The 144,179-nt window shown below is 42.6% G+C and overlaps 2 protein-coding genes across 2 annotated transcripts; one reads left to right on the top strand and one right to left on the bottom strand.

Moving 5' to 3' along the window:
• Nucleotides 1-56,394: 56,394 nt before the first annotated feature.
• Ttr (transthyretin) lies at nt 56,395-64,459 on the top strand. Its single transcript, XM_027400540.2, has 4 exons — nt 56,395-56,463; nt 57,436-57,566; nt 60,264-60,399; nt 64,352-64,459. Exons 1-4 carry the CDS (start codon nt 56,395-56,397, stop codon nt 64,457-64,459), a joined length of 444 nt encoding a protein of 147 aa, XP_027256341.1.
• A 10,182-nt stretch (nt 64,460-74,641) lies between these two features.
• B4galt6 (beta-1,4-galactosyltransferase 6) lies at nt 74,642-134,801 on the bottom strand. Its single transcript, NM_001246698.1, is given in 9 exon segments — nt 74,642-74,789; nt 75,079-75,180; nt 75,362-75,484; nt 79,053-79,240; nt 86,977-87,093; nt 91,983-92,107; nt 106,993-107,106; nt 116,112-116,228; nt 134,687-134,801. Coding segments are annotated over 9 exon segments (1,149 nt in total).
• Between the last annotated feature and the right edge of the window lie 9,378 nt (nt 134,802-144,179).

The following is a 144,179-nucleotide window of genomic DNA, read 5'->3' as shown; positions in this document are numbered from 1 at the left end:
AACCATCTATATGCTTCTCCTACTAGCTGTCCATCTCCCTACAGCAAAGCATGTACATAAACATGCATAAAGAGGATAATAAAGATAGGGGAAAGAGACAGACATAGAGACAGTGACAGAGACAGAGACAGAAGACAGAGATATAGAGATGAGAGAGAGAAAGAGAGGGGGAGGGGAAGGAGACAGAAAGAGTTCTTATGTCAGGACTATTGTTACTGCTCCATTATAGTCAAAGTCAGGGCTAGGTGTCAGGTTCTGCTTGATACCGTAACTTCCCCTATACCCAAAGTTCCTATACACAGCTAGTTTACCAGTATGCACACCCTGCCCTATCATAAGTGTCAGGTACATAGCCACACACTCAGACACTCTCATCACACATACTCCAAAAACCCCATGCACATACTCAATGAACTTTCACCTTGCTATCAGGTCCTCGAAGGCAGCTCCCATACAACATAAACCCCACATACACCTCTAGGTGTCAGGAAAATATCCCAGATATAGGCCAAAACCCTATTTTACACACACACACACACACACACACACACACACACACACACACAGACATAACACAAACACACACATCCATGCTCACACACATGCACACACTTGCAGACATGCACAAACATGCACACACAGACACATACACACTCTCATGCGCGCACACACACACACACACACACACACGCACACGCACACGCACACGCGCGCACACACACACACACACACACACACACACCTCAATTTGAATTCCTCCTTCACATTTTTAGTGCTGGTTATAAGTATGTAATATATACCAACTTGAATGAATAGTTTTAAAATTAGATAGATGTCATGGAGGAAACAATTCAAGATGCTGGACAATACAATTCCATGGTGTGAGGTTAATTTAAAGATATTAATCATAGAAAGCATCTCAAGCAGTCGGAATTGAGGAATCTGGCTACTCCCATTGACAACTCCAAGCTTAATATGACATCCTACAGATTTCTGATGTATATTATGGTGTCTTTCTGAGAAACCATCACAGCACAAGTGTTTGTGCATTTGCCTCCATATGAAACAAGAATTCGTTCTATTATTGCAAACAACTATTGAATTTATGACCATAATCATAGAAAAATGATTATGCTTGAGAAAAATTACAAAAACATTGAGACTGGAGAACTGGGTAAGCAGTTAAGAGTTGTGGTTATCCCACTGTCAGGGGCCTCCCAACAGGTCAAGCCACATAACTGTCACCCACATTCAGAGGACCTAGTTAGGTCCCATACAGGTTCCTCAGCTACTGTCCAGAGTCCATGGGCTCCTATTCACTGGGGTCTTCCCTCTCTTCAGCTGAACTCACGGAGCTCAACCTGGTGCTTGGCTGTGGGTCACTACATCTGATTTCATCAGTTACTGAAATTAGACATTATTATATCCTGGACTTTGTTGACTCCCCAAAGGAGGCTTTACCCCTGTTAGGAATGGATGGTCTGGTGGTGAAAAGGGGGGCAGGTCAGAAGTAAGAGGGGAGGGGAGTTGGGGTTGATAAATTAAATAAAAATAGAAAAAAATAGTAGATTTTAAAATAACACAGTACTTGTTGTTCTTGTAGTGGTCTGGAATTCATTTACTACCACCAAGGACAGCCTCATGTAATTCCAGCTCCAGGAAAACTGACACCCTCTTCTAGTCTCTGTGAGCACATTAGCACATACAGACACACACACACACACACACACACACACACACACACACACACACACACACACACCACACACTTACATATCATATATACATTATATGCACATAAGGAATATATATATATACATATATACGCATTATATATGTATATTTACATAATTTAATATTTATGTATAAAATCAATTTAAGAAAAGGATTTCTTAGGCCGGGCATTGGTGGTGCACGCCTTTAATCCCAGCACTAGGGTGTCAGAGGCAGACAGCTCTCTGTGAGTTTGAGGCCAGCCTGGTCTCCAGAGCGAGTAACAAGATAGGCTCCAAAGTTACACAGAGAAACCCTGTCTCGAGAAAAAAAAAGAAAAGAAAAGAAAAGGATTTCTTTGTTTTAAGAATCTAGCAATAATCTAGCACCAAAAGTAAAAACCCACAAGCAGATATTGGGGTTCATGCTGAAGTTCAGAGAAGCAAAGCAGCCAAGTCATCCCAGTGTTCTCACGTCTGACAATGCTCAGACTGAAGGTGCAATCTACTGAACCTCAGATTGCATCCATAGACTTCACTGCTCCTCACCAAATCTCAGAGTACTCCTGAGACAGCACTGAGATCCTTACATTCTCTCTATTGCTGGGATTAAAGGCATGAACGTTATTTCTCTTTAGACTGATTCACTCTCATGTAGCCCAGGATGGTCTTGAATTCACAGAGATGTATCTGCCTCTATTTCCTGTGTCCTGGGATTAAAGGAGTGTGTCACCACTGCCCAGCTTCTATGGCTAACTAGTGTGTCTGGCTTTGCATTGTGATCATCAGTGGCTTTATTTGATCATAAACAATTATCACCACAATAGTCAAACCATTAGCATCTCAATGCCCCATAGAGTCAATCAATATGAAAGAAAATAATACAATATGTATTAGGGCAAAAATTCATTTCTCAATTCTATAAATTATGATTCATATTTGAAGAAATTACCAGTAAAATATATTATCACCATTTAAATTTGTAATAGAAAGGCTTCAAAGAATACAGGTAGGATACAGGAATTCAAGTTTCTTTTTTTTGCTTTTCTTTTTTATTTTTATTTTATTTTATTAGTTCAAATTAGGAACAAGCTTGCTTCAGATGTCAATCCCTTCTCCCTCTCCCTCTCCCTCCCCTCCCCCCAACATCCCACCTGCCCGTAGCCATCCCCCCTCCACTCCCCAGGCAGGATAATGCCCTAAAAAGTGGCTACCCAAAGTCTACCACATGATCCTGGGCCAGGCCTAGGACCTTCCCCATATGTCCAGGTCAAGAGAGCATCCCTTCACATGGGATGGGCTCTCAAACTCCCTTCTTTTTTTTAAGACCTTACATATTTAATACAGTGTGTTACCCCTGTACAAATGAAAAAAATTAAGTTCAACATTTCTAGACCAATATGGCTGTTAATTTTTGTACAATGCCAACTCAACACGGTAAACTGGGATACTTTTTTCCAAAGTTGACAGCACAGCTAAAGTTTCCAAAAATTCAAATTATATATATATATATATATATATATATATATATATATATATATATTTCTTGTTTGCAGCAGAAGGAAGGATTCTGTCTTCTTATCCATTCTGCTAATCTGTCTTTTTATAGAGGAGTTAAGACCATCAATGTTGATGGATATTAATGACCATTGATTATTGTTCATTCTTGTTTATTTTTGATTTGGTGATGGTGGCAAGATTATGTGTGGGATACTATCCCTTTTTTCTTTTGACTGTTGGTAAATTGGGATTATCTATTGACTGGTGGATGGAGGCCGAGCTGCCTCTGGGTGTTCGGTGTTTTTCTGCTTGTAGTTAACTTCCCTGGGTTGCAGTTTACCTTCCAGTACTTTCTGTAGGGCTGGATTGGTGGATATGTACTGTTTGAATCTGGTTCTGTCATGGAATATCTTGTTTTCTCCATCTATAATGATTGAAAGCTTTGATGGGTATAGTAGTCTGGGCTGGCATCCATGGTCTCTTACTGTAAGTGGAATATCTATCCAGGACCATCTGGCTTTCAGAATTTTCAAGGAAAAGTCAGGTGTGATTCTGATAGGTTTGCCTTTATAGGTTATTTGACCTTTTTCCTTTGCTCCTCTTAATATTTTCTCTTTGTTGTGTATGCTTGGTGTTTTGATTATTATGTGGCAAGGTGAACTTTTTTTGGTTCAGTCTATTTGCTGTTCTGTAGGCTTCTTGTATTTTCATTGGCATGTCTTTCTTTAGGTTGGGAAAGTTTTCTTCTATAATTTTGTTGAATATGTTTTCTGCACCTGAGTTGGATTTCTTCATCTTCTTCTATACCTATTATTCTTAGGTTTAGTCTTTTCATGGTATCCCATATTTCCTGGATATTTTGTGTTACAGATTTGTTGTACTCAAGATTTTCTTTGGTTGATGAGTCTATTTCTCCTAGTGTATCTTCAATTCCTGAGATTCTCTCTTCCATCTCTTGTATTCTGTTGGTTATGCTTACATCTGTAGTTCCTGATCATTTACCCAGCTTTTCTATTTCCAGCATTCCCTCAGATTGTGCTTTCTTTATTGTCTCTACTTCAGTTTTTAGGTCTTGAACTGTTTCCTTGAGAGATTTGTTGATATCTTGTATTTTTTGGTTTGTTTTGTCTTCAATTTCTTTAAGGGATTTTCTCATGTCCTCTTTGAGGTCCTCTATCATTTTCCTGAAGATGTTTTTAAGGTCATTCTCTTCTGATTCATCTGCATTGTGATATTGAGATCTTACTGGTGTATGGTTCCTAGACTCTGGTGGTGTCATATTGGGTTTTCTGTTGTTGAATGTGCTTTTACCTTGTCCTCTTCTCATCCTTTCTTCTGGTGAGTGTGGCAAGTGTTTCTTGTTCTCCTGGTGGGTGTGGAACCATGGTTCCCTACTGGTAGATGCAAACAGATCCAATACTCTGATGTCAGTCCTCTTCTCGTTGATGGAGGTGTCACTGTTACCCGGGTGTCAGCAGTGTTGGGGCGTGCCAGTTCCCGCCAGGCCAGCAGTTAGAGGCAGAGCTGTCACTGGGCCTTGAGGTGTCGGATCCCTCTGCCGAACTCGTGCGGCACACAGGTCGCTTGTGTCAAGTGACTCTGAGCATCGAGGATGAGCAGGAGCTGGAAACAGCCCCTGGCCTACCTGGGCTGGTGGATAGAGGCCGAGCTGCCTCTGGGTGTTTGGTGTTCGGAACTCGCCACCGCCGAACTGTGTCTGGCATGTTGGTCCCTTGCATCAGATCGGAATTCAAATTTCTTTGGTGCCAACTCTAATATGTCTTTATATGTAATGAGTAATGTAAATAATTATTCATTTAGTATGTTAAGTTAAAATTTATTAACTTCCTCACACTCAGAGAGCATTGTTATTAATGAGGTTGGAAAAGGAAAATACAAAATTATACAGCAATATGACAGTATTTAAATCAACTCCTTCAGACAGTATAGGTGCCAAGGAAATAATAGGATATCCTGTAAGGATAAATCTTTCCACAAAACCGCCCAAGCTCCTCAGCCACATGGGTGCCCAAAATAACACACAGAGTCTTACATCAATTACAATGCTGCTGACCAATGACTAGGATTTCTTATCTGCTATCCCTGTCTTAAGGATCAACTATAATTATTAATCTATATATTTTATAAAGACTTATCTGATCAAGGACGCCGGTGGCATGTGTCCTCTCTCGTTGGATTCACATGGTGGATCACTGCCTGCTATGTCACTTCCTACCTGGATCACAAGACTTCTCTTTACTATATTTCCCAGACTTCTTGACTCCTAGTCCCGCCTAACTTGCACCCCTATTGGCCCAACAGTGCTTTATTTATCAAACAATAAGCCAAACGTATATTCAGAAGGACTTGCCCCATCAATATCCTAAGAATTCAGGTCATTTATCCAGCTGACCTGAACAACGGAGAGCTCTTAGTCCCCATACTGATAGCTGGGAAAATAACATGGGACCGATCCAGACCCCATGAATGTGGGTGTCAGTGAAGAGACCTTGGAAATCTATGGGGACTTTCATGGTAGATCAGAACTTATCCCTAGCATAGGAATGGACTTTGGAGCCCATTCCACATAGAGGGATAATCCCTGAGCCTAGACACATGGAGGTGGGCCTAGGTCCTATCCCATAGGATATGATAGACTCTGAAGTCCCCTTACGGAAGGCCTCACCTTCCCTGGGGAGCAGAAAGGATAGGTAGGGTTTTAGTTGGGGGTGTGGCAGTGGAGGAGAGGAGGGAGAAGGAAGTGGGATTGACATGTAAAACGATCTTGTTTCTAAGTCAGATTTTTAAAAATGGAGAAAAGAAAAGAAAGGGTGTTATCTTAAGAAACATCCTAAGTTTACACAAATATATTTTAAATATTTGAAAAACATTAAAATCCTCACAAGATAATCCTATGTGTTAAATATGTCTAGGCATCTACTTGTTGGTTTGTAGCAAATCTAATGACCAGCAAAGGGGCATTTTGCCAATATTTCTGGTCTACTTAAACAATGAATTTTACATTTCACCCTCATGCTCTAATAGCCATAATAGTTCCTAAAACTCATACTTGTATATTTGAAACAACACATATGGTCCAGGGCTATTTTTCGTAAACTCATTAGACTACAATGACATTATCAATGAAATATTTCTTCAAATACACTGGTTAGAAACCATTAATCTCTTGGCTCTTTCTCAACATATTGAATTATATCTAAGACTGATTTAAAAAAAAAAGGAAAAACTCACTTTCTGTCCGAATGTCAAGATAGTTTTCATGATCTTTCAGTAGCTGCCTTGAAACTGCTAAGATAACCAGGCAGCTATAAAAAAGGGCCCCTGTTCCAATTCTGCTGTTGTGTCAGAGTATTCAGGTCTTGGGAGCCAGCAGTGATTATCTTCCTGTTAAATGTATACCTGACAGAAAGGTTCTAGTTGGAGTCAAGGTCCAATGGTATTAGAATCCTCCAGTCACTGGTACTCTGCCAGATTTTTAGCATCTTACTATGGGTAATTGAAGGTTTGAACATGTTTTTATTAGAAGAGTTGCAAAGAAAATCTTCCATAGCAAACACTGGGAGAATACCACCAAGAATCAAGTGTCATTTAAAAGTTACACATCACACAGAATGATCAAATATTTATTCAAAAGAGCCCAAGTTGTAGTCATAAAAGTAAGACATCAATCTTCATCAATCCTTAATTCCTAATGCTGTTAAGTGGATATTGTACACTACAGTCATCCACTCTCAAAATACTCACAATGCAATTATTTTTATTTCCTTCAGACATTTCTCAATTTATCTTCATAATTCCTATTTTAATTCAATAAGTTCTTATTTTATGAATGCAATCTGTAAGCCCTCGCTGAATCTTTTGTAATAACTCTACCATGTTTGTGAGAGATTCACCTGCCCCCTCATCATTTAAAATGATGGGAAATTGTATCAAATGAACTGTACTCAGTTAATATCACACTGTGATTTTTAGCACCTTCTACAGACAAACTGATTATGAAATAAAAGTAAATCCTTTGCAAATGATAAGTAATTATTTCTTGACCATGTTACCAAATGAATATTCTTAATGTGTTTAAGCCTTCTGGAGTTTTCCTTTCTATAAAAGGTTGAGTTGTGTGCCATGTGATTACTATAATTGGTGTTAATAATTCATACAAGCTGACAATAGGCATCATTGATGGGGGATATCCTTCTGTATGCTGCAAATATGTGTTGCTTTTATTAGTTGACAAAATAGCTGTTTTGAACAGTGGCCAGGCAGAATAGTGCCAGGCAATAAATTCAAACAAAGATGTTTAGAGAAAGAAGGCAGAGTCAGGAAAACACCATGTAGTCACCTGGGAAGCAAGACGTCAGGTAACAAGAAATGAGCCTCATGGCAAAATAAAGACTAATAGAAATGGTTAATTTAATTATGAGAACTAGTCAGTAATATGTCTGATTCATTGGCCAAACAATAATAATTAATATTAATCCTCAGAAATGATTATTTACTAAGTGACTGTGGGCACCACTGGGCAGAAGAGAAAACCGTCCAGGGAGACAGGATGGGACAGAAAATATCCAGGTACATATCATTACTTTAATTATTATGGAGGTGGAAGCTATTTGTAACATAAATGTTTAGAAGGAGGATGGGCAAGACTTGTAGCATCTCTAATGTGTAACCCACTATCCCATCACAGTACAGAATTAAATCTATTCCTTTAAATCTAGAGTACTGGTTGTCAACCTTCCCAATATGCTAATCCTTTAATAGAGTTCCTCATGTTTCAGTGACCACTGAACCATAAAATTATTCCATAGCTGTAATTTTGCTACTATTAATCATAATATAAATATCTGATATGCAGGGGATCTGAAATTTGACTCCCAAAGTGCCTTGAGAAACAGATTGAGAACCATTTTTCTGAATGATATAGATGGATTTGTAGTTAGCTATTCCAAGAACATACATGATGTATGGATTTCAAAGTTAAATACATAATAACTCAGTCAACCCAAAAGGGAAAGAAAGAAGTAACCAGAAGTTTAAAAACAAGGCCAAGCCTTCATCCAGTAACTGATAGAAGCAGAAACAGACACCCACATCTAAACACTGTGCTGAACTCTGGAATCCAATTGCAGAGAGGGAGGAGGGATGAGCAAAGGGGTTAGGAAAATGCTGGAGAAACACACAGAAACTGTGTCCAGTCCATCTGCCAAGCTTAGTCTCCACCAGGTACAGTTCAAAGGTTTTCCCATACCTAGTAAACACACCCCCAATCCATTCTGTAGGTTTTTCAGGAAATTTCAGGTCCAACTCAAAACAACCGCTACTGAAAACCTGTGCCACCTGCACCACCTGCTGGTCAAACGTGGTTACCACATCTGGAGTAGAAGCTGACTGATAAATATGGCCGAATATTTATCATTTGCCTCAATTGGTAATATTTTCGCTTCTTATGTAAATTCAATGTTCGAGGAAGATGTTGATCTGCCAATAATTGGCCTATATGCCTTACTAGCTGTTAGCGTGCTAATGCATGCATTATAACTAGCCAGAGTCCTCAGGAACAGGGATAAATTTAATTCCACCACCTGCTAACAGGACATGCAAGCTTTACATAATGAGGTTTTGGAGACCAGATTGACCCATGATATGTTTATGCAGCATGTAGAACAGAAGCTAAATGATAGGCTTTGCTCTGTGTATTATGCGATAAAGGCAGAGCAGACAGAGGACCGTGATGAACTAAAGAAAATATGTAGCCAACTGGAAACTCAGATAAGCTCTCTGTCCTGTAATCTGGATGCCAAGATGCAGGATACATTGGATAATGCCATTAAATCAATGGCTGAAAAATACAGGGGGGGTAGATAATAGAGTTGAATCTAGGTTTGAATGTTTGTAAGATGTTTTACAGAACAGAGCTGACAAATTAGATTGGTCCATCAAGTCAATTGCTGAGGCAAATCACAACGTTGAGTCTAAACTTCAATTCCTGGACAGCAGTTTCCATGCCACCCCAGATGCTAGCTAGAGACGAACATATTAAACACCTAGAAAACCGTATAGAAGAGCAGTCACAGTAATTCATGGATTCGCTATCATTCCTAGAATATTTTATGATTAAGGAGATTGAAACTTTTCATGAGGATATCATTATGAGGCTCAAGGATCATTGGAATGACAAGGAGATACCTACTCCACACAGTTATCTTAATCATTCTAAAGTCATAGCTGATGTATGGCAACCTATACAGCTAAAGGATCTTAAGCATATTAAAGAATCAGTTGTCCCATATGGTCTTCATAGCCCATATGTAAAACAGCTATTACATTCTTAGACAACCTATAACAGGGTGATGCCCACAGATTGGGTAGGACTGGGGTCAGCTGTACTTGAGAATTCTTGTCAAATCGAATGGAAGGCATTAATAAGGGAAGAAGAAAGTTTCTTGAGTGACAAGCCATTAAAGATGATTTTGATGCTCCCTTGGACAAGATTCTGGGTCAGAGTATTTATAATGACCCACAGGTTCAGGCTGAATATGATGATCATATGCTGTCCCTATGCAGAAAAGCAACACTAAACGCCTGGGATAAGGTTCGTGAGACAGAGAAACGACAGGAAGCTTATACCAGAATAAAACAGGGACCAACAAACTATTCAAGGACTTCTTAGACTGGTTGACCAGAGCAGTAGACTTACAAGTAGCAGATCCAGCAGTAAGACATTCAATTGTGTATACAATAGCTTATGACAATTCAAACCCAATATGCAAAAGAATACTTTAGCCTTTAAAGATCAGATCAGCTCTGTTAGAAGAATGGGTTTTGTGGCCAGGCGTTGGTGGCACATGCCTTTAATCCCAGCACTAGGGAGGCAGAGGCAGGCAGATCTCTGTGAGTTCGAGGCCAGCCTGGTCTCCAGAGCGAGGGCCAGGATAAGCTCCAAAGCTACACAGAGAAACCCTGTCTCGAAAAAAAAAGAAGAAGAAGAAGAAGAAGAAGAAGAAGAAGAAGAAGAAGAAGAAGAAGAAGAAGAAGAAGAAGAAGAAGGGGTTTTGCACATAGCCCACATTGACTATAATGTGCAAGATGCTGGAGTCTGGGCAGGAGAAGATATCCCAAGAGGTTTCAAAAGGCAGCAGGTGATTAAGAGCTCCATAAATGATGACATAAGTGCTTGGGAAGGAGAAACACCTTACAGGGATCGATATACGTACCATATGCCAAAGTTCATCACTATTATGAAGCAGAGCCTCATGTAGGAAGAGCCCACTCCAGGAGACCACAAAGATGTCAGGAACCTAGATGTTTCAGCTGTGGTAGAATGGGACATGTAAGGGGAAATTGTAGACAAAGAAATTCTAACAACCCCTCACTCGAGGCCACTGCCTTCTGGATTGTGTAGGAGATGTGGTAAGGGCAGACACTGGACTAATGAGTGCAGATCGACCAGGGACATGCAAGGGAACCCGTTAAGTCCAGGAAACTCCAAAGAGGGACTCAAGAAGGCCCCCACATCAAAAAAGGTTCAGTCGTTTCCAGTAGTAATGGAAGACAATCTCTCACAGGACAAATAGATAGTTCTTCGTCTATTGTGAAATATGACACTGCTGTAGATGGTAGTTTGACGATCAATGAAGAATCAGATAAGACTGGACAAGATGAAAAGTGCATATTTTGGCAGACCTCCATCAAAGATAAAAAAAAAACGTATTTAAAGGTAAAAATTAATAATAAAAGTATTAACGGTGATCTGACGCAAGTGGCCTGCGTGCCGGACCCAGTTTGGTGGCAGCGGGTTCCAAACACTGAACACCCAGAGGCAGCTCGGTCTCCATCCGCCAGCCCAGTAGGCCAGGAACTGTTTCCAGTTCCGGTTCGTCATCGCTGCTCAGAGCCATCTGATGCAAGCAACCTGCATGCCAGACCCAGGTTTTAAATGGAGAGTGCTGGATGTCTCTAAAATTTTGTTCAAATGACTGCAGAACCTGGAAAAGCTGTTGCTGCTATTGATGCATAACATACTGCCATTATTATATATATATATATATATATATATATATATATATATATATTGAATTTTTGGAAATTTTACCTGTGCTGTCAACTTTGGAATAAAGTATTCCAGTTTACCGTGTTGAGTTGGCAATTAACAGCCATATTGGTCTAGAAATGTTGAACTTAATTTTTTCCATTTGTACAGGGGTAATGCACTGCATTAAATATGTAAGGTCTTAAAAAAAAAAAGAAGGGATTTTGAGAGCCCATCCCTTGTGAAGGGATGCTCTCTTGACCTGGACACATGGGGAAGGGCCTAGGCCTGGCCCAAGATGATGTGGTAGACTTTGGGGAGCCCCTTTTGAGGGCCTTACCCTGCTTGGGGAGTGGAGGGGGGATGGCTAGGGGCAGGTGGGATGTTGGGGGAGAGGGGGGAAAGGAAGAAGGGATTGACATCTGAAGCAAGCTTGTTCCTAATTTGAACTAATAAAATAAAATAAAAATAAAAATAAAAATAAAAAGTATTAACGGCATTGTAGACACTGGAATGGATGTCACTATTATTATCCAAAAGTCCTGGCCTCAGGAATGGTCACTCAGGGAAGCAAATGTACAATTTTGGGGGATTGTAATTCTATCTAGAGTTCAACAGAGTTTTTGCTCAGTGGTCTGCATTGGACTGGAAGGACAGAAAGGGAGACTAAAACTTTATGTGGCAAATATAGCTATAAACCTCTGGGGTTGTGATCTCTTACAGCAATGGAAATCTCAAATTAACACACCTCCAGTGTCAGATACAGATTATGTACAATCGCTGGATAGTAGAAAAGACATGGTAAGATGCTATGGGAAACGGTTACCAACCATCCAGGCTGTACAGAAACTAAATACAAATGATAGACCTTCAGAGGGGCCAAAAGCCCTGCCATTAAAATGGCTTACAGATGAACGTGTCTGGGTAGGACTATGCCCTTTGACCTCTGAGAAGGTAGAGGCCCTAGAAAAATTAGTACAGGAACATCTAGAGGCTAGACACATAGAGGAGTCTACCAGTCCTTGGAATTCTCCTGTATTTGTTATCAAAAAGGAGTCAGGTAACTTGAGAATGCTGACAGACCTGAGAACCATAAATAAGGTAATTCAGCCTATGGGCTCTCTACAGCCTGGAATGCCATTGCCTTCCTTAATACATAAGGATGGCCAATCATAGTAATTGACCTGAAAGACTGTTTTTTCACTATACCATTACAAGAAAGTGAGGCCACAGAAGGTACAAATTAGAAGGGATTGTTATAAAACTCTTGATAGTCTTCAGAAGCTTCTAGAAGAAATTTCTCAATTACAGATGATTATTGGGGTAGAAGGTCATGACTTAAAGCATTTAAAATGTCCCTTAAAGGTAATAAGTATTGTAAGACAAACTCCCATTTCTGGAGTTCTTACCTTCTACACTGATGCCAACAAATCAGGCAAGGCTGGTTATAAAGTAGGTGAGGTAAGTAAAGTAGTTCAAAGTCCATATACATCTGTACAGAAGGCAGAATTATATGCAATTTTCATGGTGCTTATGGATTTTACAGAACCTCTTAACATAGTTACTGATTCCCAATATGCAGAGATAGGCGTCTTATAAATAGAGACTGCAGAATTCGTTGCTGATAATACAGAATTAACTTCGTTGTTTTTACAATTACAAGAAGCAGTCAGAAACAGAAGCAATCCTCTATACATTACACATATCAGAACCCATACAGGCCTCCCAGGCCCACTAGCACAAGGCAATGATAAGATTGATTGTTTATTAATTGGTAGTGTGCTAGAAGCCTCAGATTTTCATTAAAAAAAAATCATGTAAATAGTAAAGGTTTTAAAAATGACGTCTCCATCACTTGGCAACAAGCCACAGAGATAGTGAGAAACTGTCCTACTTGTTCCTTTTATAACCAAACTCCACTGCCAGCAGTCTGTAATCCTAAAGGCATTCAGAGGAATGAGATATGGCAGATGGATGTCTTTCACTTTACAGAGTTTGGAAATTTGAAATATGTGCATCATACTATTAACACATTCTCAGGTTTCCAATGGGCTACTGCTCTCAACTCTGAAAAAGCTGATTCTGTTATTACACACCTGCTAGAGGTGATGGCAGTCATGGGTATACCTGCACAAATAAAAACTGACAAGGCTCTGGCATATGTCTCCACAAAAATGGAACAGTTTTTCAAATATTATAACATAAAGCATGTCACCGGTATACCACACAATCCTACAGGACAAGCAGTCATTGAAAGATCAAATAGGACACTTAAGGAGATGCTCCATAGACAAGCTGGTAAGTGAAAACCCCCCAAATATAGTTTGCATAATGCTTTATTGACACTAAACTTTCTTAATGCCAATGACAAAGGACAAACAGCTGCGGAAAGACACTGGACTACAGAAAAAAACTGCTGAACTGAATCAACTAGTATACTTCAAAGATGTACTAACCTCGGTATGGAAGCCTGGACATGTGTTATGTTGAGGTAGGGGTTTTGCATTTGTTTCCACAGGAGAAGAAAAACTTTGGGTACTATCAAATTTTATCATGATTCAAGTTGAAAAAGACAAACCTCTCGATAAGGACCAGTGACAGGTATTTACTGAGGTATATCTCATAAACTAAATAGAAACTGCCCAAAGGAAAGGGAAGTATTTTGCTTCTATCTTCACAGGAAAACTCATCTCCAGAAGTCCAAGAACACTACATGGGAAGATGCTGAAGAAGAGAAGGTAGCTATACCCATCTAACAAAAGGAACATGCAGTAAACTTTACAGCTGTCTCTCAAATAACTATTTCTCCTTATTTCCTAGTCCCTATTCAAGTAAATCAATGCTGGATTTAGAATTGGATTTGGCTTTCCTCCCCTAAAATCCAAGCACATTTTTCTAACTAAACTTTAGAGTTACTGTACTATATCAAGAAGCCAGTTGATGTAATACAGAACAAGAGAGGAATTTGGGGACTGTCTTTGTCTTTCTTGGCTCTTTCCTTCAAGGTGTACACCATCTCACAATCATTATTTTTCCACAATTGCCTTTTCCAGCATGCATACATATACAATCAAACATTTCTCAGCTAATACTTATGTTTGAGTCCCACACAGCCAATGAAGACCCACCTGACAACAATCCCTGGATGCTCCAAAAAAGGAATTGGGCCATACCTCCTCGAATGCACCGGATCCAACTTACTCCATTTCAACTGACACTCCGACCAGAGCTTCGAGTACTGACTTCAATCAAGTTGAGGATTTCAACCTAGATCTTCAGTCAAGCAAATCCCATCTAACATGGACTGGATAATCCATTAAAGACTTTCACTATACTAACATTTTCTTCCCACAGGACCCCACAAGGCTACCATCATCCCATTTCAGCAAGAAGTAACTTGGAGGATGCTATGCCCCATCCACCATTATTGTCTATTAAGGTAGTATAAGCCTAATTAGGAATAACTTTCCTATTGTTTAGGGTTGGGATTGGAAGGAGGTGTTCAGGTTTGGACACCTCTTTCAGATGACTTTAGGGTTTAGCTAAAATAGACATAGTTAGGATGTGCAATAGCAGATTATTGCATCTTATTGTATTTCACCTTTATGATTGTTAATTTTGGATACTTTACACTGTTAAGTTTTAATGCTCTTTTAGACTAAAAGGGGAATTGTAGGGGACAGTAAGCCACACCTGTTAGAGGCTGGCTACAGGTGTGCCTGACCACGCCTGACAATGCGTGGTCAAGGTGAGGTCAGAATGACTCGGGATAGGTTCTTAAGGAACAGGAGCACATGGGAAGGCTGCTTCTCCCTGGCCTCGCTGCTCAACTGCCCTGGGAACGCTCTGGCTTGTGTTTGGCTGGTATTTATCTAAATAAAGATATCTTAAACCTATATGCTCATGTTTCAGGGTGTGGTGCCACACACCTTTTAATCCCAGCACTCCAGAAGCAGAGGCAGGCAGATTTCCACAGAGAAAGCCTGTCTCAGAAAAAAAGAAACAAAAGGAAGTAAAGGAAATAAATAAATAGCCATATAAAGATGGAAAATACACAAAGAGTCCGGATACTATATTCTATATTGTTGTCCTTAAATTGTTTGCCAAGGAAAGAGCTACAGCTACTATGATACATTTGATTATAAATGCTGCTAAATTAATCCAACTTATACATTTTAAAAATGCTTTGACTTCAAATTTTAAGTCTAAGGTCAGGCTACTTGGGAAAAGATTTCTTGCTTGTGTATTCACAGAAAAATGGAAAGCTATGGATTCCTTCAAGACTAATATAGTTTGATCAAGCAAGACCACCTCAGGCAGTGGCCCAACTGATCCTACATCCAAAACAGCTGAGATGATGCAGTAACAGAGAACTACAGCCAGATTTCTGTTTTATCATGATCCCCATGACATTGCCCCCAACCAGCAGGAAGCAGTTTGGAATGAACAAAAACCAAATTCTCAAATATTGTTTATAAATGTTTGTTTTCATTTAAATGGGATTGGTTATAAATGGTAATGATCACAGTCAATCTCTTTCTAAAAGGAAAAAGGGGGAATAGGATATAGGAATAAATACTTTGCATTAATATGAATTTTCATTTATTGATACAACTTTAAGGCCAATTTTGTGATATGTGTATGTCTCCTCTTGATTAGGTAGTGTGTTTATACAGATCTTTTAAAATGATATACATAATTAAATACAGATTATATTGTCACCTATAATAGTCAAAAATTATAATTAGGTTAATTAGGTTCTCTAGATATACATAGATGTATTTGAGATGGATAGATATTCTTCAAACCTTTCAAAGATCTACAGAATATATGACATTTAAATGACTTAGGGTTTTTCTTGACAATGAGACACAACTGCTCCTGGCACACCAATTACTTCAGAAAGGAGGATAGGCATTGAAGAAACTCGTTATGGAGTTTGCCTTTAACATGGCAAGATTAGCCATTTGGGCAAGAAACTGCTCTTGCCTGGACTGTTTGTTGCTATATAAACTGGAAGTGCAGAACCCACAAGAAAGTGACTGCTGAACTTACAAGACAAGATGAACAGTCCTGAAGGGTTCCTGCTGAAATGGAGAAGTGTGCCAGACATACTATGGCCTATAGGCTGAAGATCGATGCCCCAACGTTACAGAGGAACTTTGGGTGACTGTCCAGGCAGCGAGATGTCTCTGTCAGTTCTAGAGTTTATATATTATCCTTCTGTGGTCTTTGATGGAGTTGAAGACAGATAGTTACAGTTATAGTTTTGTTCAGTTATTATAAAAGGTAAGTTACCCTTTTTATTTAGACAGAAGAGAGGAGATGGGGAGGTCCTTCTGTGTATATGATTGTCTTATTTGTTGATAAATAAAGTACTGTTGGCCAATAGGAAAACAAGATAGGTGGGACTAGGAGTCAACGAGGATTCTGGGAAAGGTAGGAGAAAGCACAGAGTCACCATGTGAGCCCAGGAAGACAGGACACTTGTCTCTGGCATACAATAAATCTTATAAAATATAAAGATTTATGATAATTAAGATTGAGCTAGCAGATGAGAAATCCTGTCATTGTCCAAGCAGCATTTGTACCTAATATAAGTCTCTGTGTGTTACTCGGGACCTTAACGTGGCAGCAGGCAGAACTTGACCTGGCTGAAAGTGCCCACGTGGCAGCTTGGTGGAAAGACTTATTGTTACACTTGGGTGCCTTTGTATTTGGGACATAGATGTTCAGAATTGAGACTTCCTCCTGATGGATTTTTCCTGTGATGAATATGAAATGACCTTCTTCATCTCTTTTGATTGTTTTAGTTTGAAGTCTAATTTGTTAGATAGTAGCTTGTTTCTTGGATCCATTTGATTGGAAAATCTTATCCCAACCCTTTACTTTGAGGTAATGTCTGTCTTTGAAGTTGAGGTGTTTCTTGTATGTAGCAGAAGGATGGATTCTGGATCCTGTCTTCATATCCATGCTATTAGCCTGTATCTTTTTATAGGTGAGTTAAGACCATTAATTTCCCATTGAGGGAAATTAAGGACCATTGAGTGTTAATTCTTGTTGTTTTTGATTTGTTGGTGGTGGTGACATTGTGTGTCAATTTACCCTGCTTTTTTTTGGCTTTTGGCTTTTGGTAAAGTGGGATTTTCTATTGCCTATGTTTTTGTGAGTGTAGTTGACTTCCTTAGGTTGGAGTTTTCCTTCTAGTACTTTCTGTAGGACTGGATTAGTATGGCTATGTATTATTTAAATCTGGTTTTATTGTGGAATATCTTGTTTTCTCCATCTATAGTGATTGAAGGCTTTTCTGGGTATAGTAGTTTGGGCTGGCATCCGTGGTCTGTTAGTGTTTGTAGAATATATCTATGCAGGACCTTCTGGCTTTCAGAGTTTCCATGGAGAAGTCCAGTGTAATTCTAATAGGTTTGCCTTTATATGTTACTTGGCCTTTTCCCTTTGCTGCTCTTAATATTCTTTCTTTATTGGTATATTTGGTGTTTTAATTGTTATGTGATGGGGACTTTTTGTGGTCCACTCAATTTGGTGTTCTGTAGGCTTCTTGTAACTTTCATTGCCATGTCTTTGGTTGGGAAAGTTTTCTTCTATGATTTTGTTGAATATGTTTTCTGTACCTTTGAGTTGGGTTTCTTCACCTTCTTCTATACCTCTTATTCTCAGGTTTGGTTGCCCCAACTGCACAGAATGTGCTTGATCACACATAGATGGGAAGAAGGCAGGCAGGAAGTACACTAGAATGTATGCCTACCCCATTGGACAAAGGCAGGAAGTATGTAGCCTTGAGGGTTTTACCTTTATAAGCCCCTGACTAACGTAATTCATGCCTATTCTCTGGGAATCCTTGCTTCAAATTTGGCTCAAAATGTGTGGTAGAGGTCTTATTCTCATCCAGTGGGATTAACAAAGGGTCTTCTGTAGAGCCTCTTGACCTTTTAACTATACCATGTTTATTGCTTCATTAGTTGCTCTGTGGGAAAATAACTTATCTTTTCTAACTTTCTTTTTATTTGTTCTTTCTGTCTTTCACATCATGCCTCCCAGTCCCACCCATCTGCACCCCCCCCAACAGAACAAAACAAAATAAAATGTAAGAGAAAAGGAAGAGAGGGGAGAAAGGGAAAATCTCTTGGATACTACAGTGTGACACAGTGAGTCCCACAAAAAAAAAAAACCTTTATCCATACATCTTTACTTGCATTCATTGCCAAGAATCATTGGTCTGGTTCAAGACCCCTGGTCTCAGCAACACCATCATCTCTGGGCCTTCACTGGGACTCTTCCTGGGCATCCTGTTGCTGCCCTGTGTTATGGAGATGCTGCAGCCCTGTGTCCACAAGATCGACCTCACTCCCATTCCCCACCCTCATGCTGCAGCAAATCACAGATGGGTGGATATTGGGGTGGGCCAACACATCACCCTGGTTCTGTGCCTGGGTAGTTGCAGGATTGGTCATCCCTCCAGCTCTCCCCTGTCTTCACCATCAGGGTGCGCTCTCCTGCATTGCACTGATGAGTAAAGGGCAGGGCCACTTCTCCTTCTTTCACATCCTCTGGGTCAAATCTCCCACACCTTCACCAACAGGGTCAATTCTACTGTGCTGCCCAGGCAAGGCCCAGTGTCCACTTTCCCAAGTGTTATAGCTGGTAATTGGGACGGTCAGCTTGCTAATCTGTCACAGGCAGTAAGGGGGTGCATCTGTTCCCCACCCACAATGCCCCATGACGCATGAGTAGTTGGAACAGCTCTTCCAATCTCACATCCTTGGGACTGCTGGCTCACCCACACCTCTGCCGACAGGGTTGGCTCTCTTTTGCTGCCCAGGCAAGGTGTAGGGCTTGTTCTGAGTGTTGCACCTGGTTGGCAGGGGCAGCTCTCCCACTCTTATGACTTCAGGGCCAGCTCTCCTACCTCCCTGAGGTGTTGATGGGGGTGGGCATATCCCCCCCCACTTATGTCACCGTCTGGCAGATGGGTGGAGCTAGGTCTCCCACACTCACATTCTTGCGGTTGGCTCACCTGTGCCCCTGTCAACAGGGTCAGCTCCACTGTGCTGTATAGACGGAAATTTCTGTCCTGCCCCGTCCTGAAGCTGTTCAGTCCCAAATAAATACACAGAGGCTTCTATTAATTGTAAACTGTTTGTTCAGGCTTATTACTAATGAACTCTTACAATTTAAATTCATCCATAATTCTTATCTATTTTAGCTACGTGGCTTGGTACCTTTCCTCAGTAAGGCATTCTCATCTTGCTTCTTCTGCTTCTGGCTGGCAACTCTGTCTCTGCCTTTCTCTTCCCAGAATTCTCCTAGTGTGGTAGCCCCGCAATACTTCCTGCCTGGCTACTGGCCAATCAACATTTTATTAAACCAATATGAGTGACAAATCTTTACAGTGAACAAGAGCATTGTCCCACATCAGTGCTGCCCAGACAAAGTGCAGAGTCCTCTTTCCCAAGTGTTGGATCTGGCAAAGAGTTCGGTTCTCTCCCCAGCTGGAGGCAACAGGAGCAAGAGAGGAAGGCATCCTCCCCTCATCCCCACTACCACACAGCAAAAGAGGGAGGCAGTACCAGCTATGCCCCTCTCACACCTCCAGGGCTGGTTCGTCTATGCCCCTGTCTATAGGACCAACTCTGCTATGCTGCCCAGATGAGGCACAGGGCCTGTTCTCCTGAGTACCTTATCTGGTAAGGCATTGGGTAAGGCCCACCACCTGATGCAGGTATTGATGAGTGACAGGAGGAGAGCATTTCTCTATCATCCATGCTACCACATGGCAGATGAGAGGGGTGCAATCTGCTCTCCCATTCTTGTGCCCTCAAGGCCAGCATGCAGCAGAATAGTCACTTATTTTTGGTTTTCTTTTGTTCCATACCAGGTGGTTCTTCTGACATGAGACAGAGATTTTGACTTTCTTTTAACAATCATGTGTAGGTTTACAGAAGGAGAGAGCCAAACACCAACTCCAAAGCCAGCTTTAATTTTTAATTGAATTGGGACCACAAAAAGACTATTTGCTTTTCATGTCTGATAGCAGCAGAAATAAGCATTCAGGGAGATTTATGAAATTCTACCCTGTTGGAGGTGAGCTATACCATTAAGCCAATTTACTCTTTTTCTTGGAACATTTTCTCTTGATGATCTGTCCTTCTTCAGCTGTCTCACTTGTCCAATGGTCTCTGGATTCCTTAGTTGAATGGATTGGATGGGATATAGGTAGATGAGTATATCTTCTTGTGAACTATTTTAGCAACTATTAGCTGTAGACACCTTACATTGTTATAGATACTTGTATATTGATAAGTAAAATTAATTTTATTTTCCTGTCTTCAATAATTTCCATATTATTTCAAACTTGAAATTATATTTATCATACTGCGTAGGTTCCTCTTTCTGTTTACAATGTTTTTGCACACAAATGTAGTTTATTTTATCATTTTGTATGCATATATTTTTATATTTGTTTAAAATATTTTGTATATTGATACAATTTAGGATATTTTTATCATTTTGCACCATACAGTTTTACCGCTGATCATAATATTTACATATGTTTAAATTTCAAGGTCATTGTCCTCAAGCAGCACATCTGTTTAAAGATTGTTTTAAAATTATATATGGGAAGATTCAATCAGTAAGCAATATGTTTTTGATAATTACAGATTATAGTCACCCATGCTTCTCGTACCTATATGTTCAGAGATGTACTCATAGATATTTGATCTTCAAATACTTCAAAGACCTACAGAATATGGCATTTAAATGTTTTAATAATTTAGAATTCCATTGACTTGAGACACAATTGCTCCTGGCAGCACCAAGCTATTCCCAAGAGTATGTTGGGCACCAGAGACACTCCATTTGGAGTTTGTTTTCTTCTTGGCAAAACTGGACTTTAGGGAAAAGAACTTCCCATGCCTTTACCACTGACATTGGACACACTGTCCTAACTGGACAAGCAGGATATAAGCAAAAAGAGACTACTGAATCTTGCCATGTCAGGGTAGGACAGTCTTTCAAATTTTCCTGCTTCTGAGATGGTTTGTCAGATACTCTAGGCCTTAGCCAAAGTTGGTTGCCTAGATATTACTGTGAGACTTTGAGTGACTGTCCAGGTAGCTAACTGTTTCTGTCATTTCTTGCACCTTTAGGAAGCTTGTACTTCCTGCTTACCCTAATAATGTTATTTTCCTTCTCAGATCTTTGATTAGGTTGAAAACTAGATAGTCACAGCTAATATCCTCTCTTATCTTAGCTAGAGCATATTAGGTACAAGACATAGGTTTTCCCAAATAGGACAGCTGGTGGAGTAATCTGTTATATGCCATTACCCTTGGCCTGGACATGTAGTATGTGTTTCTTGCTTGATATTCATCTTGCTGGTTATAGGTCTAAATTTGTGTGTGTGTTTTTACCTTTCTTTGTCCTGGACTATACTTGATATTTGTTATCATTGTATATAATTTTTGTGTCAGGTTTAGAACCCTCTTATTTAGACAAAAAGGGGAAAAATAGTGGCATCTTGTTCTGAAAATAGACTTGAAGTAATGGCCTTAGGGTGTGGCTTCGGTGTGCCAACATGACCCTTTATAAGGAAGAGGAGGGGCTCAGGTGAGTCTCTTGGGTTGTAGTATCAACATCCTGGATTGCAGACCCTGTGCCTCCAGGGGCAGAAGACTATGGCAGTTATTTGCCATCATTGTGTGAGTGCTCCCCAAATAACTATCTGTCATTCTCTATTTTGGTGTTTGTGGACTTACTTTAACCTGCCTTCATTCTACCGTGTTGGAGGTGAGCTATACCACTAAGCCAATTTACTCTTTTTCTTGGGACATTTTCTCTTGATGATCTGTCCTTCAGCTGTCTCACTTGTCCATGGTCTCTGGATTCCTTAGTTGAATGCTCTTATTTTCCTGTAAAGACAAAAACAAAACCCTGCCCGGCCCTTAACTTGAGGAGTTCCTTTTTTGGAGGTTATATCTTTGTTAAGTCAAAGTGTTTGTTGGCAACAGAAGAAGTATTATCTTTTAACTGAAAAAAATTGTTTTAAAATTTTGAAATCAGATATATCTTGGTATATGTAGATAAATATATTTTTCCTTTCTCTTTGTATATATAAATTCAAGGTTAAAATGTATTTATTTTTTGATCACAAAGGACATTCATTTTGAATTTTAGCCAATCTTTCTAGTAACCCTGTAGAGGGTTTTTTTATAATAATCTGTAAACATGGTATATGATTTTTCTAGTATGGCAACATATCAATTAGGAGCTGTATCTGAATTTCATCTCTAAGTGGTGGGATTAAAGGCATGTACCACCACGACCTAGTTTACCGTAACTCTAGAATGATGGGGAATGTCCTTCTGTGTATATGTTTGTCTTATTGGTTGATAATAAAGCACTGTTGGCCAATAGGGTAGCAAGATAGGCAGAACTAGTAATCGAGGAGAATTCTGGGAAATGTAGTAAAGAGAAGACTGATGATCCGTGCAGGAAGTGACAAAGCAGGCAGACTCAGAATATAAGCAGGAAATTGCTCTCTTGCTCTTCCTCCTCCTCTCTGTGGAGCTGCCATGTGAGCTCAGGAAGAGGACACCAGAAGAAGGTGTCCTCCATAAGATAAGTTTTATGATTATGGTTGATAATTTAGTCAATTGGCCATCAGCATTGTAAACTAATATAAGACTCTGTGTTATTTTGAGTGGCCACATGGCAGCAGGGCTTGGGCGGCTGGAGGAAAGACTTATTGTCACACTAGAATTTAGAGAACAACTAACTTATAGAGATCCATCTGTCTCTACTGTGATTAAAGACCTGGGCTATCACTGCCCTGCTCAAACATTTTATCTCAGCTCCAACTCTTAGATATTTAGAAAACAAGCTTGAACTGCAGTAACCCTTTGAATTTATTTAAAACATTCTAAATCTCTTAACTGGGTTTTTAATACCAAACAACAAAAATATCCTTTTTATTTAAGAAGAAAAGCCAAAAGCTGATGTCCAAAAATGGTGTTGGTCACATAGCAGTCTACAGTCTAACATTCTAACATGGAATTAAAACGTGTGGTTTAGGAAAATCCATGGTTTAAGAAAACCCATTTTTCCAATTATGCATTTGGTAAATTATCATTCAAAAATATTATTAGCTTTTGTTTTTATTTCTTCATGCCTGATCCAATGAAAGACATTTGTTAGTCTTGAAAGTTTGTTGGGAGGTTTTAACAGGGGAGCGCAGCTACTTGTATACCCTTGACTGAAGACCAGTCCTCCTCTATTCAGGGGAAGGTCGTCCTCTTTGACTGAGGGTGCAGCTTTGGAAGGGATGCACATGGATTGGTGAGGGAGGAAGAGGACACCCGCCTAATCAGCCGAATCAACCCTGGCAATCCATGAGGTGACAGATGAGGTGACAATGAGGCAGCTAGATCACCCTCAAAGCCCATTTGTTAGTCTTTAAAAGTTAATTTGAACTGAATGACCAAGCTGTCTGATGAATTATTGCTTCTCCTTATTCAGGAGGTCTCTCCTATTCGAATCTAATCTTTGTCCGTCTTGATGGTATACATAGTTTTTCTTCTCCTACAGAGACAAAAGCAAAACCTCTACTCCAATGTAATACATATCCCAGTTTCTATTCTGAGATCAACACATTTAAAATATACAGGCTGATTTAACTCCGCAGTTTTTTTCTTCTATCCACTGTTTCTTCACAGCCATTTTTCCTTTTTCATCAGATTTAAAATTTGTTAAGTTAATAAAGCACTGTGTAATCTATTTCTGGGGGATCTTTATTACCCTTTATGTTTATTAAGCATGTTTTAAAGTGTCATTAGATCTTTCTATAACTGCTTGTCCTATAGGATTGTGTAGTATACCTGTAATACACTTTATGCTTTGTGTTGTAATATGCAAAAAGCTGCTTCATTTTACTAGAGACATGTGCTAGAGCATTATCAGTCTTAATTTGCACAGGTATCCCCATAATGGCCATAACTTCTAATAAATGTTAATTACAGAATCAGCCTTTTCAGAACTTAAAGCAGTTGCCCATTGAAATCCTGAAAATGTATCTATGGTATGGTGCACATACTTTAATTTTCCAAACTCTGGAAAATGAAACACATCCATTTGCCAAATTTCATTTCTTTGAGTAGCATTTGGGTTACTTTCTGCAGGTATTGGAGTTTGGATATATATATATATATATATATATATATATATATATATATATATATCCTATAATTTCCTTGGCTTGTTGCCAAGTGCTAGAAAAATCTTTCTTTGAATCTTTGCTATTAACATGGTGTTCATATGAAACTGAGGCTTTTAGCACATTTCCTACCCATATCAATTTCATCATTACCTTCTGGTAGAGAGCCTGATGGGCCTACATGAGATCTGATATGTGTTATATACAATGAATGATTGCTATTTCTGATCACTTGTTGCAATTGAATAAATAACAAAGCTAACTTTGAATCATCTGGAATAAATTCAGTGGTTTCAATATGTAAAACAACTCTTCCTGCATATTGAGAGTCAGTTACTTCTCTAAGAGGTTATGGAAAATCTAATAATACCAGGAGAATAGTACATAATTCTTATCTTTTAACTGATTCATAAGGGTTTTGAGCCACTGATTTTTCCTGACTTATACCCTGCCTTCCCTGATTTGTTTGCATCAGTATAAAATGTAAGGGATCCAGAAATTGGTGATCATTTCACTACACGAAGGAGAATCCAATTAGTTCTTTTTATAAACTGAAGTCTCTTGCTGTGGGGATATTTGTTGCCAATCTCTCCCAAGAAGTTTCTGTAAGCTCTTTGCCAATGTACATTTCCTGCCTATAATGAAGCTATAAGCATTAGTAAAAAGAACCACAATTTCTGCTGGCTCAATTCTTGTTAATTGATGAAATCTCATTTTTCCTTCCAGAGTCGGTTCATAAAACTTTTCTACATAGGTCTTTAGTTCTTTGATCTGTTTGTGTGCTAAAAATATCCATTCTAAGATATTATCTTCTCTCTACATAAGAATTCTTGTAGGAGAATGAGTAAAGCTTAAAATGACTAAAATACAGTCAAGTCCAATTTTCTTGGACTATTTGTCTGAACCATTTTGTAGGGTTTGAAATAAGTTGCTTAGCGTTTGAGTAGTCAATCCAATTGTGGGCTGTAGCCAGTTAATATATCCCAGAAAATTTTGAAAATCATTAAGAGTTTGTAATTGATCTGTCCTTATTTGTATTTTCTGTAGTTGAATTTTCTGTATTATACTATGGATAATTAATAGAATCTCCTCTTTGTATTTTTTCAGAAGCAATTTTCAATTTCCCACAAGGCAAAGTTTTCTTTACTCCATCAAACATTTTTATAAGGTGTCTTCCACTGTATCAGCCAGTAAGATATCATCCATATAATGGTAAATTACAGATTGATGGAACTGTCAATGAATTACTTCTAATATGTATTGCCCCAAAATTGACACAAGGTAGGGCTGTTTAGCATTCCTTGTGAAAGAATTCTCCCTTGATTTGTTTTAATAGGTTGAGAAAAATTATGGATTGGCACTGTGGAGGCAAATTTTTCTTCATCCTATTCATGTAAAGGTATAGTAAAAAAAGACTATAATAGACCATCCATTAGATAATAAAAAAGGCAGGGGAATTCCACACTGTAAAGAGCCCATTGGCTGAATCACCCTATATATAGCTCTCAGATCTGTTACCATTCTCCATTTTCCAGATTTATTTTTAATGACAAATACAGGAAAATTCCAAGGACTGGTTGATTATTCAATATGTTGAGCATTTAGCAGCTCTCATACCTAGTGGCTGAAATTATTGTTACATCTGCACCCATAGCAATCTTTACATTTCAATGCTATTTATGTATACTTTTAGCTTTGGTGTCTGATTATTTATAGCAATTTGCAAAAATATTTGTTTTCTGTTCTCTTGTGAACATTTCTTTGATTGAATGAATCTGTTATATCCTTGATCACATCCAGAGCAGTGTTGTTTTTAACAACAGGCATTAAGTCTTAACTGCACACACCTTTCATCCCAGCATTCAGGAGGCAGTTGCAGGTGGATCTCTGTGAGTTGGAGGCCAGCCTGGTCTGAAAAAAGAATTACAGGACAGCCATGGCTATTACACAGAGAAACCTTGTCTCAAAAAAAAAAACTATAAATAAATAGATTTTCAGGAAAGATTATATTTGGGGTTGTAAGATGACCGCCCACTCTGGGCCTGGGAGTGTTCTTTGTTCCTAGGCCCATTCCTTTGACAAGTCAATATTGTAGGCTTTTACAGCATTTTCTTTGGAAGTCAGATTCAGGTGGACTCCTGCAGTCCCCTAGAGACACTAGTTACATGGGGGACAGGGGTGAAAGTGTGAGTGCTGAAAGGAGGCCATGAGCATTTCTCTGGAGAACATCTGACTCTTCCACCAGGCCTTCAGAACACAGCTATGATTACACTATGAAATCTCTCTCTCCTTATGTCCAGCCACATGCTAGTCAAATGTAGCCTTCCATGCCTGGAAGCCCCTCACATCTTCAATCATGCAGTCCCACTTGGCAAAATAAGTTATCATAGTTCTGAAACAAATCCATAGGAGGGTGAGCATGAACTTGCACTGTTTCCCAGATTACAAAACCCCCTCGTACCCCATATGTTCACCTGTTCCAAGTCAAGATCTGCATGAGCATGATGACATACATGCAACTGTGACCCCAGATAATCTGTAGTCACCGCCAGACACTGGCACCACAAGACTGGAAAAGTAACAAGGCAGGAGAATAGGGCAGATTTATGTTTGAAGAGTCTTGTGTCATGGCCTCAAAATTATCAGAGAAAAAGAAAAGTAATAAGAGAGAAAGATTGGGAAATCCTGACCACTCGCTAAAGTCCATGGCATCCTGCCCTGCCAGAGGGATTCTCAAGTGTCAAGCAATCTGTGCTTCATTGTATTATTAAACACCCACCCCTAGAGAGCTAAAATGCTATTTGGATATGTAATGTGTGAAGTTCTATGTACAACTACATGTAACAGATAGAGCACAAACACTGAAAAGCTGGTAGCTCACACTCCGTGGCATAAACATTCCAATTCTATGCACAGCATGGCCAGTAAGCTACTACACTCTTTGCTGGGGCCCACTTTCTCCCAGAGAAGTAGCTGCTGTCCTGATGAACTGTCCCTGACTCTGCTGTGACTTCTGTCTCTGAACTTTTCTTTGCTCTGAGACAACATGGTACCCACTGAACCCTAATATCAGCTGAGGTTAGTAGCAATGGGACCCATGTCTCAAGGAACAAAGGAAAAGCAATTCGATGTGGCCAAAGGATTTCAAGTGTGTTTGCTTCTTATGTCTCATCCTTTATTGTGTAATATTTGAATGGAAGATGTCCTCATGTGTTTCAACACTTTATCTCTTGCTCACAGATTTGAGGGCTTGTGAAACATTTGGGAAGTTGAGCCTTGTAGACCAAAATCAGTTACTGGGAGCTGGATCTTAGGGTGCATAACTTACCCAGTTTCCTATCTCATCTCCACTTCCTGACCCTCTGATATATGAACAAACAGCTCCAGCCACCTTAGCTAAGAGTTGCCCTCGCTCCCATACCCTCCCTGACATCATGGGCTGTACCTTTAAACCATGAGCCTTCCTAAGCTTCTTCTGCTCAAATATTTACTCTCAGCAAAAAGAAAAGAAACTGATACATACCATAAAAATGCAAGTGTCTTTACTTTTGCAATCCCCCCCTGGAATTGGACCTTTCTGAGTTTCGTCATACCCCACCCTTCCAACGGCCACTTCTTTCATTGTCTGAGTTTACATAGGATTAAACAGACAACACTAAGTTGATGGTCCTTAGGGTAGTTCAATGAGAGAGGTTGGAAAATGCACAAAACACAAAAATTATAAATGCTTCCGAATATATCTTGCTAGATAAGCTCCACCGGGAGTTGGCCTAGTATTAAGCTATGAGGATGTTTTCTTTATATAGAAATAACTCCCATGAAAGACCATGGCAGTGGTGGAACTCAGTGGAAGAGCTGTGTTCAATCACCAGCATAGGAGAAAAATAAAAAAGATTTATCAAAGCAGTTATCTGTGCATGCTTCAGCAGCAACAGCAAATATAGATGCTAGGCACACCATGGCCACAGGATGGCACAGTCATGCAGGAAAAAGGCAAAGTCACACACAAATTAAGCAATTTGCTAGGTTCATGATCAATGCAAACTGGCAGAGATGGGTGTTTTCCTTCAGTATGGCCCTCCCAGACAATTTAAGGTGCTTCTACATTGCTAACAATGGGCCACAGACATAGACCAAAGCCTCTTGTCACACCAGACTGGCAATCTGGTTTCAAGCTTTCTTCCTCAGTGGAAGGACAGACCTGAGTACAGAAAGTTGTCCTTGACCTCCACACAGACAGAGCCATGTATGCTCCTGTACACACACACACACACACACACACACACACACACACACACACACACACACACACTGTAAAGGAAAAATATTTTAAAAACAAATTGCATGAGAAATGAAGCCCCAACTATGGAAGTCAAATAAGGCCTGCACCATTCTTGGTGCTGAAATAGGAAATGCTTCCTGAAGGTCAATCATGGCCATTCAGTTATCTTTTTTGGGGGGAAGAGGGGGCTTTTCGAGACAGGGTGTCTCTGTGGCTTTGGAGACTCTCCTGGAACTAGCTCTTGCAGACCAGCCTGGTCTGGTCTCGAACTCACAGAGATCCATCCGCCAGCCTCTGCCTCCAAGTGCTGGGATTAAAGGTATGTGTCACCACTGCTCCGCCAGTTATCAAACGTTGCCATTGAAGAAAATGACACTGATTGACAGACAAGTGACACACAGCCTAGTTTGGCAGGGGCGGGGGGCGGGGGGGGGGTATTATTGAGGACAGATGTTGACTCCTTCAGCAAAACTGCATTCAACCAAGCAAACATTGGCTGAAGTCCTACTCTGTAGAGAGAACTCATTCATGATTTAAAGAGTAAAGTCCAGCTCTTGCTCACAGTGGAGTGGAAAGTAGGGCTCATAAAGAACTTACTCTGAAAATGGAAGCTAGCTGTGATAAAGAAGCCATCAAAGACGATAAGATGGAAGCTGCAGGGGGGTTGGGGTGGTCATTAAGCACTGGAGTGACTTCTAGTGGTATAAGGCCCCGGGAGGGGGAGGAAGAAGAGGAGGGAAGAAGGGAGGGGAGGGGAGGGCAGGGGAGGGAGTTAAAGCTTATCAGAAAGATTTATTTCTCTCTCATTGCCTGCCCCCTCAGAAGTAGCAGGACAGAGAAGATGTAGGGGGTCTTTTTAGAGAGGTGAGGTTTTAGTGACAATCGGAAGGCTGCATAAGCAAGGGGAGGGACCAGCCAGGTCCGAGCTCACCTCGGTGTTGGTGGGGAGACAGTGGACAGAGCTGTGAGTGAAGAAGCAGACACAGAGCACCCTGGGGAAGACTGGCCAGATGCTATGAGACTACACTTGCGATCCAAAGCCCAGGTCTCAGGGCAGGCAGCCCTTAGAAGGACCCTTCCTGGGTGGGCTGGAATCTACAGGCCCCAAAGACAGTCAGGGGATTGAAGGCAATGCTAACCACTGGGAGTGTTAAACATTAACATCTTTTTCTCCTCTGAATTTTATTGATTTTTCCACGTATTCCCGGTACCCCTTTTCCTTGCTCTAAAGTAAATATTAAATGTTATGTCAACAAAGTCATAAAACCAACAGAGGCAAAATACAGTTCTTATAAACACATATTTCCATAACTCAGATTGGAAGATACCTATGACTAAAGAATTTCTCTTTATTTGTGAACATATTTGTATGTAAAGCAAAACAAAATAGTCTTGCACTTAAGGAACCTCTCACAGACAAAACAGACTGCTGCAGAAGTCCTTGTGTTTGTGCTTGTGACAATGTAGTGTTGCCTGGGTCTGTTTTGTGGAACTGTGTGCACTTTGAGCCAAGAACTTCATCTCTACTCTCTACCTACACACAACACTTAACACACGACATTTGTTCTTATATGTCCTTAAACTATACAGAATAGGACCAAAATTAGCTGAGAGCTTACATATGTCAGTAGATATATTCCCCAGCAACCTTGAGAAAATTTTCATGTGCACAGCAAATGTGAAAGAATTTTGGGTGAGTATTTATATTCTCAAAAATTCCACAATTGACATTTTAGTTTGGGAGGGGCAGTTCGCAGTCTTGCTGTGTTGTCTAAGACTAGCCTCAGACTCCTGAGCTCAAGTGAGCTCCAAGCCTCAGCCTTTCAAGTACATAGTATCCGCCCATGCCACCATGCCTAGCGTGACAGTGTAAGACCGTTGCTTTGTTGAAGGCCTATGCAACTATCCAAGATCCTCTCCTTCCTTCTGCCCCTGCCTTCCACCTTCCCTTCCTTTTTTTGGCAGGAGGGTAGGTGGAGTGACAAACTCTCATTATGTTGCCAAAGCTGCCCTTCAATTTTCAGAATCTCCGCCTCCCTAGTTGCTGGGATTATAGGCTGTGCCACCATCCCCAGCCTCCCAAGGCTTTTTAAATTATCAGATATTTTCCCCCGAGAAAGAAATAATTACAGGAACAAGAAAAAAAGACCAAAACAAGAACATTTTAGGACCACAAAAAACCATCTATTGCTTGTTCTGTCTTTGAATTTGTTAGGATAAAGGGGGCTCTTGAAATAATAATTTGAGGGGCTAGATAGCTCAGCACATAAGAGCACCTGGGTACAGTTCCCAGCACCCACAGACCCAGGTTCAGCTCCCAGAACCCACATGGTAATATACAACAGTCAATAGCTTCCATCAGGGGATCTAATGCCATCTTCTGGCCTCCTTGGGCACCAGCACAAACAAACACACACAGAGAGACACAGACACAGACACAGACACACACACACACACTAGATAATAAAAATCTCAAAAAAAAAAAATCCAAGAGCCAAAGGCAGAAGAGGCTTTTCCCCAAAACACTCTTAATTATTTTTCATCTCTCTAAACAACTGTGCAAGGGAGAAATTTCCATTCACTACAACCAGCTAATCTTTACCGTCACCTAGCAACCAGGTTACAGTGGAGAAGGTCAAAGCTGGGCTGGGCAGCATTCCTTCTTAGCGGGATGGTGGGGTATTAATAAGTCAGAACCAACAGTTCTGAGGTTTACAGGGACTACAGAGGTCAGGCAACAGCTCTGTTGGCTTGAGGGGTTTCTTATTTTCTTTTGATGCAAAACAAGTTTGCTTTGTTCATTTGGTTTATGGAACTCCTATGATCATTGAAGGGACACTGTGTAAACTGTATGAGGCCCCACTTGCCCAGTCCTTGAATCGAATTCAGCTTCTACACCTGCTTGTTCCTCAAATGATACAGAAAGCTACACCAGCCCTAGATAAAGAAATGTCTGTGAAATACTTTGTAGTCTACCAGAAGAATATTGTCAAGGTTCCAAAGAGTTGAAGAAAGCTGAGAAGATACCCCAGTCAGAACGTACCATCAGCACACACTGTTGTAGGAGGAAGGACCCTACTCTTCAAGTTCTTATTTCTGAGAAGGCAGTTCTTGAAGTCTCACTGGAATTCAGCTTGCTTCTGGTTCAAGCTAATTCCTTCTTGAACTCTTCATGAAGGAGTCACAGCTTGACATTTCACTTACCTTTTACATGCTTGACACGTGCAATCAATTCACTTTGGCTTTCTAGCCTCTGGGTACAGGGTTTAAATCACCTTTTAGATGCATATCTGCTAAACCTGTGTTCTCCTGTGTTCTCCGGGTAGGAGTGAATATTTAAAGAAATAGTGGTGCCATGAGGGTCTATGGGCTCCCATATTTCTTGACTTCCACTAATGTGGTAGGATGTGGGGGGTACAGCAGTAGGGAAATGAGCTTGCCAACTAGAGGGATAGCAGGACCAGAAGAAACACCAAGTGGTGCTGTCCCTTCACACCCACCCAGGGACAGAAGAGGCACTTCCTGTATCAATTCTGACGCGTACAATAGTTTAACAAGGAAACGTGTCATCTTCAGGTGATGCTGGGGCTGAGATTTAACCACTTCTCTTGCTGGCACTCAGTAACAACTGATATCTGGTAAGTGCAGCTAATGATGATAATCACAGTGCACAGGATCCCTGCCCCTGGCAGATATCATTGTAATACTCACTGCCTGGGAACAGTGAGGCCCAGGAAAGGATTTTCTGTTGACCTCAGACCCAGGATTTGAGCTCATGAGGTTCACTTACAAGGTCCACAGCTGTTCTGCTCTCTTGAGCTTCCTCCAGTTTTGCCCCAAGCTCCTGGGTTCACCTGTAGAGTCTCTTAAAGTACCCCCCAGTCATACTGACATAGTGCACTGGTGCCTATGTCCAGCATATCCATGCACCTTATTTTCCTTCTCCACTCTGGGGAACACTGGGAGCCTCCCCACTCCTGGAATCATTCTCCCTTAGATGAATCGATTTCAAATCCCCTTTCCCCCATGGCATGGCCCCACTCCCACCACTGGACAGCAATGTTCTGGTAGATCTAAAAACCCTTTCCACCATATCTGTGGATCACTGGTTCCCCAGTAGAATTCAGAAAGCTACAAGTGCCCCCAGAGTATGGTGTGGAGATTCTGATAGGCCACGGCAGCCATCAGAGGTGGCATCAAGAAACAAGGTGGAGAGGGCATGACCACCTCCCCTAAACAGGAAATTCTCAGGAGTCTTGGGAGTCAGCATCAGGTCCCAGCTCACTGATCCAGAGTTAGAAACCTCTCTAGCCAGGGAGTGGAGGACACAAAGGACAGGTGGAGTAGGAGAGGCCTGCCCTACCAGGAGTTGGGATGGATGTCTTTCCCTGCATTCACAGCCTTTTCAGGACAATGACAGGGACAAGCACAATAGACAGTGAGCCAGAAATGACTACTTAGAGCATGAGATGACATCTTTGCTAGTTTTCTGGGTAAATTTAATAGTCTCTCGTTTCATCTCTGCTATTGGTTGAATGAAGACAAGTAAATGCCTATTTTACCTACATGGTAGCATCAGTATGGATTGTTTGGGTTTCATTCAGTGTAAACATAAATTCCCAGAAAAACATAAGGCCATGCCTGTGTTAGTCTCTACAGTGCTGAGTGATTGATTAGGATTCTTGACTGTGGACAATTAGAAATGCTGCATGTTAGAACCACAGTATCTTGCCCTATTTTTAGTACCTTAAGATTCATTCATTGCCTAACCCTGTGTCTGACACAGCATCCTAGTGACTATCAGGTAAAAGTTTAAAAATTCATTCTTTTGTAGAGATGTATTTTATTTTCAGAAGTGTGTGTGTGTGTGTGTGTGTGTGTGTGTGTGTGTGTGTGTGCGCGCGCGCGCACACATGTGTGTTGTGGGTGGGTATGTGAAAATGAGTGTAGATAATCACAAAGGCCAGAAGGCACCATTGGATCTCCTAGGGCTGGAGTTACAGGTCATTGTGAGCCATCTGATGTGGATTCTCAAAGAGCAGTGAGCTCTCTTAACCACTGATCCCCTAAATGTATTCTCTCTTCTAAAATGTGTTCTCAGGGGGCTGGAGAGATGGCTCAGTGGAAAGAGCACTAACTGATCTTCTAGAGTAGGGTTTGTTTCCCAGAACCCTGCAACAGCTCCCAACTGTCCATAACTCCAGTTCCAGGGGATCCAATGCACTCTTCCGGGCTCTTCAGGTGCAAGACATGCATGTGGTACACATACATATATGAAAGCAAAACACCTATGCACATAAAATAAATCTTTAAGAAACATTTAAAATGTATTCTTAGCAAACCACTTGCTGCCATCAACCCAGAAGCTAAGACTATTACAGAACGGACAGCCCCTGAGACCTATAGTAGAATTTTCCTTTTAGTTGTAACCCATATACCTGTGTTCTCCAGCAATATGTTTAGCAAGTGAGTGGGTGACTTTCTTTGTTCTGCAAGTAATAAAATCTCATGTGATAACTTCCATAATGGAATATACCTATTGAGGCAATATACCTGGTTTTATGTCACAGACACTCATATTTATCTCAAAACAATCTTACTCCCTTTAAGGTGAGAAATGTTTCCTCAGCCTTGTGAAAGTAGAGTTCTACTCTGGGAAAATGTGGTAAGAGATTAGAGCTGACCCAGCAGAAGGAGATGCTGAGGAAATAGAAATCTGGAAGGGAAGCCTGAGGAAGTTCGCTGTCCTGGGTCCTCCTGAAGCACCAGCCAGGGCCTGAGCAGAGCTTGCTGGGATATAGGAGAATCATATATCATCAACCATGGGAGGAAAACAAAGTGTTAGTGACTTTTCCCATTACTGTGACAAAATACCTGACAGAGCAACTTAAGGAAGAAAGGATTTATTTTGGCTCGCAGTTCAGAGGCTACAGTGCACCACAGTGGAAAAGGAATGGCTTTGGAGTCATTTCAAGTATAGCCATGGGAGTGTGAGGATGGAGTGCCCACACCTCGTTGGACAAGGAAGCAGAGAAGTGAGTCTGGAAATGGGGCTGAACTAACCCTTCAAGACAATGGTCGACAGCAGCTTCCTATGTCTTGACATCACAAACGTTTCACAACATCCCGCAAACCAGTACCACTACTTGTGTCCATGTGCATGAGACATTTCAGACAGAAACAGACGTCGATGGAGAAGCTTGTGTTTGTGGACAGGAAATGTCAGGCACTTCATGTTCACAGCCAGGCGTTGGCCCACATTCTGGACCAGCAATCAGAAAGAAGAGCTGTGCAGTGGAAAGAAGGGAGCAAGGACAGACCAGGACACCCAGAGGCACCCCTCGTCTATCCACCATCACATGGACCTGCAAAGCGCTCCAGGGGAAAGTAACTGTCACCTCCCTTCAGTGCCTCTAATTTCTTGCAACGCTAACATGAAGTGAATTCTGGAAAGCATAGTTTCTAGTGTGGCCGCACCTGGAGTGTGGAGCATCACTGCACTGTATTCATACACTTCAGTCCAGCTGCAGAACAGCCATGAAACAAAGCAAAAAAAATATTGGCTGGATTCAGAGAAAGCCATCAAAAGGTGGAATTGAGAATGGACTCGGTACATTTTCTATCTAAAGATTCATTGCATAGCCAAAACGTTCACCACATGGTAGCTGTGACACGGCATGTGACAGATTCTCCACTGAGCAGATATGACCCCCAATGTCTACATGTTCTATGATTGATATCAACATTTCCCCAAAAAATTCTCCAGCAAAATTCTTGTACCTTACCAGAGAGTTCTTTACAAGGTCCCAGCAGCTCCAATTATTTCACAAATGGAGACAGGAAACAGGAAATAATGGGAAATTGGAGGAAAAAAAAAACTTCTTTTTTGTCTCCCATTTAGGATTTTCAACAATAGTTGTGGTACAATGATGATGTTTGTTGTCTCCACCAAGATGGACAGCATCTGGAGACCACATATGCTACCGGGTAAAATTTTATTGTTGATGGACTTAAGATTTCCCAAACCAGCCCTGAGTGTCCGGAGCATGAAAGCGCTGAGGCCCATGCTCTCACAGACGCCAGTGACTTCGACTGTTTTCCTTTCTCACTGATGAAGGTTGAAAATGTCAGACACCTGATGCCCCCAGACTTACAGTTGGGGAACCAGCATAAGACCAAACCAGGCCCGCTGAACGTGGGTATCAATTGCGGGACTTGGACAGTCTATGGGGCCTCTGACAGTGGAACCAGTATTTATGCCTAGTGAACGAATGGGCTTTGGGAGCCCATTCCCTATGGAGGGATACTTTCTCAGCCTAGATACACGGGGAAGGATATAGGTCCTGCCGCAAATAATGTGACAGACTTTGATGATCCCCCATGGGAGGTTTCCCAGGTGTCTTCGTTAGGGTTTCTATTGCTGAAACAAAACACCATGACCAAAAAGCAAGTTGAGGAGAAAAGGGTGTATTTTGTTTACACTTTCAGTGTTGCTATTCATCACTGAAGGAAGTTAGGACAGGAACTCAAACAGGGCAGGATCCCAGAGGCAGGAGCTGATGCAAAGAGCTTGCAAGGGAGCTGCTTACTGGTTTGCTCTCCATGACTTGCTCAGCCTGCTTTCTTATAGAACCCAGGACCAGCAGCCCAGGGATGACGTCACCCACCATGGGCTGGGCCCTCCCCCATTGGTGACTAAATGAGAAAACTCCTTATAGCTGGATCTCAAGGCCGAATGTCCTCAGCTGAGGCTCCTTCCTCTGATGACTCTACCTTGTGTCAAGTTGACACACAAAACCAGCCTGAACACTCAGCCCCAAAGTTCTGCAGTTCATACAATACAAGATGTTCCTTTGTAAATGAGGATGGTCATCTCAAAGGTGTGGAAAATCAGGTACATCTGAAAAGAGAGTTGGAAAAGCTGAGAATATTCTGAAAGTGTGGTTGGTCATCCAAAAAAAAATTTTCTTCTGTACAAAAGCCTACATATTTACAGTAGGCTTGTTCATAATTTGTCATGATGGATGCCAAAAGTTGCAAGAAAGGAAGATATCCTTCATTAGGTAAATGAATAAAAAGTTATGATACATCTGTGTGATGGAACATTATAAAGTGATAAAAGAAATGGGATATTGAGCCATAGGAAGACATATGGGAATCATAAGGTAAACTGTTAAATGTAAGGAGTCATTCGGAAGAGGCCAGATAATGTGTGATTCCATCATTATAATAATCGGGAAAAGACAAAATATGAGGCCAGAAAAAATGTTAATGGTTACCAAGGATTAGGGGAGATAGACAGACATGTGCATACACACATACAAGCACACACACACACACACACACACACACACACACACACACACACACACACACACAGGGAGGGGGGAAGAGAGAGAGGGAAACGGAAAGAGACAGAAAATGAGAAAGAGTAGAGCATGGCTGACTTGGAGAACAGTGGAACCGCTCTGTACCAGACTGTAATGTTGACTCTGGAGCGATGGGCTTCAACCTTGTCTTCCCTGGCTTCAGAGTCACCATGGAAACACCTCTGCTATGTCTGTTTCCAGAACAGCTTAAGTGAGGAGGGAAATACACAGTGCATATGGGTGACAGCATCACTTGGCCTAGGCTCCAGAACTGAATATAAGGAGAAAATGAACTAAGCACCAGCATTTCTCTCTCTGTGTTCTGACTGGTAAAATGTGACCAGCTACCCCATGCTCCTGCCTCTAAGCCTCCTCCACTGTAATGGACTGCACCACAAACTATGAGCCAAAATAACTCCTTCCTTCCTTCCTTCCTTCCTTCCTTCCTTCCTTCCTTCCATAAATTGCCTTTCTCACAGCTCACAAAAAGAAATTAATGCAACATATCAAAATATATCTGTCAAAAACCTATACCATACAGTGAATTCTCAGATAACTTATGGATTGCAGTCAAATATGAATCCCTGTTGCATTGTCACTTGTATCAGATGTGCTACACAAACACCAGGTGTTGATAATATGGGATGCTATGGACACCTGGGCCAGAGGAATAAATGCTGTAGGAGATTAAGGAGGGGAACCTAGCTGAAGAGAGCCAACACAGTGCACCAGTTTGTGAAAAGTGATTAAGAAAGGGACAGTGAACGCTGGTTCTTTATTAAGCCACAACTTTCCGTACTTTGTTTCTTCTATCTGTACTTATAGTCCAGTCTTTTCTGGGGTTTTGTGTATGTATTATGTTTGTTTGTTTATTTGAGGCAGGATCTCACTATGTAGCCCTGGCTGGACCAAAACTCACTAGTAGATCAGGCTAACCTCAAACTCACTGCCTCCTGAGTGCTGGGATTAAAAATGTATGCTACCATGCCCAATCCAGCTAACAATAATGGGGGCATGATTTTGATTGTTATTACATTTTAAAATTTGTTTATCTTGGGAGCAGTGTACCTACCGCAGCACACGTGTGGAGGTCAGAGGAGAGCTTGCAGAAGTTGGTTTTTTCCTTCTATATGTAGGTGGGTCCTGGGGACCAAACTCGGGTCACCAAGCTTAGCAGCAAGTATTTTAACCTGCCCACCAGCCCTCTATTAGTGTTTTTACTGGCTAGTATTATGTCAACTTGACACAAGCTAGAGTCATTGGAGAAGAGGGAGCCTCAACTAGAGAGTGTTTCCTTAAAGCCAGGCTACAGGCAAGCCTCGGTACATTTTCTTGTTTGATGATTGATGTGTGAGAGCCCATCTCACTGTGGGTGGGGCCACTCCTGGGTAGGTGGCTCTGGATGCTGTAAGAAAGCAGGCTGAGAAAGCCACGAGGAGCAATCCAGTAATCAGCACTGCTCCATGGCCTCCACATCAGCTCCTCCCCCTGCCCAGTTTGAGTTCCTGCCTTGGTTTCCCTCAATGGATATATATATATATATATATATATATGTTAAATCCTTTCTTCCCCAAGTTGCTTTTGGTAATAGCATTTTATCACTGCAATAGCAATCCTAACTAAGTTAGTGTTTTCGAATAAAAGATTCTAAGATTTCTCTATATATGGTGTCCCCATGAGTTTAGTTAAAGACTTCTATAGACAGCAAGGAAAGAGCAATGACCTTGGAGAAAAGGTAAACCAAGAGAATGTGTTTGAGGTTCCTCGGCAGAGAACTGTGAGAGATTGATTACTCAAGTCCTGGCTTTATTTACAAGCTGTAAAACTGGTGTCAGGGGTTTTATGTGCAATACCTAATACTTGGCAAAGGCCTTGAGCCTGCCAGCTATCAGTCTGTGCAAGATAATGCAAATCTCTGAACCTCAGTTTTCAATCAGTAAAATGGGGAGGTTGGCCTTATGTTTCCAGGCCCAAAAATCCAAATTTCTACAGTTCTTCAAGATAATCACAATCCTGGTTGACAGAGGCAACAAAATGAGGTCTCAGACAAAGCTGCTCAGGTACAAGGAGAAAAGAGACCACTCAGAGCTGGTTTCTGTTAAACCCATGCTTCTCCCTGACATATTGCCTCTGCCCCTTAATCATCCTCACTGATGCAGGAGAGAAGCAGGGAATTTTGAGAAATGGGATTTTCTTCCACAAACCTGCAAGGTGATAATGGCAGGATTTCAATAACTTTCTCTCTCTCCACCCTTCCTTCCTCCCTCCCTTCCTTCCTCAAAACAGGGTCTCAATATAATATTCCATTCTGGCCTCTGTCTATACAACTGAAAAGAACCCTGAATTCCTGATCCTCCTGCTTCTACATCCAAAGTTCTGGGGTTACAAGCAAGAATAAATATGCCTGCTTTTGTGCAATTCTATGGATTGAACACAGGACTTCCTGCAAGCTAAGCAAGTACTCTACCAACTGAAGTATATCCCCAGCCCTTAGCCCATGATATTAATAGGAGACTCCAGCTAGTCTTTCAGTTGGAACAGGGGGTGGTATGGAAATACTAGAATCAGTGAGTGAGAGAAAACCCAGAGATAGAGATACAAGTATGCACAGTGACAGTGGCTCCCGGTGAGATGGTCCCCCGTGAAGGATGTGCTCTGATCTGAGAGGGGTGGTTTCTGAGAGCCTCTCACTAGGCTTTCTTGATGACACAGCAGCCCTAGAGCTCAGAAGAAGTCATGATGGAAAGACCATGTTCTGTTTCTTTTCCTCTGTTGCTGTCCTAAAACACCATCAAAAAGCAACTTGGGCCGGGCAGTGGTGATGCACTTTAATCCCAGCATTTGGCAGACAGAGGCAGAAAGGATCTCAGTGAGTTCAAGATTATCCTGGTCTACAACACAGCCTCCAAAGCCACAGAGAAACCCTGCCTTGGAAAAGAAAGAAAGAAAGAAAGAAAGAAAGAAAGAAAGAAAGAAAGAAAGAAAGAAAGAAAGGAAGGAAGGAAGGAAGGAAGGAAGGAAGGAAGGAAGAAAGGAAGGAAGGAAGGAAGGAAATAAGGAGAGAGAGAGAGAGAGAGAGAGAGAGAGAGAGAGAGAGAGAGAGAGAGAGAGAGAGAGAGAAGGCAAGCAACTTGGGCAGGACAAGGTTTATTTTAGCTTATGAGTTCTAGTCTATTCTCAAGGGAAGTCGAGGCAGGAGATCAAGGTGGGAACCCAAAAGCAGGAACTAAAGCAGAGACCATGGAGGAGTGAGGCTTACAGGCTTGCTCTCTGTAGCTGGTTCAGCTTTCTACACAGTCCAAGATCACCTGCCCACCTTGGGCCAGGCCCTCCCACACCAACAAGAAAATGCTCACACAGACTTGCCTACAGGCCAGGCTGATAGAGGCAATTCCCTAGTTGAGGATCCCTCTTCCCAAGTGACTTTAGTTTTTGTCAATCAACAAAGTTTAAGAAGTGAAAACCAGTTTGTAGGAACATTAACAGACATATGTCCTTCTCATGAGATACAGCTTGGATGCCTCCATGGTTTGTACCTTAATCTCTGAGTCTGCTCACAGGGTAACATAGTCCTGGACAAAACCAGGAAGTACCTTCCAGAAGGAGCCAGAGCAGGCTTTCAGGAAAGCTATGTGCACCCAGGGAGCTAAAGGTGAGCAGTGAATCTAAAGATATTAGCGTGGATAGTATGAAGGGCTCAGGAGTGTGTGTTGGCCTATCTTCCTAGCAAGCAGGGACATGTCATGTCTAACTTGATATGTTTGCTTGTAGAAGAGCTACCTTCCCACTCTCTGCCCATGGGTAGTGGGCAAGTCAAAAACAAAGAAGTGAAGTTTCAGGATTGACCCCTAAGAATTGTGAGAAGGAAAGAGAAAGGAAGTGGTGTACGTGTGGTGCAACCCAGCTTTTGAAAGAAAAAGAACCAGAAAATTCCCCATGTGAGCACTCCTTTCTTCCTTTCTGGGTCTTTGACTACATCCCCTTGAAGCCCCCACTAAAAACTCCTTCATAAGATCTTCAGCAATGTCTCAATCCTACATTGACATCTCTGTTTCCCAAGAGCACTGGACAACTTCAGTCTGAGTCACCAGCCATGCATTTTATGACATGCCTCAGGTTACAAGTGTGTGAGCTCAGGTCCTGGCACACATTCAATAGGTTTCAGTTGCTTAAGGTTGCAATAAAACTCCCCTTTGAAGTTAGGATCTGGTGCTGTGTTTCGCCCTCAAGACAAGCTTTGACTCATTGCTTGAACTCTCTAACCACAACACATTCTTCAAGATGGAGGCATCAGAGGGAAATCTTACAAAATAATCTCCCATCAGGACCAAGATAGCATCTGGCTCTTGCTGAAAATCAATGGAGTAGATACATAGGTGTGGCAAAGGGCCTTTTGGTGCTTGGCCCAAGCATTTAAACAGTTAAGGGCATTCATTCACTGGCTGCTCTTCCAGAGGACCTGGGTTCAATTCCCAACACCCATAGGGAGGCTTACAGCTGTCTATAACTCTAGTCCTGGGGATAAAGGGATCTGAAGATGAAACTAACCTAGAAATGGGTCACATATTTTCAAACACACAGGTGTTCATACACGAATATACATACTTGCACACAAGCACGAGTGATTTATAACATACAAATTCATTTCAAGTCACTGCTGACTTTAATTTCTTGCCATAAATTTATTTCTATTTATTATTTGTTGTGTTGTGAGGGCGAGCAAATCCGTAGCACATGTGTGGAGGTCAGAGGACAGCTTTCGAGAATCCATTCTATGCTTCCACAATGAGTTCCAGAGATAAAATTGAGGTCATCGGACATGTGCAGCAAGCACCCTTACACACACACACCACATGCACACATGTGGGGGGGGGGTGTCAGAGGGTAACAGCAGGTGTCTTCCTCATTCTTTTCCTGGCTAGTTTTGTGTCAATTTGATGCAAGCTAGAATCATTTGGGAAGAGGGACTCTCAATTGAGAAAATGCTTCATCAGATTGGCCTGCCCACAAGTCTGTAGTGCAATTTCTTAATTACTAAATGATTTGGTCAGACCCAGCCCACTGTAGAGGGTGCCACCCCTGGGCAGGTGGTCCTGGGGTGTTTAAGAAAACAGACTGAGCAATCCTGAGGGGCAAGCCAGGAAGCCACACTTCTCCATGGCCTCTGCTTCAGTTCCTACCTTGCTTGAGTCCCTGTCCTGATTTCCTTCAATGATGGCTGTGATGTGAAAGTGTAAGTGACATAAATCCCCTCCTCACCCAGTTGCCTTTGGCCCTGATGTTTTATTATTGCAATAGAAACCCTAACTAAGACAGCTCTGTATCTTACTTTTTTGAGACAGAGCCTTTTGCTGAACCTAGGGCTCACTGGTCCTACTCGGCCAGCTGGCCAGCAAGCCCTAGGGATCCTCCTGTCTCTGCTCCCCAGCTTTTTAGTGGGTGCTAGAGATCTGACTTAGCCTTTCACACTTGTGTGTGGTGAGCATTTTGCTAAGTGAACCACTTCCCCGGGCCACATAAAACTGTTGATACTGAAAAATTATTTCATCCTATCAAAAAAGGTTAGAACCATTGACCCATAATCCAAATGCTGGTCTCCTCTCTGTTCATTTAATCACACGGCTTGCTGATCCCACACCAGAGTCCAGCTCACTATTTACAGACATTTACCTAGTCTGCCCAAATGTTTCTGAATTCATAAAAGCTTAGGGCTTGGGTCAAAGTTTAAATGCTGCTGATGCAACTGCCACCCTTGGCCAATTCATCAGAAACGCCACTCATGCCCACTGGAAACATGATTTAATGAGTTCTTTTTTGGCTGATAGCAAACAGAAAGACCCAGCTCCAACGTCCTTCATGGGTGCAAATTATTCAGAATTCTCTTTTTACATGGTTGGTAATTAGGGAAAAGTCACCATATGGCACAGCATTAATAGACACCCCAAAACTCCTTTCTCCCCTGACCTAATTTGTTACCTTAGTTCCACAAATTATCTGCTGTATAGACATAGCTCACCAAAGTAAATGAGTATATCATTTGAGAGCCATAATCATTTATTAGATTTCTATATGCTTCAGAAACTAAGCAGTAGCTACTAGCCAAGTTTAAAAAAATGTGCAAACTCTAATGAACTTACATAATCTATTTTGATAAGATCTGCATTCAGAGCCAGGCAGTGGTGGCACATGCCTTTAATCCAAGCACTCGGGAGGCAGAGGCAGACGCATCTCTATGAGTTCGAGACCAACCTGGTCTACAGAGGTAGTTCCAGAACAGCCTCCAAAGCCACAGAGAAACCCTGTCTCGAAAAACCAAAAGAAAAAAATCTGCATTCAGGGCAGAAACAAAATAGGCCTCACATCAAGTCCTGATAACTGCTATCCAAAGAGCAGTTTGGCACTAGGCCGTCAGGGAGCTCCAACTTTCTTTGTAAAAGATCCACCAAGAAACAATCAAAGGAAAAAAAGTGTTTAAGTGGGAAGGAAGGTGGCTGTGCCAGGCTCCCAGTTTGCCTCTCCAGGACTGAACTAACATTTATAAGCCATGGTGGACCATCATCTGGGCTGTGCTTCTCCGTTACTGCATTCAGGAAGGTATTCTTCTCATATCATCAGATGTTCTCATCCTCTGTTGTTTAACAGAGGACTCTAAGTCTTTTTAGGTTGTGTAAGACACCCAAGGTAAAGAACTACTACAAGACAAACTTGGAGTTAAACCAAGATTTTCCAAAGGTCGAAAGTCTGTGTGTTTTCCTCTAGTCAACATTGCCTTTTCAGGCAAGGCATTGTTCTGTTGCCTAGCAGCCCTTCCTTCAGTCAGGGTAGGATGGGACAGATTCCGCTATGGCCCTCAGGTAAGAAAGTTGGGGAGATGTTTAAGAAGGCTTAAAGTGGCACCACCAAATAGACTGCCATAACACAAGACTCCTAACCCAGTGGATTGCTCAACCACCTCTACAAAACAAATCAAATCTATCCATATATGTTCCACTACTCATAGGATGACCTTATTAAAATGTGTCACGGTGAGCCGGCAAGATAGCTCAGCTGCCAAGCCCAACCACCCAAGTTAGAGCCCCAGGGTGTACATGGTGTGGGAGAGAACCAACTCTTGCATGCTGTCCTCTAATCTCCATATACATGACATGGCACATGTGAACACACACAAATAATATAAATAAATAAATTAAACCTTTAATATGCCACAGAAACTGGGCATGGTGGCATATGTCTACAATCACAGGACTCTGGAGGCAGAGGATCAGGAGTTCAAAGTCATCCTTGAGTACATTGTGATTTTTGAGGCCAGTCTGGGCTACATGAGATCCTGTCTCAGGAAAAAAGAAGTTGTGCCATTGGGCTGAGGAGATAGCTTAATGGCTAAAGCACTCACTGCTCAAATGTCTGAACAGATTTCAGATCCTTAGAACCCACATAAGAGTCAGGCAGGCACAGTAGCAGCCTGTATAATGCCAGGACTTGGGGGGTGGGGGCAGAGACATGGGATCCCAAGGGCAAGCTTGTTAGCAAAAGTGTCCAAGATTTGGCAAGCTTCCAGGTTCAGCAAGAGACTCTGCTTCAATAAAGTGGGCAATAAAGTCACTTGACATCAAATTTGGTTATCCACACACAGATAAACGCAAGTACACACACACACACACACACACACACACACACACACACACACATGCCTATACACACGCAAATGCACATACGCATGTGCACATGAGAAATATCAAAAAACTAGGCCACAAGTCTATATATGGAGCTCCAGCTACAGGTGCAAGAGCTAATAGGTGCTTCTCCAAGTACAGATGCACTCTGCTTCTCCTGCTCCTGAGTCTCCGGATGGAAATGAAGTCAGCTAAGGACTCCAAGGGGTGGCATGACTCAAGAAAAGCAGCTTACCTATCCCGGGAGCTGGCCTCAGCCCTTAGCCCTCTGTGTATGAAGGTCAAGAGACGGCAAAGCTGTGGCCTGACTGAGCCTGTGCGAATAGGAAAGCCAGAAATAGTACTCATCATGATGACTTCAGAGCAGCTCTTTGAACTAAATTAAGTGGGGAGGAAGCCAAGTGTGGCTATTTGTGAATCAAATAAGGAGATAAATTAATTTTGTCTTTATGCAAACATTTGTCTGGACTGAAGAATTAGAGTGCTGGCATGAACGTGCATTAAAAGAACAGAAGCTAAATTGTGTTCTGAAGGAACTGTATTGATGACACAGCAGTTAGTGGCGTGGCTGCCTTCTCAGAGGAATCAGCCCTGGTTACGACAGTTATCTTGTAGCTCAGACTCTTCCATCAGAGAGCACAGCAAGCAGCTGCTCTACTGGATTCAACAGTGACAAGACACTACGGCAGGGAGCCTCTTCTTGGGTAACTCTCTCTCATGGTAATATCAGGGTTGACTCTTACGTTTGTTCACCACCTTCCCTAAGCTGCTAGTATCTGCAGGCAATTCTTGAGTGCAGGTCAAGCAGCATCAGATTCAAACAAACCCACATGGTCGTGAATCATGTGCTTTGTCTGGCTCAACTCAGAAGCCTGGCACCTGACTCACTTAGGCAAGGAGGTTCTATATTTGCTTCTTCAATACCTAACCAGATAGATTTGTTTTTGAGAGGTAGGGGAGGCTAGAGAGATGGCTCAGCAGGTAAAGACTCTTGTGGCCAAACCTAAAGACTTGAGTTTGAATCCTCAGAGCCCACACAGTGGAAGGAGAGAACTGACTCCTAAAGCTTGTCTTCTAACATCCCACTAGTACTCTATCACACACACATGTGCACACACACACACACACACACACACACACACACACACACACACACTAAATAAATAAATAAATAAATAAATAAATAAATAAACAGTAAGTTTTAAAAAGAGAAACTTTTTAAATAGCAAGTTTTAAAAAGTGGATCCTTGCACTCAATGGGAGATAAGTGCAGGTGAGCAGGCAGGGATGTGAGGGGGCGACCACGAGGGGAATGAGGAGCACTGGGACTTAGAAGCAGTGTGGCTTTGGCCAGACTACACTGGAATATGGCAGCTACGTTGTCAGGCTGCCTTGAAGAGCAGACATGTCCAGTGCTAGGCCTGGAGGCATCACCTCTCATCCATGGTATTGCTCAGTGAGCTTGTGCAGTGCATATCCTGGGGCTGAACCCTGTGCCAGGGAATGTGGAGATGCAAAGGTGAGGAGGTGTGAGAGCAGCTCTCACCAATGGCACAACTGCTTAGGAGAGACCACACACACTCACAGGCATCTGACCACTGTCTGGGAAAACCTGCCTTCAGATGTCTCTTGACTTTATCAGTGAATGTTGGGTTACTGAAGGTCCTCTTACTGTGAGCATGCGCAGGTGACCTCCGAATGCTGGCATCCAGGCCACATGCTCCAGACACTAAATGTGAATCTGAAGTCTGTTTTCTGCCAGGCCTTGTCTCCAGCTGCTGTCTAGACACAAGTGTATAACATCAGCATTTCCAAAACTAGATTCATCTTTAATGTATTTCTAACTATAAGCTAATGGCTTTACTACCTGACCACCCCTCCCCCAACCTAAATAAAACATCATCTTTCTTTTTCCCTCTCACTTTTTGGGTCCTGATGTCACTAGACATTTTTTTAATTTATTTGCATTGTTAATTATGTATACGTCTGAGTGAGGGTATTTGCACATGAATGTATGTGCTCACAGAGACCAGAAGAAGGTCTCGGACTCCCTGGAGCTAGAGTTACAGGTATGTGTGAGCCCCCTGGGGTGGGTGTTGAGGATCAGACTTGGGTCCTCTTGGAGACTCTTCCATGCTCCTAACGCAACTGTTGAGACATCTCTCCAAGTCCTACTTCACTTGTCTCTACCTTTACCCCTGTCTCTTCCTGGCAGAGATCACTGCTTCTCAACACTCCACCAATGTTTTGTTTTGTTTTCCTGGCAATTACAGTGTGTATGAAAAATGAATAAGAAAGGTACGTCCTGGGGTAGCTAATCAGTGTCTGCCAGAGTTCAATTGGGTTTTATTTGCATTGCATTTCATACTGCATGCGTGTGTGCATCAGCTGCAGTGTGTATGTGAAGGTCAAAGGGCAACTATGGGAGTCTATTCTCTCTTTCCATCACGTGGGTATCAAGGATCAAACTCAGGTTATCAAGCTTGGTAGCAAGTGCCCACTGAGCTGCCTCTCCAGTCCTTCTGTTGGTGTTTGAAGAACCATAGCAACAAACAAGGATGGAGCACAATCAGGTCATGATCCTGTCTGAATGCCAAGCAAAGGACATTGGGCTGTATTTGGCTGGCCACAGGGGAGCCAGAAAAAGCCTTTGTAAAGAGATGTGATGTAATCAGAGGCATGCATTAAGAAGATTAATTTGGCAATAGCTTATAGGAAAAGATTATATGGAAAATAGATTAACAGTCAGGAGATCAGTTGTGGCATACTTCTAAAAGGCTATATATGATTAGTAATGAAGACTTGAACTCAACTGACAGCTATGGAAACAGAAGGCAAGGAACGGGAGGAATGTTTTGGAGATTAAAATCACTTTAGTTTTGAGACAAAGTCTCTCTATATACACAATCTGGGCTTACCTTGAACTCCTGATCTTCCGGCATCTGCTTCCCAAGTATGCACCACCATTCTTTACTTTTCACTACTTTTTAAAGTCTGGTGATAAAATAAACAGAATAAAGAGTTCCAACCTAACTCCTAAGGGTCTAAGTCCTTACTACCCAGGGCAATGATGATTCCATTTGAAGAGTGATGGAACAAGAGAAGAAGCTTGTGGAATGGGGAATTGCCAAGGTCCAACTTAGACAAGTGGAGTTTGGGGATATCATGATGGCGATAGCATGGGGAAAGTCATAGGGCAAAGCAGGACCAGGAGGAGCACAGGGACTCATAAGAGGTGGCAACAGTTCTCAGAGTAAATAAATGGTCAAAGTGAGAAACTGACAGAATACTTCGGAGTTGGTCATGAGATAAATAACAGTAGTAACAAGGGGGGTTATGGGAAGTAAGCTGTTATGAGTATGAGACAGGAGAGTGAGCGATGGACTCATTGGCAAAAGCTGTAGAAAGATTGAGTGGAACAAATCACTTTGGAGTGGTGTTAGGTAAGTCATGGGCACAGAGGAAGGGAAGATGGAGGGAGGAGGGTAAAGCTTCAATAAACAGCAAATAATCCATCTCAGATGAATGTCATCTACCAATATGAAAACAAGGTTTATTAGCTACTTTTCCCATAGCTGTGACAAAATGCTCAACAGAAGCTTATTATGAAAGAAAAGGTTTAAACTTCTCTGGAAACATACCCAGACACACCTAGGGATGTGTTTCTGTGGTGAATTGAATCACCATAGATTCTAAATCCAGTTATAATGACAATGGCCATTAGCCATTACAGGGAGAAACTGGTAGAACTAATGGACTATCTTCTAAATGGAGAACAAAGCTAAAGGGAAATGCCAAGGAAGACGCCACAAAAGAAATGAAGGTTGATATATAAGCCTTAAGAACAGATTGTAGGAGCAGTGGGCAGTATAGATACAGTACACACACACACACACACACACACACACACACACACACACACATTTGTAGACTGCAAAATGAGTAAGCCAATTATTTTAGGCCTGGACTGAGATGATTTTGTCATTTCTCCCTTGGGCAAGCTTTGCACATTGCCTCCTTTCATGGATACTCTATAATCAGATAGTAGAACAAACAGCCAGGATAGGGAAAGACAGAGAGTAAAGACTGCCAACTGAGAGAGTGTGTCACTAAAACACCTGAAAGTGGGGCACAGGCTGGAAGGTCAGCACCAGGAATGCTGAAAGTTCTGACAGAGAACCAGTACCACTGGAGCTTGCTCCCGAGAACAGCACTACAGCAGAGATCATGTTCCGATTGACAGGGAGTAGTATAGGGAGGGCTCCGCATAATGGCTGAGAAGGACGTTCATACACAGTGGCATTGGAATTGTCTGGAACTCATTGGAAAGAACAGGGAGAGGGATGATATAAGTACTAAGAAGCACAACTGAGTGGAATGGCCCTAAACTGAGACAAGGAGCAGTTGTAACTGCAGAGATGAAGGGACACACCTGGCAGGCAGATTGATCCCATTGGGTCACTCTGTGTAAGAATCCAGATAACTGGAAACATCAGACTTGCTTCTTTGTGTCTAACTGACAAACCAGAACAACTTAAAAACTACATTTTTCACACCCTTTTGTCCAAAGCTATCACTTTAAGGGCACTCAGGGCCTGAGACCACCACGTGGACATCTAACTAACGTGAAACTTGCACCTCATTCACTTCTGCTTTCATTTCTGGGGTTGGAGAGGTGGCTCAGCAACTAAAAGCACTGGTTGTTTCTTCCGGAGGACCTGTGTTTCATCCCCAGCACACACCACCACCTGTAGCTCCATTTCCAGGGGATTTGACACCCTCCTCTGACCTCTGTAGGCAAAAGGCATGCACGATGTGCATAACACACAGGTAGGCAAAATATCCATGAACATAAAATTTAATTTAAAAATTGATCGAAACCACTCTGGTCTACAAGAGCTAGTTCCAGGACAGCCTCCAAAAAACAAACAAAAAAATGAATATCTAGTTGCTACTCTCTCAATAAACAGCTTACTCAAGGGCAGTTTGACTCACCGTTTCATAGCTTTCTATCAGAAACACTCTAGTCCTCATAGTTTCTGAGCTGAGCAATTATACTGGCCCATCCATTTGCTTCCTCACTGCCTTGTCCCCCAGGCATTGGCCTTTGCCTAACATTGTCGGCTGGCATCTTCCTTTCCTGTTATAGTCAAAGGCTCACCTCCAGCTCCGGTCACTACTGTTGACCTTGGAAGAGCGATGATCACTGAAGGCTGATTGTCTCACCACCACCACCACCACCACCACCACCCCCACAGTGCAGCCATTTACCATTGCCTAGCAGTGTCACCTGGGTTAATTTACTAAGCCGCTTAGGTCGAGCAATGTCCAAGGTCTACTGCACAGGCTCAGAAGCAGTTTCATCAGAATCCTGAGAGATGAACTCACAGGCTCATGAGTCCTAAAGCACACATAAGAATTTCAAGACAGTAACGTTCCCTAGGAATTCCCCAACCACAAGAATCAGAATGTCCTGTGGACTCACTTCCTGCCATATGGATAGGAAATCTTTCTACCGCTTTTTCCTATTCCAGAGAAGGTCCTGACCGTGCAACCACTATCAGTTGGGTCCTAGGATGGCTGTGTTCCTTGGGATGAGCAGGATCCTCACATGCCCCAGTGTGCAGGATTGTTCTTATGTATGTAGAAACTCAACCAGAAACCGCTTGTGTCTGGAGTCCATCAGGTCCAGGCTCTAGAATGACTCTGACGTTCCCTTTTCTGCTTGCTCTATTACCACTCCACTGCCTCCCACCTCCTCTAAATCTCTCTGTCACCCTTTAAAACAGATAGTGTTGGCACTGGTGAAACACGGTCAGTTATGTGCTTGCCATGCAAGCCCAAGGACCTGAGTTGCATCCCCGGGACCTAGGTAAAAAGTTTGCCATAGTGGGAAGCATTTGTAATTCCAGCACTGGGATGGGAGAGGCGCCAGAAGATCCCTGGGGCTCAGGAGCCAGCCAATTCAGACTAATTAGTGAGTTCTGGGTCCCAGTGAGAAACTGTCTTAAAAAAGCAAAGTGGAGCTGGGAGTTGGTGGCACACATCTTTAATCCCAGCACTTGGGAGGCAGAGGCAGGTGGATCTCTGTGAGTTCGAGGCCAGCCTGGTCTACAGAGTGAGTTCCAAGACAACCTCCAAAGCAATACAGAGAAACCCTGTCTCAAAAAAAAAAAAAAAAAAAAAAAAAGCAAAGTGAATGGAACCCGAGGAACAACACTGGAGGTTGACCTCTGGCCTCCACATGAGCAAAAGCACACGTACAAAACAACAAGGGAGGTTAAAAACAAACCTGATGATTTTGTCAGAGTCTATGCTTGGTTCCTAGTCCTAGATTTTCAGTTTTCCTCCTTTCCATGCCTACAGGACTTAGGCCATTAACTTCCCCCTCCCTTTCATAGCTGGAGACTCACACACTTCTCCTCTTAGGTGAGAAAAGAATTACAAGCACAATTTCTTTTTAACCACTTAGATACTGTTATCTTTGGTAGTAAAAGTAAAATCCTATCCCTTCATGAACCTGAAGCCACTTCTATCTGTGAATTCTTGCCCATTCATCAACGGCTTCCAGATCAATGAACATGTTATCTTTCCTTAATAGTTCAATTATGAGTAACCTGAAGTTTTCACACTGCCTTATGCCCAGAAGTATTTCTTTCCAATTAATTGAACTTAGCATGTCTCTTTATCACTCATACCTCCCAGGTCAGAAGATAACAGCAGTGGCCAAAACCAAAACCTGAATCCTGAATGATGGATTATGGCCACAGACCAGTTCACGACTTCGTGCACACAGACAAGAGATCAATCAAATCTTTAGTTCTAGCTGGTACTGTTGACCCAAGTGCAATGCAGTCTCCTTGGAAACTGGACTAAGCCGTGAGCTAGCCAATGACATGTTTAGACTGGAAAGCTATCTGACCCTTACCACTTCTCCACTGGGCTGTACCCACACCTCCTGCTAACACGTCACAGATGATAGCCAGAAGGCTCTAAATGCCAAGCAATCTCAACTCTGTTGGGACTCACCACCTGAAAACCACAAGGAATGGCAAAGAGAAATGAAAGGAAACCCATCTCCTTGACAAAAGGGCCTTGACCCTCCCCTTCTGTCAATATAGACTAGGAAGAGGATCTTTAGAGCATTCTAAAATTCAGAACTCTCACCACATCTAATGTCTATGCATGCATAAAGTAATTAAATATGTGTGAACACAGCAACCAATACAGTATATGGCAGCATGCATGATATAAGATGCGGACCATTCTTACACAAGGGTGTTCTCAATTGTTGCTCCAGCTAAGCTGGCCACTACAGTTCAATGATGAGACTGAAACCACAATGAACCAAAACTAAAATGTGATATTATGACCATGTCCTGGGTAATGTTAGTCTTCAGTTGGATGGTTAGAAGACAGAAGAATGAAGAGGAGAAAAGAAAGGCCTTTTCAATATGTACTCACCTCCCAGGAGGAAAAGCACACTAGACAAGGTAGGTACAAACAAGTATGTTCAATACGAAAAATGTTCAACAACAAAGTAAGCAAACTTAGCTGGGTTCTCCCACCTAGAAAACATTCTCACAAAGCATGCAAAGACTCTTGCTCCAAATCCCTGATTATCAGAAGGGCATCTGACTTTTAATCAAATCAGCATTATGGTTTTAAAATGAGACTTTATGATTTGCTTAGCATTAATCAAACCTCCAGGACTTATACCCACCTCAGGGTGAGCTAACAAAATTGAATTCTTTGACCTGCAAAGACCCAGAGCCCCAAGCACTGTTATTTCTTTCCTTCTAACACCCTCACCATGATGTGCAGCCCAAGCACTTGGCCCTCCAACTCGCTTCTTGCTAATCAGCTTACAGCAATAGTATTAGCAGGCATTCCAGGGCCTACGGACTACTGGCTAGGTGTTGGCTGTGGACCTTCAGAAAACAAATGAAGAAATTGTCCAGGAGATGAAAGATGTGTCAAATAAGGCCATGCACTTTAAGGGCGAAGTCAGAAGAATCTCAAACTAAGGGCCAGCCAGAGTTGTTCATTAACTATCACATATTTGGTAGGGGGGAGAGGGATATTGTCACTAAATTAGTCTGTCACCTTAGTTAAGCATGTGGGCTCTAGCACCAGAGGCAGGATGTGAAGAAAAACAGGTAAGGGCTAAGGAAAGACACCTCCTTGCAACTTAAACCCTGCACCAATGGTCCTTGTGTTCTCCAGCTGTGGACTTTGGTTGCTATTAGTTTACCACAGAACAGGCAGAGTCTACAGCAGAGGCTCCGGAAAGGTGCTGAACTTTGACATGAATTCATCCCTCTTGATGGATCCCTGCAAGATCCTCCATGAAGAGCTTTGAGAAATTCAACTAAACACAAAAAAAGGTGTTACCTTGTCACAGCACAAACTCACTCTCTGGCAAAAAGCACTGGATGGGCTTCTGTGAGGGAACAACTTCCCTTTGTCCCACACGCATGCCTTGGACAAAGAATGTATTCTTTCTTTGTCCGTTTTCCCTTCTGTCCTTCTCCATCACATAAAATACAGCCTGACCTTTGACTCGGAGCCCAGACAGTTTATCTGCTGCTCTCCCAGCCTCTGTTCAAACATGCTCTCACAATCTCCCTCTGAGTTAGGGCGTCAGTGGCTTTTCCTGTCACACTGAGATCCTCCCTGTGCTTCACAGCTGCCCCCCTTTCTCTCCACATCCTTCTCTCTTTCAAATTAAACTTAAAAAAAAAAGATGTTTTCTAGGACAATATTGGCTCAAAGAGTAAAGAAATGAAAGCCTCTGGGGGTTTCTAATTCACTGGTTAATAGAATCAATTATCAAATGTCAACAAGATGGGGTGGTGGGTCAGAACTACCATATGCAATGGTCAGAGATAAATTGGGGATCCTATACTTAGATTAAAATTTATAAATGACAGAGTGAGGGGGTATTTCTGTGAGTTCAAGACCAGCCTGGTCTACATAGTGAGCTTCAGGCCAGCCAAAGGTACACAGTGAGATCCTATCCCTAAAAATCAAATCAAGCCAAACAAAATTGATAAATGAGTGTGTCTCATTATGGTGAATACTCTATGGCTGTATTAGATGCAGGGTAGGGGTTGCCAACGTGAATACAATGTTATTCGGGTGCAACACTGTCTGCAGAGCACTCTTGTCAAGGGAGACTGAAGCCTTATCACCATGTCCCCAGGGTTGACATGATCTTATCTGGAGTGTGTGTCCGGTTCAGCACATCACAGTAGAAGAGAATGACCAGTGGGAGGAAGCCAGAGGACAAAGTCCTGGGTCGAGAGCATCCAGGTCCTATGTCTGAAGAGGAATCTCTCAAAGAAGCAGCCATGTTTGTTTGTCATAAAAAATATGCTGTCAGAAGACCAGCAATCACAACAAATTCTATAAAGTGTCTGGGCATTATCACAGATCAGGAATACAGAATGTGCATTCAAAACAGAACAAAAAACTGAAGCATGACAGAGCCAGTAGCAATGTCATCTGGCCTCAGAGTTGGAAGGAACTCAGGAAACTGAGATGTCCCAGTATGGGACCCCCATGGATTATTTACATGGATGTAAGCCAACTATTGCCATCCTCCAGTTTCTGAAGATGAGCCAAAAGTCCAACTTTTAATGCAACATGGCTCAATTTGTAATTTTTGCAAATATTTCAAAAATGTAGAGAAACAGTGGTACCTGTGGGCAGGTGGCAACCCAGCTTTGTCAGTTTACAAGATCCCAGGGAGGCAACTCTTGGTTTCAATAGCCTGTGGAGTTAACAAGCATGGTGGGAGATTTTCCTGGGTAGTAGTGAAAGAACCTTCAAATGTTTGGGATTCCTATATAGAGAAGGGTTTTCTATTACATACTGAGCAATGGAAAATAGTGAGGCCACTCCCAGTGACAATGCATGAGATTCTAGAGAAAGGATTTTCTCCTCAGGCACAGATAGTGAATGGAATCATGCCACACTTGCATTTTTCAGTTTATAAAATGTGTTTATATTACCTCATATTTAAAGTTCATAGAACAGCCCCTTAAAAGGAGAAGCATGGATGATTCTGATTTACAAATGTGTGTGCTGATCTCTGAGCTAGGAAATCACTGCCAGAAGCAAGCCAGCCATCGAGTAGAAGATCTAGGGCTGGGTGGGTCAGAACTCTGTCAGACTCTTAAGTTGTGGGTCTGTAAGAGATTTTTGTCTCGATGTATCTGCTCACTGTTGCTTTCCTATAGTTGCCAGAGGCTTCTGCATGATTTTATACTCTGGGATACCTTCCTGTTCCTTCCCCATTTCCCTGGTAGCTGGGATCCTTCATAATTACTTGATGACCTTCTCCTAACATGGTTCTATCAGCCATGTGAATGTCTCTCTAACTCTTGGTGTTCCAAGCTACAATTACCTTTGACATATGTCCAAAACACACATCCTCTGTGTCTCTCTTACATATCGTCCCTATAAGGATAAAATCCTGCCTTAAATTACTCTCTCTCTCTCTCACACACACACACAGACTCTCTCTCACACACACACTCTTTCACACTCTCTTTTTCTCTCACCATACACACACTCTCTCTCTCTTTGTCTCTCTGTCTCTCTCTGTCTCTGTCTCTGTCTGTCTCTGTCTGTCTGTCTGCCTGTCTCTCTCTCTCTCTCTCTCTCTCTCTCTCACACACACACACACACACACACACACACACACACACACACACAGAGTGTCTCAACAGAGAATCATCTAATCTCTGAATTTCTGGACCTGTCAGTGAGGATGATGATGTCACCAGGCACAGCATCTCCTCACAGCATCTCTACTTTCTTCCAGAAATTACAGTTCTGACAAAAACCAGCCAGTGTCTTGTTTCCTGCATTCCCAGTGAGGAGACTCGGTAAAGATTTTTGTATTTTAATCTCACAAACAGCAATCTGAAACACACCATTATTCTTGGGGTTAGGATGAACCTCATCTAGGAATGGAGAAACGGTGTCACACATGCACACAGATACAAAAAAGCAAAGCTTCCATATGACTTAGTTTGACTACCAGAGAATTTTTTTAACTGCTATGGGGTCTTCCTTGTTGGCTCATAGCCCAATGCAGTGATATTTGCTAATGCACTATATCTAAACCTGGGCAGTCAGATGTCAACCAGTATGAAATAAAATCAATGCAACATGTCTATCATATAAAATCAAAGATTAAAATGTATGGAAACTGGAAAAGATGCATAGAAATCAGTAAGGAAAAAAATCCCAAAAATTCAACTGCACTCATCCAGCATAGCAGGCTGTTTTCCTTTGATTTAGATCACTTTGTTGTGTGGATCTGGCTGGTCAAATGACCAGTTAGGATTATTTCATAGGGCGAATGTTCCATTGCTCTAATCTCACTAGACAAGGTTCATATTTGTGTAGGTTACTTATTCTCCCTTTGTTGACTAAGTCAATAATCAGAATCAGCAGGTTTGGAGTCAGATTGGCAGGGATCAGCAGCCTGGCTTAGGAAGAGGGAGTATAAAAGCCCCTCCACCTGGGAGCAGCCTTCACAGAGGTCCACTGGCTCCTAGCAGGATGGCGTCCCCTCATCTGTTCCTCCTTTGCCTCGCTGGACTGGCATTTATGTCCGAGGCTGGCCCTTCGGTAAGTGATCCCATGGAAGACTTTCCAGACATGGTGGGTGCATCTTAGATAAAGGAGAGGTGGCTTCCTCCAGCTTTGGCAACTAGTTGGTGTTATTAGGACACGGGTGCTCAGTGACTGTTTCCCAATCAACTCCAAAGAGAAGATCTGGGGTTTAGACCCTTGGCTCTTTCTCCTGTTGTGTTGGTGCAGTGAGTCTGTAATGCTCGGTATCTTGATGTCCTTAGATAATAAAAATATGAAATGAACATGGAAATAAAGACAGAAAAATCCTGTGTATGTAGCTTAGTGGTTCAGTGTATGTCTAGCAAGTGAAAAGCCCAGGGTTCAAGCTCCATCATCAGTGGGGCTGTTAATACTGAATTCTCATAAAATCTATTTAACATATTGGTTAGAAATTATATTTACTATACCTATTGTGTAAGGTTATATTTTGGTTTCTCAGCTAATTAAAATGTATTATTGATCATTATTTGGGGGGGAGAGCAACACTCTATTCTAATATCTGATGAAGTCTCTAGAAGACTGAATTAATACAATTAAGTGGGTCAGGAAATATGCGGTTGTTATGTTACAACTAGAGAGAATTACTATAGCAACAGCTGATTAAAATGATCTCAAGGAAAAGACCATTTTGGCCTTTTGTACCATGCACCTTCTCAGTGGCTCCATTCAGATGGAGAGGTGAACAAAGCAAGCAATGGCTCCCAGAGGGCCCATTTTCCCTTTGAAAATTCATTAACCATGTCCCTGGTGCAAGCAGTGTGTCTGGAGGCAGAAACTGTTCTTGCTTAGGAAACAGCGCTGCCTGTGTTATACTGAGTAAAGGAGCTCATTAATTGTCAACACTTACGTTATCATAATGGGATCAGCATGTACTTTTGGTTTTGTTCCAGATTCCAACACCAGAAAGAACAAGCCTTTCACTCCGATCAATTTCACTGACATCTCTCTTGTCTTCCCTATACCCAGGGCACTGGGGAATCCAGGTGTCCTTTGATGGTCAAAGTCCTGGATGCTGTCCGAGGCAGCCCTGCTGTGGATGTGGCTGTGCAAGTGTTCAAAAAGACTGCTCAGGGAACCTGGGAGCCATTCGCCTCCGGGTAAGCATGAAGAGCACCCTGCCACAGGATTGGGTCTATCTTTCCATTCACCCTTCTGCTCGCTGGAGACTGACACACACAGCATACCAGCTCTAGGGCTGAGAGAGATGTCTCAGTGGCTAAGAGCACTTATTGCTCTTGTAGAGGACACAGGTTTGGCTCCCAGCACCAAAGTGGCTGCTCAGAACCATCTGTAACTCCAGTTTCTGGGGAACCAGCACTCTCTTCTAACCACCATGCCTGTGTTGCCCAAATGCACACACAGGCAAAATATCATACACATAAAATAGAAGGAAATGTTAGAGGGTTAAGGTGCAGGCAGAGAGAGACCTTTTCTTAAGACAGTGCCTTCCCGCTCTGCTTAGCTGTGCCTGACCAGTCTAGGACTGAAGGGACTATAAAGGAGAGTCAGTACTCCCCTGCTTCAGGACTTTACCTTTTTCATCACAGTCCTCTTGAAGAAGGTGATGAACATTATAATCTCTAGGGACAGGGAGATGGCTCAGTCAGTGAAATCTCTGCTCTGAAGACTGGGGGCTTGAGTGTGAATCCACAGACTCTGTGTAAGAGCCCAACATGGTAGTGCATGCTCGTAACACCATCCTGGTGGTGAGGGCTTAGAAACAGGACGACCCTGGAGTTCACTGGTCAACCAGCCTCGATGAATGTGTAGGTTCGTGTTTGGTGACCCTGTCTCAAAAAAAAAAAAAAAAAGACAGGTATAGAATAATTGAGGAAGACATCCAGCTTTGAGTTGAGATGGTGCAAATGTGCACACACATACACACTGCAAAAATAATATACACAATCACACAATACACATGCATGTATGCAGAGAGAGATTGTGTGTGTGTGTGTGAGAGAGAGAGAGAGAGAGAGAGAGAGAGTGAGAGAGAGAGAGAGAAAATTATAGACTCCATGGGCACAATGAGTCATATGACAACATATGACAACATATATAAAACCACATGGGTAATTTCAGGAGTTTTGAGATTCCCTGGCACCCATGGGTATTGCTCAAGAGTTGAGTCCTTGTCTTAGGATCTTAGGAAGGATGCACACCTGTGCTGATTTATTACTGAAAGGAAAGAAACTGGTGAAGCACCCTCCTGGATCTTACCGATGTTAACCAGAAGCAGGGGCTTTTAAATGTGCAATCAGAACAGAGTAGCTCTCTGCAAGTCTAGCAGCCACCGTGCTTAATAAGAAACACATCAACAGAGATCTGCAAGGCAAAACCCAGGGGATGATCAATATTACAATCACCCACGAGCATGTCAAAATGACTTCCCACCTGTGCTGGCCACATAACAATTTGTGTGTGTGTGCGGTTTTTTTTGTTTGTTTGTTTGTTTTGTTGTTGTTTTAACCACCACAAGAATCTCCAAGAAATTAACAATGAGCCTGAACAAATGAACCAAAAGAAAAAGCAGCTAAGATACCCTTAGCACCTAGAAGAATGTCTAAGCTCTTACATCTCCTGAGTAAAGACTGTATATTAAGCTTTAATTGAACAACAAGAACCACTAATGTTCATCAGCAACCATTGGGAAGACCATTTTCTTTGGTTTGGTTCTAACTGAGTTTCTACTTGTTAATTTCATAATGATTACGTAAGTGTCCAGCACAGCATGACACTTAGGGGAAACTAAGTTGCAATACAATCGATGCCCAAGTAGTCAGACTTTCCTGTGACTCTTCTTTCTTGTACACACACCAAAAGGGAGATGGAGAGATGGAGACAGGCATGGTCAGAGTCACTAAAGACAATTGCTAGTTTATCTGTCTTGGTTGTAATTAAATGAGGCACAATTTCTAACATTTCCATTAGGAACTGGTGCCTATGTGGACACAAAAGTCACTTGGTATTCTTGTTGGCAAAGAGTTGCCAAGAAGATTAACTTTATAAAAGGAGAAAGTCGGTTAACCTCTTCTTTGTTTATTAGGGTTTCTACTCTGACAAACGACACTACCTCCAGAGGTTACCCTTGTGCCATGGGACACAAGCCTGTCACTCTGCTGTCACAGAGTTAGAGCAACTTTCAGGGACTGTCACGAACTTTCATCAAGTCATTAACCCTGAATGCTTTTGTGTGTGTGTGTGTGTGTGTGTGTGTGTGTGTGTGTTGATTTCAGGGGTATACAAATGTCAGGACAGAACTTTATCACTGAGCAACACCCCTGGGCTTTAAGGCTTTTCTTTCTTTTAAAAATTCCAATTAATTAATTTTGAGACAGTGTCCTATCTGGTCCAGAACTCATTATGTAAATCAAATTGCCCTCAAACCTGTAGCAATCCTCCTGCCTCTATCCCCAGAACACTAGGGTAATAGGTGGCCCCATATGCCTGGATTAAGACTTTGAAGGTAAATGCCTGGATTAAGACTTTGAAGGTAAACATTTTACTGTATTTTATCCTCATAAGATAAGACTCTACGATGAGTTGCACATAAGGTTTCCATGAATTCCTTGCCATTTTATCACAAACATAAGAATTTCCTCCCTCTTGATTCAGTTGCTGGAAAAAATACACAAATATATATATATGTATATATATATATATATATGTATGTATATATATGCACACCTACACACATATGCATACATGCATATATATCACAACCACATATACACACATGTCTGTGTGTGGTAGCCCCTCTTTTCCCCTAACTCCACCTGGACTTTTGTGCCTTCCAGGAAGACAGCTGAATCTGGAGAACTGCACGGGCTCACCACAGATGAGAAGTTCGTAGAAGGGGTGTACAGGGTGGAACTGGACACCAAATCCTACTGGAAGGCCCTCGGCATTTCCCCGTTCCATGAATACGCAGAGGTGAGTGGACACACTGAGTTGTTGGGGTTTGTTCTCAGTCTCAGGAAATGTACTTTGTTCTTGGGCACAAGAAGAAAGCAGGGCCTGTTTCCCATCCTACAGCCAAAATGAAGCAAACCTTCTGTGTTTGTCAAAAACTCTTTCAGCAACACAGACCTGCTTGCACTACTTACAGTCAGCTAGTTACATTTATATGAATATTTATTTCTCTGTTGAAGGAATATTAATGTTTACCTTTGAGGCAGCCTTGGGATGCCATTAAGGACATTTCATAGCCAAAAAGAGGGTTCCCTGTGTTATTTCTCTAAATTCTGGCATTTTCTTTATTTCAGAATGCATCTAGTGCTCCAGAGGTTTGGGTAAACAATTCCTGATAATGCACAGAATGACAACACATTCAAAATTGTAACAGCTAAATAGCTAAATCTCCCAGTACACAGCACATGGCAAAAGGGCTTTCTGTATCAAAACTGTTACATCCTTAGACCAGTCTTTGGAGGGCTAGCCTTGTCTTACACCCACTTTTACCAATGAAGAAGCCGAGGGAAGTTAAGTACCTCATCAAGGTCACATGGCTAGCACATGTAAGCAAGTGAAGGCACAGGGACATCCACTGGAGGCCAGGTGGGAGTTGGGCTCTGTGTTGGCTGATGTACCTTCTATGCCTCAGTCAACTTCTCTAAGAAACTGAGCTAAATCAAAACACAAAGCCAACAAGCAAAGCCATATTAGTGACCTTCACTTCGCCCTGGCTTCAGTCTCCCTAGCTCTTCAGTCACTTCACACAGGCGGCTGTCATGGAAATAGAATCCAGGCCTTTTGGTCAGAACTGAGATAATGAATTCCATCAAAAATAGCTCTGCATGTGACCTGGTTTGCTGTCTGTTGCTATGATAAATCCCACGACTGAAAGCAAGTTGGGGAGGGAAGGGTTTGTTTCATCTTACAGTTTACAGTTCATCATGGAGCAAAGCAGGGAAGAACCTGGAAGTAGGGACTGAAGCAGAGACCAGAAAGGAAACCTGTTTCCTGCCTTGCTTAACTACCTTTCTGATACAGCCCAGGTCTATGTGTCCACTGCCCACAATAGGCTGGGCCCTCCTGCGTCAGTCATTAATCAAAATAAATGTCCACAGACTAGCCTGCAGGCCAATCTGATGGAGGCAATTCTTCAATAGAGAGACCCTATTCCCAGGTTACTCTAGTTGGTATCAGGTTGACAAAATGTAACCAGTGAAGTATGACAGGGAACCACTCTCTGTGGCCTGGCCATGGATGAGTCCTTAAGTTTTTTTCAGCAGACTCTGTTACCAGACAAACCAGAGGAGCCTATTGGACTCTTGGGTTCACAGTTGCTCAGAGTCTTCCATCTACTAAGACAAAATCTAACTACTACTCACTGGGCACCAACACACTAGTAGGATGGAGCACGTGCAGGATTAGCCAGACACCAGACAGGCCACTGCCCCTGCTCACTAGATTAGTTGCCCTTACACCCTTGTCTGCTCCAGGTCTCAGCCCACTGGGTCTAGTAGCCCACTAGTGTACAAGCTACACTACTTGTAGGGTTCACACATAACATGTTACTCCTGTTTGAATACTTGATGCCCTTTCAGAATTCAATACATTTTTATTTTGTTTTGGCCTTTTCTGAGAAAAGGTCTCTTGTAGGCCAGAGACCTCAAATGAGATACACAGTTGAGGATGACCTTGAACTCCTAGTCTTTCCATCTCTACCTCCCAACTGCTAGGATAGCAGGCATGAACTAGCACAGCTGTATCACTCTGTGCTGGAGCTCTAAACCCAAAGCTCAATGATGCCCAAGCAAGTACTCTACCAACCAAATCACACTCCCAGTCCATCACTCAACAAACATTTCAAAACTGAAAACCTACCTTGAGCAAAATGCTAGAGATACAGAGGTAACACCAAGCATCCACGCTCATATCACTTGTTGATGTGAACCCCTCAGTGGATCAGGAGACGGTTTGGCACACTGGAGCTGAAGATGGTGACAAGTGGGGTGTGAGTCCTTCCTCCTCCAGTGCTGGCAGGTGAACAGTGCTTGTTGCTGAGGTCCTCTTGGCTGTCTCCTCCTCTGATGAACTTCCCCTAAAGAGCTGCAGTCTTTCAGTGCTGGCCACTGCCTCCAGCCAGAGTCCCAGAGGATCTGATCACACACACCAAGGAAAATTAGGAAATGTGCTTTGAAACTGATAGGTTTCTTGGCTTTGTGAATTTTTTATACATGGTCCTGTGCATATGTGGGTTGGGGAGCACAAATGCATGTGTGTGTGTGTGCATGTTGAGGCTACAGGACAACCTTAGATGTCATTCTCAGGAACCCTGTCTATACCCTGCCACACACATAAACTTTGGGACAGGGTCTCTCATTAACCTAAATATCACCAATTAGGCTAGACTGACTGGCCAATGAGCCCCGGGGCTATCTCTACCTTCCTAGCTCGAGGATTACAGATACAATCTACCACACCCCAATTTTTTTACATGGATTCTGGGGATCAAATTCTTCATGCTTACAAGGCAATAACTTTACTGACTGAGCTTTCTTTATTAGTGGATTCTATTTTGTTTTGTTTTCTGAAATAGGTATTCTCTGTGCATCCCTTGCTATCCTGAAACTCTCTCTGTAGACCAGGCTAGCCTTGAACTCACTGAGATCCGCCTGCCTCCCAAGTGCTGGGATTAAAGGTGTGCACAACTACCCTCTGGAGTTTGATAGATTTTTTTTTCAAAAATTGCATAATATCCCTTTTTCACTTTTGAGGAAGAAACAAATGAGACTAGATAACAATGTGACAGAAGAAAAGAAACTTCACAGAGTGGGTTAATGGCACATACCTGAACTCTAATGTTGGGAGGCTAAGACACAATGATCAGTAGTTACTGGCCAGCTGAGGTCAGGGGCTAGGCTTGTAACTCAGTGCCAGAGAACTTGCCTGGGATTCACAAAATTTGATCCATAGCACTATAAATAATAATAAATAAATAAAACAGAGAGTTTGAAATGAGTCTCCCTTCCATCTATCTGGATGCTATTTTGGGGTTAGTTTGTTTAACTCTTTCATCCAACCTTTCTTTGACCTGCACTCGGAAATAAAAAGTGTTTATTCTAAGTGTGTTCAAAGCTCCATCCAAAACTTACACAAAATGAGTAAAATTACACATACCTTCTCTGTCCACCATTCCTTCTAGATGTGTCTCACTCCCTGGCACCTGGGTTGTTGCTGCCCCTGTGTCTCAGTAGTGGCTCAAGATGTGGCTACTTAATCAGAAAATCCACATTTTGTCCAGAGACCTTCCTTTGTTCAAATTCCTGCTGATGTCACCAGCCACACACCGCTTGTGTTGTGGAGAGAAGCCTGTGATGCCTTCCCCCACCCCCTCATCCTTGCTACTTACCGGAAAGCATACACTTTCTCATATTAGAAAGTGCAAAGGGCAGTGGAAGAGAAATCCCTGGAGCCCTCCTTCCTGGCGGGGCTGTCACTATAGGAGCACAGGCAGACACCAGCATGCAGGTCTGTAGGAGAAGGCTTCCTGCCAGCATTCTAGGTTGGGAAGTCTGTGGTGGGATGACAACCACTGTTCCCTTCTAGTCTTTTTTCTGTTGCTATTTCCCTTCTCCCTACTTTCCTCTGAACCCAAGAACGTGAACAATAGCCCTCTGACTCTGTGTCTCAGCTTGGTCTGGCCAGGACTGGTCATAAACATGCACAGAGAGGCCTCCTGCAATTCTCCAGGAGCTGCACAAGGCTCCCAAGACTTTACGAGGCAGCATATTTGATTTTCTTCTAATTATTCATCCCCCTCAAAAATAAGGTAGTAAAATTAACATTATCAATTCAGCATTTAACTTCCAGGAAATGCATTGACTATGGCTCCTGCCTCTGGGCTCTGTTTGAAGCAACTTTCTCTCCTTTATCCCAGGTGGTTTTCACAGCCAATGACTCTGGCCATCGCCACTACACCATTGCGGCCCTCCTCAGCCCATACTCCTACAGCACCACTGCTGTCGTCAGCAATCCCAAGGTGTGAGGTACCTGGCCCAGGAGGATCTTGCCAATGCAGTAGCAGCCCATTTGCACTGAAACAGTGTTCTTGTTCTATAAACTGTGTTAGCAACTTGGAAAGATGCAGTGAAACAGTCCTATTAAACCACTTGTCATTTCATTCGAGCTTTGTTTCTTTTTTTATTCCCTCATTTTTCTCCCACTGTCCCTAAACCCTAAATCTTATAACATCACTAAAGAATTCTAGAAAAAATTGTAACCAGAACTTTTTTTAAGGAAGGAAAGATCTTTATGGCTCATGGTTTAAAAGGATCCTGTCCATCAGGGGAGCTCATTGTTGCTCATGGAGACAGATCAGGAAGCAGAGTGGGTCAACCTTCCACAGCTTTACAAGCAAAGCGCATGCCAAGGAAGGTCTGCAGACATTAATAGCACACAGTCTGAAGGTCTGCAGACACACAGTATGTTTCCTGAGCACTCTCAAAGCCCTGGGTTCTATCCCAACACTGAAAAGCAAGCCAAAATGCTGAAAATAAACTGTTTTCCCATGCACTTTAGTGAACAGACAGACAGACTCTAAAGGACTAGTTCTTCGGGCATTTTTGTTAAGTGCTCTACTCATTTGGGTTCTGTCACAGTTCCTCTGCACAAGAATGGGCCTATCAGGAGTCAGGCATGATGGAGGTGGGGTTCAGGGTCCTACCCCTTGCTGGTGAACTATTTACTACTGACAGATTCAGGGAGAGGGGAGTCTTCTGTCATGCATTCACCAGTGACCCCACAGGCTCCAATAGACATTAAGCTAAGGTGAATAAACAAAACCAAACCAAAATTCATGAATCTGGGGAAAAGGTTGGTGGCAAAATGGGGAGGGTTTGATAGGGGTGGGGAGACAAGGGAGGGCAGGGAAGAGAGCATCAGAACACATTGTATACATGTATGAAACTGGAGAAAACAAAATTAATCACTAAAACATTTTTAGAGAATAAGTCCCAAAGGGACACACTTGTAGTAACTCAGCCCCTCTAATCCACTTTAGACCACATCTACCTGACAATCAGGTAAGAAACAAACAGAACCCAGCTCTCAGGAGACAGGAGGAGGCAGGAGAATGTCTGAAACCAGTCTGGTCAACAAAGAGTGTTCTAGACCATCCAGGACAACATAGAGAGACCCTGTCTAACAACAATGTAGTCTATCCCAAGCCCATGTTTAACATACACACCAAGGGATGAGCACAGTAACATAGGCAAAAAACAAACAAACAAACAAACAAAAAACACAACCAGATTTGTCATCAAAGAAAACAAGTTCAATTTTAACCACAGAGTTTAATGTCATTAGACCAGTTTTTAAACTCTAAAGTTGATGGTATGTGCACATGCATAAACAAGGGGTGAAGGCGTCTCTCAAAAAAAAAAAAAAAAGGTCATAAATATTCAAGTTCTACCTACAACGTATGACAGCACCTGTCAAACAAGAAGACCAAGGGTATTGTGGCCTCAAGCTGTATTGTATCCACCAAGAGCTTGTACAGAGGCATAATTATGTCTCCCCAAACCTTCATCTCACAGGAAATTTCTTCCTTTACTTCACAGTTCAGAAAACATATGCATCCCTAAACTCCATTAGTTTTCCTTCCTGCCTTTCAAAATGGAAATAAGCTTAGAATCAATTCCATTTCCCCAGCTCTCCATTCTCTCTGGTTGGACCTGCCCCAGTTAATCTTAAGCCAAAGCAGATGGTAATTTGTCTTTGGCAAACCCAAGGAAATACTCAAGGTCCATTCGGGAACTTCTGTGTGCAAGGAGATGTGTTGTTTACAGGCTTCCTTAAATAAATCCTAGGTATGAGCTTCCTGCCTCAGGTTCTGTAGTCAACCACTTGCTGTTGCAACACTTATTCACTACCGAGAAGTTAGAGATGATAGACATGGGTACGAGGTATAATGGGAGAGAAGGGCAAAACTGAGACTACAAGGTGAACCCAGAAGAGCTGTGTGCATGAGAATTTGTGCTGGGCTGTAAGGACAACACGGTTCACTTTCTCAGGAAAGTGCATTTGGAAATCACATTAGATATGTTTCCCAATCTCTGGAAAATAACGCCTACCACATCGGGTGTAATAAATGTTTGAGCACCATGAAGTAGCATCCCTTTCAAATATGTGGAATGAATTAATGAACAAAACAACAAACAAATGTATGAAAGAATTGGTTCCAGGTGGGCGAATTGGAGCTTTCTACCTCCTGTGACTGACCAGTTGGGTTTTCTCTCCAACATACACCTGGGAGAGATGGAACCATGGAAACATGAGAAATCTTCTACCTCTTCTGGGTAACCTGTTTTATGTACCAGGGCCAGTTTCTATATTCCTAGAGTGACTTCAAGTACTTAAAATATGTTTAGAAACTGTCTATGGAAAATGTCCCTTCTGACTAGAGCCAGGACAAAAGAGTAGGAGTTTCTTCTTTCAAAAGGACAACAACAGATCATGGAAAGGTTTTGAGTCAGGTGCTTCAAAAACAGAGTCTTTCTGCTGCCCCAAGCCTAACTAAATAGAGAAGAACCATGAGAAGGGAACCCAGAGAGTGAGGCCGGAGTCCCACTGAGGTCATTGGAACTTGCCCAGGGAGTAGGGAAAACTCAGATGTAATTGCTATAGAAAAATGGAAAGGAAGGAAAGGTGGAGAGACAGCTACACTAGTAAAGTCCTTGCCATGCAATCATAAGGACCTAAGATTGGATGCCAAGAATCCACATAAAAAGCTGGATGCGGTAATGTATGCCTATAATCCTGATGTTGGGGAGGTGGAGATTGGAGAATGCCAGAAACTCTTTAGCTAGCTAGTCTTGTCAAATCAGTGAACTCTAGCTTCATGGAGAGACCCTGTCTCAAAAAATAAGGGGCTAGTGAGAGAGGAAGACACTTATCATGTACCTCTGAAACATATGAAGACATACACATGCATATACAATACACACACATACTCAGGGGGGGGCACTGGGAAAGTAGAAGAAAGGCAGGAAGATGAGAAGACAGGCCATCTGGAAAGCCAGTCATCATTGTCATAAAATATTTTAAATCTTAGAGTAGCAAAATAGAAAACCGTGTTCTGATCTCCTGGGGACTATGAACCTCATGGAGATAGGCCAATTGCTAAATCCTTTGAAGCTACAAGGAGCCACTAAGCAAGTAAATAGCAAAACCCAGCAATGAAAAGGAAGTGAAATAGTGTAGGGCCAAGGACTTGAGATGGAGACTGACAATATTCACAGAAATGTGGCACTTTGGCTATTAGAACCTGGGACATGTCCTATTGAGGAAAGGAATCTGGAGAACTTTGGTAAGAAAGTAAAAATCCAGGGCAATGGGGAATCCAGTAAAGGTAAGGAGAGTGATGATTAATCAGGGCTTTCTGAAGCTCAACCTGAGGCTGAGGGGCTGGACCAAGTGCTGAAAGCCTGGAATAACTGCCCAGTGGAGAGACAGCAACTCTGCTCATATTGATCAGATGTAGGGAAGACAGTAGGACTATGAGTTCCAGTCTAGCCTGGGCTACATAACAAGACAAAGAATGGAAGGGAGGGGGAGGGAGAGTAGGAAGGGTAGGGAGGAAGGAAGAAAGGAAGGAAGGAAGGAAGGAAGGAAGGAAGGAAGGAAGGAAGGAAGGAAGGAAGGAAGGAAGATTTTCTATTTCTTATCTAATAAAAAGTAAAGGAAGTAATTTGAACAGCTTGAAAGTGTCCTCCCTGGTTCCATGATTCCTGTTCAATTTGTTCCTCAGTGGGATTGTAATTATAATGCTTTAGCTTCAGGGCATAGAGTGAAATTACATCCACTTCTAGTAATGACTTTTAAAAGAATCTTTTAGATTAGTAGCTACTAAAAACTCATTATTAACAAATAATTACTTAATTATTTCCTCCAGTTTGCCCTAATAGTCCTTTGGATGGCTTTTATTTCCTTATAAAAATTCTCTGTACAGATAATACCATATTGTTTTTTTTTTCCTTAGAAGCATTAAAACCCTTCACACTGTACACAGTGTGTGTGCACACTCATGGCTGAGTAAAACCTTTTAAATTGCTGAATTTCTTTGAACTTCAATTCTAAAGTTATAACCTGTGTTGAGATATTATCCTCTGAGCCAAACTGCCACCATCTTCTTGAGATAGGCTGTGCCTATACTCTACAGAGTGCATCATGACAGGACTGTTAACGTTTTCGCCTAGGAGGATGGGCAGGTCCCAGAACACTCAACCTGAGTATCTTCCCATTCTTTCCAGCCATTTGTATGCAATTCTTCCTTAATTGCCCATAGCTTGTGTATATGCTGGGAAAAACTTGGTGTTAGGGACCCATCAATGGGGTTACAATGAGGCCACCATCCACGTCGAGTGAGATTTTCTAGTGTGGCTGCTTTGGGGGGGGGGGGGGAGCAGGTGTCACTCATGCTCCTGTCAGTAATTCATCACCCCCTGCTTTGTAAGTAACCCGAATAAGCTCTTTGGCTCCCAGGGTAAACTGAGACAGAATGTCCTTTGGTTTGTGGTTAGCACCTATAGAGGAGGGAGTGGATATTGTTCACATCTTCCCTAGGGGTGCGGGGGTGGGGTGGGGTGAGGACTTGTGACAAATGGTCTTCTAGAAAGGATTTTGTAGGTTGTTATGTCCTGGGATGTATAGACTTCTACAAATCCTCAAAATTCCTTCAGTAAAGTCTTTTTCTGGTTCCTTTTGAATAAGGCGAGTACCTAGCATGGAGTTTTCCCTCTCTTCTGCCTGGGACCCTCTCTTGGAATTGCAAAATGAATCTACTTTCACTCCCAAACCTACTCTTACTTCCAAGCAGATGTAAGTGTCAACAGAGGAATTCAATTGAGAGTACCTGAATGTAATGAGTGAATTATTCTCCTCATTAGTCATTTTGTAAGCTGGCCCTGTGATCCTACAAAATACTCAAAGCACATTAAAATAAGAAACATAGAGGCCAGGTGTGAGAGGGATCACCATAAAAAGAATTCATGAATATTTGCCTCGGCTTTTTCATCATAATAGTGTGTGTGTGTGTGTGTGTGTGTGTGTGTGTGTGTGTGTGTGTGTGTGATGTTACAGCAATGATATTCACTTGACATGGTTAAGATGTGAGATGTTCTTTCCCTTCTTCTTACACGGTCCTTTTACATTAGCAGGTGATAAGGCAACTGTATTGCACCTGTTATTTGCCACTTTTCTTCTATGACTACAACACATGTTGATCACCGGCCTTTGCCAGTTTTACTAATTGTTTGCATAATTATGCATAACCACTGACAAAATCTCTGAGCATAAAAGAACACCCTGCCAAATATTTCTTAAACATAACTCAGGGCCATTGGCATGGAAGAAAGGTTTTTTTTTTTTTTTTTTTTTTTCATAAAGCCAGAAGCTGGCATCAGACAAATGAAGTTCTTGTTGGGAATGTCAGGCATGTTCCCAGTGTTAGCTTATTGAATCATCCCCACAAACCCCCAGTGGCTCATGAAACCAAGAACCACCCAACTTTAAACTTTAAACTTTAAACCACCCAACTTTTTACTGTTTGCTGGCTAATGACAGATTATCCCCAAATTCAAACCTTTGTCAATTATGTATGAGTCTTTCCACAGAGCCCTCTCAAGAGTTTACTACCATTTGTCAAGGTCTATTGAAGAAGAGCAATTATTTCAACTGCCCTTTCAGAGTTCATGTTTATGGCTGGGAGGTAGTCTACCACTGGAAGGGTCACTTCAACAGTGATGCTCAGAAACACACATCTGACATAAGTGCAGCCTCATTGACGGCATGTGTTCTTCGGGTCTGCCCACTCTACATCAGTTTTACATTCAGACAGATATTTTTTGAAGGCCAGAGTGTTTCCTACCCCATCAAGAACATCTAGAACACCATTTGAAACACTGAAGATTGCATTAATAGTATACTTCAAGGACATCAAAATATATTTTAAGACTGTCTGAAGGCTGGGCACGTTGGTCCACACCTGTTATCTCGTATGTGCCAACTGAACTCTAGTCCTCTGGAAGGCCAGTGTGTGCCCTTGCCTGGGCCATCTCCCCAGTCAAATCCTTGGGAGGTGGATGCAGGAGCATAGGGTATTCTAGGCTCTTTTGGCCACACAGTGAGTTCAAGGTCAACCAGGGATTATGTAAGACCTTGCAGGTGGAAGTCAGAGAACAGCCTCAAATATCGATCCTTGCCTTCTGCCTTGTTTAATTCAGGATCTGTTTTATTGTTCACTGTTTTAAACATCAGGCCAGTTGGCCCACAAGCCTCTAGGAATTCTCCTGTCTCTATCTCCCATCTCACCATGGAATTTGAGATGTGTTACATCAGGCATTACATATGATCTGGAGACAAACTCAGATCCTCATATCTGTGGGGAAAACACTTGACCCATTCATTCATCTCAACCCTGGGGTAGGTAATTCTTGGTACTATGGGTTACCACATGCATGGGTGAGTATTCAATAATAGTGGCACCAAGTGAAGGTATTTAAGCTTTGAATTCCATATCTTTACAGTGCACCCTCAATATCAACTAAGTCATCAGTAGTACACCCAAAATTTAGGGGAGAAAAAAGGATAATCCCCAAGACATCCTGAGAGAAAACAATGACATCATCACACAAAGTCTTTAGAACATTGTATTTCATAAAAGACAATGATAAAAAAAGTACAAACATTTCCATGAGAAGCAAAACAGGACAAAAAAAAAGATTGCAAGGAATCACTAGCATTTACATCAATGCACTTACATAGAAGTATTTCATATTGTAATAAATAATCTTAAGTACACTTCCACCTCCTGAAAAACAACACTGTGACAGTTTGCTTCTCAAATGACAAATTTGCAAACCCAAGGCAAGAAATCTCCAGTGCTATTTATCTGACAGGTATATAAAGGAACAGGACGAGGCCAAATATGATGACATAAAGTCTGCTTTGACTCTCAGAGTCTCCAAAGGGAGAATTTGTATTGGCTATGCTTCCATTTTGTTTTAAGATGGTTATCAGTACCTTGCCTGGGATAGGAATGTAACTTTTTAATAGATAATTTTGTACTTAAATTTTATAAATAAGGTTTTCTTGGTGAAAACCATTTCGTAAAATACAAATTTAATTTTTAATTACCTTTTGATTTACTTTGTGTGTGCCTGTGTAGCACATGTGTGTATCTGTGTGTACATTTGTGTGTGAATACATCTATGTGTATGTACACATGTGTATACATATGGAAGTCATAGAACAACTTGCAGAAGTAGGTTCTCTTCTTCTACAGTGTGGGTCCCAGGGATCAAGTTTAAATGCCAGACTTGGTGCAGGCACCTTTACCCCCAGAGCCATCTCAAAGGTCTACAACAGGTAATACTTTTATAAAAAGGGAAAAAAGTTACCTATTCAAACCTAATTTTGGCTAAGAATTAAACCACATCTTCACCAAGAACCAGAAAGAATGTTACAAGGAATGTGCGTACTTTCTCCCTTTCTTTGATAAACACTCCATCAGTCATGATTTCTTTCTCTAGTTCAAAGGCGTCATATGATGTCCCCAGTGCCATGAGGACCTCCCGGCACCTCTATGTCCACACTGGATTTGAGACTAAGACATCTGACAGACAAGCTATCAGAGAGTGCCTTCCTCATTTCAGAGAAGTTTCAACTTTCTTCATTTGACTTCTTTAGGGGACATAAAACAAACAACACTTTGGAACAGCCACAGCTAGCAAGACAGCTGATGGGGAGTAGACACTTGATGCAAAACCACTGGGTAGTTAAGTCAGACTGTCTGCTTCCACTAATATGTAAGGAAGAAATTTATTGTCATATGACCATGGCAACTGGGGAAAACTTGTCATTCACAGGAACATATATAGGTCACTGTTCATAACTGAAAATAATTCTGGGTCTGAATTTAAAAAGCAAAATAGAAAACAAAGTGGTGAGGAGGTTCTTACAGGTTGACATACCAGATTCAACACCAAAATACAGCAAAAATACTTACATCCCATTCGTGAAGTCATATTAATGCCGATTTAACCCAAGAGAGTAAGGCAGATTACCTGGGGTCCTGGATTTTCCTGAAACAGTATCCATGTGAAAAGGTATACCCCAATGTGGACAGCCCCATGTTATAAAATGTATTTCCTGAATAAGATTTAGCATGCTGTCAATTTCCCCACTGTGATGAGGGACCAGCTCTGGAGTCATCATCTCCTTTATCCCTGTCTCACAAGCCATTGGCAACAGTAACGTTACATTTCAGTGTCATTCCATCAAAGTAAATACTGCATTAGCCACAAGAGACAGAACATAAGTGGATAACATACAAATACCTTCATCTGCAGAAATTCTGATTTTCACTCTTTTGAGTAGCAAAAAAAATTAGTAGGTAACTATTTTAGAACCACTCCTAAGAAATAAACATGGAAAGAATAGTTTCACGGCAGATAGCGTAAGGATTTTAATAACTGTGCTTTGGTTTGTGGTTATCAGCATTACCAAAACTATGACAGAAGATGACAACTGCAAGCTAAGCTCTCCACAATAGACAGATAAGGGGAGCAAACTTTCTCACACTTAGAATTCCCTCTCTTCACTCTTGGGGAAGGTTCACTTTACAGACAAACATATGTGCTGTTTCAAATTTGTGGAAGTATGGGAAATAAGACCTAACATACAAAGGTGAGATATTTTTCAAGAATCTTTGTAATTGATAATTTCCAAAGTAAGATACTGTTTGGGTTCTTTGTTTTGTTTTGTTTTGTTTTGACATGGAAAACCTCATCCAAACTGAGTATGAGTGGACTTGGCATTTGGTAGTGAGACATATTTCAGACATTACAGTATCCACACATTCAATTAACTGACTTTAAGTCTAAAGGCCTTAGGTTCAATCCCCAACACCACAAAAGGGGGGGGTGGTATTTAATTACATTTTTAGTGAGAAAATTTTAATAACACCAGAGATTTCTTGAAAGTGAAAAGAAAATATTTTGAATGACTGGCTGATGTGAAAGGGGAATTGTGTACATCTGAGAATTAAAGTTGAAGTTTATTTTAATCTAAGCATTTATCTTCATAAAAATAGAGCATCTAATTTCTCATCTTATATTATAATCCATCTGTATAAGCACTACTGGGTTTTCCATCAGTTCATTCTTTAAAAAACGTTTTCAGAAGAACTTTCTTTTGGTTCTTCTTAATTGGAAATAATAATGCTATTCATTATGAAACTGAAAGAAGAATACAGTATATAAACACGACCTTGGGAACTTTTTTTTTTGAGGCACAAGATCCCTGACACTTACATCGGAGGTACATAGAGACATTTAATGTGAAGAGGTCCTGTACAGCATGTCACTTCACAACTTTGAAGGTTTTCTTGGTAATACTCATGCAGTATGCATAAACAATATGGCTGTTGACTTGGCAAAATCTGATGAGATTGCAAGCAAGGAAAAACAGAACCAAACAAAACAAAACAAAAAAACAAAAACAAAAACAGGTCATTCTGGCAGGGAGAAAAGCTGTGTGAGTCTTTCCCTCTTTCCTCCCAAGCCCTCAGAGGGCTGTGTCTTCTCCCACATGGGGCTGAAGGTCTAAAGCTGAACACCAGTACAACAATTACTGTAGCGTCTGTCCATCGCTGGCACTCCCTTCATTCCATACAAGGCTCAATCTTTATTTCAAGACATAGATTTACATAGTTTTTTTCCCCATGCAAATAAAAAAGTCTATAAAAGTCCAATGAAGGCATAACCAATTACATGCAAAATTGTGACATCTCATTTTTCAACAATTTGAACACATTTAATTTACATCACATATGTACAAAATACATTTTGAACGGAAATAAAAGCATTCTCTTGAATTAAATTATAGATTTCGGTATAAAAACCTTCTCTTCGTAGGGAGCTCTCTTTACTTCCAATCCCAAGCCATGGGTTCAGGTCTGTACAATGCTTGCCATGGAGGAAGCCCCAAAGCAGGGAGGAGAGGGGGGAGTGTGATGGTATGGAGTCCCGCGCTGTAAACATAAAGACTGCTGGCTCTTTTCACAGACTGGGACACAGAGACATGTCGCTCTCTAACCTCCATGAAGAGTGTGCTCCAAGCCAAGTTCACGATCCAGCGCTGTAGCCTGCCCCACCATGAGACACTTCTTTTAATAGTCTTCAATTGGAGCTAACTCTGGCATGAGGTTTACAGATATGTTTGTATACAACCTATCAACCAGTATTTTGGGCGTATATAATAAATTGTTCAATCCATCGATGTACTGACGCTCCTTGGAATACCTTAGTAGTTTATACCTAAAACAAGGCAGTAAACTAGATATGAATATGGACATATTGTCTACATTTATCTTTGTTTCTCTCTACTTATACACATATCATAACACACACACACACACACACACACACACACACACACACACACACACACACACACACCCCATAGCTGCAAACCAAAAACATTTGCCAAAGAGGCCTTTGATCACGGAAGTAACTTCCTTCTATTTTTCTTATTTTTTTATAACACGCTTAAAATTAGGATATTAGGTTTGAAGCCCTGAAGTCTCAAGACGACCATTGAACTTACCGCCCTAAAAACTGTACTTCCCCCCGATGGTGATGAGGAATAGATGTGTACTTTCCCAAGTCCCCCTCTGGCCGGGTTACATTATACCCAGCGTAGTGAACTCTGCAAGACAACATAAAATGGATTGAATGAATTTCAGAACAAAAAAGGAAAACAAAAACAGATTTAAGAACTCCAAACTTTCCAGCCCAAAGTCTCCTTTCTTAGAAGAGGCAAATGCGATTTACGAAATACAGACAGAATCTAGAACCTTAGTTACTAAGCAGCTTGTGCCTCCACATACCTGTTCCAAAGGTCATCATCCTCTCCTCCCCAACCCCAGAAGGCATTGGGAAAGCCGTTGATCTTCCTGAACTGCTCCACTGTCAGGCCACTCACCCCACCGAAGAACTCGTTATATGGAAGTCTGCAAAAGAGAACACGACACAGTGTTCCACATCAGTCAGGGCAGCCGGCCACACCTGTTGCACCTCGCATGCGCTTTGATGTACACTTCTATTTTCACACACACACAAAAAAAGCCGATTTAGACAGAAGAAGCATTATGGAAAATGTGAACAGAGAAATGAAATTTTCTCCTAGAAGAGCAAAGCAAGTACTTACATTAAATGTAAAATAAAAACATGGGTGGCAACTTTAATAGTACTTTTACGACTCAAAAACCCAGTGTTCAAAAAGTGCATGATATTCTCACAAAAACACATTTAAACATGTTAGTAACTGTCAATGCAATGTTAGATCTTCCAAACTAAAAGAATTTTAAAATATTAACTGACTTTATTTATAAGCATATTATCTGTTACATAAAAAGAATAAATTTAAATCAGGAAGAAATAGATGTTTATTTTATAAATGAACTCTATTTCTAAAATTTCTTTACCTATTTAGATTAAACTCATAAAATACTCATAAATATTTAATATATATGTTAAAAACATTTTCACAGATATTTATTATGGGGGGATGCCATGCTGCACCTGCAGAGGGTCAGGTTTTTGTAGGAGTCCTTGTATGAGGACAATTTGTAGGAGTTGGTTTTCTCCTCTACCATGAGTCCTAGAGATCAAACTCAGATTCTCAGGCTTGTCACAAGCATTTTCACCTGCTGAGTCATCTCACCAGCCCCAAATATGTTTATTGTTTAATGAACTAGTATTTAGGGGGAAAAAGCCCTTATTTTTAATTTTTCCCTGCTTTCTCTAATTCAGATTCCAAGGAGTTGGTCAAACTCTGAAACATTTTTAAATGTCTATTACATTTATTTATTTGTGTGTGTGCCTATGGAGGGGGCACTATCAGAGGATAACTTTTGGGAGTTGTATTCTGTACATAACAGAAATAAGTCTAAGCTAAATGAACGTATCCTAAATGCACTAAAGAACATCAGTATTTTTTTAAAATAAAAAATCTTAATAGTGCTTATCTTACACTGTCTACATAGGAGAGTAGAGCCATCAGGCAACAGGTCAGGACATGGCAGTCTCTGTGAGCATCCTCCTGCCCAGACCCTGAACAGCTGTCACCATCCCCCTGCTTTCATCGTCTTGCAACTTTGTGACTTCTTAACAAGCTTCCACCTGCATCTAAACCTCTGGATGGCTCCAACAGATTGGTTGTGACTTATGTGCCAGGAATCGCTGGTCTTGAAGAAACTTCACACTCATTCCCACAATGGCTGGGGTAACTTATATTCCCACCAGCAATGTCTACCTTCTCTTTTCCCCACACCCTCACCAGCATTTGTTGCTATTTTTAAAAATACCTGTGCACAATTGGTTTTTAGTAGCCATAAAAGAAAAAAATTGCACTGTTTAGAGCAATGGTTCTCAACCTTCCTAATGCTGCGACCCTTTAATACAGTTCCTCATGTGGTGGTGACCCCCAACCATACAATTATTTTTGTTACTACTTCATAACTGTCATTTTGCTACTCTTACGAATCATAATGTAAATATCTGATATGAGCAATCTAATATGCAACCCCTAAAGGGGTCATGACCCACAGTTTGAGAACTACTGGTCTGAGGAAAATAGATACACCAAACATCACTATATTAAGCAAAGCGACTCAAACTCATCAAGACAAATGTTACATGATTTCTCTCACCTGCAGAAACCTAGCCCTTATGGAGATATATAAAAGCATATCTATGTGGAAGCATGACTCCCTGGAAGAAGGAACGAGAAAATCAGGAGGGGAGAGGGAAGGAAGGAGAATAGAAGCCTCAGTGTGTTTTACACTTGTACAAGAATGTCTTCATGTCACTGTGTGTGTGCAATGGCTATCTGCCAATCAAAATTGCACTTTAAGAAAAGCATATATTTGGTTACAATGAGGTGGCATTATCCATGGTAAGGCCTCAGACATTCCCATCTGAGTCATCTGCTTGTGTTTTCCTCAAGCCTTCTGTCACTACTGGATCATTAACTTTGACTTGGCTGCTACAGATTTCATCCTTAGACTAACAATTATTTACATAATAAAGATATCTACAAGGGACTAGGGAGATGACTCACTATGCAAAGTGCTTGCCATGAGGAACTGAGGAACTGAGTTTGAATCCCTAGCACCCACACAAAAAGCTGTGATGGGGAGGTCCTTCTGTGTATATGTTTGCCTTATTGGTTGATAAAAAAAAAAAAAGCACTGTTGGCCAATAGGGAAGCAAGCTAGGCAGGACTAGGAGAGAAGGAGGATTCTGAGAAATGTATTAAAGAGAAGTCTTGTGATCCAGGCAGAAAGTGGCATAGCAGGCAGACTCAGAATATATACAGGACAAGCAGGAAATGGCTCTTTCTCCTCCTCTCTTCTCTGGAGTCACCACATGATCCCGGGAAGAGGACGCATTCTGCCGGCATCTTCAATAAGTCTTTATAAAATATGTAGATTAATGGTTATGGTTGATACTTAAGATAGAGCTAGCAATTAAGAAATCCTAGTTATTGGCCAGCAGCATTGAACCTAATATAAATCTCTGTGTGTTATTTTGGGTGCCCATGTGGAGGCAGGGCTCGGGTGGCTTGGCAGAAAGATTTATCCTTACAAAGCTGGGCACAGAGGTGTATGCCAGTGGTTCCAGCTCTGGGGATAGGACATGTCTGTGAGGTCTGTTGGCAATCCAGTTAAACCACGTGACAAACTCCAGGTTCAAAACTCAGATGTAAAAAGATTGGTGAAGAGCTGGGGGTCATGGCGCACGCCTTTAATCCCAGCACTCGGCAGGCAGAGGCAGGTGGATCTCTGAGTTCGAGACCAGCCTGGTCTACACCAGCTAGTTCCAGGACAGCCTCCAAAGCCACAGAGAAACCCTGTCTCGAAAAACAAAAAAAAAAACAAAAAAACAACAAAAAAAAAAGATTGATGAAGATAGGGGTATTTGTTTCTTATAATTACAGAGCATGTGGTCTTCAGAAGGGCAGGTCTGGACTCTGAACAATCCCTAAGGGGACGGGGATGGGGGGGGGGGACAGCATAGGTCACATAGCTAGCATACTTCAGGATTAGGGTATGTGATCCCAGAGAGCTGAGGAACATGTGACTAAGCAAGCCCTGAAGGGTAAGTGAGAACCCATTTTAAAATCCATGTGCCCTGAGGAAGCAGAAAGGTTGAGTCAGGTGTAGGTTAGAAGAAAGGACATATTATAGGTAGGATTTTAGTTGGGGGAGGTGGTAGGGGAGGAAGGGAGGGAGAAGGGAACTGGGATCGTCATGTAACCCAATCTTGTTTGTAAATTCAAATATATAAAAATAAAAAACTAAAAAAAAAAAAAATCCATGTGCCTTCTACAGGAGTCGGGTTCTTTTCCCCCACACCACACTCAACCTCTGTGCGATGACAACTGGACAAATCAGTCCTTGTCCTGGCCCCCTAGAACACGCTGGAGTGAGGGATGACACTCAGCAGTCTCAGATCAAGGCCCAACGTGCTGCCACAGGCACACTGTGCAGCATCCAAAGCCAACACTCTACTCACATGTACATGTACTTGTCCAGCTTTGCTGCAAAGTGACGCGGCATCTCTCCACATCCATAATAGTTCCGGTCATTCTCAGGCAGATGGTCCACATCATGGAAGATCACACAGTCCCAGGCGCCGTCTTTCATGGCCTCTTTGAAACCCACATTAAAGAGCATCGCTCGATTGAACGGTTGTGTGCCAGTCTCCACAGCAGAGAAAACCAGAATGCACTCAGACTTGGTCATGGGATATTTGCCATTACTTATTAATTTCTTATATCATGGTCAAGTAATAATTATATCTTGGTAATAAAATAAACAAGTCAGAAGCATATGTCAGGCTTTCCAAACACGGTCAGGCACCACTTACTAATGGGAGGGTTCATTCTGAGGTGCCATTGAGTGACCACAGTGCACAGACATTACAGAGTCATATACACAAATTATGGCTGCTGTATCAATGGGTGATACATCTTGGGAACCTCCATTGTACATGTATGATGCCGGTGACTGATGATGCCATCACAGGGCACATGACTGCATACCGTTTAAAATTTACTTATGGCAGATTTTGGTGACAAAGAAGAAAACTGGATAGCTGTTACTATCTACTCTACTGGTACACTACATATATGCTTTACTTCAAATACGCCAGTTCATACAGACTATGTATGACCAAAAAATAAAGATAAAACAATAAAAAAGCATTATGCATAAAACAACTAAATGAAAGCATTGCTGTACTTTCTACTGTTGGTTTCTATGATATGAAGAATGAAGAAAGGAGTGGTACAGGGACATGGCTCAGCAGTCAAGAGCCCTGTCTGTTCTAATGGAGGAACCAAGTGTGTTCCCAGCACCCATGTCATGTAGTTTACAACCATCTGTGACTCCAGCTCCACCGGAGTCTGGTTATCTCTGACCTCCTCAGGACCTGTACTCAATTGCATCCACCCACTTAAAGTAATAAAAATAATTAATTTTTATTAAGACAGGAGGGAGAGGGTGTGGGCTTGATGATAAGAATGCTTGCCTGGTATTCCTGGAATCCTGGGTTTGCTCCCTAATGTGGGGGATGGGAGAAGATTAAGGCAGGAAACTGAGGGCAACTCACAAGCAGACCCTCCTCTACATTAACAAGACGGGCATCCTCTCAAAAGGACAGATGGACTCTGAAGGACTTTGAAATCTTGATGTTTACAGTACACTGAGAGCAATTAGACAACACACACCCAAGCTTCCCTCCTATTGTAGCCATCCTACATCACAGTGCACTGGCAACAGTGTCCTTTCTTCCCTCTTTTCCTGCTTATGGGAAGACATGAACATTTTACCAGAGACAATAGAGGAACGTATTACATAAAATCCAAGTTCCTATATTGCAACCGCTTTCCTTTATTTACAATGATGATACAAGTCTGCTGCAAGCAGCACAGCTTGCTTTGGCATCTAAAGATTAAAAACATTTACAAGTGCCTTAGCACATTTCACATTTCACAAAATCATTCCCCAACACTTAAGAAAAAGGATTTGGGAGGACTGAAGAAGCCACTCAGGGTAGCCAACATCAGTGTGTGCCCTCAGGAGAGACATCAGTCAGTGTGCGGCGCAGGTCTGCATGGACCTGAAGTCACAGAAAGCACAAGGCTTTTATAAGGCAGGGAAGGTAAATTGTAACATTATTATTGGCTCATCAATATTGGCTTTTATATGCTATTTTTTTCCAAGGTTTTAAGATCTGCTTCTATTAAATGTGGACATGATACTTAGAAGTTTAGGCAGAGTAGTTTCCATTTCTAACCTATCTTTGTCAGCCAATAGTGTGCTTCTTCAACTCTTCGGCATATTTAGTGTGGCATCTGCGTCCACACTTGGATGCTATCTCTTGCTTTGTTAACTTGAGACATTTTCTGGACTTCTTTCTCTGGAGGCAGAGGAGTTAAACCACACTGCCACCCTTCCCACCCACCTCCCAATATGGCTGCCTTGATTTGGGGTTGAATTAATGAAGTGTAAGTTACTAGCACTGTGTAAATATTTCTTCAGTGCTGAGTGAATTGATTTTTTTCTTTGTGCAGGAGATTAATTAGTTTCCTGTATAACTAGAAAGGGCAGTCGATATAACCTACACCTTTAGTAACTGATGTAATTACAGAAATTTCAAATCCTTTCTCCATTCCCTATTTCCTCAGCTCAATTCCCACTGTCCTCAAGGGCCAGCCATGATCACCCATGTCTTTTATGTGGCTTGCTTAATTTGCTGAGGTATGTCTTTCAAGTGTGTGTGTGTGTGTGTGTGTGTGTGTGTGTGTGTGTGTGTGTGTTTCATCAACAAATGACTGGAAATGCCACACCCTTGAATTGACATCCTGAGTTGAAAGTTCCAGGGCAAAGTACCTTTCTTTCTCTAGAATCTGAAGGTCAGGCTTCTAGCCACCAGCAATGGCAGGATAGTTCACAATTCCTGATTCCTATCTTACATTTTTCCTTGTAGTCTTCTTTATATCTTTTATTTTGCATTTTATTCTAAAATTGGAAAATACTATGCTTTATAATGGATGTGTGTTTATTCACATGTGCATTGTGGGGGGTCTCTCATCTAAAGACATGTGCTTTTTGCTTCAGGAAATTCTCTCTCTCTTTCTCTCTCTCTCTCTCTCTCTCTCTCTCTCTCTCTCTCTCTCTCTCTGAGGTAGGGCCTCTCTATGTAGCCCTGGCTGTCCTGAAACTCTCTGTAGACCAGGCTGGCCTGGAACTCACCAAGATCTCTCTGCCACTGCCTCCCAAGTGCTGGGATTAGAGGTGTGTACCACCATGCCCAGCTTTGGAAATTTGTCTTCTATTTTTTCTTTAGCCATTTCCTTCCACATGCCTATTATTTATTTATTTATTTATTTATTTATTTATTTATTTATTTATTTATTTATTTGTTGCTATGGTTTTTCCAGAATTCTGTGAGTGTATTAGTTATACACTAATATATTAAAAATCACAGCAAAACTTGGTGACTTAAGAAAAGTCATAGGTGGGGGATATATCACTCTCTGACAGTGCTGGATCCCTAGTACTAGGAAAACAAACAGAAATAAAACAGGCAGTGGTCATTTACAATGCTGAACTCATCATCTACAGAAATGGAACTCTGAGCAGAGTAGTGAGTCTCGTCTCTGCTTCCTCTTGTCCAAGGTTGTGTCTGGAAACCTAGTCAGGCTGGGTGAGAGATCCACTCTCAAAGTTATTCATTCACATGACAGGCAAGATGATGCCAGGAAGTCATTCTTTCTCTAAAAGCCATTCCAGACAACCTCAAGACAAAGCAGCTGGCCTTCCAAGATGGTCAGGCTGAAGCAGTTATGTGCCAGGAACCTACTCTCAAATCAAGACTGCCTCTTCTGTGGTAGTGGCTCCCCAGGCAACTTAATCTTGTATCCCATGGGCCTCTTGGAGGGTGGTTATCCTCACAAAAAAGTGCTTCTCTTAGACTCCACTTTTTTGTATTTTGGTCCCGCTGTAGGGGTTATTTTGTCTCCTGGCTAACCTACCACATTTCAGTGCCACTGACAACTCTACTACAATTGATCTTCCTCTATGGCAAACATTCTCATTTCAGAATTTTCCCTCAGCTCCATGGGTCCTGACTGTGAGTCTTTTGTTGATTCTGTCTTTGGGGTTTCTTTGTTCTCTCATTACCTTGCTTGACTGTGTCTCCTTTGTGGACATTTTCTTTACAACCTGGAGCTCTGTGGCTGCTATTCATGTGTAGATAAAGTACTAAAAAGCCAAGGAGATCTCCCTAGTGCTCATGTTCTGCACATCACTGTATCAGTAAATAATTATACTCTAATTAAAACCCAACCCAATCACTGTTGGCAATGTCCTGTGCCACCAGAGTCCAAGTTGTCATCATATCCAGTTAGAAGGTTTCTAACTGGTCTCCCTGTTTCCTTCCTGTCTCACCTATGGCTCATTCTCTACATTGAACCCATTGGAGTTTTTTAAGTTGTCTGCATATCACATGATAATTTAATTTACTATCTCTCCCTTCCAGAACAGTAAGGGGCTTTGGTTAGTGTGGTGGAGAGTCTCAATGAGGGGTTGTCTACAAATCAGGTTGACCTGTGGGCATGCCTATGAAAGGTGTACCTCAATTACATTGATTAGCATCGTAAGACCAAGCCCACTGTGGTCAGTATCATTCCCTGGCGTGGGGTCCTGAACTATATGAGAACAGAGAAGATGAAAGGAGAAGCAAGTATGAGTGTATTCATCTGTCTCTGCTCTAGACTGTGGGTGAGGCATTTCATCTCCATTTATAAAATAGCTATCCAATCTTTTCCTCATTAGCCCTTTGTTGGAAGTGAGTTCTGGTCTTTTTGTCCCATTCCCTTAAATGTGCTTGCCCGTTTCTATAAGAAGTCCTTTTACAATTTCTCCTCCATTCTCAGTAGAACATAAAACAAAATTAATAATGGACAAAGTGTGGACTAACTTGTATTACTAAAGGCTGCTATTTTTTGTGGCGATTAATCAGATTTTTACTGAAGACTATTTTTTACTAAGGACTGAAGAATATCCAATTAAAAGTTTTTCTTTTGTGGTTTATTCTGAATTTTAAAAAATACACTTCTTGGCTTTTACTATGTGGTTCATGTGAACCTTCTTCAAGTTATATCCTAGCACACGTGTGGCATGTCTCTAGCTATTGTGTTCTCCTCACTCATCCTTAGAGGATCTCACTGTGTAGCTCTGCCTGGCCTAGTTGTTGCTTCCTGTGCAGACTGCGCTGACCTTTTCACAGAGATCCAACTGCCTCTGCCTCCCAAGTGCTGAGGTTAAAGGCATGTGAGGTGATGCCTAGCCCAAGCGTGTGTACTTTTCAAGATGGCAACTTATGCTATAAAAATTGACCAATTTAAAAATGATAACAAATCGGAATGTTAAGCTGCTTTCCCAATAGTTGTCGCTGTGGATCTACATTGCTATCAGAAACTGCTAGCTTTCATTTTGTTCTAACGTCAGCCACCCATAGTGAGCAGGAGGTGAGCTCTTTCTGGAGTCTGGTGCTGTTGAATGACTCTGAGTATGTGATGAAGACATCGACCAGAGCAGCTGAGATCTGCATTTTAACTTTCAAGTCTGTTGGGTGTGAATCTCAGCCTTGACCGATATAAACCAGGAACACACATTTGATAGTACAGGGCAACTGAAGGACCGAGGGGTGTGCATGGCTTTGCCGCCTCTCTGAAGATGAAGTGAGAGTTAAGGGTCTGCTAAGTCATTAACCCACAAGGATGAACTCACCTCCAAAAAAGGGGCTAACAAGGAAAACCTTAGCTGTTTTATAAATGGTGATGGAATCATTGAAAACCCATAGGCCCAAAGAGAATTGCTCAATCCTTCATCTTTGTTTCACACCACATATAAAAGATTAACTCAGAGGGATTAGCCCAAATGGGAGAGTTAAAAGCATGAATGTTCTGCAGGAAAACATTCTGAAAGTACCAAGAACCATTCTCAACTGCTAAACAAGAAACCAGAAATATGAAAAAAATCAAGTAACTGGACTTTATTAAAACTAACATCTTTACTTTTCAGTAAAACCCTGTCTGTGGTTGGGGATGTATCTCAGTGGGAGAGTACTTAAATAGCAGGTGCAGGGCCCTGGGTTTAATCCCAGCACTGAAGGGGAAAAAATCAAATACTATCAAGAAATTAAAGGGCAGACCATAGTCTGAAGATAATTACTTGCCAATCATGACACACAAAAGACCTACAACTAGAACACACAAAGAATTCTGCAAAGCAACAAAAAGGCACTTCTATTAAAATAACAGAAAAAGATGAAACAGAGACTTCCTAATCTATATGAACAGCAAAGGCATAAAAAAATGACCACCATAAATCGGTAAGAAAAATGAAAGGTGCAACTAGACTCTACAGACTCATTAACCATGGCAAGTGTGGGAAAGAATGTAACGTGATTGGAAAGGCCAGTATCATGTCGAGCTTTAATTGCCAACTTGACACAACCTAGAATCACCCCAGAACAGAGCCTCAATGAGGGACTGTCTATATTGGGTTGGTCCACAGGCATGTCAGTGGGGATCATAATTAAGTTCATTGGTGTGGGCAGAGCCAGCCCACTGTAGGTGGCACTGTTTCCTGCCTGTCTGAAACTATGAGTGGAAAAAGGAGGCTGAGATAAGCCAGCAAGCAGGTAAGCACACAATCACTTATTCTTAGCTCCTGGCTGTGGGAGTGGTGGCTATTTCAAGTCCCTGCCATGCTGGACTATGACATGGAGTTGTCAGCTAAAATAAGTCCTTTCCCCTGAGCTGCCTTTTATTGGGATATTTTATCACAGCAACAAAGATAAAAGAGTCAGTATGCATGAGTACAAAACACACTGCTGACCATTGAGGTTACAGAAAGTGAGGGCTCTTCAAAGGTTAGCACACTATTTTAGGTTTCTGAGACAGAGCTTTACAAATGAATAGAAATGAAATAACTACACTTCTAGTCTTTAAACAAAAGGCACAGACTGCCACAGCAAAGCAAAACCACTTCAATTCTATATAGACTATGCCAGCTTGCATAGTACCCTTTTGAAGCAAATAGAATGGAGTTTTTGTTTGTTTTGTTTTTTTGCTTTGCCAATAAAATTTGTTTATTAATTCTACTCTCTTCCTGTTTATCTCTTGTTTGGAAACAAACCTAGACTCCCATCTGGAAGGGATCCTGGGCATCACAGATTTGAGTCTCTGTGTAATTTCTTTGTCTTCGGATGGTCATTTCCTTACTGAGCTGGACTCTATTGTGAAAGGGATAGTGTTCTAGGCTCACATCAACCTAAGTGCAGCTGAAAAGCTATGGGGGTGTGTGTCTACAACAGAAACAGCCAAGGCTCTACTACCAAGAAATGTAATTGTGAACATGGGAAACTATAAAAACAGAATAGAAAATGCCCATTACACACCATTTCTCTCTTTAAGGATTCCTACCTGGCTCTCCTCAGTTACCCCTAGTTACCTATTAAGGTTGAGGCATCACTAGCTTTCAAGTCTAGCCAGCTGTACTCACCCCAAACAAAGGAATCCCCCATCAAGAGTTATCAATGCTTCACATTGACACAACAATATGAAACCTTTATCCTTCACTTCATGTATCTAAATTCATAGGTCAGAAACAGAAAGCACTTTCTAAATAGAACACAGTGGGTGTGTCTAAGGTCACTCATAATTCAGAATAGGACAGGATGGGGGGGGGGCTGGAGGGATGGTTCAGAGGTTAGGAGCACTGGCTGATCTTCCAGAGGTCCTGAGTTCAATTCCCAGCAACCACATGGTGGCTCACAACCATCTGTTATGAGATCTGGTGCCCTCTTCTGGTGTGCAGATATACATGGAGGCAGAATGTTGTGTACATAATAAATAAACTTAAAAAAAAATAGGACAGGATGTTGATGACACTCCAACATGCACCATCATGAGCCCCAGACAGTTGCACAGCACTAACTATCCCGAGTATCCTGTATTAGAAAAGAAGGAGTGTCCCCAAGTAAATTGCCTTTTAGTTTGTAAGAACAAAGCACACTCATAAGAAAAGCACAAGTGGAACAATGTTACAAGTCCAGCATTTAACCCTGCAGAATGAGCATCAGCCAGTTACTTATAAACTAGGTTGACAATCCAGTAGGTAGTATAAAGCCATAAAGCATATCAAAGCCATCATCTCAAAGTCAACCATAACCTCTGCTCAATTCATTTAACCACATTGTAATTATTACAAGAAAAATTACAGGATCAGTCCAAAATATGATTTCATTCCATTGTAAATCCAAGGATGAGTCACCGATGGATCTCGGCTGAGTATTCTTAATCAAACTCCATCTGAAGTTGAAGTTCTAAAATACTTGGTGGCATTTTGAAAACTGTCCTCACCTGTTCGATGACATAAAAGGCAAATTCCAGCCGCTGTTTCTGGAGCATCGGAATCAGGTGCAGGAAGAAAATGGGAAGATGTTCATGGCGGTTACGGAAGGGGATGAGAACTGCCACCTTCAAAACAGAACACAACACCTGCAGCATGAGTAAGGCAGTGTTGCAGCAGGCCCCGCAAGTGCACGCAACAGCTGAGCCTAGGAAACGCCTAGTGCCTTCAAGTCATAGCCTAGGAATATTCTCATCAGACTTACACCATGTGTTCAGACAGGTTCGGCCCTTGCTTCACACCCATTGAGGTCCTGTGAAGGTAGAAAGGACGGATGTGCTCTGAACAATTCCTAAGTATCACTCACCACTCCCTACACACACACACACACACACACACACACACACACACACACACACACACACACATACACACTTACACTTCTAGGATTCAAACTTTGCTGGAGAAGCAAAATCTTACAGGTCAGATGATTCTGGCCTTCACAAAGCTAAAGTGTCTTCTAATTCACTTTCCTTAATTTCTGAGTTAAACTGGTTTTACTGTTGCTGTTAACTTGCTAATAAAACTTGAAATTGACACAGTAAATTTCTATACATGATGAATTCCAAAACTCACCAAATTTTCAAACAATTTAACAAATGAAAAATATTACTAAAACATGTCTATACCACTCTATAATATGGATTTTGAAACAGCCATAAACCTGGAGTTTATCTAGACCAAATATATTGACCCAAATAAATAATTAAAAAATCTACAAATAATTGAGAATGCTAAGTTCTAGGACTCATTTTACTTCTAAAATCAAGACATGACCTTGGGCATGTCAACAACAACAAAAATCTACAATGGAGCTGTGGGTGTAGTCAAAGGTGAAACACTTGCTTCGCATGCATGGGCCCTGGATTTAATTCCCAACACCAGAAAAAGAAAACAACAAAAGTGATATTGAGCATGTATACTGCCAGAATTGCAAATGGGACAAGACTGAGTCAAGGGTTTACTTAGAAGGAGAAGATCCAGTTTAGGAAACTGAGGGTATCTAGACTAGAAAGGCCATGCTTCTCTTTCCTTTACTGATGTGATAGCTAGGACAGAGACAATCTTTGAGGCTGGCATTGCCATGCTGCCATTGGCGGAGTTACATTTTGTAAGTCATAGGAACCACTGGCGCCCTGTGGAGCCTACTCCAAGAAGGTATCTCTGAGCTCAGGAAAATTATAGATACTTAAGTGAAGAAACTACCAAATGGGTGGGAGTCTGTATTAAAGATAGCCCACATGAATTAAATATAATTAGGTGGAGGAGCTGAACATATAAGGATCAGCAAATACCAAGTTATAGCCTTTGATATAGTGAGTTACTCAGTGGAACATTTAAAACACCAAGAGCTGGTTTTGGTTTGAAGGTTTGGTGGTGGTGGTTGTTTTGTTGTTGTTGTTGTTGTTGTTTGTTTGTTTGTTTGTTTGTTTTTTTATCTTAGTAAGAAACTGAGGATGTTATAAAAGAAAGTGTCCTGGAAAACAAAAGGAGCTATTTTAATAGTAAATGCATGTCCAAATTATAATCAGATGTTACCACATTTTAAGTGACATGCCTAAAGCTGTGTGTTTTAATATCTTTAAAATTCACTTATATTGCCTATCTGTGAAGCAATATTCTTAATAGTTTGTAATTCATTGTCGAGAAAAAGAGTCCAGTATCCTATGGTCATTCATGCCGGGGTTATTAGCTTTCCTTCCACATGTGTGGACTTGCAGAAGCCCCTCTCTGGTGGATGCACCAGGGGAGATGGAAGGCATCTGTATGGTTACTGCCTTCTACACTTTGTCTTTCCAAGTCCTTCCTCACCATATCTTGTTCAAAAAAAATTTACACCATTCAGTTACTTCCCATTTCAAAACCACTAAACTTACTGGATTATCTGTGCACTTTCCCCCTTGCTTATGTCCTCCTAAGTACACTATGAAAAAACAATCAAGAAAGTGTCTGCCATGTAGACTTCACCCAGCAAGGCCCTGCCCTGTCTCATACTCTGAAGCACACAACACTCCCCAGCACCTGGCAGCTTTACACCCAGTTGGTTTAGAGCCCACCTAGCTGTTGCCACTGAATTAGATGGAAGCACATGTGAGTTACTGAGCTCTTGTTCTCCTGGGGTGTTTTAGTTCTACCTTCCTTGTCTTCCTCATTTCCAGTGCCTATAGGAACAAATTTCAGACTGATAAAGAAGGGGGCAGTTCTTGTCTGTTCCCCCTACAAGAGTATGATGTCTGATAACTTTGTTCAAGAATTGCCTTGTGTCACTGAACATCTCATGTAGGCTGAAGCAGGTGGCTAACATCTATCCCTGAGGGACCTTGGGCGAGATGAGGAACTTTGAGCCTATAATTAGGACAGAAGCATCAAGCCTTACCCTATAGGTATCAGACCCCATATGAACCCTGAGCAGAAAACCAACATCACAGAAAAACAGCCAAAAAGCACTGATTTGTTCCTCTCCAATTCCCCTGTGGAAACATGCCCACCTCCTTAGAATGCCTGACCCATGAAGACTCTTCCTCAACCCTGCAGCATTAGGAATACCCACAGAGTTCTGGACTTTAATATTGGAAGACTGTGGTGCAAATGGACTTGGTACTTAAAGAAAGGGAGCCGAAAAGATTAAGACTCAAGTGGAGAGCAGACTTTAACCTGTGTCTAGTAACTGCTTTCTTCCTTCTCTCAGAATTCTATGGCATGCCAATGGGGGCATTGTGAGAATCATACATGCAGGCGAAGGCAGAGGGAAATTAAACATGGCAAGTACAGCTCACCTCTAAAGGGCTTCAAACTTCCTCCTGCTGTTTCAGTTCCAGTTAAAATTAAAGACTATATTTCACTGTGATGGCTGTTTTTGGTTGACAACTTGACTACATTACGTAAAACCCAAACAGCTGAGCACACCTAAGAGGGACTTTCTTCTTAATTAATTTATTGGAAGTCGGAAGACCACTTCTAATTTGGATCTTTTGAAACATCCACGTTTAACCTGGGCCACACATTTTGATAGCAACCTGTATGAAGACCTGGGAGAAGGAAGATTGCTTTCTTTGCCTGATTGTTCTTGCTCTCACTGGCATGTCCATTCCTTCACTGGCATTATAACCTACTTCTTTGGGATTGCAGCATATACTGAAGACCTGTTGAGACATCCAGTCTTGTAGACTGAGAAACTACTGAATTCTTAGACCTTCCACTGGTAGACAACCACTGTTGGACTAGCTGGACTACAACCTATAAGTCATTCTAATAAATCACACACACACACACACACACACACACACACACACACACACACACACACACATTCTATAAGCTCTGCTCCTCTACAGAACCTTGGCTAATAAATTCACGAAGCTGGTGCAAAGCTCAACTAAGTGTTATCATACAGCATCTATATAAAAGAAGCTAAATTTTTTAATCCCTAAATTACTTTGCTCCCAGAAATTCCTCCAATCCTATCCAGTACATGAGTATACAGCCCACTTATAACTCTAATTAAGAATGATCCCTGTGGTTCCAGTTGTCCCAGAAAGCAAAAGAAAATATGCTAGAAAGTTTAAGACCCATCCAATACAAACCACAGTAAGCACAATGAATACTTTTTCTGATCCCTAACATGAGTATGAAACACATGTCATGCCCCAATGGCATCCCTCAGTCTTCACGATTATGTTTTTTTTTTTTTTTAACATAGCATTCAGCATATGCACTCACCACTCACCACTTTCCAAAAACATTCTCTAAAGTAGACTGTTTCATATAGATACAACTGTTCAGAGAGGATCTAGCAAGAAATATGAAAATTAATTTATGCAATTATAAAAGAGTATTTTCCAAATTCATACTGAAATCCATTGAAGCAGCTCTGTAACTTGCTTGAGGTCATGAGAAAACTGAACTTTTAATTTATTCACTTTTAATCAGGCCACAAAGGCATTTATTAATTTCAAAAGGCCAACTCAACAAAACTGTGTCGTTTACTCATGCCAAGTGTTCTGCTACACATGAGAGATGCAGAGAGAAATGCATGCATCCCTGATCAGGAGTTCAAGGTCAGGTCAATGATGTCACATGATCACATGATCTTTATTAGACTATGAACAGCACATAATTCTCCTCCCTACTTGGGTTTTTTTTTTTTTTTTTTTTGGTACTAACAATACAAATACATTAGAACACTTGTATTTTTTAAAGGACTATTTCCAGTTAAAGTCACATCAAAACCCTTGAGGGCCTAACACCTAACTGATGACTTCTGTTTTCCTTTCAGGTGCATAGTACCACACTGGACTCTAACACAGCACCACTGTACACATTTTCATTCAGGGTCAGTTTCACAGTATTGACAGCAACTTCCAACCAGTTCTCATTGTTGTTGTTTTGTTTCTTCTAGTTTGCTTGTTTTAGTGCACAAGAGGCTGGCATACTCCCTTACAGTGTTTCAAACAAAATATGAAACAGAATTCTGATCTGTCAACTGCCTGTGCTCTGCCTTTTCAAGTTTGAGCATGACCTCTAAGAGACAGCGTAGCAGGCTCAAGCTGAATGCAACTGAAAATAAGGATGTTAGCATCTTTCCTGTGAGTTCTCAGTTCCAGAAACTGGTGGGAAATGCCTGAAGATATTAGCAGTCATTGGCAGTAGCCTCTCCTCTGAACAAGGTAGTACCACAAAGAAATTCATCCTCTGATTTAAACTGGTCTCACTTCTTCACCTGAGACCCTGAGTTGAACACACCTGAACACACTCTGTGCATACACAAATGCACTTACAGTCTTCAAAGTAACAACACTGACCATGAGCAAACTATAAAGGGCTGTGCGTTAAATACACACATGCTTTCATTTTATCAAAACTGAAAAAATATCTTGCTCTCTGTTTTGAACCAAGCACATTCTTGCCTCCAAATGCTTAGTCACTGCCATGTAGCCTTTGAGGAGAACTGCCTCACCTTCCATCTGGGCTTACAGTCTTTGGGCCTCCAGTGGCCTCCTGGCCCAATCTCTGTGTCCTTGGAGAAGAGCTGATGAACTTCATCAAAACTGATCTCACTCACATTGACATTGAGGAATCCCCCTGCAAGTCAAAACACGAAGGACCAACATCAGTCACAGAGTGATGGACAGTATGGGTCATTCCTGGTGTCACCATGGCAACTTGTATGGCCATCCCACTGGCTGAAGAAAATGAAATTCTTTAGCCCTTTGCTTTTCAGTAAAAACACTTTTAATATATATATATATATATATATATATATATATATATATCCTCACTCTAACATAGCACACTCATAATTTAACAACTACTCAAGTATTTGTGTGTGTGATGTGTGTGTGCACACATGGGTGTACATATGAATGGTGTGTATGTAGAGATCAGAGGATGACTTCCTCTGGTCTCAGCCCTCAGGCACATGCCACCTTGTGTTTGAGACAGGGTCTTTCCAGCCTGGAACTTTGCCAAATAGGCTAGATGAGCTAAAACTTACAGAATCCACTGTCTCTGTGGTGTATGTAATCCCTCTCATCTCTCAGGGATTACATACACCAACATCTGGCTTTTTGTGCGAGCTCCGGTAATGTGAACTCAGGTCCTCATGCTTGGGAGGCACAAACCTTCCAGATCATCCATCTCCCAAGCCCTTAAAACTACACAACTGTGTGAAGAGTTAAATAAGTGACCAGCACAGACCTGAATCCTAGAGCCTACTCCAGGACATTGTTGTTTCTCTGCCTCAGCTTCCTTGTCTGTAGGAGAGTTAATGATGACTGCCCTCCAAGGTCATATTCACTTGATTCAAAAGCCTGAAGTATCAGCAGGCTCCACAGTCACAGACACAACAGGCCTCAGATCAAAACATTTGGGAGGGGAAAAAAGTCTGTCGTGTAGACATTTTTCTTGTCACTGTTCCCTAAACAAACAACACACATGATCCCTACAGTTATTAGATATGATAACCCACCCAGAGGTGATTGAAAGCATGCATGATGACATGCATAGGTTATATGTAAGTATGACATTCTATGTAAGGTGTCCATGGACTTGAACACTCTGGGCAGAGAGTCCTGAAATTAATTCCTCACAGGCCCTGAGATACTAGATATACTCAGTCAATATTGGCTGCTATCACTTTATTTCCCGACCTTCTTCCCTACCCTCCAGCCCCCACATAGGGTACTGAGGCAGGACAGAAAAACAGAAAAATTAAAGACACATTATGAAGGAAAATAAACCTCTCCTCATAGCTATTTTGAATTTCTCTCCGGCTGACAGTCAAGAATCTACAGTACAACTGGTAAAATTAAGCTTGCTAAAAGGCAGTGCTTAGTCTCCCAAAGGGTGGTGAAAACAGCAAATGATGCCTTCTTGGAGCCAGAATGCTTGTGGGCTTGAGCTACAGACTGTTAGCACTACTATAGACCCCCAAATGTAAACACTGCACCTCAGGAGACCACCTTACAATTTTATTTACAAAAGAAAAAAAAAGGTTCCTTAAGACAAATAAACAAACCAGCTCATATATTTTTAAACTTAACTTGTAACTCTGTTTAAACCTTATTGTAAACTACATTCTTTGAACAATGTAACTTACAAAGCTACATAATTGTGTATACAGCCACCTAAAGACACTTATGGGGGACTCTTGCTCTTGAGAAGCCCACACCTGTGTCTTTGGCATGTAGTCTGTATGCCTCTCTGTCTAAATATCTTTACTTCACTCTGGCTGGGCCTGAAATGCTTTTTAACAATATAGTCAAGGGCCAGGCTTTACCTGAGGTCTCTACAGCACCTCCCTGCTAATATTGATACCACTACTGAGCTAAATCCCCAGTTACTGACTTGTTTGTTGTTGAAGATAGAGAGTTGAAGATGGAGTCTCACTGAGTAGTAGCCTAGGCTAGCCTTGAACTCCCGTGGGTTGGTTGGCTGATTGAGTTTGGTAGTGCTGGTGACTGAACCTAGAACACAGGTTAAGCACACGTTCTATCACTGAGCTACATCTCATCCACCCTGTTGCTTGTTTTAATTGTGAAACAAAGTCTTGCCAAGATGACCAAGCTGGCCTTTTAGTTCCAATCATTCTGTCTTGGTCTCCTGAGGAGCTGGGATTATAGACCCATACCACCAGCTCTAGCCTTGAACTCTCATTCCCCTGCTTCAGCTTCCTGGCTAGGCTTACAGGCATGCACCATCATAACTGGCCTCCTGACGTGTCTTTTTTTTTTTTTTATGTGTGTGTGTGTGTGTGTGAGTGAGTGTGTGTGTGTGATGTTAGAGCAGATGCCCTTGGAGGCCAGAGGCATCAAATCCCAAGTTGTGACCAACCTTAAGTGAGTGCTGGGAACCAAACTTGGGTCCTCTGAAAGAGCAGTAATGTAACTGCTAAGATATCCTTCTAACCCCACCCCCAGCAGTTCTTAAGAAAGGAAACTTGCACATATAAGCCAACATATTCATTCTGAATGCCTGCTCCTGGTTATACAAAGCTGAAAACCCTGAGGTTTCTAAGATGTTCTTGGTCTAACAAGCACTGACTCTCTAAGGTAACACTCACGATTCTACCTGTCAAATGAGACCGAATCTCTCTTAATCTAGTCAAGTTCTTAACTAAGAGCTGGAAGCTTCTCAATCTTCACTGGAACTGTACGGCAGCTGCTCACAAACTTCCCTCCCCCAACATCCCCCATCTCCAGTGAAAACCACAAAGACTCGGAACTATACATTAGCCCCTCACTAACATCCCTGCATCTCTGGAGAAAGCCGGGAAGACAGAACCACAGGTCATCTTATAGCAGTTAACTAACCTGACACCTGCTAAAGTCCAAAATAGGTACAAATCAATCTAGAATGCCCTCCTGTCCATTCCCCTTCTAACTTCCTCATCTCATAAGGGATAAACCAATAGACCTTGATGTTTCTGAGTTTTCAGAGCCTCTCACAGCTACAACTGCACACAGGAAACACTTGGTTCCTCCGCAGACACCCTGCCTTTCCTCCTTTGTATGCTCAGGTCTCTCTCTGGCCTCCCCTCCCACCTCACCTCATCTGATGAAGCAGGCTGCAGGCAGCAATCACACATGCTACATAGCAGTATTTGTGGATGTAAGTGCTAACGCTCCCCAAGGTGAACTAAGGAAAATCCAGCTTCTAATGCTGGCCTTCTCTACTGATGAACTTATAAACAAATAGCCACCCTTTTGTGAGAAAAACTGAAAAGTGGCTGATCTTAAAAAGGTCAAATTTAAGTATGTAAAACAGAATGAGGCCTATGAACTTAGAAAGACAAGTCAAATATAAGAGTAACAGTAACAGTAGATATCAGGCCTAAAACACCAAGACTTGATCACACACACACACATACACACACACACACAAAAAAAAAAAAAAACATCAAATAAAAATCACACAAATAGCCAGCCAGTTGTACCACACGCCTTTGTTTCCAATACTCAGGAAACAGAGGCAGGCAGGTCTCTGAGTTCTCTACAAAGCGAGTTCCCGGACAGCCAGGACTATACAGAGAAGCCCTGCATTGAAAAAAACAAAAAACAAACAAAAACAAACCAAAAAGAGAAAAGAAAAATAATAAATAAATGAGATGCATTTTTAAAGTAAGCACGTTACTAAAATTATAGTGATCCAGCTAAATTATAAGCAGCTTGCATAAATAATTGAAGTTTGTTTTCTTGCACTGTTAAACAACTTTCTGTCTTTTCTCCAGCTTTCTTGGCTCAGCATCTGTAATTGTCATTATCAGTGTTCCCCCAGCATCCTTTGCAGTTTAATTTCTAACTCCAACGCATATACATGTTCCACTAAATTAGGGGACAGGCCTTCTGGGTTCCTGCTGGCTCCTGGAGGACTCCTGAGACCTGAGATGCCCTGTTTTCATCTTCCTTCTGATTGCCTCCTCATGGGTGACCCGCATTGTCTGCTATCGGCTTTCCTGTGTTCCCACTGCTTTGCTCTGGAATCCTAACACCTTGCTGGCTGAAGGGCAGAGATGACCCAGTGACATGAAGCCATCCTGCCAGTAACAGCAGCACCACAACTCTGGGGTGTGTGGGCCCTCTGGTCCCTAAGGAAAGCCATTTCTACTACTGGCATAACAGCAGGTCCCCACAAGAGTGTCAGCACTTTACAAACGCATTTGAGAGTCACCTGCAGTGAAGGAGCCAAGAGTGTGTACACACCCTTCACGCTTACTACTTGTACAGTGAGCCAGCAGCCAGGCCAGCCAGCACTTGAGTTTATTTGCAGTGGGTGTGCAGAGCTCCCCAGAGACTGGCACCTTCAGCCTTCTACTGCCAGTAAGTGAATTCTGCCTCCTGTTAAAGTTTCAAAGGTCAAAAGAGTAAATACATCCACTAAAATCCACTTACCCTCACATAGAAGTGGAATCAATCAGCAAACAAGACAAATAATAGAATTTATCACAATAAATTTCACTCTTTGGAGGGTTTGTGCTAGAGTCAGGCCAAGGGACAAAGCACCTGCTTTTTTCAGTTACATAGGGGCAAAGGGGAAGGGTGGGAATCCTAGCAGAGGTAAGCCACCTGTCAGGCTTGCAGCCATGCCCACAAGCCCAAGGACTGCTGTTGTGAATGAGAATAAAGTAGTATCACCACTGTTGATGCAAGACCCCAGCCTCCTGTCGAGAAGCTGGACTATATGGGCCTGGATCCTGTTAGTTCTCAAGGACCGAAAAGGACAGCTTACGGCGATGTGAATTATAACATATCCCCAGACTTGATTCACAGCCTTTCTTTTTTTTCTATTAAATTAATTCTCAGAATCACATTCAACCCATGTAAATTACTCAAGCTTATATCCTTCTTACAGCTCAAGTGAAATGTAAGGCTTCTCATCTGTAGACAGAGGCTCTTCCCCCTATAAATCAACTCTGTGAAACGATTTCATCACTCACATGGGGTCCTCCATCAGTTTTTAGTATAAAAAGGCTAATTCATGATTCTTTGCCTTTGTGACTTTTTTGCCTCCAGAGTTTTAAATATGCTATCCAGGACTCTAGGGACAGTGTGAGAGACTCCTAGGAACATTGCTTTCTGGTGAAAAGGCTGTTCTCTCCCCCACCCTCCTGTGCCTCTGTGGCTGAATGACTATCTGTGATTCACCCTGCCATTGTGACCTATGTCCTCTCAGAGGCCAACACCAGATACTCCCTCATATGCCTTCCATAGACTTCTTGACTTCTAGAATTTCCAAAACTACTGTTTTAATAAATGTGTTCTTACTCAGCTATTCTTGAAAGTGACCAAACCAGGGCTTTCTAAGCATAAAAGCTTTCAATTACAAATCCCAGTGCTAAGTGCAGTGCCTTTGGCATATATAAATGGATGGTGGGTAGGTGGGTATGCAGATGGGTGGGTGGATGGATGGGGGTGGGTGAATGAATGGGGGGGTGGATGGATGGGTAAATGGGTGGATGGGTGGATGGATGGTGGGTAGGTGGATACGTAGATGGGTGGGTGGATGGATGGATGGATGGATGGATGGGTAGATGGGTGAGTGGGTGGATGGGTGGATGGATGGGTAGATGGGTAGATGGGTAGATGGGTGAGTGGGTGGATGGGTAGATGGGTAGGTGGATGGATGGATGGATGGATGGATGGATGGATGGATGGATGGATGGGTAGATGGGTGAGTGGGTGGATGGGTGGATGGATGGATGGATGGATGGATGGGTAGATGGGTGAGTGGGTGGGTGGATGGATAGATGGATGGATGGATGGGTAGATGGGTGAGTGGGTGGATGGGTGGATGGATAGATGGATGAGTAGATAGGTGAGTGGGTGGATGGATGAATGGATGGATGGGTAGATGGGTGAGTGGGTGGATGGGTGGATGGATGGATGGATGGATGGATGGGTAGATGGGTGAGTGGGTGGATGGGTGGATGGATAGATGGATGAGTAGATAGGTGAGTGGGTGGATGGATGGATGGATGGATGGATGGGTAGATGGGTGAGTGGGTGGATGGGTGGATGGATAGATGGATGGGTAGATGGATGGGTAGATGGGTGAGTGGGTGGATGGGTGGATGGATAGATGGATGGGTAGATGGGTGAGTGGGTGGATGGGTGGATGGGTGTGGATGGATGGATGGGTAGATGGGTGAGTGGGTGGATGGGTGGATGGGTGGATGGATAGATGGATGGGTAGATGGGTGAGTGGGTGGATGGATGGATGGATGAATGGGTAGATGGGTGGATGGATGGATGGATGGATGGATGGATGGATGGATGGGTAGATGGGTGAGTGGGTGGATGGGTGGATGATGGATGGGTAGATGGGTGAGTGGGTGGATGGATGGATGGATGGATGGATGGATAGATGGGTGAGTGGGTGGATGGATGGATGGGTGGATGGATAGATGGATGGGTAGATGGGTGAGTGGGTGGATGGGTGGATGGGTGAGTGGATGGATGGATGGGTAGATGGATGAGTGGGTGGATGGATGGATGGATGGGTGGATGGGTAGATGGGTGAGTGGGTGGGTGGGTGGATGGATGGATGGATGGATGGATGGGTAGATGGGTGAGTGGGTGGATGGGTGGATGGATGGATGGATGGATGGATGGATGGATGGATGGATGGGTAGATGGGTGGATGAGTGGATGGATGGATGGATGGATAGATGGATGGATGGATGGGTGGGTGGATGAGTGGATGGATGGATGGATGGATGGATGGATGGATGGGTGAGTGGGTGGATGGGTAGATGGGTAGGTGGATGGGTGGGTGGGTGGATGGATGGATGGATGGATGGATGGATGGATGGATGGGTAGATGGGTGGATGGGTGGGGGATGGATGGGTAGATGGGTGAGTGGGTGGATGGGTGAATGGATGGGTAGATGGGTGAGTGGGTAGATGGATGGATGGATGGGTAGATGGGTGAGTGGGTGGATGGGTGGATGGATGGATGGATGGATGGATGGGTAGATGGGTGAGTGGGTGGATGGATGGATGGATGGGTAGATGGGTGAGTGGGTGGGTGGATGGTGGGTGGATGGGTGGGGTAGATAGATAGATGGTGTCAGTAAAGTTGCTGCACCCCATTTCCTTTTGTATGTGCTTTTGTGTTCTCTGACTTGACCAGGTGCTACAACACCTCTTTATAAACACTTGTGCCAGAAATATCCCATGTGTAAATGACCCAAACCAACAGCCCCATAACTGCCCAGGCTCATCTCCTAATCTAAACAGCATAGAATTCTTAACGCCCATTTCCCCCACTTGCTTGTGTTTTTCCTTGACTTGTTCTGAACAACTAACGGAGCCTCCAGTCAACCTTTACTGCTTCTGTTCCCAGGTCTGTCTTGTAATCTCCCCTGTGAACTCTGGGGGTTCCTAGGAGGACCCACATCTTTCATCAGATGCTGCCACATTGTCCTCCCCTTGCCCAACAATAAAAACTCTGAACATCCCCTTGGAAGACATAGCCTGCCACGCTTCTGAGATACACTTCCATCATTCATCTTTGCTTTGGCACAAGGTTCAACATGCACATTAAATGCAACGCTTCTTTCTCATCCCCAAAAGCCATTACACAAATGAAATCAAGAAAATACATCGCATTGCCTGTTTCTGCCTTTTCCAATGTGTTTCCCAGAGACACACACATACCAAGAAATCCCCATGTATTGTGTCTCAATAGTCTACATAAACTATCAGTATTTCTAGCTCCTCATCTCACAGACACCCTTCTCTTGCTTGCAAGTTGTGCAAAACACAAGGTGCTCACACTGTCAAATCCATGACCCTAAAGCCAAGCATATAGGTGTCCACACACTTCCTCCTGCTCTCTCCAAATCGTCTACTTCTTTGCAACACAAATTCAACACCTTACAGTTTATGCCCATAGCCACACCACCTTCTGGTTCACAGCTCCATTCCCTGACAAGTGCCTCCTGCCCTGTGCACCCTCTGGCATCCACTGCCCCCTCCTGTGCAGCTTCCTTTTTTCTCCCCCCACCCCTTCCCTTCCTGTAAGTTCCTTCCATAGCCTCTTGGTGGCAGTGTCTTCTTTTTTCTGTCTCAACATCACCTCTGTATCCATAAAAAAGTTTGCCACTCAGGGGCATGTTTGTGTTTAAAATGTATGTTTTGCCTGCCCCCACCTCCACGTCAACACCCCTGTGTCAAGAGATGCCTGTGGGTCATGTCTGTGGCCACCAACTCTACTTGTGCATATTTTGAGCAGCTGAGTCCAACCTCCCAAAGGGAGAATTTAGAATGCAACCTTCAGCAGCTCAAGCAGGAAATGACAGTCACGTGACCACAAAAGCCTGAAAAACAATAAACAGTATAAATACAGGGTATTCTGCAAAATGCTTTGCAGTAAACATGGTGGCTTGAGAGCACCAAGCAATGGCAATTCTGTTTCCAGACCTGAGTGTGGCTAAAGGGAATTGTGAGTTTTGCTGAGTGGCACCAAGAGGTACTTCACAGTGTGGGCTGGGCGTTGTTTGTGCTACTCAATTTCTCAACCTACCTGGCCACCCAGGTTTCCTGGAGCCTCTAGTATTTTTCTGGACCTATCACACCTGGACTCTAATCTGGCCTTGAAGCAATAGTGCGTGTGCTCGAATTCTCCACCTAACACAAAACACTGAAGAAAACCACAGATTAATCCCATCATGAAGTGACAATACCTCATCTACTTCGTCCAATATATCCAACTTTGGACAAAAACATGGGTCATGCTGTGAGTGCATTGGCAAGCTTTCTTAGTTATCTGGTGAGTCACCCTTTAATTAGTGATTAGCAGACTACTGTTCCTTTCATGGCACTCGGTCCTTCTTTGTTTGTGTTCTCTGTGTTCTCCCCTGCCCTATCAACACTTTCTCTCTCCCTTCTTCTGTCCCTCCCTCCCTGTATCCCTCCCTTCCTGTCTTCTCTTCTTACTACCCCCACCCTCTGTCTCCCACATATACAGACCTCTTAATTGTATCAAACACCACGAAAGCAAGGCCTTAGATGTCCAGAATCATCTCCACAGGGACCGCCTGCCATGTGGCCTGTGGGGACCCCCCTTCCTGTTCTCTACAGATAGCTCATCCACCTGAGGCTATCCCTGCTTCCCTTCCCTTTCTCTACAGACTCCACATGCCACTCTCTCCAACATCTCCCAGCGCTCTTCTCCCTTCCCCTTCTGCAATGCCCAAACCACACTGGTGACCATCTCTCATGATCATCTCTCTCTGAGCCCACCAGTCAGATGCTGGACCCTTTTTCTCCTTCCCCATCCCATGAAATTTTTATCTCTTAAAATCATCCAAGTAGTAGCACACGTCTTTAATCCCAGCACTCAGGAGGCTGAGGCAGGAAGATCTCTGTGAGTTCAAGGCCAGTCTGATCTATAGAGGGAGTTCCAGGATAGTCAAGGCTACACAGAGAAACCCTGTCTCAAACAAACTAAGTTGAAAGATCATCCAAGGTTATAACCCTGACTCACTTCTCAGGTGTGACTCTTTGTAGTCGCTGGCATAGATCTTCTATTCATCAAGTTCAATGGCCTTTACAGAGTTCCTTACTCCACCTGCTCTCTCTGGAACAGTTGATACCTGGAACTCTGCTGACTTCCCTGAGTCCTCCCAGTTTCCTCTATTGACCAGCTCTTACCCCATAATTGCAGACATCTCGGAACCCTGTCCTCAGCCTTCTTTCTGTCTCACTTCCTCTTATTTCCAGCCACGTTCCTCTCACAAAATTCAGAGCCCAGGTTAAGTCTCCTGAACTTCCAATAAAACATGCCCAACTAAACTCCTGAATTCCCCCATTCTCCACCTGTGATTTTTATCAGAGTTGTTTGCTTCAGTAAAGGATCACCAAGTCAGACAACCTTCAGGCAGCTGTGACATCTGGCTAAGGCATGCTGCACCAGTGACCCCGACTCCACCCTCTCCCTAATCTCTTTGAGATTCACAACTGAACAACTGTTGTGAAGAACACACCTAGTCCATCATTCATCTGGCCACCTTCAGTAGTCTTATTCCCCGAAGCAATGCTCTCACCTCCCCACCCCCATTCCATTACCCTTGGAAAGGTGTGTTCTGACCTGAGAGAAGTCTGCACACTCATGATCTACCCTTTGCATGTGGGCACCAGGTCTGGCCCCCTCCAAAACTGTCTCATGGTTGCCTGGGGATTCATCAGCACTATACACAGACCCTTCTACTCCAGCCTCACCTTCACTGTGACCCGGTTACAGTCCCTCCAGCTGACTGCCCCCCCCCACTGCCAGAACACATAAACTCCTCCTCAGCCCCAGGGCTGTTCTCTTTCCTGCTGGACTGGCCTGAAGACCCAGCTCCAAAGTCCGTCAGTGACTTTCCTTTCTGCCTCATGCCTCACCTTGTGGACAGAACACTGCATTTCTCTGGGTGCTGCCTGCTCCTGGCCAGTTCTGCTGGATCTCACTAGCTGTGCTCCTCTGAGAGCCCCCTTGCATACTCAGGCCTGCAGCCAGATGCTGACTCCACTCACTCACTCTGAACGGCTGCCGTTTCTCTTTACAGCAGACATCCACATGATACGACACTTTGTGGCGTTAAGCATTGTGTGAGCTCTTCTAGAGTTTACTTGCCTTTCCTCTTTCAATCCACTCATTAAAATTCATATTAGCAAGCTCCTGCATTCATAAGGTTTTCAACTGTGGGGCTATCAGGGCAAGAACAGGATAAGGAAAAGTCAGTGCCAGGGAATTCTACTTGAGTGACAACCAGGCAGAAGGTAAGTCTATCTTCATTGTTATGCAGAGTGCACAACTGGCATTTTCCATCTCTGTTCCACACAGAAAAATCAAAATCAAAACACCCATGCTAAAGCACTTGTGTTTGTCCTCTGGGAGGACAGGTTTCTATTTCACTTGGTTATCACCAAGATTCTTACATAGATTTTTAAAAACTGAGAATTGATCTGCCCTCTGGAGAACCTGTAAATACTAAATAGCAATGAAATAATCACTTACCCTCTTCATACAAATAACATGAATTAAGATAGATTTTATAGTGTGGTTGGCCTCTACTGAATACCAAACACAGCTGAAATTCAAACTCTACAGTACGGAAATCTGGAGCTGGCCATCCTACAGCTACACTAGGGGAGACTCCAGAAGAACTTATACTCGCATAATCAAGCACACCAATATTAGTTCACACCACAGTTGGCAGTTACACATAAATTAAATATCACCCATACTTGAATCTTTTGCATCCAGCTACATCTTGGAAAGCTATTATATTCAATTATTTTTATGCTATGAGATTTTACACTCAGATGTCACATAATACTGCTCTCTGTGGTCACAGGGAATTGTTCTAAGGCTGCACAGCTAGGTAAGCTTCAGGATGACACACATGTCTCATCCCCTTGATTATTACAAAGTCTGGCTCCATCAAAACAAATGGGAGAAAGAAGGAAGAAATCCAATTAATATTGGTAGAGTGTCACACTCTATACTGTGATTCATCTTCATTCACACTTAAGGTGGCACTGGCAATCCGGCATCAACACAGAAATGCTCTGGGCAGTCACGTGACTAGCAAGTGTGTGTGTGTGTGTGTGTGTGTGTGTGTGTGTGTGTGTGTGTGTCTGTCTGTCTGTCTGTCTGTCTGTCTGTCTGTCTGTCTGTCTGTCTGTCTCTATCTCTGTCTTTGTGTCCCCCCCTTCCACTCCTGCCCTGTTCACAGCTCTTTGCAGGAGCCTCACTATTTTGGTTCTATTCATATTCCCCTTCTGAATTATCACCTGTACATGGTCACATTTTCTGTCCAATAACCCACTTGTCCTGGCTCCCTGGACATGAAATTGGTGCTCATTCTTAAGCTAAGAACATGGAGCAGCCTGCTGTGAATGGGTAGCTGTCAATCCAGGGGAGAGGCAGCCCCAGAGCCCATACAGCAGCCAAGCTGAACTCTCTCAAGCACCAGGCCAGAGAAGCCATCCCACAGGAGCTGTAGTATTGTAGGAGAGGGATGCTGGCATGAGGGCCTGGAAGGCAGACCCTTTCAAATTGTTTAATTAGTATCCATAAACTAATAATGAAGAAAACAATCACTAAACCAAAGACAAAGATTTCCTAGAACTATAATTCCATGAATATGCAAATTACAAAGAAGAAATTACTGTAATCAATACTCCAATGGACCATTTCCCAGTGGCTTCAGTACTGCACAGACAAAAACACTTATTTTGGGAAAACAAGTCTGTCCTAATAAACGACAGATGAGAAGGCCACAAGAGTCAATTCTCATCATTCTTCATCGTGGGACACACAGAGCTAGCATGATCAGGATCACTTGCTCATTTGTTTGTTTTGCTAATTCCAGGGCACAGTTTAGATCAATAAAACCAAGAACCTTATGGGCTGTGCCCAAACAGGATAGAGGCTCCCCAGGCAATTCTTCTGTACAGCCCCAGGGCAAAGTCTAGAACTCTAGGTCAGGATCTTGACACATATCCCAAGGGTCATAAACACCAGCAGTACCCTGGAACTTTAAGATAAAAATTCTCAGTGCCACTGTAGCCCCACTGAAAGGGAAACTCAGAGAGTATAGGGACCCTGTGCTCTACAAAACCTTCTGGGTGATTCTGAAGCAACCTCCATGAAGAAAACCATACCTTAAGCCATGTGGCAAAGCCTTTGTATTACAGTTATAACATCTACCAACAATTAACTAAAAAGCCTTCCTACAACCATGGTAGGCAGAGAGCAATTTCCTCCATAAAGACATAAGAAGCCACTTAGACACTAAGGACAATAGAGCACGGGGGTAAATAAACAATCAAAAGAAGTTTGCATATAAAAGTCAAGACACAAACTAGCTTATGGAAACTATTCCTAAAAGAGAGGAGTGGAGCCCAATGGCAAGTAACAGAGGGGTAGCTTCTGGTAGCTGGAGGACAGCATTTTAGCTTTACAAGTTGGAAAAATAGATGTTTGAAAATATGTATCTGAATTATAGTACCTGGGTTACTGCCACACACTGGATGCAAAATATAGGAAGAAAGTTAAAAATTAACAGGAAATAAAGGTATTTGTATGATGTCAAGGTAAGAAAAGCTGCCTTCTTTAAAAAAAAAAAAAGCAAAGTCTTAGAGATTGATCCATTTGAAAACCTGTAATTTGAACTTCATAAAAGACTTCATAAGAAGGATTAGAAAGCAAGCCCAGGACTGTGAAAAAAGACACTTAGAGCACACACAACTGACAATTGTGACTTCAGGTAAAACAATACCTGACACAGGTGTTGAATGGGATCCAACAGCCATCAAGGGTGGAGCCATGAGGGGCAGAGAGCTAATCATTAGTAAGGAGGTTAGTAAAAACTTGAATAATGGGACACTGTTTCTACTGTTTGATCAGTCTAAAAATCACAAAGAGGAGAGGCAGCTCAGAGGCTAACAACGCTTCCCACTCTGACTGGGGGTTCCTAACACCTATATCCAGGAAACTAACTCCAGCTCCAAGAGATCGGATACCCTCTTCTGAACTCCACCTAATTGCCCATCAGGTGAGAACTGGAAAATAAAACAAAGCATGTTTATCCAGAGACTTTCTCCACAATAATTCAGAAAAACAATTCAAATTCACATGGAAGACCATGGGTAATTCTCAAAAAACAAGCTAAAATTCAGGTCACAGAGTAACATGTAATGTAGACAACCATCTAATTTGTTTTGGTTGTCTTTTTCCTTTATTCTTTAATTGATAATAGATTTTTTCTTCATTCAATATATCTGGCCATGGTTTCTCCTCAACTCCTCCGAGATCCTCCCCACCCAAATCCATACCCTTCCTTTCTTTCCTCTCTCTCTCTCTCTCTCTCTCTCTCTCTCTCTCTCTCTCTCTCTCTCTCTCTCTCCTCTCTCATTAAACAAATAAGAATCTAACTTAAAACCAAAACCAACAACCAGAACTGGACAAAACAAAGAAACAAACAGGAGAAAAAGAAATAAATAAAAGAGTCCAAAGCACAAGAAACACATACAGACACAGAGACACACACTTGCACACACAGAAATTCCATAAAAACACAAAATTGGAAACCATAATATTTAAGCAAAAACCCTGAAAATCAAACAAGTAAATAAATAAATAATTTTAAAAAACCCAGACAAATCATTATAAGACAAAAATATAACTGAGTTCATTTTTGTGTTGGCCCTGCATTTATGAGTGGTTTGTATACCCAGTGAAGCTCCCTTGGAGAGAACTCATTTTTCTTTAGTGAGTGACTGTTAGTTGGAGATAGATTCTTGGGTAGGAAAATTCTTAAGGCTTTTGAAACTGTCTATTTTCTCTCTCCCCATTTATCTATGTAAAACTAAGTTTACTGTACACTCTATATATGCACAAATCAAACAGACACCAGGTCATTTCTGAGGGAGAAAAGGGGAACTTACATGGGGAAGAGGAAGAGAAGACCTTGGCTTAGTCTATAATGTTCTAACATCCAAAGAAAGAAAACTCATTAGTTACTTTTTAAATCTTCTTTAAGAGAATTTAAAAGTTAAAGCCAGGCATGGTGGCACACACCTTTAATCCCAGCATTCCAGAGGCAGGCAAATCTCTGTGAGGTTCTAGGCTAGGCTGGTCTACAAAGCAAGTTCCAGGACAGCCATGGATACACAGAGAAGCCATGTCTTGAAAAATCAAAACAAACAAACAAAAAAGTTAAGTAAAAGTACTTTTTCAAATCTAGATGGGAGAAATACAGATATTTCTCATTATCTTATTTTTTTCTTCTGTATTTGTCTTCAGCTTTCAACCACCTACCATCAAATCAGTGTTCACTGCCCCTCCAAAAACTAAAATTAAAAAAAGGAAAAGCATGCAGCATATTAGAAATGTCAGCATTCGCAATAATGATCCACCTGATAACATGGTTAACGTGGTTTTTGATCTTTTATAATGACAGAGTTCACACTTACGCATGTACGGCAGCTTCTCTGGACAGGGGAGATGCGGTGAATATGTGAAGTTCTGTGGAAGATACGTTGTTGTTTGTACAAGATAGTCACTTGAATTATTGCCTTCAGGATAATCTTGGAAAGAGAGAGAGGAGAAATTTACAACCCAATGTTGTCTTTTTCTTTGCCTCTCTCATGAAGTATGTCACGGAGGGCTGCAATATGCAGTGTACAGAAACACAAGCAATGACCCAGGAAAAATCTGAGTCAAGCACACAGAAGCTGGGCCATACACTCTGCAGAATTTCCCAGGAGAGGTGCAGAGAGCTGCAGGCCCTCACCCTTACACACAAACACAACAGGACCTTTTGCAGCCAGGGGATGCCTGCTCCCTCACATCCATGGCTGGGCCTAACTTAAAGGAACAAGGAGTCCTTCCACCTTACAGCAACCTGACCATCTGTGCAGAACAGAGGGGGCAGTGATGGTTCCTTGACCTCACCCAGGAGACTTAACTTCAACGTACTTCCGAAACAGCACACTCTAAGTCTTTAAGTCAGTCACATTCTTTTATTATTTATTTATTTGTTTTTAGTTTATTTGAGAGAGTGTTTCTCTGTCTAGCAGTCCTGGCTGTCCTGGAACTAGCTTTGTACACCAGGCTGGCCTCCAACTCACAGACATCCTCCTGCCTCTATCTTCTGTGTACTGGGATTAAAGGCATGTGCCACTACTGCCCTGCAGGTCAGTCACATTCTTACCCTGCAGGCTGCAGCTCGCGAAGATCGGGAACTGTTAAATTTGGCCCATTTTCTTTAGGGTCACCAAGTTCTACCACACATAGAGCAATGGCCTGAAGTGCCACCAAATGTTTGCCTTCAAATCCCACTCCAACATGTGCTCGATTTGAGAATAGGACAATTCTTTTTCTCATTTTGCTACCTGCGATTAGCATTTTCAGATTTGAAAAAGATGAAGTGGCTAAAGAAGGCTGGAGAGATGGCCCAGTGGATAAAGTGTCTGCTGTGCAAGCATGAGAACCCAAGTTCAGATCCCCAGCAACCATGTAAACATCTATAAACACAGCCCTGGGATAGCCAGATGGAAACAGGTAGATCCCAGAGATTTGACTACCAGTCAGTCCAGCTGAATCACCCAGCTCCAGCTTCAATGAGAAACCCTGTCTCAAAAGAATTAATGTTGAGAGCGATAGAGGAAGACATCCAATGGATGTCAACCTGTGGCCTCCACATGTTCATATGAGTAAGTGCTCATGCACAAGCATGGTAGACAAACACACTGTCTTCTTTAACACACACACACACACACACACACACACACACACACTCAAGAGTCTAGAGTGAAGAATCTCATGAAACTATTCAATAGCTTTAGTTGTGAGTGACTGCGTACCTGACCCAACATGTGACAGTCACAGGCATGGGGTTTTGAACATGGAATCCAGGATCATAATTTAGTTACTCTCTAGGGCATAGATGCAAAGTGCAAATCTGAGGAACAGGATGTGCCCATTTCCTGCTGTGTGGAGGAAGCTGGCCTAGAGTGGTGAACACAGATAAGAGACAGAAACAACTGGAGAACTGCTGTGCCGGCTACATTCAAACATGAACACAGAAAATGTAAACATGCTCCTACACTCATCGGCAATCAGCTCCAATGCAAAGACTGTAAAAACTAAACCCTCTGGTCCATGGGAAAACCACATGAGGATGGTTATAGGTGTGTGAAAAGAGCCATTGCAAGCTAAGCACCACTCCTGTGAACAGAAATTGTCACCATCAAACAGAGTTGGTGGGGCTGCAGCCTGGGAACCAGGGGGACATTTCTAAGCAGAGCTTCAGTCCACTTCTAGACCCACTGCGGAAGAAGATCTTGTGAGTCTCCTAACAGGCAGATGAGATGGACAAAGGCTCTGGGTCCAAAACCAAGGAAGAGACAGAAGCCCAAAGAAGAAGGTTCAATCCCAGAGTCCTGAATGGAAACCCATACTATGAACTGAGTGCATCCATGAGGCGTTAGCTGAACTGTCAGGAATGCCTGACATGAAAAATAGACAGCGATGGCACACAGCTAAGGCATATGGTAGCACCAGAATATGGGAAGCCCCTGAGAGAGATACTCCCCAAGCAGCTTGCAGGAAACTGCTCCAAGCAAGGGGGCAGGAGAGACAGAGCAACCATCATTTCTGCCATGTGTCCAAGCAATGGCAGACCAAGATGATAAAAATTCCTCTTAGGACCAAACTCTATACTTCCATCTAATGCATCTGAAACTGATACCATATGCCACATAAACCAAGACTATGTGGTCCAATGAGGCTCATGCCTTTGAGGAGCTGTATAAAAATGTATATAGATATATCAGATGCAGATCATATTTTTAAAACAATTTCTTCTTTCATATGGAATTCTGCTCTGCCAATGGGAGGGATTGGTGCTCCAAACATAAATTAAGAGTCTGCACATGGCTGGAGGGATGGCTTAGTGTTTAAAAATGCATACTGCTCTTGCCAAGGACCCCAGTTCAGTTCCCAGCACCCACACTAGGCAACTCAACAACCACCTGTAATTCCACCTCCATGGGATATAACAATGTTTTCTCCTGCCTTCCACAGGCACCTGCCCTTTCATGTACATCTGCCCACACAAATACACACACACACACACACACACACACACACACACACACACACACACACTTCAAAAATAAAAATAAATCTTAAAAAAAAAAAAACATTCTCAGATGCAGGTGAGCTGGCCCTGAGAGAAGGATGCCCTCCCCAATCTATCCCTTGCTACTTGTGGCAAGTGAGAGAGCTAGACCTGCCACTCACCAGCTGCAGTACACAGGAGAAGGGACCCTACACCCCGCCTGGGCAGCACACTAGGGCTGACCCTATTGTAGCAGGTACAGATGAGCCAGCCCTAAGGGGAGTAAGTATAGGAAAGCTGAACCCCAACACACACACACACACACACACACACACACACACACACACACACACACACCAACACATCCCTTTTGACCCCTACAGCAATTGGGAGCGAGCGCCCTGCACCTCATGTGGGTAAAACTTCAGAGCTGGCCCTGGTGATGTGAGTGTAGATGAACCAGACCCTAGAGCCCTAGAGCAGAGCTGGTCCTGCCCTTGCTGCAGGCTGCACTGGGTGAGCTAGCTGAGGCAGTGCTGGAGAGCTTGCTTGAGTAGTGATAGTGAGAGAAAGCTAGGCAGCTGACCAACCCAGCTACCACCCAGACCCATAACCAGGGTTATGAGTTGGCCCACCCCAACATCCACCACGTCTGTGAACTGTTGGAGCATGTGAAGGAGATGAACCTACAGATCCAAACCAGCAGGATCTCCATGACACAGGACAACAGGATATCCAAAAGGAGTCCCAGTGAGAGCCTATTATCAGTGGTGTGGCAGAAAGCAGAGGCCTGGAGCCAGATCAGTAAAGACAAATGGACTAAAGGGTAAACTGTGACTCAATGGGCTATACTACAGCTTCCACAATGAGATTCTTCTCTTTTTTTGTTTTTTGTTTGTTTATTTTTGTTTTGTCTGCTACGTTTGGTCTTTGGTTTTCCTTTTAAGTTTTGTTTTGTTTGTTTTGGGGTGAGTTTGCAAGGGCAGAGGGTGGATGAGAGAGGACTGGGAGATGGGTGGAATCGGAATGCATAATATGAAATCTACAAAGAATCAATAAAAGTTAAGAGAATTTTTTTTAAAAAGTAAAAAAAAAGTTTTTCCATCTCCACTAAAAATACTTGATTAGCACAACTGTTATGGATTTCAGCAGATCTTTGTCATACCCTTAGATTTATAACTCAGCGTGTGTTAGCTAATCAATAAATAGATGTTATTAAAATATAACAAGTTTTTTTTTTCATTTGACATGAAAGGGATTCTTATTTCAGATACATGGTTAAGAAAAACAAACAAGGGGGGTTTACTAGTGTAAAGCCTTAATTTTGGCACTCAGGAGGCAGTGGCAAGTGGATCTCTGTGAGTTTGAGGCCAGCCTAGTTTACATAGTGAATTCAAGGACAGCCAGAACTATGTAGAGAGACACAACCTCAAGAAAAACCAAATAATAATGATAACAACAACAACAAGAAAAATAAAGGAAAGAAAACAAAAGGAATTCTTAAAAATTACAGATAGGTTTAGAAAAGTTTAAAATCCTATTAAAGGTTTATAACAGATCAAAGCAATCTCCTATAAAGTAAAAAGAAAGAAAAGTAGAAATGGGGGCAGGGCACAAATGGTCCAAGAAATCAGTACAAAGGGTACTTCACAGAACCAGAGGACGAACTGCCACAGTCATGGCTTCAATCAAACCGTAAGAGAAGACAGACAAAGTGAAGGGTCTTTGTAAAATCTGGCAGCACAAAAATAGATTAAAAGGAGGAAGGTGAAGAGGATGAGAGGAAGGTTCCAAAGGCTTCCGAAAGGGGAAGAAAGACAAAAAAGCTGGTCTACATGCAATAGCTCTCATCAGAATTCCAGTCATATTATCAAAAGTAACACTGGAGGACAGAAACCAATGCAGGGGAGGCTGGAACCTATGACTCGCTGTGTGTCTAAGCAGCCCTGGGGAAACCCAATGATACTCGGCAGTAAAGCTTAGTGAGAACGGGGTGGGTGGTGGGCTGGGGACATGGACAAGCAATGCCACTAAAACAGTTGACCCTAGAACACAGAAACCACTATTTATGCTCTGAACGCTGCAGATTTGACTAGGTCCTGATGTCCCGTCTTGGGTGGAAGTCGTGGGAGCAGAGTGAGCTTTAAGTGCATTCCTTCCTTTGCCGGATAACTACAGACAATGACAAGCAGCAGCTCAGTAGCTCAGGGGTGCAGCTCAGTGGCAAAGCCCACACCCAGTTTGCTGAAGCCCTAGGCTCAACCACAGAGGGAGGGAGGAAGAGACATTGACATAAATACAGAATAAACTGTAAAGTTCTAGGTAGTTCTCTCTGAGTATGGGAACTGAAGGAGAGGAGTGACAGAAACTATCTTTCCATAGTCCTCCTCTACCTTAAAATAAGAAATGACTACTCAAACAGAAAACTGAAGAAAGCATTTTATGTAGGTTGTTTTTTGGCATGAGGTCAACGGTTAAAACAAACATGCCCACCCCCCCACACACACACATCTCACAGCTCTCTTCTGCACACACTACTGCAAAGAACAGACAGTCCAGCTCTATATCAATGGCTGTTCCTGATCTCGTCCATTTTTCTTAAACACCTATTGCCCATGCACAGTAGTTCGGAATAGAAAACCAGGCTGTCTTGGGCCCAATGCCTTTGTGTGCTCCCCCAAACTCATTTTTAAAAATAATACAAAGGCGGAAAGCTACTAGGCTTCTGTGTTTAGGCTAGTTGGTTGCTTGTGGTAAAGTCTTATTCCTGCTTACTCCAGGCTGGCCTCAGAACTGCATCAACCCTCCTGCCTCAGCTTCCTAAGCGATGGGATGACAAGCATGGCCACCACGTCTAGTGCCCCAGTGACTCTTCTTTTATAAAACTGTTTTATTTGTGTGTGTGTGTGTGTGTGTGTGTGTGTGTGTGTGTGTGTGTGTGTGTGTGTGTGTATGTGGGAGAGAGAGAGAGAGAGAGAGGAGGAGGAAGGAGGGAGGGAGGGAGGGAGGGAGGGAGGGAGGGAGGGAGGGAATTACAGGAGGTTGTGAGCTGCCCTTTGTGGGTGCTGGGAACTGACCTGGGGTGCTCTACAAGAGCAGCAAAGTGCCCTCAATAAGCACTGAGCCATCTCTCCAGCCCTACCAAGTAACTCCGAGATGTTATATATTAACTTAAATTGAAATATTTCCTTGCTCTGCATACCTGATTGATTTTTATCACTAATACCTATGCCTCTCCTCAGCCACATTCTATGATTCTCCAGACCCAAGTCCAATGCCCTTGTATTTCAAAGTCTCTGGTTATTTCTATAAAACAAATTTAACCAACACTCCCCAGAGGGAGTCTGAGAACAAAAAAAGAAGTCCAGGGTGGGTAATCTATGCTAGACTGATTACATATTTCATAAAAGAACACAATCATTACTTTCACCAGTTTTAATAAAGCCAAACAATAGTTTTAAGGGCCTGAAAGACATGCAATACTGGCTAATCACTTGAGTTTCGAGTACAGAGAAAAATGTAGGCTGTCCTTGCCCACAACACTGTAAATGACCAGACAGGACAGAAGTCACTAAGAGACTGGCAGAAATGCTTCCAAGCTGCCCAAGTCCTTCATCTGCTGCCTCTTCAGCCAAGCCTGGCCACAGCTGGGACCACTAGCCTGAGCCAGTTCAAACTGAAATCAAATTGTCTTAAACCTCCCGAATAAATAAGGCACTTAAGGCATCTGAGGAACAGACAGCAAATAAACACACCGTGGCTGATAAAACAGCCTGAGTGATTTAAGGAAACAATGCTGGAAACCACACACAAGCATCCTTCCCCATGAAGGAGGTGAGGGAACACCGTCCACAGTGCAACCACTGCTTTGAAAGCCCTGAACAGTTTCCAAAGGTTTCGTGGAATAGACATACTTGAGACTCACCGCAGCTTCTGTGAAAGGCAGACATTATTTCATCTAATGAATGGATGGAAACAAAACGAGCTCCAGGCAACCTGCCTGCCTCCCCTCCCAGAACCACACCCAGAAGCACACCCAGTGCCAGGCAGGTGGCAACACCACCGTCAAATGGAAAGAGCAGAGAAAAGAAGGGGACCGAAGGACACCTCTCCACAGCTTCACTTCTGCAAGAGGGAACCCTGAAAGGTGAATGGGAACTCCATTAGAGCTCTGATGTGCTTGTCATTAACACAGGTAGATGGTCACCGCCAATGGCCTGCCTCACTTGAAGCATCCATCAAGTAAGGAAGTGCACCGGGTTCATTCTCACAAATCCATCTTCTCTACCCCGCACAGCGTTTCATCAATCACACAGTCGACTCAGAAAGGCATTGTTTGATTGTGAGACCATAGGACTTCTACACAAAAGTATTCGAGTCTGTCTGCACTAAATGGTGCTGACAGTCAGACACAGCACTGAAACTCTTCTGAAACCAAACTTGCACACAAATACAATTACCTTCTCATGGTACATTATAAATGTACTGATCAGTTCTCCTGTGGTGCTCACTTGCAGCTTTGTGCATTTTCCTGGCCTCCTTTTTTTTTTTTTAATTTTGACAAATTTATCTAAGTCTGTGCAGAAATAATTATAAGAATTTTAGTAATCATGTCTCTATCTCTCCCAGAAGCCTGGAAGGCTCTGCATTCAAAGCTTTTTCCCTAACACGGCATCTCCCATATCTACTCATGCATGACCTATACTAATTGCTCAATAAACACCGCCCAAATGAGCCTGGCAGAGCCTTAATGGACTCTATTTCCCGTCCTTGGGTGACAACCCCAGCTTCACTCAGACCATTTTACATCTTCGTTCCCATCACCCCGCAGCCATGTAATTAGCTCTGGCCAGTGAGCTGGTGAAGGAACACAGTGGGACTTTTGTGAAGTCTCCTTAAAGGAGGGTATCTTTTGTCTCCCCCACTCCACCCCACCACCCACTGAACAAGCAGAAAGTTGGCTGACTGGAGTCCTAGAAGCCAGTTTGGGCTAAAAGTTAACTAAGAATAATGTGGCAGGGCAGGTAGAACAAAAAGAAAAAAGAAAAATATATTTTGGTTTGTGTTCAGGACCCCCCACAACAACCACAGGTTACCAGCTTGTGAGACTCACGCAGAAAAAGAATGCCTTGTGTGTCTTCTAGAATACATTTCCCATCAGCAAGGGAATCTTATGGAAGGTTCTAAGAGGCTCCCAAAAGTAAACAACTCTTTGTCAAAGTATCCCCCAGTCACTTCATCTTTATTAAAACCATGACTGGGAGAGGGGAAGGAAGAATTTCCTTGTTTTTGCAGGAACATCCGCTTGCTCAAGTCATCCTTGCTCCCAGCCAAACTCAACACCCACACATAAAACTTATTCATATCCCAGAGAGGGAAAAAAGATACATGAAATGCTTAGTATTCACACAGACAAATACAGTAACCTAAACATACTTTACACTCCAGCTCAATAGACTTTTCAGTGAAAATCCTCACAATCAACTTCGTCAACTACCGTGGCCCACAGAAGCTCCTCAAATGTTTAAACTTTTAATATGACCAGCCAGTGCAGGAGACCAGCGACTCAGAAAGGCCAGTTACCTTGAGTAAGTCTTTCTAAATGAGATTAAGGTTCGAAGCTTAAAGGAAAGTAAGAGTGCTTAGATTTGGGGAATCATAAATAACCCAGGCAAATGAGTAGGATGGATTCTCTACAAGTGCATATATCATCTGCAGATTTTAGGTGTAAAACTTCCACCCACCTGACATAAATTAAAATCCCACTATGGGGGGAGATAGAGGCTTTCTGGTGTGGGGAGGGCAACGGTGATGAGAACTGAGTTTGTTTTCAGTGGCACTAAGAGTTTTAATATCTTTAACTACTTAAAACAAAGACCTAAAGAGTGCCTCAAGAGGCAATCACAGATCTTATCAATGTGATATCCCATATTATGCTGGAAGAGACTTTATTTCCACAACAGGGAAATAAAGTCACTGACACCAGCTGCTTCCCACCAGAAGATCCCTAGTTGAGTCAGATTGATATTAGCCTTGTGCAAGACTAAAGAACACACTTTCAGTTAACACTGCACACAGCAAAGAGCAGGTGCTGACTTCCAGTATCATAAAATGCATCCTTTCATTTCTTTAAAAGACCCTAAAATTACTAAGAAGTACATCCAAAACTAAATTACAGTCCTACTAATCTAGCAGAACACTGTGTAGGGAATGCCAACCTAGAATACACTGTGTAGGGGGTACCAACCTAGAATACACTGTGTAGGGGGTACCAACCTAGCAGTACACTTAGAAGATACCCACCTAGTAGTACACGTAGTAGGGGTTGATAATCATCTAGTGGGGCACTTAGTAGGAGGCAGCTCCCTCTTTAACAGTGTGCTATGAGCAGGTAAAGGAAATAGAATTTAAAAGGTCTGTTTACTGATGTGCAACTCCCAGGGTAAGCAAAAGAGGACACAGCCTTACCTGTCCCATTGAGAGTGGTGTTTTTATTCGTATATAGCCTGATCATATGTCCAATTGTTTTCACATTCTCTCTCAGCATGATACCACGAGCTTGTACCATAAAGAGGTATGTGTTGGCTATAAAAGAAAAACAAACAAGAGAAAGAAGGTCATGAAATGATAAGATTTTCTTAGTAAGATTATATTCAGACTTAGCAAATAAACAAAAAGTGGACACTCAATTCCCTACCATGCCACAAAGGAAAACAAAATACAAGATGACTATTTCCTGCTTTAAAAACTTAGGAATACTGGGCATGGTATGCACACCTTTAGTCCCAGCACTAGTGAGGGAGAAGCAGGAGGTTCAGAAGGTAAATACACCCACCACGAAGCCTGACTACCTGAATTTGATCCTCAGGACCCACAAAGCAGCAGAAGAAAACTGACTCCTGCAAGTTGTCTTCTGACCTCCACATGCACACACTAAAACAAACGTAAAGAGTATGTCTTCACACTTTCTAGTTAGAAACACCACACGATTTTACTACATTTTTGCCTTTGAGTGGATGCTGAGAGGCTAAGATACAGGGACATGATCCTGGATCTTAGAGACATAAACTTTAAAATCCACATACAGTCAGCTACAGGTCACAAAACTGTTTGGGAAAAAATAGATTATCATGACACAGATGAATGTTTATCAATGGGATGCATCACTGCAAGGAAGGAGAAACAGACATAAGGAGAAGCTGGGGAGCATGCTCATCAATGGGAAGAAATCTATTAGTTTTCTTTAAATCATTTACAGCTAAGAAAATTCCATTCCTCAGGCAAGTGGCCCCCATGGGTTTGGTCCCTAAAGATAGGAACCCATTTGGGAATGAAGATGTGCTTAAATGCAGAGCAGATGACAGGGACTCAGTAATATGCTGACAAGTCACACTAAACAAACCATCAGGACAGAGTTCCCAACATCACAGTTAAGCTGACCTGCATTCAGCTATATCCTAGCTAATTATCGCTAATAGCAAATGCAATCTCTCCCTGGTGAGACTTCAAAAAAATCTAAAATTTTTACTCCAATTTGTAAGAAACTGTAACTCAATAAGGTTGTCTTTCTCGGCTTTGCCCCTATGTCTTGAGACAGCTCAGAAATACACTAAAAAACACCACTGCTTAATTAAAACCATGCTGTATGTTCTTTAATTAGCTCATTTTCTACTTCCCTCTATATAATGAGACATAAATCCAACTTGTTTGCTAGTTATCCTTTCAAAAGGAAGAAAAACACCATAAAAACACCTTGGGGAAAGGAAAAAGAAAAAACTTCAAAACTTCAATTGTTTACAAAATCGTCTAGGTGGTCTATCTAGGGTTTATGACAGGGGTGTCATGAATGGGCCTCCTTCTCCACCATACAAAAATTAAGAGTTTTGTTAAAAAAAAAAAACTTGTGTCGACCATCCTCCCCACATCCAGCTCTGCTCACTGGAAGTGTTGAGCATTGATGATAAATGATGAGGCTGAACCATGTGCAAGGATATCATAGTATCTTGAGCTCCGGGAGTTGGTGGAGCACACCTTTAATCCCAGCACTCGGGAGGCAGAGGCAGGCAGATCTCTGTGGGTTCGAGACCAGCCTGGTCTACAAGAGCTAGTTCCAGGACAGCCTCCAAAGCCACAGGGAAACCCTGTCTCAGGAAAAAAAAAAAAAAAAAAAAAAAAAAAAAAAAAAAAAAAAAAGGATATCATAGTATCTCTGCACAGGAGATACATCTCCAGCAGTAATGTCCAGGTTCCTGACTCCTGAGACACACCTGGACCCTACCTACTTTACTATCAAGTGAACAGAGGCTTCCAAAGGGACCTGAGTAAGGGGTAGGCAATCTGGAGCAGTTTGAATGGAAATAGACTTGTGAATTACCAGAAAAATGATCTAGAATGGATGTAAGAAGGTAATGTGCCCATGTATGTAGACGACATGGGAGGACTAAGGCTAAATGACCCCCAAATTAATTTACCTCAGAAGAATGAACAGACTAAAAAGAAGTCAAGTAGGTTAAATGGGCAAAAGCTACAGAGGAAAAAAAAAAAAAAACTAGGAGCTTGAGGGTGGGGAGATAGCTCAGTGGTTAAGAGCACTAGGGTTTTGTTCCCATCACCCATGTTAGATGGCTCACAATGGCCTGAAACACCAACTCCAGGGGATCTGACACCATCCTCTGGCCTCTCTGGGCAACTAAATAAAAATAAGTCTTAAATAAAAAAAGTATTAAAACAACAACAAAATAAAAAGATAATTTAGGAGGAAATACCAAACACATGACATACAACATATGCTTTGCCAGGCATCCCTACATATGCCTCATGTGTGCCACCTTAATTAATTCTCTCCAGCAGCTCCATGGGTATTAATATTATTCCCATTTACAAGAGATTGAGATGGGGTGTTGAGAAAGCCATATCCTTATTGCAACTGATGAAGCAGTCACCTCTCCACCTTCTGACAATGCTAGGAGGAGGTCCCTACCAACTTTTGAGAACAGTGTCCTTTGGAAATGAAAGAGACATAGTCAACAGTTCGGTGGACAGTACATTTCACGAAAGGAATGTGGACAGCCAGCAAGGTGAAGGAAAGGTTCCTTAGACGGGGAGGGTCTGAGCATGTCTATGGCCCAAGTGGATGAGGCCAGCAGAACCATTTGCAGCCCTCAGAGAGAACGAAGAAAAAGGAAGGAGGGGCAACTCTGTCCATGGCCTTGTGAGCAGAGGATCTGTGGAGGAAGTAAGCAGGATTCAGAGTGTGACGTTCAGCCACTGGAAGAGTTTAGTAGCAATGGAAGATGAGCTGGACAGCTCCCAGTGTGTGGATGCCTGAAACAGATAAAGACAAGTGAGGAGACTGGGTTAGGATGCAATGTGAAAAAAAGTGAGAAGAGCTGTCGGCCCTGGAGGTCGGGATAGCTGTGGTCTGTAGAGGGATAGGAAGCACAAGCCACACAGGGCCCGCTGACACCCAGCTTTCAGCAAAGCAGAGTTAAGGATCTTGAGACGAAGAGACCATTCTGGATCATCGGGATTATCCACTGGCAGTGGCTCCTAAAAGAGAATGGAAAAAGGGCTGTGGACTCACAGAAAGCACATGAAGACAGAGGCAGAAACTCATGTGATCCCAGACCAGGAGGCCTGCAGGTCCCTGCAACCGCAGGACGAAACATCCTGCCAAGGCCTTCATTTCAGGCATCAAGCCTCGGAAGAAATAATTCTGCCATGAGTAGTGGAAGTTGTGCAGAAAGATAATTCCCAGTGTTTTAAGCCATGGGTATTGGAAGGTGTGCAGACCTTGGAAACTAATGTACTAGCTCAGAGGGGGGTCAGTTTTCTTCAGTAGGAGATCAGAAAGAGAAAAACAAAAAAAAGAACAAAACTCAGAGGTAACTTATAAGTAGATCTGAAGGGCCTGAGGGACAGCAATTTAGAAACAATGCAGCAGAGATACAGGAAACCAAGTGAGGAAGAAGAGAAATCTTCAAAACAAAAGGTTATGGGGTAGGGGTGTTTCTAAGTCTGACAGCCTGAGTTTGATCTCCAAAACCTACAGGGTAGAAGAGAGAGACAGCTCTAGAGGGATATCCTCTGACCTCCACCCGCGCGCAAATGAAAACAATCATGAAGAAAGTAGCACCATAAACCAGACCACAATTAACGCCACAAGCCAGAAGGGACACAAAATGACAGGAGGGAGTAAGAACACATCAGGAGACACTATCTCAGAACACTCTGTGCCACTCACCTGCTGTTGCCTACTGTGTCAAGCATCTAAGAGTGTCTAGGAACTACCATAATCTTCTAAATAGCTGTTTCAGGTGCTAGAAATTTAGCTTCTTTCCATGTTTAGTGCCATGCTCAATAAACCTCCAGAAATTGCTTGCCCATGTTCACAAAAGGAAATACACTTATAACAATCATGGTCTAACACCAAGATTAGGCCAGATCAAGCATGAAACATGGTTCATACTTTACATGGGTTCTCAATCTGTGGGGTTCTCAACTCTTTGGGTGTCAAACCACCCTTTCATAAGGGTTGTTTAAGGCCATTGGAAAACACAGGCATTTACATAATGATTCATAATAGTGGCAAAATTACAGTTATGAAATAGCAATGAAAATAATTGTATGGCTGAGGGTCACCACAACATGAGGAACTGTATTAAAGGGTTGAAGCATTAAGAAAGTTGAGAACCACTGCATAAGAGAAAGGATTAAAACTAAAAACTAAATGTTGAGACTGTGCAGGGCTGAAAAACAATTCCCACAAGGACAAGGTATTACAGAGTGTCATAACACAAAGATGGTAATTCAGACATGGCCTCAAGGTAATTCAGACAAACCATTAACCTGTAGCATCAACTCCATTTTCCAAGTCAGTCATGGACTGACTTAGGAAGAGAGCAAGAACTCTGGGTTCAGAGTCTCACTTCAACAAGTGATAAGAAGCGTGATAAAAGGCAGAACACAACTGTTTCCAATCCCATCCAACAACGCCTATTTTGATGACATAGGCACTAAACATTAACAGGAGTGCCTTCGCAGCATGGCCATCATTTCCATGCTGCTGTCAGTGGCTGCAATTTTGCTTAGAGTGCATGTGTGTTAAGACTGGTCATAACTTTCATTTTTAAGCAAAACTGACTTTTCCAACATCTTTATATGAAAGCTAGTCAGAAGTTTACCAAGTTTACCAAGCAGACATTTACTGCCTCCTATTTACCAAGCACTGCTGGAAACTAAGGGGACAAGTAGATTCAGAAGCAAGATCCTGGGCCATGGGTTCATTGTGGGAATCACGTGCCTAGCATTCACAAAGGTCTCATACCCAGTACTGCATAAAACCAGAGCCTGCATCTCAAAGGTACAGGCAAGAGGATTAGAAGTACAAGGTCATCTTTGGCTATGTAATAGTCTCAAAGCCAACTGGGGCTGCATGAGACCCCATCTCAAAAACAAAACAGGGCTGAGAGATGGCTTGGCAATTAAGAATACATACTGCTCTTGAAGATCAGCCCAAATTCAACCCCCATCATCCATGTTGCATGACTTACAACTGCCTGTAACTCTAGATCTGATGAATGCCTGTTCTCCGAGGGTACCCACACTTGCATGCACACACCCACACAGAGATACACACGTACACGTAATTAAAAATAAAATAAATTGCAAGGTATAGTGGCACACCCCTTTAATCCCAGCACCAGGAGGCAAAGGCTGGCAGATCTCTATGAGTTAGTTCAAGGTCATCCTGATCTGCATAGTGACCCTGCCTCAAAAATCAGGAAGAAAGGAATGAGGGAATCAGGATCTCAAAGAAAGACAAACTGCCAAGCACGGGTTCGGCCTTGTTTAAACGTAACATATTTCAAAGAGTACACTTGGAACCTAGTGGCGTAAAAAAAAACTAACAAAGGACAAAGGACGGCTGCATGCCCTGCATTTGTTAATTCACAGTGGTAGCCACGTAGAATACATGCATAGATTCTTCCAAGTAATACAGGGACCCTCACAAAGCTAATGGGAATGAAACCAGGAGGAAGTGAGGGAGTCGGGAAAGGAAGCTGGGCGATGGCACAGATTTGCAAAATCTAATCGGGAAACTCAACGATGTTACAGACGGAAAGGCAAAGCCACAAATAAGCATGCCTGGAAAGCATTACAAAATTAGTGTTTTCAGCATCCATAAGATGAACGTGAACCAAATCCCTACACACTTAAGATTACATTACACAGAAAGACAAAGTGAGCATGGTATAAACTATGCTTTATCTCCAGAATCTCAACTTATTCACAAGAAGAGAGTGACTCTAAAACAAGAAGCAGAGGACACTTGGTGGGGGGGGGGGGAGAATTTTAACAACTTCCAAGCCCAAAGTATATTTTTAGATCAGGAAACAAGGCGCTATACAGTTCTGTCTATTCAGCCTGTTGACTCAAATGAAAACAGTCCAATTCCTCTTCCTTCCTATGAGTCAAATTGGAAATTACACTAGATTGAGAAGTTGCACTTCCTTTTTTTCCTTCTTCTTTTCTTATTCCTCTATTTTAAGAAATTTTGTCTTATATCGTACAAGCTACCCTCCTGACTTAGGCTGCTGAACAGTTGGTACTACAGGTATTTACCAGCTCCTCAGTTATCAAAGACAATCTATGTGACTTTAAACAATGTTATCAAATATATAAAACCAACAGGATGGAATATTTCAACCAAGGTAACATGCTTCAGTAATGAACTTCAGGAAACCACTTAAAGATACTATTGTAAAGCTGTTTTACCTTTTCCTGTAGATTCAGTTCTTGTATTTTATGTGTGTATGAATGTTTTGCCTGCACATATGTGTAACACATGGTGTACGGAGTTCCTGGAAGTTGAGAGGAGGGAACCAGATCCCCTGGAACTGGAGTTATGAATGGTTGTGAGCCACCATGTAGGTGCTGGGAACTGAACCTAGGTCCTCTACAAGAATAGCCAGTGTTCTTAGCCACTGATCCATCTCTCTAGCTCTATTATAAAGATATTTTAAGTAGATTTTTCTACCCAAATGGAAATCCTATTTTAAAATTATGCCTATTGGGAAAACCATAATGCTATGTGTTTTAAGAATTTTATTAAAGAACTGCTGCATATATTCCTAATAATTAAAAGTGATAACATATTTAGGATCAACTTATGACCAAATTCCCTAGTCACTGCTAACCTACAAATGCACATATGATATCACTCTTTTAAGCAATTTATCTATCCACTTCTCTTGATGAAAGAAATTATTCATCATGATAGTCAGCCACTAGAACAAGCTAGTCTGGTTTTTTAAATCCAGGATTAGTTCTATGAAAGATCAAATGGCATCAGATGATCAGTTCAGGAAAGTAAGCATAGGGGTAGGAAATGTAGTTCAACTGGTGGCGCATGTGCCCAACAGACACAAGGCCTGGGGTTCAAATCCCAGCACTGCATAAACCAACTTGACAGAACACATGCATAACTCCAGCACTCAGGAGATAGAAGCAGGAGTATCAGCATTCCAAGGTCATCCTTGACTAACAAAAGTCAACCTAACCAGTACTTAATTCCCCCAGCAACAACAACACAGCAACCAACACCACAGCCACCAACAACACCATCACCATAACCACTATCACAACCATAGCCACCAACACCACCATCACCACAGCTACCAACAACACAGCCACCAACAACAACAGCACAATCACCACCACCACCACCAACAACAACAACAACAACACAGACAACAACAACAATATAACCTCCACCACCAAAGCCACCGCTGCCACCATTGCCACTTAGATGTTTGTCAGAAGCACAGCTACCAGGTTGCAGAATTACCTGAGTACATGTTTTAAATGAATGGGAGCAGTTCTACTGAGAGATGTGGGTAGTGGAAAGTGCTCCAGGAAGGCTATAAGATCAAGGAACATAATATGCATATATAATGCATACAACTGCTACAAAGGGGCCCATAATCTTGAACAACAAACACAAGCTAATAAAAAAAAAGTACAGTCAGGCACTGTGGCTGCACCTTTAATCCCAGCACTAGAGAGATAGAGGTAGGTGGGTCTCTGTGAGTTCAAAGCCAGCCCGGTCTGTATTGTGAGTTCAAGAAAAGCCAAGGGTACAGAATATGATCCTGTCTCAATACAGCAAAAAGAAGAAAGAAAGAAAAAAAAAGTATATCCGGAGATAATCCTGGAAAATAAGCTCATTAAAACAGACCGCCCTAAATAAGGGTTAAGCATTCATATCTGAAAGCTACTTTTAATAGTATCATAACATAACTCGTAATGAGTAAGGGTTGGAGGAGGGACCTGCAGAGGGTATTTTAGGGCTTGGAAGTCCTTTGGGCCTTGTGTTCCCAGGATCCAATTTCTAGTGCTTTGTCATGGCTGCTCTTGCTCCATGGCCTGACCTTACAGTGTGCCCGGCTAAGCAGAACAGCCTGTCTTCATATCTACTTCCTTGCCCCTTGGATTTTTTTTTTTTAAGGCCTGCAGGATACAATGAAATATTTAAAAGAACTTTTGTCAGGACAGTAACAAAGAATGTAGTGTGTGAGTGATCCTGGTGTGAAGATCAGGTGAGTCCAGGAAGGACGGAGACATTGCAGGGTGCTGCAATGCCTGTGAACATGCCTTTGGAAAATGTGTGCTTCCTCCTCTTGGAGCTCCACTGGGTGTTGTGAGCAGGTTTGATTTGTAGACTCCTGTGGGCATATTTGCTTTTTTGATCATAGTGGAGAATGGCAGCATTTGATTTGAGCCACTGCAAAAAGCCTGCTTAGGTGAAATAGGAGTTATCAAAAGGAATGTTTGTCAACCATTATATTTTGGTGTGTGACATGGTCATAAGTTGATGAAGCTAGGCCTAGTAATGTTAAACCTTAAGTTTGTTATTACCCTAGACAGTATTAACTGTCAACCTGAGAGCCTAGAACAGGGGTTCTCAACCTGCAGGTCACGACCCCTTTGGAGTCACATATCAGATATCCTGCATATTAGATATTTGTATTATGACTCATAACAGTAACAAAGTTACAGCTGTAAAGTAGCTCAAAATGCTTTTATGGTTGTGGTCACCACACCATGAGGAAACTGTGTTAAAGTGTCACAGCATTAGGAAGGTTGAGAACCGCTGGCCTAGAATCACCTGAAAAAAAGGCAAAGGTCTCTATTGAATAATTATGTTTATCAGATTAGCCTGTGAGCATATCTGTAAGGGATTTCCTTGATTATTAATTGGTGCAGAACAGACCGACTCAGCATGGGTAGTACCACTCCTGGGCAAGGGGGCCTGGGCTCTACAAAAAAAAGTCAGGATGGAGCCAGCAAGCTGTGTTCCTCCGTGGTTCCTGCCTCCGGGTTCCTGCCTCCACATTCCTGCCTCTAGGTCCCTGCTTTGACTTCCTGCTCTGATTGCCCTCAGTAAGGTACCATGACCTGGAAGTCTAAGAGGAAATATACCCTTTCCTCTCCAAGTTGCTTTGATCAGAATGGTTTCTAACAGCAACAGAAAAAGCTAAACAGGACAGTAACCAACCTCTCTCCTCCTTCCCAGGTAACTAATACAAATTTTTGACTTTTTTTTTTTTTTTTTTTTTTTTTGTCTTTGAAGTTAATTGAATGAGGTATAGTAGTAAGTTTGGAACTCTACTAATTATCAGGCTGTGTGTTCATTACATATTGCTTGAGTTGTACATACATTAGAAATCTGTGTAAAAGAACACCTTTGATAGAAGTTAAGCTGATAGAGAGGGAAGAGTCTGCTTTGGCTTGTTACAGATATACATATTTACTGAAGGCTCTGGCTGGAGAGGAGAGGAGACACACAGGCTGTGTGTGTGTGTGTGTGTGTGTGTGTGTGTGTGTGTGTGTGTGTGTGTAAGGCAGGTGTGAGAACAGATCAACCCAAGGATGGGGGAGCCAGAGTGCACCAGGTCAAACCAGTACAGAGCTACAAAAGTTTTAGGCAGTGCTAGGGGGCTGCTCCTCTTTCATGTCCTCTCCAGTCCCAAAAGGGTAGTCATCTACCCTCACTTGAACTGTGTAAGGAATCCATATACCTTAATTGAACAACAACAAAAAAAGAACATGGAGTGTTTATAAAGCCACTTAAGGATTTCAGGCCTTCTAGTACATTGAGGGTTGTGTGCATATGTGCAATATGTTTCTCTATAAGCCTAAAATAAAATCAGTCCTGTAATCACACCCTCACTGCTGAGGCTATCCAGAAGTGTTTTGTTTTTCATCCACACAAAAGCTATTCAAATTTATTTAAGGGGGGAGGGAGGAAAGAAGGGAAGAAAGGAGAAAGGGAGGGAGGAAAGGAGAGAGGGAAGGAGGGAGAGAGAGAGAGAGAGAGAGAGAGAGAGAGAGAGAGAGAGAACTCATTTCTTCCCCATCTTTAGCTTCACCAGGTAAAACTGGAAATTTGCTTTCACACAAACCCAAGAGTCAGACTTTTTTTTGTTGTTGTTGTTGTTTTGTTTGTTTGTTTGTTTTTTGAGACAGGGTTTCCCTGTGGCTTTGGAGGCTGTCCTGGAACTAGCTCTTGTAGACCAGGCTGGTCTCGAACTCACAGAGATCCACCTGCCTCTGCCTCCCAAGTGCTGGGATTAAAGGCATGCGCCACCACCGCCCAGCTGAGTCAGACATATTAATATACACATTTCATCTCTTTCAGAAACACTGAATAAGACTTGGAGTGGGAGACGATTTGTGTGGAAGCCTGTCCTTCCCCCTTTCTGCAAACAGCCACACTGACTGTGGCACTCAAGGACGGACAAAGTGATGGGCCACTTTTGGGATTTTACTCCTGACACTTCTCTGACAACAATTGTGGCATCCAAGACAGCCCTGCATCTATGCTCAGAGCTCTCATGGCCCACACCCTTGCATGGAGAAAGAAACATGGGAACTGTGTTGAGGATAGCCACAGCCACAGCCACAGCCACACCTGGCACCGCCAGAACATGAGGTCCAAGGATTAAAAAAGTACGTAGTTATTTAAGTGGGGTGAATTATGTTTTTAAAATGATCAGAACCAAGATCTTCAGATGTAAGATATAGGAAATGGATTATTAAAACAGCGCATCTTAGGAGTACAGATCTTGCTCAGCTGATACGTTTGCCTACCATGCACATGCCTTTAATCCCAGCACTCGGGAGGCAGAGGCAGGCAGATCTCTGTGAGTTCAAGGCCAGCCTGGTCTACAGAGTGAGTGCCAGAATAGGCTCCAAAGCTACACAGGGAAATCTTATCTCGGAGGAAAACAAAACAAAAACAAAAACCCTACACTCGATATGGCTTGAGTGGATTCAAGAATTAGCTACCATATTTACCATACTTATACAACTTCCCAACATATACCTCTTCCCATAGTTCTGAATAATGTTTGAAATCCTATCATACACAGACACCTACCAGCCCAGGCTAGGACAGGACTTATTTACTAATATTCACAGGCATGGCTATTTTTTATCTTTAATAAATACTAGAAGGCAGAAATGAAAAGCACGGCTGTAGAATGCACACATCACCTGTTCGTCTGCTATAAAGACCTACCAGCTCTCAACTTCACTCACCACCAAATAAGGTAGAGAATAGCACTTGGCTGAGCCAGCTTTCTGTGAATCAATGAATTACCTAGTTCCCCACAAGGTCATATGATTGATGTTAATTTTCATTGACACTAAGGGCAGAGTTAAAATACTACTTGTGAGTGGCCATCCCACTGCTGGAAGCCATCATTCAGAGGGGCTGCTCGTGTGTGAGCAAGGAAGAGGCCTGCAGTCTGTTAGAATCGGAACCAGACTGCTGCTCAGGCCACACCAACTGGCAGCAGCCTCCCTAGAAAGGGGGAGAAAAGCCAAGCCTCCTACCAAGAGCATGTGGGTAAATCCCTGACCCTTAAGAAACTCTTCAGGTGCCCAAACTCCAAGACAATGACAGATCCCACAGCCACTTCCCCAGGGAAGTAGCCAGGGGCTCAGACATCAATCAGAAGGCTACTAGTGAGGGCACATTCCCCCTCCATAAATGGGCACACCCCAACTAGATGCGCCCCTCCTTCCCTCTTCCCCACATCTTACAGTTGTGCATTTCTTGCTGCTAGCAAGGCAAGGCCCGCCCCCCACCCCCACCTCTTCTCCTTCTCCCTACTGGAAAATCAGATACAGCCTGACTCCAGGCCAGCATGAAACAACTCCCTTCCTATAAGAGTTATAAGAAGGGATCTCCACTCTGTCTCCTGGCCTGAACTCTCCTCAAAGCCCCTGCCATGCTGCTGTTTTTATGTCCTTGGTGGTAATAACCCTTTATATTCAATAAATCCTACCCACACTCTGACAGCCTGCCAGTATCCCCCTTCAGGCCCAAATCTGAAACCTTTTGCTGATTCCTGTGGGGAATTCCAGGTCGGAAGAAATCCAAACTGCACTTGGGCCTTCCTGGTATTCTCCTGCAGTTACTGGGAGGCCATGCTTAGGAGCCATTAACTAGTGTGTAAAGTGTACTGGAAGAGATGAGATGACTCCTCCGCTGTGATGGGCAAGCCAGAAACAAACACCACCCTCCTGGACGATGGTGACACCCCAACCTGCCCTCTAGGCTCCAAGCCCTTATTTCTACCCACCTAGCCAGTGACAAATTCTTCCTGGATAGTCCAGAAACATCCAATTCCCACACCCTAAAGCCAAAACTGCTCCCTCAGTCCCAGCACCTGGACTTGGTCTGTGACTGGTCACCTGGGGTCAAAGTTAGAAGCTGAGCATCACAGGAAAACTGTCGCTTTCCCAGCCCTGCTGCTGACCTGGATCTAACCTCCTACTTCTGGAACCTCTTCAGCTTCTTACCTGGTCTCCCTGTCTCTGTGTCTGCCCTACATTTCCCATCCTTCATGGTAGGATTACTCTAAAACAAAGCACTGCCTCACTTCCCTCTGCAAAACTCCTGCTGAGTCCTGCTACTCACAGAACAAAAATAGCATGCAACAGCAAGGGAGGCCCAGAGGCAAAATGTGACCAATACCTGGTCAGAACCGCAGAAAAGAACAGGGAACTTGAAGGGGGAGGGGGAGACAAAGGGCCTTTTCAACACGGGGAAGGGGAGGGGGGCTAAATCAGCTCCAAAGGTACAGAAGGTCAGGTAAAAGGGCCCTAAAAAGTACCTGAGGCTAGGAGGCTGAAGGGCTCATTAAAAAGTTGCAAGGAAACTAGCTACCTGCTGAGGTAGCCCAGAGCAAACAAAAGCAAGACACTGTGCTAGCCTTTGAGCAAATGTGTATGTCTTCTTAGATGTGCCACTCCACCCACTCCACCATTTCCAGCAGGCCTCCCCTAGAGGCCCAAGTAACCAAGAGACCTACAGGATTTCAAACAAAGCGGCCAACCAGATTATGCCCCCAAAGACCAAGAAAGGCTGTCCAGGAAAAGGACTTTGGTGTCTAAAGGACAGTAAACTACCCACTCCCAAGGAAGTTATGCAGTCTCCCTCTGATACTTCCCTACTGGTGGCAGGCACATCTGTTTCTTTCTTATCATCCTAGATAAAGCCAGACCAGTTCATTCTGCTGTGAACATTAGTGACCTCCAGCACTCCCCTGGGCTGGATGTGGAGTGCCAAAGGCCTTTTTCTGTGCTCAGTATAAATCGATCCTATTCTACCCATCCTAGGAGCCTATAACCAGTCTCTCTCTCTCTCTCTCTCTCTCTCTCTCTCTCTCTCTCTCTCTCTCTCTCTCTCTCTCTCTCTCTGCTTTCTATCATGTATACTGAAGCTCCTTTATGGAGCCAGCCTCCACAAATGACTGGGTTGTCTACATCTGTCAAGACTTCCAGACCCCATTGTCCAGCTTCTCTTGGGTGTGCCAGTGAAACCAATTGCTCCTCTGATACAACAGGATATGACTGTATTGCAGGGGAAGTTATATTGGAAATGGCTTCCTAATAAATGGAAGTCTATTCTCAACAGAGCCAGCTCAATGCCCTGGAAGGACACTGCACTCTTCTCTTGGCAACCACCCACAGAGGCAGGCACAAAACAGAATGCCTGACTCCTACCTCTGCTGGGAAGAAGGCTACGGCAAAGTATCCACAGACTTCCTGTGGGATGGCCCCAGAGACTTATCTACAGCCCAGTTCCCTCAGCACCGAAGTTAGTGTAAAGACACTATCTTGTGTTTCCCAAATGAAGTATCAGGGGAAATGTTTCAACTTATTCTTAAAATAATGATCTTTGAGCTCTGTTGAACGATGATCCAAACAGCCCAGAGAACGCAGAGCAGAATCAAGAAAACAGAAAACTGTTGGCTCAGAAGGGAGAGTGGCAGGAGGAGGAGACAGGAACAGGTAAAAAGACACAACACAGAGTAAACTAAATGGTGGAAGAACTGTCTGGGGGAAGGCGCCTGAAGGAACGGGTGTGGACCCAAAAGGCAGAGAAATACAGGGACACCAAGGAAAGAAGTTGATATGATGTGTCTCATAAACACTTAATGGAACAGATTTGAAACATTTTTTAAAACCAACGAAAAGAGGGGCTGGAGCTGGATGGTAGTGGCACACCCCTTTAATCCAAGCACTCGGTAAAGAGAAGCAGGCAGATCTCTGTGAGTTTGAGGCCAGCCAAGGTCTACAGAGCGAGTTCCAGGACAGCCAAGGGCTGTCTTGGGGAGGAAAAGAAAAAAGGGAAAGAAGGAAAGAAAAAAGAGCGGCTGGAGAGATGGCCCAGCAGGTAAGAGCACTGGTTGCTCTTCCAGAAGACCTAGTTTCAGTTTCCAGCACCAAAATGACAGATAATAACCATCAGTAACTTCAGCTTCGTAGCATCCAACATCTTTTGGCTTCTGCACGCATATGATGCACAGACAGACACACATGCAGGCAAATACTCATACACATAAGAAAGAATTTTTTACAAACAGTAAAAAGAACTTCTATGTAGCATAATTCAGTCAAGATGAAATTTTGTTCCAAGATGTAACTTGGGAGAGACTATTAAGCATTGCAGGATGTTTATCAGTATAGCCAATAAAAACTATAAAGCAGTAAGTGATGGCCTGGGAGAATACAGAATGCTGCACCAAGGCACCAATGGCCTCGAGGAAAAGTACTTATGCAATTGGCTGCTGCACTGGGAACTCAACTGACCACATTTTCCACATCATTTTCACTTCAGAAAACAGCTGACACACTGTGGTTAGACCTGTGTATCTGACCTGCATTTTCTCAGACATGAAGAAAGTGATCTGATACATACAAAAGAAAGAAAGAAAGAAAGAAAGAAAGAAAGAAAGAAAGAAAGAAAGAAAGAAAGAGAAGGAAGGAAGGAAGGAAGGAAGGAAGGAAGGAAGGAAGGAAGGAAGGAGAGAAAGAAAGCAAATGAAACCTTGTCACCAAACACAAAATTTGAATTTTCTAGAAAAATTTTGAATTTTAGAAAACTTCTTCCCAGCCAGGCAGTGGTGGTGCATGCCTCTAATCCCAGCACGGAGGAGGATCTCTGTGAGTTCTAGGCCAACCTGGTCTACAGAATGAGTTCCAGGACAGCTGGGGCCACACAGAGAAACCCTGTCTTGAAAAACCAAAAGGAAAAAAAGAAAAGGAAACTTCCCAAACTAAAGAAAGATGAGAAAAGCACCCCTTCAAGCCCCGCCCCCCATAGCACAAGGGTGGTACTGATATGGGTCACCTCCAAATAGCAGAAGGTGAGTGTAGATACTGGTTTCCACATCCCCCCATAGCACAGGGGGAGCAGAATCTGGTTTCTACCTCCCCTCATAAGAGAGGGGAAGACACTGGTTTAACAAATTCATAGCATTTACGTTTGGTTAACTGACTTTTCTTCCTGACTTCACTGCTAACATTTTTAATTATAAGGTTCTCAAAATAGAGTAATTTAAATTATTACTCTGTCTTAGCTAGGGTTTTTTCTTATTGCTGTTAAAAGACACCATGACCATGACGGCAGCTCTTATAAGGAAAACATTTAATTGAGGGGGCTAGAGTATAGTTTCAGAGGTTCAGTCCAATATCATCGTGGTGGGGAGCATGACCTCACGTGGTTAAAGGTGGTGCTGGAGGAATAGCTCAGAGTCCTACATCTTACAGGAAACAGGAAGTCAACTGAAAGTCACACTGAAGGAAGCTTGAACAAGAGACCTCAAGCCCACCCCCACAGTGACACACTTCCTCCAACAAAGCCACACCTCTTATAGTGCCACACCCTTTGGGGGCCATTTTCTTTCAAGCCACCACATTGACCTACTTGCTTGCAAGACAACTGTCAAATTTTTATGACATTCATCATTGGTTGTTCTATGGCAACATTACACACTCAAATAAGAAAATGTACAGGCTTTCATATCAACTGAATTTTAACACTCTACAGATAGTATATGAACACTAGAAAGCTGGAATACAGATTTCATTTGCTTAACTTTTTATCATGTTACCCAATAAATGAAGAAATGGGACCCAGGATTAGCTTGTTTAAGTAGAGCTTTCTTTACACACACACACACACACAAAAAAAAAAAAAAAAAAAAAAACCTGAGTGCCACCCATCCCCACCATCACAGAGAGAACAAGAAAGTGCAAAGAGAGAACTTTCAAAGTTGTAAATTCAAAAATTCAAAAAATGTCTTGCTGGGTATGGTGGTGCATGCCTTTAATCTCAGCCATTTATATCTACGTACAGACAGAGTTCTAGGCCAGCCAGCGCTACATAAAGCAATCCAGTCTAAAACAAAAAAGAAATCCTGTCAGGGACCAGCAAGATGGCTAAACAGGCTGCATGCTGCCATGCCTGACAACCTGTACTTGATCTGCAGAACCCATACGGTGGAAGGACCTTCACAGACACACACACACACACACACACACACACACACACACACCATAGCACCTGCACACTCACACCTGTACACACATACACAACACAATAAAGAAAGATATTTTTAAAATTATTCTTGTGGGAAGTAAGTGTGACCCAGGTGCATTATGTGATATTCCCAAACAACCAATAAAAGTATTACATTGGAGAAAATTTTCTTGTGCATAATCTCTCACAACTAAATATCTGGCAAAATAATATTCTCCAAAGAGGTTCAAGTTTTGAGGAGTTACATGAAAAAGTAAAATGTTTCTATTAATTAGATGATTTATATGATGTCTAAAATGACAAGAAAGAATTTTTTTGTTTATAACCTTTTCCTAAATGTCCTAAATAATATCCAATAGACTAAATGGAAGGAAAAAGAGTAAAATACATTTGACAGCTACAAGTTAGCTGGTGTGGCAGAATTAATAAAGACTTCTTAATGAAAGAGATTCAAAACATCCAACATAAGGCCAATAAAAAAATTCTCGAACAGCCTGTATCCCAGCTATATGAAAATGTTGCCCTAATTCAGGCGACAATGTGAACTGCTGTCATGTATCAAAAGTTTTAAGAGAATGGTTTTTGTTCTTATTTGCCTAAAGAAAAACACTAACTAAAAGACCAAATTGTTGAAATGTTCATACTTCTTCAAACTTTACCCTAAACTTCTAGTTGCCAGTGATATATATTTTCCAAGCATCATTATCTGACTGTACACCTTTTAATTAAATCCAATAAAGAATAGATTATATAGTAATAATTTTTTTCATGAGAAATCAGTCTGGATGAGGCTTCAGTCTCTCCCCTGCAATTCATTACCATCATCTATCACACACACACACACACACACACACACACACACACACACACACACACACAACCTCCCCGCACTCACACACACACACATACTCACATACACACACACTCACACACACACACAATCACACACACACAAACAGGAACACTCTCACACACATACACACCCACACACAACATATCCACAAACACACATATTCACATACACATACACACAGATACCATACACTCAACACACAAACACACACTCACACAAACACACACACATTCACACACATATACCTCTCTCTCTCTCTCTCTCTCTCTCTCTCTCTCTCTCTCTCTCTCTCTCTCTCACACACACACACACATACATACACACACACATCTGTGGGGATAAGAATCTCACCTCAAAATTCTGCAGATATTTTCCCTCTCTGAAAGACATGATATTTTTATCTAACTTGGGGGGGGACACTGACTCAAAAAAAAAGACAACTGAATATCTAATAAGAAATGACAGAATATGCACTGTTACTAAGTCACTCAGCATTAAATACTGAGTGACAAGAAAACTCAGTGGGGTTTAGAGAGTAAGGTGTATTTTAACAGACATATAAATTCATAGAAATTTTCATTCACTAAAACAAGGCCATGTGGACCCCTTGTCAACAGCAGGAGAAATAAGAAATTAGGATATTTCAATAAAGAAGCCAAGATCATGCAAAAGTGTATTTGGGACCAAAAGTCAAAAGTAACTAACAGAAAGTTAATAATTTAAGCCCATAAATTGCTTTGCACAATTATTTTAATATCATTTTGTCGGAGCAGGAATCCTAACAGGTTAAGCAAAGGCTAACTTTGACAAGAAGACCCAAGCTGACTAACCGAGCTGTGTTTCCACAATGTAGCTCCTAGCATGTCTCAAGGATGGAGCAAATGTCTGTTGACCTACAACACTAGCATGCAGACACTTGACCTTCCTATCTAGTTCCTATTTTCCCATCAGATTTTCACAACCTGTCATTGTATCTCGACATAAGGATATCTGAATAAAACTGCAGACACTGAACTTATCTGATAAAGTTGTCATGAATACTGAGAAAGCAACAAGAGGCACCCCACCCCACCCCCACCCCTACCCCCAACCACCAGGCTCTCTTTTCCCTGCATCCACTGAATGCAACCTTTTAAGTTCTCTTAAACATTTATTAACCAAGCTAACGTGGTCAAGCAGTTTCTTCGACAGTTTTGAAATAAGTCAAATCAGATTCTGGTTCATCTTCCAAACTGCTCAATCCCCCCAGTTACCTGACCACAGGAGGTGAGGGTGTGTCCGGGTGCTTACCGATGCCTGGAGCTACATAGATGAAGTAGAGACAGGACGTGGAGAGGGAGAAGAAGAAGATGAAGGCGATCAGGGAGCGATTGGAGACACGCATCATCCGCTTGAGCGCAGACATCTTCCTCTGTCCTGCCAGCAGCACGGGCTGCGCTCTCAGGTCTGACTCGGGGCCACGGTCCAGGCCCTAAACTTCCATGAATTACGGAGAACCCCCAAGTGGGTAGCGGGCTTTGAGGGGGAGGGCCGAGCCGGGAAGGGGAAACGGATGCAATGAATGAGAGGCAGCGGAGCAGCGGGAAGGGTGGAGGGAGGATGCGGGGAAAGGTGGAGGGAGGCCGGGGGGACCGGGCACCGTGGAGGCCAAAGCCGCGGGCCAGGCTAGTTAGAGCGCTGAGATGCGGAGCGCAGCCCACCGGCTGCAGCGTGCCGGGGTCCCCACACCCCGGGCGGCGTCCAAGAGGCGAGTCCCGGTGATCTGGACTGGGGCCGGGGCCGGGTCGCGTGCGTTCTGCGGGCCTGCTCCCGGCGAGTGCGGCCAGTGCGGAGCTCTAGCGTGGGCTCCGGGGCACGCGAGGCACGGGCGGCCGCGGAGAACCTGGGGGCTGCGGAGCCGGGCGCCTCGCCGGCGCGCGGCCTGCACCTCATTCCGCGCCGGGCCCCGCAGCGCAGCGGCGGCCTCTGGAGCAGAGCGCAGGCCAGGGCGGCGTCCCGGGCAGCGGCGAATGCGCCCGGGCTCCGCTTGCTGCCGCCGCCCGCTGCCCAGCCGGCCACGGCAGCTGCATTCCCGCCGCGGAGCCCGAGGGAGAGGCGGCGCCGCCCCCGCACAGACTCCGGACTACCCGGCGGATGCGCGCGCCCGGGGTCCGGAGGGTGAAGGAAAGAAGGTGACAGACGCGCGGCGATCGCGGACCGCGGACACCCACGAGGACAATCCCGACAGCCCTGTGCGCCCCTAGACCCCTGCAGGCTCCGCCCGCCGGTGCACAACTCGCCAGGCGGCGCTGCGCCCGGAACAGGGGAACCAAGAGCCCTCGCCCCTGGAGCGCCGCGCGTCCTGATTGGTCCTGGCACAGGGTGCCAATGTCCCCACCCCACCCCGCCCTCCCGGCTCACTGTCCCCACTGGACCCTGAACTAGGCAAGGACCGACCTCGTCCCCAGCGTGGGATGCGCTCTGCACCAAGAACGATGTTTGTGAGAAACAAGGACCTTTAAAGGAGAAGGACGAAGGAGACACATTTCCCTCCCGGATTTATGGACTGTCGAATGCGATGTGGGCCTATGTGTATCCGTTATGCCATGACCAGCTTTGCCACTGAAGGTGAACACAGCCAATAGGCCCACGAACACCACAGCCCAATTCCTAATGGCAAGCCGTCCACTGAATTGATGCACATCCTAGGCACGGGGCTACCCTTTGTTCGAATGTTTCTTGCTGCTAGCTACATTACTCGGCTCCTACATCACATATTCCCAGTATATTGTGTGCAGGTGTTTGTTTTCAGCTGATCAGTTAATCGTGACTATATATACCATCCTGGCAGGACTGAAGACAGATTCTAAAGAGATATATGTTCCTTCTTTTAACCATCAAACTATTAAAAACAATGGTCTTCAAGAAATGGGAATTTCTCCATAGGCTCATACTGGGGAAAGAAAAGGCTGAAGCCTGGTGCTAGCCAAAGTAGGAACTTATTTCTCCAAAAGAGGTTTCACGTAGTTCGGACAACTTGTCAGACCACCTTGCAGGGGAGAGGGAGCTAGGTCAACGATGGAAGGGACCACGCTCTGCCCAGGACTGCATAGTTAGTTGTATCCTTTACCCTTCATTTAAACATAAACCTCATGTCAGAACTCTGAAGGTAAATTTAGGGTGAGGAGGTCACTGGATCTCATTGTTTCTTTTTCCAGTGTGGCCACATTGAATAAATCACCTTTCTTTGTCACTGTTACTTCTGTTTCACTGTTCATTTGAGGGCAGGTGCTTGATCCTGGTTTGTTAGGACTGCTAGGGCCCAGACTCTGATTTCACAATGGTAGCAACAGTTGTGTGTGCTGTTGTCATCATCTACTTTAATCCCATCACTGGGAGGTTAGACACAGTTTTAGGCAATTGGTGAGCTATGGATTCAGTGAAAGACTATGCCTCCCCTAAACCCCTTCTCAAAAACCCAAGTGGAGTAGGGGAAAATGCCCAGTGTCAATCTCTGCCCTCCACTTACACACTCATATACACGTATGAACCTGTACACATATACAAACATGCACATACATATACAGAACTTATGGTTTTAAAAAAAATCTGACTCTTCTGGAATAAACCACACCTCTACAATTGCACCAGAAAAACAAGTATATGTGGTGACTTTAAATAAATTGATGCCTTTAAAGGGTAGAGGCTGGTACATGGTGAGCACTAGTGGAATCTTTAACTCTTTAAAAATTTGTCCTTTTGATCAGTCTCCCAAAGAACAAAGATGCTTATCTCTCTAAACACCAAATTTCCTACAGTAAGTTTAGTGTCTCTAGTGATCATAAGAGATGCCTGAAGATCTCAATGGTCCCCTTCCTCATGCCCTACCCGACTCCCATGGCAAAGATTAAGCCTAGAGGCTTGCTTGTAGACAGGTAATACCACTGAGCTGAACCTTAAACTTTGTACTCAGTTCATTTCTTAAACAGAGAGACTGCTTGGAGCCTAGGAAATGCAAACTGAGCCTCTTTGAGTCTGTGTTAGCAACGGATATTTCCTGGAGGAAGGCGGGGCAGATAAACTCCACAGCAAAGTAGACTGCAGAGATATGAGATGTTTGATTTTTTTTTTTTTTAAACAGTGGTGAAAAGACCTTAAACCTATGAGAGTAGACTGTAATTTACAATGGCAAGACAGAAGGGAATCCTATTTAATGACATCCTTCTAGCCATATTATTATGTAGTATGTAGTAATTTTTATTATCTTCTGTTTGTTGGAGCCCCCACACTTGACATTTTAGATATATAACTGAATAAATTAAGTCATAATTGATGGTGTTTACAATGTCTGTAATCTCAGAACTTGGGAGGCTAAGGCAGGTGTATAGAGAGTTTGAGGCCACTGTGGATTACAGAGCAAGACTGTTACAAAAAGAAAAGGAAGGATGGAGGAGAGAATGAGGGAAGGATGGAGAAATTGTTGCTGGAGATAAGAGATTTTATGTGGTATATGCTGAGTAAGAATAAGCACTATCCACCAAATGTTTCAGATTTCTTTTGGGAGGGTTTGAGACTTCTTTGTGTGTGGTGGGGGTTCGAGACAGGGTTTCTCTGCCTAACAGTCCTGGGTGTCCTAGAACTCACTCTGTAGACCAGGAAGGCCTCAGACTCACAGAGTCTGCCTGTGTCTGCCTCCCCAGTGTGTGACTAAATGTGCCACCACTGCCCGGCCAGATTTCTTTATGAGCTTCATAGAAAAGTATTTTATGTGATAGTAGAGGCAAATGGAAATGATAAAATCAGCATCTTGAATCTCACTTTGACCAGGTGCATCAAGTGGTACACACCTGTAATCCTGGCATTTAGGAGGCTGAGACAGGAAATACTGCAGGTTTGAGAACAGCTGTGGCTACATAGCAAATATCCAGCGAGTCAAGCTAAACTACAAGAGCCTGTCTCCACAAAGAAGATATCATCACATTTTAAATCATTGCTAAGGTTTAAATCAAAACCTCCATATTATAATCACTAGTTAAATAGGGTAATTATGGGGCAAGGGCTACAGTTGAGTTGTTACAGAGTCTGCTCAGCATGAGGACCCAAGTTGTGACTCCCAGCTCATAAGTGAAGAGCTGCACGTGGTAAAACTCACCTATAATCTTAATCCTGGGGAAACGTGGCTGGGAAAACCCCTGGACCTTACTGGCTAGCAAGTCTAACTGAATCAGGGGAAGCTCCATGTTCAGTGGGAAACCCTGCCTCAAAAAATAAAGTAGAGAGGTAGACAGGAAGACTCTTTGCCTTCACATACAAGTGTTTACCTGCACATACATACCAACAGACACACATGCTTATACCATATGTAACAATTAATTTTAATTCCATTAATATGCAGTATTATGCCTTTTCTTTTTCTTTTTTATTTTTATAATTTTGATTGCACTCTTATTTACATATCCATCTCCCTATTCCCTCTCCCTCCCATCCTCCCATACTCTCCACCAACCCCCACCCCACTCCCCAGGGATAGTGAGGCCCTCCACGAGGGATCATCAAAGTCTGTCACATCATTTGGGGAGGGCCCAGGCCCTCCTTCCTGTATCTGGGCTGCAATAGTATCCCTCCATAGGGAATGGGCTCCCAAAGTCCATTTGTGCTCTAGGAATAAACACTGGCTGCACTGTTAGAGGGCCCATAGACTGCCTTGGCCTCCTAGCTGGCACCCACATTCCGGGGGCTTGGTTCGGTCCAATGCTGATTCCCCAGCTTTACGACTAAGGTCTCCGTACTCTCACATGTCAAGTCAACCATTTCTGTGGGTTTCTCCAGCACAATCTTGGCTCCTCTGCTCATCCCTCCTCCCTCTCCGCAACTGGATTCCAGGAGTGTGGCTCAGTGTTTAGCTGTGGGTGCCTGTTTCTGCTTTGATCAGCTACTGGATGAAGGCTCTCAAGCAGAGGGCAGAGCACATTATACCTTTTTCAATACATTTTCAATACAGTCTTCCTATCTGAGACTCAGCTCAGGAATATTATTGGGATGATAAATTATGCTTTAGACAGCTGAATGTTTTACATGATTTTTATATAATTACATGTAAATTATATGAAATTTAGATGCTAGCATGAGTCATAAAATTATTTATACATATGTTGTAGTACAGATCCTTCTCCTCAATAAGTTTTCCTTTATAAATGTGGTCAGAATTCTGCTGAGTTAAAAAAATAAAAGATATTGGCCAGGGAATGGTGTCATACGCCTTTAATCCAAGCACTATGGAGGCAGAGGCAGGCAGATCTGTATGAGTTCCAGACCAGCCTGGTCTACAAGAGCTTGTTCCAGGACAGCCTCCAAAGCCACAGAGAAACCCTGTCTTGAAAAACCAAAAAGACAAAAAAAAAAAAACATATTGATTTCTTCAATGTTTAGGTTATATTGGAGAAATTTAAAATAAATATTACATTAACAAGCAAACATCACATTAAAGCCATACCTATAGTGTCTATAAAATAATGTCTAATAAAAATTTAAAGAAAATCCCTAGTTCAGCATCTGACCCAGATTTTGTACTCATCTCAAATGCTTTCTGTCTTTCATCTTCCATGAAGACCATTCTTTCATATCATTGGAACCCCCTGTTGTATTTTCAAGTATTTAAACCATTTTCAAGTATTAAAATGCACATCATTTTCACAACACCCGTCGGGTGAGCATCATAGGTCATTTGGGGATGAGGAAACAGGAGCCAGCCAGATGAGCCAAAATAACTGGCCTCAGGTCAAGAGGAATAAGGAACTGGGAGCGCAGCCAAGGCATTATCAGCTGAATCTATCTCATGCCCTTCCTGCCAGCCGCACTGGCATCCATCTTCACATGGCTTCCTTCACTTGCCAGGGTAAACCTTTCTAGCTAGTGTGCTTTTATCATCTTTGTGGAAGTTGATATAGACGATCTGCGAGTCAAGCTTTCTTTAGCAATTTTGTCATAAGCATCTGTGTCAGGATGCTATTTAAATGATGCCACACAGAATCGACGCTGGGAGAGAAAAGTGAAGCAGGAAGTCAAGGACCCTGGTCTGCCTCAGGTCACCTCCATCTAGTCCTGACTTGCCATTAGCTTATAAATTGAAATGGGAAAACTAGTAGATTTTGTTAGCTTTATCCATTCCTTTTCTAAGCTTGATTGATGCTAGGTTGATTCACCAGTTTGCCTTAAAGAGAATGTGAACTGCCTGATTGCCACTAACTGGCCCCAGCTCAGGGCCAGCAATCCAAGGCTGACCAGAGGGAGAAGCCTGCCTGGTGGAAATGAGGAGTCGTTCTCTGGAGCTGAACAGTAAGTAAACACACAAGGAGGAGTGAAGGAGGGATTTCTGGTTTCATTATTAGTCTTATTAGTCTTAGTTTTTACTTTGCAGCAGGATCTCAAATAGTCCAGTTAGACTTCAGACTCACTGTGTATCTAAGGATGACCTTGAATTCTGATCATTCTGTCTCCACCTCTTAGAAATGACTGCCGTTCACCACCACCGCACCCAGCTGGAGAACCAAGATAGAAGAATTGAAGTGCAGCCAAGTCACATAAAAAGCAAAGCCCATTGTCCTCCACAGGAAGGGGTGATGTGATCTTCAACACCAGGTTGACCAGAAGAGGTCGCCTTCACTTGTTTGAAGCTACAGATACATGGGACCTGTGCAACCCCAAAAAGGCTGAGGGAAGTCACCACATTAAAATATATGTATCCAGTGAATGAATATGAGGACATGACCGCTTCAAGGTATGCTGGAGAACAAAGGTTTTATTGTTATTTATTAGAATGGAAGCACATAGTTACTTCCATGCTAATGAGGTCATCACTCGAAATGGAGGCAAACCTCATGATTGCTATTTAAAAGCATCTATTTTCCTAAACGAGAGTTGAATTTAATTGCGTACATAGTAAAGCAGATCTGTTCTTCTAAAGAAAAGTTGAATCATCAAGTAGGCGAGGAGAGACAAAGACAGGTTAGAGCAGGTAGAGAGAAGACGTGGCTGAAGAGGTAAACTCTAGAATTTGGATTCAAGTATGGTGGGTGGCAGAAGCCAGCAGAAACAAGTGATCCACACTCATCTTATGAGAGCCAGATCATTGGCTTGGCTCAGAGAGTTGTGTCCCTCGAAAAGAACTCATCTACACCACTCCTGGGTTTCAGCACCAGACAAAAGGAAAGGAGGACATGGCTGCTCCAAAGTATTGAATCCTTGAGGAGTCACAGGTACTGAATGAGAACTTACTCTGTAGACCAGGCTAGCCTCAAACTCGGAGATCCTCCTGCCTCTGCCCCCCAAGTGCTGGGAATAAAGGTGTGTGCCATCATCACCCAGCCCATCCTTTACTTTTTTAAAAGATCACTTCCCCTGAAGTTTGATGATTTGAGTATCTAGCACAAAAGCAAGAGTTGATCAATGCACTTTCATTCACTTTATTTTATACCCCTTTAGGGTTTGTGTAACCCTAATCCATCTAACTAGAGCACGTTAACAACAGAAGTTTTATATTCACAGGTGAATGACACAGATCAAATATCTATGTGAGTGGTTTTCAACTTTCCCAATGCCATTATCCCTTATTTCTAATCCCTTAATACTGTTCTTTGTATTGTTGTGACCCCCAACCATAAAATTATTTTCATTGCTTCATCATAACTGTAATTTTGATAGTTATGAATTATGATGTAAACATCTGACATGCAGATGGTCTTAGGCAACCCTTGTGAAAGGGACATTTAACATCCAAAGGGGTCACAATCCACAGGTTGATCTGGATGAAAGGCAATGTATTCCGAAAGTGTCCTTTTCTGTCAACAAGAACTTTAAAGCCCTGTGGTAGTGCTACACACCTTTAATCCCAGCACTCAGGAGGCAGAGGCAGGCAGATCTCTGAGTGCCAAGCCAGCCTATTCTACAGAATGAGTTCCAGGATAGCCAAGGCTATACAGAGAGACCCTGTCTTTATTATTATTATTATTATTATTATTATTATTATTATTATTATTCTGCTATGAAAACAAGCCAAGAAGTACAATTATAATACAGAATAGCTGTCAATGAGAAAATTTTCTAGACCATTTTCTATCCATTTATACAACATTTAGCATCCTAACAAAGCTTGTGGGATTTTGCCAGGCTATTCTTTTAGTGACTTAAGAAAAAGATACTTTTGGAGCTTTAATGTATTCATAATTTATGTCAATTTTCTTCACTCTTGAGAATTTCATACACTTATACAATGAAACATAATCTACTCCCATTTCCTCCTTCAACTCCTTCCAAACCCTCCCCAGCATGCTACATGGCTTCATATCAACTTCGTGTCTTTTTTTTTTCTTTTGATAGCCTACCAAGTCCAGTTAGAGCCCCCCAGGTGTGAATAGGCGTGTGTGAGCATGAGAATGGGGAGGGATGAGCGGCTGGGAGTTAGACAGATTCCTGACAGAAGTCACAAACAGATAGTAAAGATGGGAAACATGGCCTGAAACTCAGAGAGATCCCCCTGCCTCTGTCTCTGCCTCCCAAGTGCTGGGATTAAAGGCATGCCCAGTACAGTGTTGGGGCTTTTTAAGACAGATTTCACTATGTAGTTATGTCTGTCCTAAAACTCACTATGTAGACCAGACTGGCTTTAAACTCACAGAGACCTTCCTGCTTCTGCCTCCTGAGTGCTGTAATATCCCAAGCAAGCATGATGACCACAGAAGTAGCTCAGTTGGTAACGTGCTTGCCTGACAAGGTGGCCTAGTGATACATGCTGTGACCCCAGCGCTTGAGAGGTGAAGAAAGGAGGTCAGAAGTCCCGCGTCATCCTCAGCCACAGGATGCATCTGAGGCCAGCCTGGACTCCATGAGACTCTGACTGGGAAAGGGGAATACAGACAGGCTGGGAATATTTTCTCATAAGCAGGGAGAATTCGGGAAAGGATTCCTGCCCCACTGACTACATGGAAGGGAAGGGCTATTCAACTAACCCTGAACACGCAGAATGTCTGCAAGAAACAAGCTGTGGTTGTGGAGGGAACCTTGAAGATTTGGAGAAAACCTTGGAAGACATGAAATTCTGAACTGCTGATTTTTTTCCAGTCTGGAAAGTATTGAAGCTGAGTCAAAGGCAGCCAAACTTGGTCTACTAGAAAACTGTGTCCCACGGAGACTCAGGAAAAACAAGTGTAACTTTTAACCTGGACTGGAATCATATCACAGAGCCAGTACTAATAAGAAAGCTCTAAAAGCAACATTTTGTAGGCCTCCTGCATCTGAAGTGCCACCTTGGCCCATACCCATGACCTGACCTGGAAAACAAAATCCTAAACAAAACTAGTTAAGGCAGATCCAGGAGAAGGCCCAGAAAAAAAATAGAAAGAAAAAGTGACATGGCATATGAAGGGTAAATATCCACGTATCAGAAAGATTGTATCAGTGATAAGACTGAAATTGGTTTTTAAAAATTGTTAAAGGGTTTTGCAAACACACGCATACTTTTGGGGAACAGAGCGTGGGTGAAGGGCTCTGTTTCTTGTTTGGTTTTAGGACTGTTTGGTAACCAAAAAGAGCTAAGCACTAATAAGAAATTTCATCCAGTGAAAGTTAAGTGAAGTAACCCAGACTCAGAAAGACAAATGCCAAGCATATGGATCCAAGATTTTTGTGTATAAGTATGTGCATTTATGTGTGGGGGTTTTAGGTCATGAACCCAGAAAGGGGACTATGAGGGAGTCTTAAAAGCGGGGCATTGAGGAATGAAAGGGTAATGTGGTACATTTGCTGTGAA

This window comes from Cricetulus griseus, chromosome 2 (genome assembly GCF_003668045.3).
Source record: "Cricetulus griseus strain 17A/GY chromosome 2, alternate assembly CriGri-PICRH-1.0, whole genome shotgun sequence".
Taxonomy (NCBI): domain Eukaryota; kingdom Metazoa; phylum Chordata; class Mammalia; order Rodentia; family Cricetidae; genus Cricetulus; species Cricetulus griseus.
The sequence above is the reverse complement of the archived record's forward strand: the minus strand, read 5'-3'. Positions and strand labels throughout refer to the sequence as shown.

Coding starts and splice junctions, on each gene's coding strand:
- Ttr (XM_027400540.2), top strand. CDS start 56,395: ATGGCGTCCCCTCATCTGTTCCTCCTTTGCCTCGCTGGACTGGCATTT. Junction 57,567..60,263: donor TGGGAGCCATTCGCCTCCGG/GTAAGCATGAAG, acceptor TGTGCCTTCCAG/GAAGACAGCTGAATCTGGAG. Junction 60,400..64,351: donor CGTTCCATGAATACGCAGAG/GTGAGTGGACAC, acceptor CCTTTATCCCAG/GTGGTTTTCACAGCCAATGA.